This window comes from Stenella coeruleoalba (assembly GCF_951394435.1).
Source record: "Stenella coeruleoalba genome assembly, chromosome: 7".
Classification (NCBI taxonomy): Eukaryota; Metazoa; Chordata; class Mammalia; order Artiodactyla; family Delphinidae; genus Stenella; species Stenella coeruleoalba.
Window position 1 is genome coordinate 115,008,056 of NC_137153.1, and position 110,659 is coordinate 115,118,714.

A 110,659-nucleotide genomic window follows, 5' to 3' on the forward strand; every position below is an offset into this window, starting at 1 on the left:
CCGTGGGGGTGCATGTGAGTTCCCTCCTCCCCGTCCCCAGCTGTGAGACTGCCCTTCCTCGCAGCCACCACCATCTGACTGACTTAACTACAGCCTCCAGATAAGCAAAAAGGAAAAACCCTGGCATTTGCCACCTCCTCGGCATCCTGTGCCTCCTCAGGTCCTCACAACCATGATGGAATATATCGGTGGGATGCCCCCATCTGACCAGACAGAAAACTGAGGCCCAGAGAGGGGAAGGAATTTGCCCAGGGTCACAAAGCAAGGCTGAGCCTGGACAAGGGCCCAGGGCTCTGGATTGCTGGGGTCAGTGTTCTGGGGCTTTCCTCGCAGTCCTGCCCACCCCCTCACTTGGTCTTATTCTCTGCCTCCTGACAAATGCTGTCAGAAGATGCTGAGGCTCTGCTCTTAGAAAGCTATGCCGTGGGGCAGAAATTGTGCCAACGACTGCCTTCTTTCTCAGCACCGCTTGTTTCGTCCCCTGGGGACTGGGGGTCTGGAGAAAACAGTAGTGGGGCAGGGAGGGAAACTGAGGCCCAGAGTCCAGGAACTTGAGATTGAGCCCTGCTCAGTAGCCCCATATGACCCCAGGCAAGTGTCTTGGTCTCAGTCTTTTCATCTGTGGAATACAGTCATAATCCTTGCCCTGTCCACCCTCCTGTGCTGTCAGATCAGAAGAATCAGGGGAAACTGAAGTTTGCTGGCACCAGGAAGGGATCACCAACCTGGGGGAGAAGTGATGGGTGCGTGTGGCCCCTCACTGAGTTGCTCTGGGTCCCAGCGTCACTGCTGATGGGGACATGGGACAGGCTCTCATGGCACACACCCCTCCCCCCCGCCCCAGCCACAGCAACTCCCAGCCTGAGACCCCATGTGAACCAGGCCCAGAGGCAGGGGGTGGACTGCGTGGAGGTCTTCCCTGGCCCAGCCATGAGGTCAAAGGGAGCCAGAGGACACGCAGACGAATGGAGAGACTGAGAGTTGGGGTGGGGAGAGACAGAGAAGTAGAGACGGGCAGAGACAGACAAGAGAAGAACAGAGAGCCTAACCAGCTGGAGAGAGAGAGATACTGGGCCAGTGATGGAGAGATGGCAACTGGAAACTCAGAAGCAGAGGCCTCTGGAGAGAGGCAGAGATGGACAGAAAGAAAAACAGAAACGAGGTAGAGTGATGAAGAAGCAAATACAGAGAGGCTGAGATGGACGGACAGACAGAAGGATGAAGGACAGTGCAAACGGCACCCTGCACTCACTGAACTTTTTGCTGGCCTTCTTGGTCCCCTCCGTCATCTTGGCAAGTCGTGCAAAGCCCCCGGCTGGAAGGCAAGTGGCCACTTGAAGCTCTGGACATCAACGTTGAGATGCCTCCCTCACCTCCCCTTCCCCTTTCTCGCGCCCTCTCACTCGCTTCCTCTGTGTATTTTTAAACCAGTGAAACTCCCACAGCCCCACCCTCCCCATCCTCTCTGCAGGGGGCGGAGGCAGGGGCCTCCCCCAGTCCCGGCCCCTGTGGGCCTCCTCCTTGGCCTCGGCCTCGGGGAGGCAGGGGACAGACCGCAAGCGCGTGAGATCTGGAAGGTCTGGGAAATAAACCACAGACTCTGGGAACAGAGCCCACTGGGCTGGGGGCCTCTGGGGACCTGCCAACAGCTATCAGGGGGTCTGGCCAGCAGGCTGGGAGGGTGCAGGGAGTCAGACCTGAGGGCAGGGGGGTTTATTCTAAGCCTCAGTGCTGGGGGATGCACTGGCAGCGGTGGATAGGAGAGTGTCATGGTTTGGCCTGTGGGCTCTGGGACCACCCAGACCCAAATTCAAGTCTTGGCTGGCCGCTTTGTCACTGTGTGATCCTGGACTAGGGGACTCACCTCCCGGAGCCTCAGTTTCCTCTCTGTGAGTAGGGGGTATTTGCAATGCCCACCTCACAGAGTCCAGTGCTTGGTGCAAAGCCTGGCACAGAATCAGTGCCCACTACTCTCCTTTTCAAGCTAGCAGGGACATGCGATAATTTAGTCCACCACCCCATTGTACAAAGATAGGAAAACCGAGGCACAGACAGGCAGAAGGATTGCCCCAGGTCATACAGCGGGTTGGTGGCACAGACTGGGTTACAACTTGCCCTTTCAGGCCCCTTAGCCCACAGCCTGGTGTTTTTCCACCCTGCAACCCCCATGCGTGCGTGTGTGTGTGTGTGTGTGTGTGTGTGTGTGTGCGCGCGCGCGCGCTTACATGGACAGGGCAGAGATGAGGAAACGAAACCTCTCCTACACAGGTTGTCCCTGACACCTGTGGAGGCTTTCAGCAGCTGCTGGGGGCAGTGCAGCTGAAAGACCAGGAGCTTCAAATCCTGGCTCTGAGTGCTGCTGACAAGTTACTTCTGCCTCTGAAGCCTCAGTCACCTAATCTCTAGAATAGGCACAAGTGCAAGGTATGCAGTCAACTCCCAGAGGCTCCAGCATGATTGAACATTATTATCCTGGCCCCAGGGCTGGCAACTGGGGCTGTGATAGGGGAAGTTCAAGGTCAGATGGGGCCCATCCTGCATCCTCCATAAAAATAATGACTACTAACGACTAACATTTTCTGGTCACTTAGTATGTGCGGCTACAGGGCTCAGTTCTTCTGCCCTAACAGGCAAATGTTGTTCTCTTGTCCTCATTCTACTGACATGGAAACTGAGCCCCGCCCCCCGCCCAAAGTCAAGTTACCTGGAATTGGGATCTGCCTGTCCAGCTGTGGAGCCTGAGGTCCTAACTTCCACACTCATAGCTCCCACCATCTTTTGGCAGCTGGATGATAGACCTTGGCAGGGGAAGGGTCTGCTGAACCTTCTCGATGGGATGAGGGGGAACCTGAGGCCCTGGAGGGAAAAGGGACACAGCCTGTGAGACAGAGGCAGCAAACAGGCCTGGATGGGACAGGTGTTCAAAGTTCAAATGAAAGGATGGGATTTCTGGACCATGGCCTTAGGAGGATAAGGAGGGTACAACTCCAGCTCCCTCTACTGAGCACTGACCATGAGCCAGGCATGGAGCTGGAAGCCCCTGCAGGTCGTCACAGCCCTGTGAGATGATCCTGGTACTGTCCCATTTCACAGATGAGGGAACTGAGGCTAAAGAGGAGCAGAGACTAGACAGACAGACACCCAGGTGTTCTAACTCCCAGGCCAGTGTCCCTTCCCATCTCTGGGTTGTTGTCAGAAAAGGGAGAGGGGCCTGTGGCCTGGTGGTAGCTGGGGGTCTTCCCTGTGGGAGGTGGCGGGTGGGTTCCCCAGCTTCTCTTCCAAGAGGCAGTCACAGTGATTTGGGCTAACTGCTGAGGCTGTGGCATCAGCCAGTGCTGGCTTCCTGGCCAGGCCCACTCCCAACTTGCTCTGTGATCCTCCATAAGAGACTTTACCTCTCTGAGTCTCAGTTTCCTCATCTGTGAAATGGGGTCACAGTAGCCCCCACTTCCTGGAGTTGTTGGGAAGACGAAAGGAGCAAATGATGACCCGGGCCAGTACACTATGGCCTCAGCAAACCCTGGTGGTTGTTGCTGAGGGATGGGGGTGGTTCAGGCCAGGGGCAGACTGGCACAGGCCAGGAGAACCCCAGGGCAGGCATGTGGTGTGAAACCTGGGAGTCCCGGCCACGATGAGTCCCTGTTGCCGTGGTGGAGGGGCCTTGTCAGCGCCAGGCTAGCCCTGCCGTTGGCCCAGGTGCCAGGGCAGTTGCTGCATCCCTGAGAGGATGAATGGGGCTCAGTGTGGCAGCTCCGCTGAGCTCAGAGCCCTCTTTGTGCGGCCTCAAGTGGCCGTTGGGAGTGTGGCTGGGGACCTGCTGGCGGGTGGCTGTCCCCCAGGCCCTCCTCAGCCAGTGCTGGAGGCCAGCCCAGCCCCACTCTGCAGCACTGAACACACAAGTGCTTTCCCACCTCCAGGCCTTTGCTTGGGCCGGACCCGCACTCGGAATGCCACTTGTCCCTCCACTGGCTCTATCTTTTGCCTCCACTGAGTCCCTGAGGTCTGATTGAGCCATAGTGCCCCAGGAACGCTGCTCTGATTTCTGTCCCCTCCCTCCTTGCCCTCCGTCCTCCAAGTCTATGTCACAGTCGTCTGCAATCTGACCAGGTACTATCAGGGATTGGAGGCTTTCAATGTCATAGTCAAAGGTGTTGGACCCAGGCAAACCTGAGTTCAGACCCCACCTCGGGCAAAGTCACATCAACTCTCTGAGCTTCATTTTTCTCATCAGTAAAATTGGACAAATACAACATCCCTCACAGTATCCTGTGGCAATGAAATAACACGTTTATACTGAGAGTTATCATCTGTATTACATTCACTTTTGTCTTTATATGCATGTTCCAAACAGACCTCATGCTCCGTTGAGAGAACTGGCCTCATGCATCCATACTGGCCTCAGGCCTGCTATACTGTAGCACTCAGTAGATACCTTTCCCTAGCTTGACTCAGTTGTCTTATATTGGGGGAGAAAGAGACCTGGCTTTGAATCCCAGCTCCATAGCTCCCTCGCTGCGTGGCCTTTGGCAGGCCACTTCACCACTCTGAACCTGTTTCTTCTTCTGTAACTTTGGCCCCATAATAACAACTTCCTAAGAGGGGTGCTATAAAGTTCTAGGGGTCTGACACATAACAACACGGGGCCGGGCACAGTCAGTACCCAGCCGATGTGGGCAGAATGTCCATGGGATTGCAGGGCTGTGGGCATCACACAGCCACTCTCTGTCCTGTATCCCCCTATCCAGTGACCCCTGTCTCCCCAGACAGACCGGCAGCCAAGAGCACCCCACCCCACAAGCCTTTCTTCTCTCAATATGCCCCGTACCCTGTTCCTACTCGGGGGAGGAAAACAGAGGGTCCAGGCCAGGGTCAAACAGCTGGCCAGTGGCTCCCTTTCCTACTCTGTGCCTCAGTTTCCCTAACTGCTAAATGGCAGCAGGACCAGAGGCTCTCTCAGAGCCTGGTCAGTCAATCGGCAAACATTCCTGAGTATTGGCCACATGCCCTGTTTTGCCAGCTTAGCTGATCATGGAAACAGGAAACATTTCCCTCAAACCAACAAATCAGAAGTCAAAGTCAGTGAGAAATTGTCTCTGGCTAGGACCTAATTTCTTCTCACTTTCACCTGGGCAGCCTGCTGAAGGGCTTCTGACTGCTCCTGCCTGCATTCCTCCCCAAGGAAGGGCTGAGGGCCTGAGGCCCTGAGGGGAAGTGACTGGCGATGTCAGGGTTCAGGCCAGGGATGGTGGGGTGGAGGAGGTGACACCACCGGAACTTTTGCTGAGGCCTCTGCCCACAGGATGTGACTTAGCGAGGGCTCATGAGAAACAAGTAGGGGCCCCAGCCTGAGAGTCTGATGGTGGAAGCCACACAAGCCCACGGCAGACCTACCCCCTCCAATGCTACTATCCCCTCCCACACCTCCCACCGGCATCCAAGGCACCCAGCCAGTGGTGCTGTGACAAGACTGTGCCCTAACTCCACCCTCAGCCCAGATGGGTAGGGTCCTGACACGGGTAATTGCTTGGGGTTGGCACCAGACTGACCCGGTTCAAATATCAGTATGGCAACTGGCCGGCTATTTGACCCTGGCCAGTGACGGCACTTCTGAATTTCAGTCCTTCTGAGTACAATAGAGGTAATAATAGTGTAATATTTCTGAGTGAGAATTGAGATAATTCCCATAAAGTGGGAAGCGTACAGCTTGGACCATTGATTTTCCCTTGATAAATTGTACTTACTACAATTGTTATTTTCTCCCTCCTTGCCCTCCCCACCCCCAATTTAGCCAATGGCCACTCTGCTTCTAATAGTGTGCCCGTGAAGCTGACCCCAGCTCACTCCCCGACATGCCTCAAACCCCTGCTGGTCTACACTGCCTTCAGGAGAGTGCTCTCTGCTCCTCATCTGACCCTCAAGACCTTACCTGGAAGGGTCCCCCATGGCAGAACAGGGTCTCTTGGGACACGAGGATCACCAGACCCATTCCTGACTGCTCCTACAAGGAAGCTTCAAGGCCAAGCCATGTGAGCTAAGAGGTGGAGAGCAACCGGGGAAAGGTACTGGGGTGCAATCAGAGAGCACAGCCCCGAAGGCAGGGAGGCCCAGGGGGTAGGAAACAGTGTGGCCACAACCTACAAGGGAAGATGGAAAGAGCCCCAAATGTCACAATTTTGTTTTTCCTGAAGACAGTGGAGGGAAATACATACAGACTCCGCTTCAGAATGATCTGGCGGGTGCTCCGAGGGGGACAGATGGAGAGGGCAGACTGGGGAGGACAGGACTCAGGATCCATTGGCAGAGGACTGGAGAGGAGGGGCAGATTGAAGAGGTGCAGAGGAGTTGGAAAGACAGCCTTGTTGGGGGCTGGCTTTTGAGTAGGGCTGGAGGAAGAAAGAGGCGGCTCCTGGAGCCAGAAAGGTATCAGAAAGATGCTGGGGAAGGGCCAGGGTAGGGAAAGGGGGCACAGGACCAGAGAAGGAGATGGGTGAATGGTGGGCTTGGTGCCTGGCACATAAGGACAACAGGCCTCAAACAGCACGACTGCTGTCCTCCTGGACAGACTGTAAATAGCCTGAGTCAAGAGCATCCTCTTCAGACTCAGACAAGGTTCGAGTCCCAGCTTTGTCACTGTGTGACCTTGAGCAAATGACCTCACCTCTCTGAGCCTCAATGTGCTCTTCTGTAAAATTGGTTAGTGATCCTGACTATGGGGCTGTTGATTCAGGATTCAGCAGGAACTCCCAGCACTTCCTGAGCACACAAGGGTGCAGAGTAAATGCTAGCTACTTTTGTGACTACTGACCCGGGGCGCGACCAGCTCGAGCTCAGCTCAGGGGGGACGGGGGTCCTGTGGGTTTCATCCCTGCCTCCCGGAGAACAGGGGGTCCAGGGATGGAAGGCCTGGGCTTTGCTCGCTCGCCACCTCCAATGTCGCCGCGCCCCCTGGCGGCTGTCAGTTGCCATATCAACGGCGGGTAGCAGGGGCCCGGGGAGGCGGCGGTGGCGGCCGTTCTCTCCTCCCCAGGCCGGAGGCCGCTCCCTCGGCACCTCCCGCCTTCGCCTGTGAGGGGCTGCACCCCGAGCTGGGGAGGAAGGGGCTCCCCACGGCAGCTAGCATGTGTAGGTAAACTGAGGCACGCGGCGAGTCGTCTCGCAGCCAGGTGTAGAGCGCGGGGCCCCACCTCCGAAGGCGGAGGAGGGGCCGCGGGCGGTGACGCGCCGAGGGCGGCGGGCGGACAGGGAGCGGGCGGCGGCAGCGGGCGGCGGCGGCGGCGGCGGCGGCGGCGGCAGGTGCGGCCGCGAAGGGTGGGAGGGAGGAGCGAGGGGGCGGGAGGAGGGGGAGGGTAGGGCGAGGCTGGGGCACCTCCCCCTTTATAACGCGCCCCCTCCCGGGCTCTCGGGCCGCCTCCTCATCGGCTCTTCCCGTCCGGCCCCCTCGCCCGGCCGCCCCGGGCCCGGGCCCGGCCAGGGAGCCCCCAGGCCGCGGCTCGGGGGCCGCCCCCCCGCCCCGCGCCCAGCGCAGCCTGGCGGAGGCGGTGCCGTCGGAGGAGGAGGAGCAGGGCACTGCGGCTGGCCCCGGATCGGGCGCCAGAGCGGCAGCGGCTTCGGCAGCGGCGGCGGCCCGAGCCGATGCAGCGGGACGGACCACCCCGAGCCCCAGCCCCGGCGCCCCGGCTCCCCGCGCCCCCGATCGGGGCCGCCGCCAGCAGTGGCGGCGGCGGAGGCGGGGGCAGCGGCGGTGGCGGAGGCGCCTCTGCAGCTCCGGCTCCTCCTGGCCTCTCGGGAACTACAAGTCCCAGGGGGCCTGGCGGCGGGCGGCGGGCGGAAGAGGTGGGGTCGGCGCCGCGAGGCCGGAAGTGGACGTGGAGGCGGAAGTGGCGCGGCCGCGGAGGGGCCTGGAGCACGGCGGCGGGACCCGGAGCGGGAGCAGCGACGGCGGCGGCGGCTGGAGGTGGCGGCGGCGCACTGGAGGCGGCCATGGCAAAGCAGTACGACTCGGTGGAATGCCCCTTTTGTGATGAGGTGTCCAAATATGAGAAGCTCGCTAAAATCGGCCAAGGCACCTTCGGGTAAGGCTTGGCCCCCAGAGACCGGGAGCCCTAAGCCTGCACCCCTCCGGGCAGACGTTGGGACGCCCAGGCCCGGGCCCAGTTGGTGGGGAAGCCATTTAGTCACAGACTTGTCCCGTGGTCTCGCTAGGCCGCGCCGCAGCCCGCCCGGGCCTGACAGAGCTGGCTGGCGGGGAGGAGCTTGAGGCCCTTGATGGGGGGCAGGGAGGGGTTGCAGAGAGGAGCATGTGAGTGGAACGGTATCTCTCCGTGAGACTCCCGGGTGAGGAGAAGGGGCAGAGGGAAGGAGGTAGAGGCTCGGAGAGGGACCGAAGACACCGCGTGGTGGGGTAGCCGAGTGCCCTGGGTACCCGGCCCAGCCCCGCCCGGATTCCCTTTCCTGTCCTCCTCTGGTGGGGGAGGGGCGGGCCCTGCGGAAATGGCCTGAAGAGTCCTCTTGGGTCCCCCTCTCGGCCTGCAGGGAGGTGTTTAAGGCAAAGCATCGCAAGACCGGCCAAAAAGTGGCTCTGAAGAAGGTACTGATGGAGAATGAGAAGGAGGGGGTGAGTACGGGTGGGGTGGGCAGGTCGGCCAGCTCCCTTGGGCGTGAGGTTGGGTTTCCACCCTGCTGCTTCTGGGACTCTCACGTATAGGTTCAGTTTACGTGTTTCGAAATTTCCATATTCCAGGGAATTTGACTTCCAAGTTAAATCTTTTAATTCAAATGTTTTAAAGCCGCTTCATAGTTCATTCATAGGTGAATATGGTTGGTGGCAGGAAGGGGAGCCCATGCTTGCACGGAGTGCACCTTGGTTCCTGAAGTTAGGAAGGCTTTGAGCACTTTTTCTTTAGGGTTTAATTTTGTTGAATGTAAAATAATAATAAGTTATATGCAATGACTTTAAAAGGGTGATTGGTATTCACTTGAAAAACAACAGTGCCTTCCACCCCCCACCCCATCTTAGCTCTGGTCCAGCTTTCAAGAGACTTGCTTCTTTATTTTTGTATTTGTTAATCATCTCACAGTTAAACACAGGTATAGAGCTAAAACTTATAAGGTTGAAGAAACTTATAAGGTTGGAGCATTTAGTAACTAGTAATAGAGCATTTGTGTGAGGTATCGCTATTTCAATTCGTTGTCTGAAACCATCTCCTTGAGGGATACATACTATTACACCCATTTTACAAATGTGGCATTTGAGACAGCTAATTTCAGAGCCTACGCTCTTACTCTGTCTCCCAACCTTTGACCCTTCCTGTGGACTCCCTGGCCAGTTCCTTGGTTTGTGGTGCGCTCACCCACTTCTGACCTTCTCCTGTCTTTTTCCCACCCAGTTCCCCATTACAGCCTTGCGGGAAATCAAGATCCTCCAGCTTCTAAAACACGAGAATGTGGTCAACTTGATTGAGATCTGTCGAACCAAAGGTAAGTTGTTCGGATCTCATCCCCATTTTCAGATGGAGGAAATGAGGCTTATTGCTTAAGGTTTTGTTTGCAAAAGTTGGAACTGGACATACTTACATTGCCTCTTCTTAACCCAGACGTACCAAGTGTGACTGCTTTCTGTGGCCCTTTCATCAGAGCAGGTGCCTCCTCGGGGCCTGCCGCAGTACCCAGCCCAGAGAAGGTGCTCAGAAAATATTTTACCTGTGAAGGAATTCGCACCTGGATATCCAGGGGTCCATAGGTTGGAGAGGGTAGGAGCTGCTTGTGGGAAAGTGAGTTGCATATGAGATTTTTGATTTTTTTCTTGTCCCTCTCTGTCCCCCTCATTCTTCCGGTCTCAGCTTCCCCCTATAACCGCTGCAAAGGCAGTATATACCTGGTGTTTGACTTCTGCGAGCATGACCTTGCCGGGCTGCTGAGCAACGTCTTAGTCAAGTTCACACTGTCTGAGATCAAGAGGGTCATGCAGATGTTGCTCAATGGTCTCTACTACATCCACAGGAACAAGGTGGGGGCCAGAGTAGGGGAGGAGAGACCAAGGCTTGGGCTGGCCTTTGCTCTCACTGTGGGGTGGGTGTGGCTAAAGGACCCTCGGGAACCCTCGCCTTTGTGCTTCCTGCAGATCCTGCACAGGGATATGAAGGCGGCTAATGTGCTCATCACCCGCGATGGAGTTCTGAAGCTGGCAGACTTTGGGCTGGCCCGGGCCTTCAGCCTGGCCAAGAACAGCCAGCCCAACCGCTACACCAACCGTGTGGTGACGCTCTGGTACCGGCCCCCGGAGCTGTTGCTCGGTGAGGACTCTCCCGAGCTGGCAGAGGGAAGCAGGGGCTGGGCACTTACCCGGCCTCAGCCCCCCGCTGCCAGGGCTTCTTGAGCCCCCGGCCCGGGGGCATTGCCTCTCAGGAGGCTGTCGGGCTCAAGGGGCCCTCCTGGTGTGCTCTTCTTCTCAGGGGAGCGGGACTACGGCCCCCCCATTGACCTGTGGGGCGCTGGGTGCATCATGGCAGAGATGTGGACCCGCAGCCCTATCATGCAGGGCAACACAGAGCAGCACCAGCTTGCCCTCATCAGCCAGCTCTGTGGCTCCATCACTCCTGAGGTACGGAGTCGGGCTGCAGACAAGTCTCCCTGGCAGGGGAGGGGTGGGTGCTGGAGAGAGGAAAAGCTCCATTCTGGAGAGGTTGCTGGTGGCTGGTTGGGGTCTGCTGTTTAGAGCCACACAGACTGTTCAAGTCTCGGCTGCATCCCTTTAGTTCTGTGGCTTTGGGGAGAGCGTCTGAGCCCCTCACTTGAGAGCTGAGCTGCTCTGCTGTGAGACAATTGTGGTTCTATCAGGCTTGGTGCACATACGCCAGACAACTCGTGTCAAAGAGCCCGGTACTTGGCGTTTGCCAACTATGTTGTTCCTGCTGCTTTCACCTTGGAGGGGTCAAGTTTGCCCTCCAGGGGCGGTCTGGGAGCTTCTGAACGGAGGGCGTTTAGTCCCTTCAAGTGCTTGACCGGTGGACCAGCCTCGCACCCCCTGAACTGACTACATCCTCTTTTCCATGCCTCCCACCCCAGGTGTGGCCAAATGTGGACAAGTACGAGCTGTTTGAGAAACTGGACCTGGTCAAGGGCCAGAAGCGGAAGGTGAAGGACAGGCTGAAGGCCTATGTGCGTGACCCCTACGCACTGGACCTCATCGACAAGTTGCTGGTGCTGGATCCCGCCCAGCGCATCGACAGTGATGACGCCCTGAACCACGACTTCTTCTGGTCCGACCCCATGCCCTCGGACCTCAAGGGCATGCTCTCCACCCACCTGACGTCCATGTTTGAGTACCTAGCTCCACCGCGCCGGAAGGGCAGCCAGATCACCCAGCAGGCCACCAACCAGAGCCGCAATCCCGCCGCCACCAACCAGACGGAGTTTGAACGCGTCTTCTGAGGGCCGGCCGCTGCTGCTTCTCATTAGGGCCGTTGTTTTATTTTTCCTTCTGCTCTGTGACTTGTGTTGTGGAGATTTGGGGGCATTTGAGTTTTTTCTCTAGTGCATATTTTATTTAATCCCCACCCTGGGCATCAGGAACCAGCCGAGCAGACTGGAGCAGAGCTTTGGCTGAGAGTCCGGGAAGGCACTTGGGCTGCCTCACTTCGTTCCCTGGCTTTTGGGGTGATGCCCAGAGGGTCTCCATTTACCTTAGGACAGGAGTGAGATGGGAGGAAAGGCGCACCCCACCGGTGACTTTCTAAGAGATCCCAGCATGCTGGGAGGAGGGGACAGGTCCCTCACCCATCCCCAGCCCTTCTCACGGGATGAGAAGCTGGCGTGGGGGACAGAACCAGCCTTGGGAATGGGCTGCTCTTGGCCTAACCCTCAGAAGCTCTGGGGCTGGCAGAAACTCTTGGTTTCTTCAATAGGACAATTTTATCGTGTTTGTTCAGTTGTTCAGAGACATTCCTGGATGCAGATTGGTCAGTAACAATTAAAGTTGACTCTTTTTCAGTAAATGACTGTGTGCTCTGTGCTATGTTCAGACCCCCAGCTCTTAACCCTGTAGCTGACCTTTGAGATTTGATCTGTCAAGTCTTGGTTCTTTTCTTTGACCCAGTTCATGTCCCGTGACGTACCTTCAGAGGACTTTGTCTTCTCTGTTTTTCTCTTGAGTACCTTCCAGAACATTTGCCATCATGCTCCCCGCCGGGCAGGTACCATGATGCTCCCTTGCTCCTCCTCTCCACTCAGTGTCCGAGGAAGCGGGGAGACATGAGAAATGGGGCTTAGTCTGCTGATGAGGGAACTGGAGGTGGCCTGCTGTGAGCTACATCTGCAGCGGTGACCGGAGTGGGGGGGGGCGTGGGGGTGGAGGCACAGTCCGCTGCGGCTGACACACGTTCAGACTTGACTCACGAGCACGGGAGGCTGCGGAGGCTCCTACTCAGTGGAATGACAATAGTCAAATCTGTAACTTGCAAAACTTCTCAGGCTGCTGAACAGAGGGTGCAAGAGAGGAAATGACCAGAGAAGCTGAAGGATCCCCAGGGGCTTGGGGAGGTGGCAGTAGCCTGGATTAGGGTGGCAGGTGGGCAGGAGGACAGAATAGTTAGTGGAAGATTGGATCGTGAGGGTTCAGAGCTGGGACCCTTGGAGGAGCAGTACATTCTGGGGGATACATTTCCTGCGAGTCTGAAGTTGGGGACAGCCACGCATGAGGCAAATTCTACATTCTGTCGGGTGGGAGTCCTCTTAGAGGGACCTGGGAAGGAACGTTGGCAAAACCTTTTACCACAACTCTCCTTTGCTTGTAGGTATTAACTTAGACCACAGCTTCACAAAAGGCCAGTGAAAGTAAGAAAAAAAATCTTTGACTAGTATTTGTTTCTTGGGGCTGCCAAACATGGTGGCTTAAAATAACAAACTTTTTTTCTCAGATCTGGAGGTGAATTTCTGAAATCTGTAGGTGTCATCGGCAGGGTTGTTTCCTTCTGGAGGCTCTAAAGGAGAATCTATTCTAGCCCCGAGCCTAGGAAGCCTTCAGAGTACTCCACAGAGGGGGACACAATCATGATTTTTAAAAACTCACGGTGGGAAACAGTATGGAGATTCCTCAAAACTAAAAATAGAACTACCATATGATCCAGCAATCCCACTCCTGGGCATATATCCAGACAAAACTATAATTCAAAAAGATATATGCACCCCTATGTTCACAGCAGCACTATTCACAATAGCCAAGACACGGAAACAGTCTAAATGTCCATCAACAGATGAATGGATAAAGATGTACGTATCTACAGTGGAATACTACTCAGCCATAAAAAAACGAAATGCCATCTGCAGCAACATGGGTGCAACTAGAGGTTATCATACTACGTGAAGTAAGTCAGGAAGAGAAAGACAAGTGCATATGTTATCACTTACATGTAGAACCTAAAAGAAGACACAAATGAACCTATCTATGAAACAAAAAGAATCAGGGACGTAGAGAATAGACTGGTGGTTGCCAAGGGGGCAGGGGTGGGAGAGGGTTGCATTGGGAGTTTGGGATTAGCAGATGCAAACTAGTATATACAGAATGGGTAGACAACAAGGTCCTACTGTATAGCACAGGGAACTATATTCAATACCCTGTGATCAACCATAATGGAAAAGAACATGAAAAAGAATATATACATATATATATATATACACACACATATATATATAACTGAGCCACTTTGCTGTACAACAGTAATTAATACAGCATTGTGATTCAACTATACTTCAATAAAAAATAAATTTAAAAAAATACCAATAAAAAATGAAAAAACTCACAGTGACTATGTTGAGAAAAACTAAGGAGGTAAAGATGGAAGCAGGGAGGTTGGTTAGGGCTATTGTAATAATCTGGGCAGAAGATGATGGTGGCCTGGGCCAAGCTGGTCATGAAGCTGGTGGTGAGGAGTGCTTGGATGTATAGGTTACTGTGAGGGCAAATCATTCAGATTGGATGTGAGTTTGAATGAATGAGGAGTTGAGAGTCCTAGGCTTTGGCTGGAAGGAGGACGGAGCTACCATCCTTGAGACAGAGAAGGCTGCAGCTGGTCAGGCTGGATTGTGGTTTTTGGGCAGTTTTTGTTTTTCTTTTGGCCACGCCACATGCATGTGGGATCTTAGTTCCCCGACCAGGGACCAGGGATCGAACCTGTGCCCCCTGCAGTGGAAGGCAGAGTCAACCACTGGACCACCAGGGAAGTCCCTGGAGCACGGTTTTTCAATGGTAAATGGGAGGTTGACAGATGGACATCCAGGTTGAGTTGGCAGGTATATACCTGAACTATATATATAATTCAGAGCCCCCCAGAGTCTAAACACACCTTTGGGAGTTGCCAGCCTGGTGGTTTTTAAAGTCCCAACGCAGGATGAGATCACGTGGGAAGAGCGGAGTAGGGAGACGTGGTCCACTGGGACACTCCAGTGTTCAATGTCGTCAGGGAGTTGAGGACAACAACAGATGAAGTAAGAGACCACTGAGGGAATTCCCTGGCGGTCCAGTGTTTGGGACTCCTCACTTTCACTACCGGGGCCCCGGGTTCAATACCTGGTCAGGGAACTAAGATCCCACAAGCTGCACGGCATGGCCAAAAAAAAAAAAAAAAGAGAGAGAGAGACCGTAGGAAGAGTGAGTTCCAGAAGCTAAGGGACAGAGGGTGTTTTTGAGACATGGTAGTGATCACCTAGACAAGTGCTTTCGATGGGCCAGGAAGATGGGGGTGAAGACTGACCGTCAGGTTTAGCCACACTGACCTCAGTGATGACTTTGGCAAGAGCCGTTGGGTGGATTGCTTTGGATGAAGCCCTGCCGAGAGGAGTAGGCTCACTGGAGAACAGGAGGAAGGGGACCAAAGACAAGAAGTAGCAGTAATCTACGGTAAAGGAGGATTAGGGAAGGAGCTGGTCTTGTATATTCTAAGACGGGAGCCAGCACGTCATGGAATGACCCACTAGAGAGGGCACGTGTTGATTCTTGTCCTGTACACAGAAGAGCCACGTGGCCCAGTGTACAGTGGCCACACCAGGACTAGAACCTGAAAGGCCATGCTCCAACCCTGTTCTCTGCTACCTCCACCCAGTGTGTCCATGATGTTCAGGGCAGCCTTGCTTGTGGAAAAGGTGGAAAAGCATAAACCTCCACCAGCTTCAATAAGTTAGAGCGTGCAGAGTCACTGCGCATCCGACCCCTGACTCACAGGTCTGGGTGGGGCACCTCTAACAAGCTGATGGGCGATGCTGCCTTGCTGGCCAGGATCTGGGCGGCACAGGTAGAGCACGGCCCTGTGATGGGATGCTGGCCGCCACGTGAAAGGACGAAGGATATACACTATGACAGAAAGACGTTCCAAAGACAACAGGTGGATTGGGACTTCCCTGGTGGTCCAGTGGCTAAGACTCCATGCTCCCGACTCAGGGGATCCGGGTTCCATCCCTAGTCAGGGAACTAGATCCCACGCGCAGCAACTAAAGATCCTGCGTACCACAACTAAGACTTGGCACAGCCAAATAAATAAAATAAGTATTAAAACAATAACAACAACACAAAGACAACAGATGGAAAGAGCAGGTTACAAAATATCTCCTGCTTCTGCAGGAGTGTGATGGAAGCAATCACACTGAAACGTTACCCATGGTTATTTGGGGTGGTTCTGTCCTTTATGCTTCTCTGTGTTTTCTTATATTTCCTGAATTAATATTTTTACTCATGCAATTAAACTGTATTTTAAAACAACCAAAACAGGCCCTAAACCCTGGAGCTTCTGGCTCTGAGCTCTCCCCACCCCCCCATCTCCCCATAGAACACCCCAGAGAGGAGGCTGGGACTAGCCGGGTAGGTGTGGGTATGACCCCTTCAGCCTTGCACCCTGGGGTGATGTGGTGTCATCCCCATCTGTGGAGGGAGGTGCGGAGCCAGGAATAAATGCTCCCAGAGGGCAGGGCCTTGTGGAGGCATCACCCGGAGGCAGCCTGGCACCTGGGAGTCTCCCAAGTGCAGGAGTGAGTCAGCTAGCGGTCAAGCATGTGGCTGGAAAGGCTGTGGAAATGGGAACGGCCTTTGCCAGCTCGTCTGGACAGGCCCTCGATGTCACCCTGCAGGCCGAGGACTGGGTCTGTGTCCTGGCATCTTTTTGATCAAATGATTTGGCGACACAGCCCTCACCCTGGCAGGCTTGGACGCCTTAGGTCAAGGGCACCCCGTGTCCTATCCCCCCTCCCCAGGGATCCCAGCTCGGCAGGGCCAGGGAAATGGCCGTAACGGTAAGGAGAGGTAAGGAGAGGGGTGGGCTGTGATAAGAGAGGCCAGATAAAGCCAGCCCCACTGGGCAGGAAGCCCAGCCCCAAGGTCCGGAAGTCTCCCAAGTGCCCCCTCCCTACACACCCCGTTCTGCCTGCTCACCTTTAACCTCCGCCGGTTGTTATTTAACTCACAGGGAGGTCCTGACTAGTCCTGCGCTCAGAAAACAGCCAGGGAGGCCGAGAGATCCCTGGGCTGATCCCGGGATGAGAGCAGAGACCTATCAGGGAAGACCTGCCTCCCAGCACACTCCCCACCCCCCCTCACCCAACATCAGGGTGGGAGAAGGCTACGAGGTCTTAGGAATCCCCCCGACTTCCCCATCCCCTCTCTGGCCCAGCCCAGGGCAGGCTTGGCAGGGGTACCCACACCTATGAGTCACTTCGTGCCCCAGCCGGTCATGGAGCGGGAAGCCCAGGGATGAGAGGTGCCAGGTCCCTGGCTACCTCCTGGCCAGTGGCTGAGAAGCTCTGGTGGGAAGCACCCATGGAGCGGCCGGGCCCATGCGGGGGTCCTCTCTCGGCTAGAGCTGCCTCCTTCCAGGTAGGAGAACGCGGTGACCTTGGACAGGGGGCCTGCCTCTCTAAACTCTTCCTTTGTACAAAGGGTGTAAATAGCCCCCAGGGATCCAAGGCCATTAGTGATGATATTAACCCCACACTTTGCGGGGCCCCAAGGGAAAAATCTTGTCATCATAAGCCTTGTTCTGAAGGCCTGGGGTGGTCAAGGGCCGCCCCCCCCGCCACAGGCCTCATAGCCCCCCTTCCGCCCAGCTGGAGGCGTCACAGAAGCTCCCACCCAGTGTGGGCGTGGGAAGCTCTGGAGGGAGGTCTCTAGGGGAGACCCGGCGGCCGGCGTGGGAGGTGGCAGAGGCCGTCTCAAGGGTCCTCCTGCGTGCCAGGCCCCGTACACCCACTGGTTTTCTTCTGATTTAACTCTCCGGACTGATCTGTGAGGAAGGGCTGTTAGCTCCATTTTGATGATAATAATTAATAATGATAATAATAATAATGGCAACATTGATCGAAGTGCTTACTACCTGCTGGGCCCTGTGCGCATTGTCGTCTGCGTTTCATGGATCTGAGACCATTATTATCTGCATTTCATAGATGTGGAAGGTGCAGTTAAGAGCATTTAAGGACTCGGCCTGTTAAAGATTCCTAACCTCGCTCATGTGTGGAGACCTTGCTCTGTGCTCTGGGCCCAGCCCTCCCTCATTCACCTCCTCCGGCCCTCTGAGGCAGGAAGGACTGTGTCCACCCGCTTTATAGATGAGGAAACAGGGTTTCAGGGGGCGAGGAGACTGGCCGAGGCCGAGGCCCGCCAGCTGGGAAGCTGCAGAGCCAGTCCCTGGTGGAGACCAGCCAGAGCTGGAGATGGGAAACCTGGGCTGGGCTACAAGAGTCTAGGTTCTGTCAGACACTAGACAAGTTGCTTAGCCTCACCAAGCCTCGGTTTCCTCCTCTGTAGAATGGGCACCACGAGGCAGTGCCTCCCTCCCTCTTCGGGATGGCCGTCCGAGGCCCTGCAGCAGCTCAGCCAGCGTTCCCAGGGGCTGCACGCCTGGCAGGCCGCTTCTCCCCAGACCTCGTGTCAGACAGAGCCTTCTGCCCAGCAGCAGAGGAAGGGCAGCCCCAGAAGCCAGGGTTTGGGAGCTATGGCCTCTGCAAGTTCACCCAGGCCCCCTTACTCTAGAGGCCAGAACCCTAGAGAGGTGAGGTGACCTGTCACACGGTGTGACCCCCTCACCAGGGGGGAGAAAACTGAGGGTGGCCCCAGGGGCTGGGGAGGGTTGGCATTTCACAGGACTCCTCATCACCAGCAGGGCCACCCTTTGAACTGAGAGCTGGCTTGAAGCCAGAGCCCAGTTGACCAGATGACCAGGCACGTCCAAGGGCACAGGGCAGGTGGGGGCGGGGTCCAGGGGTGCCCTGGGTGCAGCGTGGGGTGTTACAGACTCCTGTGAATGACTAAGCCACTTCCCCTGTTAGACCTTTGTTGCCTCCCCTGAGAAATGGGTCCTGCCCGGAACAGAACCTTCCTCACAGGGTGAGTGTGATGATCAAACGAAATATATGCGTGTAAATGTCTCTGCACAGCGCTGCTGTCTAGAAAGAACTCACATTAACTGTTATTTAAGAAAATCCATATTATATAAAAAAATTAAAAGCCAGGGATTCCCAGCTTGATCAGAGGGGCTAAGTGTGGAATCAAAAGGAGCTGGAGGGCTTCCCTGGTGGCGCAGTGGTTGCGAGTCCGCCTGCCGATGCAGGGGACACGGGTTCGTGCCCCGGTCCGGGAGGATCCCACATGCCGCCAAGCGGCTGGGCCCGTGAGCCGCGGCCGCTGAGCCTGCGCGTCCGGAGCCTGCGCTCCGCAACGGGAGAGGCCACGGCACTGAGAGGCCCGCGTACCGCAAAAAAAAAAAAAGGAGCTAGAACTGAGCTGAATCCTTGAACCAACTTGCTAGTTGGTGACCTTCACAGGTGATTCCTCTCCTCTTGTCCTCAGTTTCCTCACCTGTAAAATGGCGAGGAAGAGGCTCAGTAAATCTTATACCCCAGGGAGCAGGTGCTGAGGACAATTGTGGTTGCAGAGTGTGATAAAAAATTGAGAAAAAATATTCCACGCTTTTTTTTCCCTCTGAAAATTGGTAAGACACCTGCTCTCAGTTTGAGCAGAGAAGGGCTTGGCCAGCTTGGAGAGCATTCAGACCCCTCGGAGAGGTGGCAGAGCTGAAACCAACCTTTCTGTGATGTGGCCCACCTCAAGACCCCAGGCCACATGTCCGGTGCCCTCCAAAGGGCCTTCTTGGCCATGAGTGGGGACCCCAGGAGCACCCCAGGAGCATCCAGGAGCCACATCTGCTTCCAGATCAATTCAGGCCCCTTGCTGGCCTCAGTGTCCCCAACTGCTGACCGAGACGGTTGGTCAAGGAGAGCTCTGAAGTGCCAGCCACCCAGTGTGGAAGAAATCATTCATTCTTCTTCCCACTTACGCATGTTCCCGGGGGAAGAATTATAAGACACATACAAGTAAAAGGAAGGTAAAAGTCACCTCTTGGGAATTCCCTGGCTTCCCAGTGGTTAGGACCCGGAGCTCTCAGCACTGTGGCCCAGGTTCAATCCCTAGTTGGGGGACTAAGATCCTGTAAGCCATGCAGTGCGACCAAAAAAAAAAAGTCACCTCTAAATAAATTTCTTTTTTTTGCAGTACGCGGGCCTCTCACTGCTGTGGCCTCTCCCGCCGCGGACCACAGGCTCTGGACACGCAGGCCCAGCAGCCACGGCCCACGGGCCCAGCCGCTCCGCGGCACGTGGGATCCTCCCGGACCAGGGCACGAACCCATGTCCCCCGCATCGGCAGGTGGACTCTCAACCACTGCGCCACCAGGGAAGCCCTAAATAAAATTTTTAAACAAGAAAAAAATATATATGTATATATTAAAAAAGCACCTCTAGACTCACCGCTCAGAGCTCATTACAGTTACCATCTGGGGAAGTAACACCCAGGCTGTTTTCTAAATTATAATTATTTTAACAAAAATGGGATCCTACTGTCCATACTGTCTCATCAGCAGGTTTGTTCCCTTAAGAGTCTTCTTAGATCGAGATTTATAACACTCTTAGAAAATGTTTATTTTGAAATACTAATACAATCACGGGGTTCAAAATTCAAAGGGTACAAAAGGGTAAATGGTGAAAAGAATGTGGCAAGAAGGTGCCGTTTGAGCAGAGACCTGGAATGATCATGAATCGGTCACGTGAACTTTGAGGGGAAGAACATTCCAGGCAGAAGGAACCCCAGTGCGAAGGCCCTGAGGCTCTGTCACGCATTCACTCTGTGTGACCTTTGGCTGGCTGCGTAACCCATCTGTGCCTCAGTTTCCCATCTTCACAAGGAGGATAATCACAGTACTCCTAAAGCTGTTGGGAGGATTAAATGCATACTTTTAATGCTAGGTGCTCACAGGTGCGGACTTTCACAAAGGTGGGCATGAGCTTGGCATGGTTGCGAATCAGAGGAGGACAGCAGGGCTGGGGGCGGCAATGGTTAGAGATGGTAAGATCAAAAGTGTGGACCTCATCCTAAGTGCAGTGGGAATCCACTGGAAGATTTAAAGCAGGAGAGACGAGATCTGGGTTTCTTTAAAAATGATGGAGAATGGTTATGGTTGGGGTCGAGAGGAACAGCAGGAAGGAGGCTAGAGGGTAGACCTGCAGTGGCAGCCTGAGATGTCACTGGAGGGATGGGAGTGGCTCCTGGAGAGGCTGGGGTGGGGGGGCCTCAGGGGTGATGGGGAGGGAAACCCAGGGTGAAGTCCAGCTTTAGACCAGAGCCCCTTGGTGGATGGTGGAGCTGTCCTCTGTGCTGGGAAGGTCTGGGGAGCAGCAGGTTTTAAGGCAGAAATGCCTGCAGACGTCAGGAGGTCACCAGATGCTCATGTCGGTATCTCAGCGAAGAGGGACATTTGAAAGTCAGACATCATCATAGAGCCAGGACAGCAGGGACCACCTTGGAGAAAGGCATGAGCCCCTGGCCGCCAAGGTGAGGAGATTGGAAGGGAGAAGGCGGGGCCAGTAAGGCACAGCCAGCAAGGAAGAAGGAGAATGGGGAGGGAGGTGTCGGGGAAGCCCAGAGAACAAAGGGTTTCAGGAAGGAGGGCGTTGTCAGGTCATCAACCGTGTCACCTGCCACTGGAGAGCGATAAACAGAGCATGTGGGGCTCTGAGCACAGTTCCAATTGTTTGTTTCCTCAGGGTCATTTTTAGAAGTAGTAGAATTGCAGGGTCAAAGGGAGGCCCGTTTCTAAGGTTCTCTGCCCTCCTAATAAACTAAATCCATTAAACACCTTTGTAGCCAGAGTCGGGGCAAGGATAAGGAGAGGCTGTGCTGCTGAGGATATGGAATTCTGTTTAAGGCAAGTTTCTTTTCACCCAGTGACAGAAAAGTATTTTCTTGTAGGTCACTGGATATGAATTGATATTCAGAGGTGGGGAAGTCCTTATGTATATCGGAGGGACAGAACCCTGGTGTGGCCATCAGAAATGTACCTCCCTTCTGAATGCTAGGCTTCTGCGTAAACCTGCCTATGAGACTGAACCTCCCTTGGTCTCCATAGAACCCTGGATGGGGGCGGCGAAGGGGCAGCAGGACTCCTCTAGTCCAGGCTCTCCGGAGTGCGGTGTCCTTTGGAGGCTCTTGTCCTCATCAAGATCCCCCTAGAAATTATGACCTGGGACAGAACTCATTTCAGCCCTTGTTCTGCTAAGGAGGAGACTGAGAGTCAGGATCAGAGAGAGGAAGCGAATTGCCCAAGGTCACACAGCGCATTGACAGCAGAGATTGACCAGACAAGTGGTAGAGAGTAGGGGCACGTGTTAGAGGCAGAAAACCTGGGTTTGTATCTTGGCTCTGCCGCATACTGCCTGTGTCACCCTGAGTGAGTTGCTTACCCTCTGTGAGCCTCCATTTCGTTACCTGTAAAGTGGGGATAATCTCTAATTCATACAATTCTTGTGAGGATTTAAAAGAGATTGCAGGCCTTCCCTGGTGGCACAGTGGTTAAGAATCCGCCTGCCAATTCAGGGGACATGGGTTTGAGCCCTGGTCCGGGAAGATCCCACATGCCGCGGAGCAACTAGGCCCGTGTGCCACAACTACCGAAGCCCGCACGCCTAGAGCCCGTGCTCTGCGACAAGAGAAGCCACCGCAATGAGAAGCCCGCGCACCACAACGAAGAGTAGCCCCTGCTCGCGGCAATTAGAGGAAGCCCATGCACAGCAAGGAAGACCCAACTCAGCCAAAAATAAATAAATAAAATAAACAAATTTATTAAAAGAAGAGAGAGATTGCAATGCCAAGTACAGGGATAAGTGCTTAATAATAGCTAAGGGCTTCCCTGGTGGCACAGTGGTTGAGAGTCCGTCTGCCGATGCAGGGGACACGGCTTCGTGCCCCAGTCCGGGAAGATCCCACATGCCGCGGAGCGGCTGGGCCCGTGAGCCATGGCCGCTGAGCCTGCGCGTCCGGGGCCTGTTCTCCGCAACAGGAGAGGCCACAACAGTGAGAGGCCCGCGTACCGCAAAAAAGAACCCACCCAATAAAGCAAAGAGGAAGAGCTTAGGGGAAGGGTGTTTCAGACAGAGGCAAATGGAGGTGGAAGAGGCCAAGGCCAATTTCTGAAGTCCTTTCCAGCTGTCATGATGAGGCAGGAGAGGGGACAGTAACTCAGGCAGATCTGAATTTAGAAAGCCCAGCATGGTGCCTTTGCTGACCTCTTGTGTGGCTCCAAGCTGTCTCTATCCCTCTCTGGGCCTCAGCCTCCTGCCCCTACAGCCTCTAATCAGGGGTTGCAAATATTCGTTCTTCATAAGTTTCATTCTTTACTATTCTCTTGCCCCCTGGACAGGGCACGTCAAGAGCAGAGCCTTGTCATCTGTCCCCAGAACACAGTGTCCCCAGCACCCAGCCCAGGTCTGGCATAGAGACAATTTCTCATCAAATGAATGAGGGAATGGATGGATTCATGTCCTTTCCCCTTGGGAGGGTGTGGGTTGAAGCAGGAGCCCTGGCCCCTCACTTACCCTCCACACATGCCTGCAGACCTGCCTCACGTGGGTGGACACTGACCTGCTTGCCAGTTTCTCTGTGCCCTTGTTTTCTTTTCTTTGCTCTCCAGACAATGGCTTTGTTTCTATTGTTCTTTATGGAGAACGAGAACACCTCAGTGGCTAACAAAAGGCTAACAGTGGCTCTCCAGGTGCCCTATTAAGATGCCTTTGATTTTCTCCTTTATACATTTCTCTATTTTCTTCTACAAACATCTGTGGCTTTTCAGATAAAAAGCAATGATGCAAAAGAGAGGAGTGGACCGCTAAAGAAATACAAATGACTTTTAAACATAAGAAAATGCTCACCCTCCTTCACAATAAAATAAACGCAAATGATAACTACCCTGGGAATCCACTTTTCCACCCATGCAATTGGCAAGATCAAAGTTGGCTAACAGTGTGTGTTGGTGAGGAAGCAGCTGGCTCATGCCCTGCAGGGGCATGGGGGTGGAAACCAGTCCTGTCCCTCTGGAGGACAGCGTGGCAATCTGTATGAAAGTGTCAAATGCAAATCACCTTTGACCTAGCCATTGCACTTCCCGGAATTTATCCATCAGATGTGCTCACACATGGAAGAAATGATGTTACCCACCGTAACATTACTTGTGATGGCAAAATATTGAAAACCTAAATGTCCATCAGTAGGAGACTGGCCAAATACACGACAGTACTTCTTCAACAAGGAGTACTATGCAGCTTTGAAAAAACAAATTAGCCAATGGGGCAGCTCTTATGTGCCAACACAGTCCAGAATAAGGTCCAGGATATAAAGATATGTGGGAAAAGTACAAGGCAGACTCATGTATATAGTCTTCTGCTATCTTTGAGTATAAAAGGGAAATCAAAATATATTCGTATTTGCTTATAAGTGCATAAAATGTCTCTGGAAAGATCACAAGAAACATAACTTTGCTTTGGGGCGGGGAATAAGGATGCTGAGACCTGGAGTGGGAAGGAAGCTTTTCTCTGTGTCCTTTTTGTACCTTTGACTATTTGAATGATATAATGTATCATCCATCCAAAAAAAAAATATTTAGAATTTCAAAACAAAATAAAAAGTAAGGAAACGTGTGAATAAGGAAAAGAAAATATATCTATTCTGTCCCCTCCCCTTTTAAATTTCCTGGCGTCACTGGCTATGAAAATTGTCGTTGGAGGGAATTCCCTGGTGGTCCAGTGGTTAGGACTCAGCACTTTCACTGCCAAGATCCTGCAGGCCACGCGGCACGGCCAAAAAAAATTTTGTCCTTGGAGACCATGGAGGAAGCAGAGGTCTAGGGGACAGGTGCCATGCCCAAGGCCACTGGGTGACTTTGCCAAGGCTCCAGTCACCAGTTATAATTTCCTGCACAACTGGGATGATACCAGATAGGATCCCTGGAATTTTCTGTGCTGTTTCTTGCCTTCTGTGTCTCTACATCTATTTCTGTTTCCAACTTGAGCTGAGGTGTGTAGTTCAACGATTTTTTTTTTTTTTTTTTTTTTTTTTGCGGTACGCGGGCCTCTCACTGTTGTGGCCTCTTCCGTTGCGGAGCACAGGCTCCGGACGCGCAGGCTCAGCGGCCATGGCTCACAGGTCCAGCCACTCCGCGGCATGTGGGATCTTCCCGGACTGGGGCACGAAGCCGTGTCCCCTGCATCGGCAGGCGGACTCTCAACCACTGCGCCACCAGGGAAGCCCCTCCACGATTTTTTAGGACTGTTGAGTTCACCCCACCCTAGAGAAGGGCTGTATCAGGCCAGAGGGGAGAACTGACAGGACTGCTTTGCTCAGAACAAAGGGAAAGAAATCAGTTAAGATTCAGGAAAGTAGGCAATGGGATTTTCCAATAAGAAATTGAATTACATTTAGAAGACAATAAAATGGTTCTAAGGAGGGATGAAAAGGTCAGATTTGCACTCATCCAAATGAGGAGGGAGTCTCCCCCCTGGGATCTCATTTTCCCAGGGATCTTATTCTTGGAAGAATGGCCGAGAGCCCCAATACCCGCTGTTACAAATGAATCAACTGGGGCCACCACTAATAGATCAAGAAAAAAATACTTCCCATATAGAGGACAGAACTGAGGACTCACATCTGTGATACCCAAAGTGCTTTATAATTGACAATAAGGTGCTGAACAGATGTTGGAAATATATATAGGCCAAGGATGAGTGAGAGGCAGTTTACTAAAATAAATGCCTGGAAAGATGTTCAACTTCACTGCAGCCAGGGAAATGCAGAGTACAAATGACAGGGTACTCTACACCCAGTCGTCTGGGGGACATTCTGGAAGAGGGGGGCTCTCCTCACACTACACAGCTGGTGGGCTGCAACGTTTACAAGTGTTGGCGGGAAGGAATGCAAACACCCCTGGACCCAACTGTCCCCCTCCGCGCAATCTCACCTGCAGAAATATAAGCCCCTGGTGTAGATGTTATCCACTGTGGCAGAACACTGCAGGCAAGTGGGGGATGCATTAGGGTACAGCCACTGTTGCAGAGTTAGCAGTGCCCCCTCACCCCCAGTGGGGGAGGGCAGCAGGAAGGAGGTACAGAGGCTGGGAATAAGGACTCCAGGGCCAGAGTTCAAAGCTTGAGTTTGTGACTTGAGCATGTGTCTTTACTCCTTTGTGTCTCAGCTTCCTCACTTGTGAAACAGGATATAATACTAGCACATGTTTCATAGAGTTTTGTTGATTAAATGAGCAACTATGTAGAATGTGTTTAAAACAGTGCCTGGCCCAGAAAGGTGTTACTTAACTATTTGTTAAGTAAATGTCTTAGAGGGATCCCTATGAGCTTATTGTTGAGCAAGAAAGTTAAGATACAAAAAATCTTGTCTGCATCAACAAGGCCCTATAAGGAGTTCCCTGGTGATATTCTGGTTAGGATTCCTTGCTTTCACTGCCGTGGCCTAGGTTCAATCCCTGGTCTAGGAACTGAGATCCTGGAAGCCAGGTGGGGCGCGCCACCTCCCCCCGCCACCAAAAAACCCCCAAAACTAAACCAAAAACAAAAAAGATCAAGGCCTTATAGATGTCTAGGTGTGACCGGGATTTCATGAGCACAGACAACCGTGGGACACACACTTGGCTGTCAATAGAATTACCAAAGGAGAACCGGGGTTGGAGATCGGGGGCGAGGGTTAAGCAAAAGAGAAATCATTTAAAGCCTCTTTATGATTAGTTTTTATTCAGTTTTTAAATTATAATGTATAAAGAAAGTTTCAATGATTAAAAAAAAAGAACACCGAGAGAGAAAAGGACTTGTCTGTCTCCCGTGTGGCCGGGGTGGGGCACCCTGCAGTGATATGAAAAGTGGAAGTCCAGCCAATGACAGAGTCTTCTCAACATATTTGTTTATTTCAAAATCAAACAATCTCTGATAAATATTTATCCCCAATGCCTGCAGGAAAGAGGGAGGGGCTACTGGTACTGAAACCCCATCAGTTGTTAAGGGACTGCCTTTTATCTGAGGAAACTTCTCTGGAGGGTTTTTGCAGCAATTCCCCCACCTCCACCCAAATACACACACCTTTCCAGATTTCAGCTGTAGAAAGGGAATCTTCCATGCTAGTTGGGGCCAAGAAGGTCATAGACAGAAAAAGCTCTGAAAACTCCAGGACAAATGGGAGTCTTCCACCCCCAGGTATGACAGATTATTCACCCCTCCGTGGGTGGCTCTCCCACACATTCCATTTGATCAGATGACGAATCTGATCTTGTCATCCCTCCTTAGAACCATTTTATTGTCATCTAAATGGAATCCAATTTCTTATAAGGCTACAAGGTCCTGCTGGATCTGGCATCCTGTCACCCCAGGGCTCTCTGACTGCGTTCCATCTCCAGGCCTCGTGAGGCCAGGATGTCGCCTCTTCCAGGAAGCCTTCCCAGGCTGCCCAGGAACGGTTAGGAGCCCCAGTAGCGTAGGTGCCTGGTTTTTGCCCTATTGCCCCACAATCGAGCTCTCAGATTCGACAGACCAGAGGCCGCATCCCCGCCGCCCTGGGTCTCTGCGTTGGGTCGGGACGTTTGGGGGCCAGGATTCAGCGACTTCCCTAAGGTGTCCGCCAGTTCTATCATTCTATCCCGGCTCGAAGCTGGTTCTGGCCTGGAGCAGGGCTGCTGACTGGGACTGGCTAATTTGCGGGGCGCGGCCGGGTGCTTGAGAGGATGATGACGAAAGGAGCGCGTATTTCTCTAAGGCAGTGGACTCGCTCGGTACCGTGCCCCTCATAAACATGAATGAAGCTCTCCGCCCCGCCCCGGGGCCTGCCCCTCACAAGGATGGCGTCCCGCAGATTCTTATTGGTGCCGGTGGGCTCGTTGGGCAACGCTGAGTGGCGGAGGGCGGAGGAGAGTCGGGGGCGGGCCCAGGAGGGGGGCGGGGCGTATTCGGTCCGGGCCTAGCGTGCCGCCGGTTGCATCTCTACTATGTCGCGGGCACGCTGCCACCTGCGCGCGGCTTTCTTCCTGGCAGCGGTTTCTTCGCGTGGTGCAACAACCGGGGTCGCAGCGAGGCGAGTATTGAGCGCGTGGCCTGCGCCGCAGGAGCCCGGCATGGAGTATCAGGTATTGGAGGGAGGTCCTGCAATGACACGTGAGCCGGGCCTGAGGCGCTTGGCATCTGGCCTCCGCCAGCTGAGAGAGGGGCCAAGAGCCTGGGACTGGGGGACTCGGGGGGGCGGGGACATCCTGGATTTCGGAGGTGGGGACAGGCACCAGGAAGTTGGACCCGGGGTACCGGATTTGGGAATTCTGAGGCTGAAGTGTACCGCGTTCGAGAGTGGGAAGGGACGCCGTGTGATAGGACCAAGAGATCCAGTGGCTCAGCTGAGGTTCTGGAGTTCCAGTGTCTCCGGACTCAGAACCAGCAGTTGGGTTGGGGGAGGGGAAAGGGATTCAGGAGTTCAGACTTGGGAGATCCAGAGTATAGGTCTGGGTTGGCGTCTCTAGGATTCAGGAGATGAAGATCCAGGTGCCTGGAAGTGGGGAGCAGGCAGGACTCGGAGCAGTGGGGGTGGTGCAAGAATCTGGAAAACAGAAAGCTTCCTCCTGGCTCTGTGCCAGGGGCCAGTTGCCAGAGACCAGAACCTGATGCTGGCCAGGCAGGTGGCACCGGTGTGATGAGAGTGGGCCCTCCAACCAGCCACTGAGGCCCTGAGGGGAAATAAACATCACCCCCACTTCCACCCCCCCCAAGTGGAAGTATAGTATAGTCCTGAGGTTATACCTACTTGCCTTCTTGTCTGAGTGACCCTGATACAACCTTCCTCCCCCTGAGACTCCTATTCCCGATCTGGTTGCTTCAAGCAACTCTTCTCTGGGTCAGAATGTGGAACCCCAATCCTCATGCCCAATCCTGGGCATGGAAGCCTCCAGGAATTCCTAGTTCTAATTCCTTCAGTTCTAAGACCCCACCCTTCTGTAGTTCTGGCCCTGCCCTAAGAAGGGCCCAACATAGTGGTGGACCATGGAGAGAATGAGGGCAAAAGCCTGAGAGTGAAGCCTGGGGAGGCCGAACAGGAAGCAAGGATAGTCCCGTTAGTCATTTTGCCTGCTTTGCCTGACACTCCCTGGGTGGGTCTGAACTGCCCCAGGCTCCCATTTCTGCTAGAACTGGAAAGATGCCACTTCTTTCTCACCGGTGCCTAACCTCTAGGCTGGGGAAACAGGGCTGGCATGGCAGGCCTGGCCCCTGGCCTGGCCCCTGGTATGCTGGCTTCCTCTGTCCCTGTGGATCCCTAATGAGCCTTAACCTGCCACCTGGGGACTCATTGCCAGGATGCCGTGCGCACACTCAACACCCTTCAGACCAATGCCAACTGCTTGGAGCAGGTGAAGCGCCAGCGGGGTGACCCCCAGACACAGCTGGAAGCCATGAGGCTGTACTTGGCACGGAGTGGGCTGCAGGTAAGGTGGGGAGGGCCTCTGACCACCCCCCGTTCCCATCTGTCTGTGAGTCCTGTGGCTGAGGCGGGGACCTTGTCCGTCTGTCCTAGGTGGAGGACTTGGACCAACTGAACATCATTCACATCACTGGGACCAAGGGGAAGGCGAGCCACAGGACCCAGGGGTAGGACGTGCACTTGGTGGGGTGGGGGTGGGGGACCTGCCCAGACAAGACCTTTCCTTTCTAGGGCTCCACCTGTGCCTTCACTGAACGTATCCTCCGAAGCTATGGCCTGAAGACGGGATTCTTTAGGTACTGAGGTACAGAGGGGTGTGGTGTCTCCTAGCTCTCTGGGGGGTCTGGAACCAGCCAGCACCTCAGGGCCAGGGTCACCCCCAGCAGCTCAGCTGCATGTCTCTCTGCCTAGTGTTCATTCATTCAACAAACATTCAATTAGCATTTACCAGTTAGCCCAAGTTTATGGCAATCTTTAATTTTCATAATGGAAAGAAATTGGGGAGGGGGGCAGCAACTTGAATGGATAAACGAAATACACAGCTGGAATTGTCAGATATCTTTTTATTTATTTGGCCACGCTTAGCGGCATGCAGGATTAATTAATTCCCCAGCCAGGGATCGAACCATGCCCCCTGCTTTGGAAGTGCAGAGTCTTAACCACTGGACCACCAAGGAAGTCCCTCAGATATCTTTTTATTAACTTAAATTCCTTATACAGTTTTTAAATCACATAGAAATATTTATCAACTAGGGCATCTTTGCCATAAGGAGCAGAAAACCAGGCTAGTAAGGGCTTAAACAATAAGCGTAGTTTATGCCAGCTCTGTTGAGACCTCCCTGGTGAGCAGCGGAAGGGAGCCCTTCTGCTGTGCCAGCCTCAGCTGCTGCTTTGCCCTCCAGGCAGCACCCCCTCTTGGTTGCATTCAGGCATCTAAACTCACACCAGAGGATGGAGGGCAGGGTGATTAGACATGGGTCTCCCTTCCCTGGAGCTGTACCTGCCTTCTTAAGCCTGTCAGCGGTAGAGCAGTGGGATTCACACGATGGTAGATTGCTCAGGATTTGGTCCTTAAGCTTGGGGCTTTCAAGAGTTTTGCCTCCTTTTATTTCACCCGTTCCGTCAAGTGACCTCTGTAAGCATCTGAAACCTGCTGACTGAGGTCATCTCAGACCAATGTGTTTTCCCTCAGCAGTTCTTCATTCAAATTAAAGAAATGGAGTGGATTCATAATACCAGAGGGCCTTTGAGGATTTAAATATAAGCCAACAATCTCTCTTCCAAAATAATGTTTGGGGTAAAAACCCAGCCTTTGACTTGGGCCCATGTGGCCTCATGGGCCAGTCTGGGAATGCAGCTTGAACACAGCAGATGGGGCCTTGCCCTCAAGGGCAGGAAGACAGACATTATGGGGGCAGATGTTGGCCGAGTTACTGATCGATGTGGGATGGGGGAAGCATGGGGGGCTGTGGGAGCCCAGAGAGCATGCCTGAGCAATCTGGTGGGGTGGGGTCCTTTCTCTTTTTTGGAGGAGCCGTCTTAGTTGAGACCTGTGGAGTAGACATGTGTATAGGCCTGGAGTTAGAAAATTTTGGTGGGGGGGAGCTGGAGGAACTAATAATAGTCCAGAGTGGCTGGGGCACAGGGAACTACCAAGGGATGCGTGAGAGGTGAGGCCAGTGGCATGAGACCCGCCGGGGCCTGGTGGGCTGAGATGTGGAGCTGGGACTCTCTAAAGGGCAGGGGGAAGTGACAGAAGGGTTTTCAGTAGGGCAGTGACATAGTTAGATTTGTTTCTCTGAAAGGCAGGTCTGACTGTGGGGAGGGGGACAGCCTGGGGGTCTTGGGAAGGGAGTCCTGATGACCCTAGGTCTCTCGGTAGCTCTCCCCACCTGGTGCAGGTGCGTGAGCGGATCCGAATCAATGGGCAGCCCATAAGCCCCGAGCTCTTCACCAAGCACTTCTGGCGCCTCTACCACCGGCTGGAGGAGACCAAGGTGCCCATGCCAGAGGGCTGGTGGGTGGGCAGGGTAAGGGGCCCGGAGTGGGTGGGTAGACCCAGAGGGCACTGCACATCCCGGGACACCATCTTCCCCAGGGCAGAGGCTGCAGGGGCCCCGAGCTCTGATGTGATCCTGTCCACAGGATGACAGCAGCTGTGTCTCCATGCCTGGCTACTTCCGCTTCCTCACACTCATGGCCTTCCATGTCTTCCTCCAAGAGAAGGTGTGTGTGCCCACCACTCCCCAGAACCCTGTGTTCGAGGCCTTGGGAAGGGGAATCTCAGCAGACTAGGGGCTCCTGTGTGGTATTCGGGAGCCCCTGTACCCCCTGCCATGCCCTCTGATCCTCTTCAGGTGGACCTGGCAGTGATGGAAGTGGGCATCGGCGGGGCTTACGACTGCACCAACATTGTCAAGTGAGGGGGAGCGGCTTGAGGAGAGGGATGGTGGCCGGGAGCCCGGTGGCCGGGGTCCAGGGCATCACGGCTCCTTCATTTCCCCCAGGAAGCCTGTGGTGTGTGGGGTCTCCTCTCTTGGCATCGACCACACTGGCCTTCTGGGGGACACGATGGAGAAGATCGCATGGCAGAAAGGGGGCATTTTTAAGGTGACCAGGCAGCCCTGGGGAGGGAGGTACATGGATGGCCTGGGCCCCAAGATTCAGGGAAGTGGGGGCGGGTGTGGCACGGTTATTTGTATCCTCCTGACTCAGGACGAGGTCTTGGGCGTCAGTGGGGTCTGGGTTCTCGTCCCAGCTCTGCATGGGACTGGAACAAGTTGAGCCCCATCTCTGGCCTTAGTTTCCCCATCGAGGGGTCCCCGAAGGTTTGATGGGGGGGAAGGCTGAGTGGGCCATCCAGAACCAGGGATGTGGGGGCCAGTGATGGGAGACGGAGGACCCTGGGCTCACTCTCCGTGTCCTCCACAGTGTGGCGTCCCCGCCTTCACTGTGCTCCAGCCTGACGGGCCCCTGGCAGTGCTGAGGGACCGCGCTCAGCAGATCTCAGTGAGTCTGATTGGGACAGCTGGGTGGGGGGTTGGCTGACTGGGGAGGTACTTTACCCTTTGGGGCCTCAGTTTGCTCATCTGTGCTCGTCCAGCTGGAGGACATCTCGGTTCTAGGAACAGGACTTGGTGGGTTGTGGTTGATGGGGAAAGATGGAAGGGCTGATGGCATCAGGGAGGGCCTGCTGGCCGAGGAGGCAGCAGCAGCTCCCCTGACCAGCTGCTGCCCATCTCCTCTGTAGTGTCCCCTCTACCTGTGCCCACCACTAGAAGCCCTGGAGGAAGGGGGGCCGCTGCTGACCCTGGGCCTGGAGGGGGAGCACCAGCAGGCCAACGCCGCCTTGGCCTTGCAGCTGGCTCGCTGCTGGCTGCAGCAGAAGGGCTACCGGGGTAAGTGGGCAGGTGAGTGGGTGGGCAGGGGACACGTGGAACCTGCCTCTGAGGGCCCTTAGGTGAGGCCTGAGCACACTGAGTCCCACACAGCCCTCCCTCTCCCTTCCCAGATACTGGAGAGCTGAAGGCGTCCAGGCCAAGCCTCCTGGGGCAGCTGCCCCTGGCACCTGTGTTCCAGCCCACGTCCCACATGCAGCATGGTGAGTTGGACCTTCCTGCCCAGCCAGGCTGCTTCAGATGTTTCTTTTGGTCTCCTGTTTGAGGGGTGGGGACAATTCAAGATGGTGCCTTAAGAGAAAGGACTGAAGTCAGTGAGCTTCCCACACCTTGAGTTCATGAACTCTCTCTGAGCCCATTTCCCCACCTGCCAAATGAGACGATGATAGGGCGCACTGTGAGGTGACATCACTAAGGGGCTGAGTCCAGAGCCTGGCAGATACGGGATAAAGTGCCCAGCCACTGGTAGCTGCCGAACTACCATCCTTGTCACCATCGTCACAAGACCATGAGGTTCTTGAGGATGGCAATATTGCCAAGCTTCTTGCTTGCCCCCGAGGCCTTCAGCACACAGTAGGTCCTCGTGGCTGTTAAGCCCCTTCAGCAGTTGGTTCCAGAGTGCCCACTGTGTGCCAGGCCCCGTGTCAGGGCCATGACACAGTCCTGGAGCTAGGTGGATTACATCCCAGCCCCAAGTGTCACTTGCTCTGTGACCTAATCTCTTTGAGCTAAGGGTTCTCTGCCTGAAACTTGGGACTGATATACGAGAGCAGCCCCCTCTCAGGGCCGCCTGGATGATTCCACCAGATGAGGCAGCCAAAGAGCTGATCCCAGTGGCTAGTGCCCAGTAAGAGGCTCCTGGGCTGTCAGAGCGGCCAGCAGCGGGGGCGGGTAGTGTGTGCGAGTTGAGTACTGGAGTGGGAGGATGTAGAAGGGCAGCCTCGCGGCTGCCGCTGGAGGACTACCTTGCTCCCCTCCCCCAGGGCTTCGGGACACGGAGTGGCCGGGCCGGACGCAGTTGCTGCGGCGGGGCCCCCTCACTTGGTACCTGGACGGCGCGCACACCACCAGCAGCATGCAGGCCTGCGTGCGCTGGTTCCGCCAGGCTCTGCAAAGCCGCGAGAGGCCGGGCGGGTGAGCTGCGGACAGAGGCGGGGCTGGGGCGGGACCTCGGGTAAGGATGGGGAGGGACCGGGGACGGGGGCGGGACTTGGCCAGTGGAGAGGGGAGGAACTTTGAGGAAGGATGGAGCGGGGCCCCGGGCAGGACTGGGCCAGTGGGGAGGGGCGGGGCCTCGGGGAAGGATGGGGCGGGTCGCAGGGACGGGGTCGGACTGGGACAGTAGGGAGGCGGGAAGTTTTTGGAGGAAGGATGGGGCGGGGCCCGCGGAGAAGGGGTGGGAGGCGCCGCTCTGACCCTCCTCTCCCCCCGCTCCTCACCACTCACACAGCGGGTCTGAGGTGCGTGTCTTGCTCTTCAACTCCACTGGGGACCGGGATTCCGCGGCCCTGCTGAAGCTGCTGCAGGTGAGGGGCTGCCTGGGGGATGGACAGCAGGCAACCCAGCCCTGGTTCCGCCTTTGACCCCCAGCAGCGGTGCCTTCATCCCTGAGCCTCTGTTTCCTCAACTGTAGAATGGGAGTGATTTTTCCTCTCCCCCCTGAATTGTACTGAGGATTAAATGTGAAAGCACTGGGCACAGGGAAGTCAAGTCACAGGTCATTGTACTCATTCTCCTCCATGGTCACACTCCAGCCCAGGATTAGTGAGGACCAGGTGAGTCGTGTAAGGCGCAGGCTCTGGATTCACCTGTCAGGCCCTTTGAGCCGCTAGCATGTGACCCTGGATAAGAGATGGCATTTCTGAGCCTCAATTTGCCTCTCCATAGAACAGGGCTGCTACTAGGATACCTGCTTCTGAAGTTTCGTTTAAGGAGTCACTGGGCTATAGAGCATATAGGGAGGGGCCCTCCTCTGCCCAGGGAAACTGAGCCTGCCCTAGACTGTCAGGGCCGAAATGGTTCCTAGTGATCGTTTCCCATGTCACAGACCAGGATGCTGAGGCTGTTCTTCATATCCTTTGTGCTCAGTAGCTGGGTCACCCTAAGCAAATGCAGCCCCCGGCTCCAGCCTCTGTCTCCCCATCTGTGTGGGGCCATGCGGCCCAGGCCACAGGCCAGGCAGGGTATATTGAGGTAGATGGGGGACACGGAAGTGTTGTGGCTCGGTGTATGCAACATCACTCCAGTTCAGCTGGTGGGGGGGCATCTCCAGAGATGGGGACGTGTATGTGGACTCCAGGGGTGCTGTGTAGAAGTTGGGATAGGGGGCATCCTCTCAGGGCTCTGACACTGAGCTTCTCCCCTTGGCCTTCTAGCCCTGCCAGTTTGACTATACCGTTTTCTGCCCTAACCTGACAGAGGTGTCATCCACGGACAACGCAGGTGAGAGGTGACAGGCCTGGTCCCTCCGGTGGGCGGGGGGCGGAGGGCCCTGAGGTGGATTGCTCTGTTGGTGACGGTGAGCGCTTTTGAACTGAAGGTCTTGGGTAGGAACTAGGTTTGTTTTATCGTATAAATAAATAACCTTTGGTACATTGTGAATTTTGCATGTGACGGCAATACTGAAAAGAGAATTGTTGGTGAAACTCTTTTTCAAAATGCAGGTTACAACCCAGTGATGGTTCTTGAAGTCAGTTTAGTGGGTCTCAACCAGCTTTTTAAATTTTAAATAAAATAGAGAAGAGAGTGTCAGTGTGTCTCGCACAAAGTTAAGGGTAGGTATTATTTGATGAAGATTCTGTTCCAAACATATATGTACACATATGTGAGTACTGGGTTGCCACTGTAAAATGTATTTTTTTTTACTGTGGATCATGTTAAAAGTTTTTTTTGAAATAATCTAAAAACTACAGATCCCGAGGCCCCACATCAGACTGTGTGGGGACAGTGCGGGAGTCTGCATTTGTAGAAGTACTTATGCCAACCTGGTGATGGCCCCTGTCTGTTTTACAGATGAAGGCAGTAAGGCTAGGGCAGAAAGATGTGCTTGGTAGGCAGAAGCCCCAGCTTAGAAGCTAAACTGCCTGGCCCTGTTTCTCACCGGCTCTGTGACGATGGGCAATCACTGAACTTCCTGAGCCCCGGTTTCCTCATAGCACCCACTGTAAGGACAGATGATGCTTGTATAAAGCCTGGCATTGCGCAGGCGCTCACAGCGTGCTTCCCCCTCCCCGACCCTCGGCTGCCTCGCTGACGCGCCCGTCCCTGTGCCCCGCAGACCAACAGAACTTCACAGTGACCCTGGACCAGGTGCTGCTCCGCTGCCTTGCGCACCAGCAACACTGGAGCCGCCTGCACGAGGACCAGGCCAGCCCGGAGCCTGGTGGGCCTGCACCCCTGCTGCTGGCACCCCGCCCAGCCCGCACCCGCAGCGCCAGCTCCCTCGTCTTCAGCTGCATTTCCCACGCCTTGCAGTGGATCAGTCAAGGCCGGGACCCTGTCTTTCAGCCACCCAGTCCCCCACGGGTCCTCTTTGCCCACCCTGTGGCAGGCAGCGGGGCCGTCGTCCTCCAGGAGGCTGCTGCCGTCCACGTGCTGGTCACAGGCAGCCTGCACCTGGTGGGCGGCGTGCTGAAGCTGCTGGAGCCCTCCCTGTCCCAGTAGCCAAGGCAGTGGGGCTGGAGGTGGGCTTCCCCCACACCTGCCCTGCATTTCGCCATGAACTAAATTACGTGCTTTTTGTGCCTTCCTGGTTCTGTCTAGACTGGCCCCAGGGACTTGGGCTCTGGGCAGTGAAATAGAGGGCTGGGGGCAGGAAGCTGAGATCTGTCTCTGAGCCTCAGGTGCCCCTGGCCCTCCTTCCTAGTTCTCTGGCTGTTGTAGTAGACCTGACCCTCCGGCCCACCTCCCCTCCCACCCTGTCTGCTTCCTGCCTCAGGCGCAGCTGATCGGGTAAACTGCCTGACGTAGCCTGGGGTCCTGCCAGATACTGGCTGCTGGTTGATAGATTTCCTCCTCCCAGTGGCCTTCTGGGAGGGGAGAGGGTCCTTGCCTGGGGCCCCGTCGGGGCAGAGGGTGGCTGGAGTGATTTAAAGCCTTTCACTTTTTTTTTTTTTAAAAAAAAGCATTGCCTGAAAATTTGATTGACTCTTGACCTCTAGCTCCCCCAGCAGACAATAGGGGGCTGGGGGCTACAGCTGGTACAGGAACTGGGTTGTGTAGGAGCCTGGGCTTTGTGGCTTGGGACAAGTCCCCCCCTCCCTCTGAGCCTCAGGTGGCCTGTCTGTGAAATGAGAAGAATGGATTGATGTCCGTTGACCACGTGCCATGCACCACTTTGCAGACCTCCTCGCAGAAAGACCTTGTGATCGCAAATTCTCATACCCGTTTTACAGATAAGGGAACTGTGCCTGGCTTAAAGAAGCCATGGGACCTGCCTACAGTCACACAGCCAATAAGTGGCAGGTCCAGGATTTGAACCCAGAACTGTCTCCCCCCGCAACCCCAGTTTAGGTGCCACTATCCTTCTCTCAGCCCAGCCCAGCACTGGTTTCATGGTCTGATTTATTGGTGGTGAGTATATAGGGGTGGGCCCAGGACAGGCAGCCTGGCTGCCCGGTGGGGGGGTCTCTGTGTGACAGTTGCAGGGAGGAGCTAGGCTCCCCCACTCACTCCCAGGCTAGGCGCCGCTAGGCTTCTGTTTCCCCCGCCAAAGTTGGGCCAGTCCAGATGTAGAGGCCGATGGGAGCAGGTCCGGGTGGCTCTGGGCTGGGTGTTTCCATGCAGGAGGCACCGTCAGCCTGGGTGGGCTGGGCTGAGTCCGTTTTGGAGTTCTCAGCTCCTGCCCAGCCCACGTCACCGAGTACTGGGTCCAGGTTAAAATTACAGGGACTTGGGTTGCTACAGCAATGTGGACATATAGCGCAGCGGACTCTCTCTCCGTGGTGCTGGGCAGCCGTACCCCAGGCCCACTGGGTTTGAAGGTTCGTGGTGGGGTGGGGGGACGCCAAGGTGTTCCAAGCTGGTGCCCCCACTGGCAGCAGGCCTTGGAGAGGGAGGCAGGAGGGGTGGGCACAGAGGGCCTTGTCCATCCTTGCTCGAGTGGAGGGGTTGGGGTCCCAGGATAAGTTCGTGGCCACTGGTTCCCAGCTGGTGGCTGCTCAGTCTCTCCTGTTGGGCGAGGGCTGGCTGGGCGGCCCCCAGGACTCCGGGCTGGGCACTACGCCATGCTGCTGGTGGAGCAGGGGGTGCTCTGGGTGCTCCCGATGCTGTGGTTGGTGCTACTGCTCTCCGAGGAGGCCGGGGCAGCCACCGCCACCACGGGCTCCCGCTTGCCGGGGTGACCTGGGGGCAGGGGCGGAGGTCAGGGCCCCGGCCAGGGCTCCCCACTCCCGCAGAGGCTTCGCCGGGCTCCCCCAGGTGGTGGTGGAGGGGTCCTGAGCACTCATCGTGGGGGCCTGGGATACTCACGCGTGTGCAAGTAGATGTACCAGAGCGCGGCGGTGAGCAGGGCCCCGATGAGGAAGGCGCCAAAGGTGATGCCCAGCACGGCGGGCAGGACGAGGCCTTTGTCTGCGCAACCAAGGGCAGGACAGCTGTGGTCAGCACTGCCGCCCCCTCCCTGCCCCCCTACCCTGTTGTACTGGCCAGGAGCACAGGCTTCGCTGCCAGTCTCAGCTCAGCTACTGACCCTGACTTCTCTGAACCCCAGTTTCCTCACCTAGCAAATGGGTTCATCACACCCATGCCTGACACTAAGCCGTGGTTGCTATGACAATCCGCCCAGAGGGCCCAGCCAGGCCTTTGGGCCAAGCCTCTGCCTCCCAAGGCTGGTAAAGACGCATTTTTAGGGAGGAGGCATGGTATAATCTGAGCAAAGTGTGAGTGGGGCCGGAGAGTCCGAGTCCCGCTGTGTGCCCTTAAGTCAGTGCCTGCCCCTCTCTGAGCCCTATACCATGGTAGGGATAAGCCGGAGCACCTCTGAGGGCTCTTCAGCTCTGCTCTTGGGTTTTCCCAACCTTCACTCTTTCCACACTCCCGATTCCTGTGTGACTGTGGGCCAGGCAGCCTCCCCTTAGGCCTCTGAGTTCCCATCCCTGCAATGGGGTCATTAGCCTGCCCTGTTGGTTGCAGGCTGGGTGTAGGGGCTCCATCCAGGCCCAGGTGGGATGGCCAAGAGGCAGATGCCTCTCCCACCTCTGCCTTCAGTGTCAGGGACTCTTCTGCCCAGGCTGGAGGGAGCTGGGCTGAGGGCTGAGGCGTACCCTCCACAGTAGGGGCCTTAAGGAAGGTGAGGTCAGTGTTGCCCCAAGTCTCATCCTAGGAGGCCCCATCCCCCGCCCCCCGGCAAGGCCAGCCAGCAACCTTGGGGATCAAGAAGAACCAAAGGCCTGGAACCCGGGCCCACGGGGTGGTCACGAACAAAGGCTCTGCATCTGGAAGATGCAGCTGTGGACCCTACTCTCTGGGGTCCTCCCTGCTGTGTGCCTAGACCCATCCCTCTGGGCCGTCCATCGTGCCCCACTCTGACCTCAGCCCCTGGAACCCTGGAGAGACTTAGAACTCACCATGCAGGCCAGGGCTGACGATGTTCAGGCGTGTGGAGACAGTCCTCTGGACGTCCTTGGGGAGGAAGAGGACACAGTGTGTGACACAGCCTTCGACAGCAGCTTCCAGGCTTACTCCCTGCCTCTGTGGCCCTGGCCTGTCACAGCCCACCCTGGGGCCTTGACTCTGAGCCCTGTCTCCACCACCTTCTGGCTGCTGCTGGAATGGTTCTTGTGAGTTGCTGAGAGGGCCCCAGCTCCCATGAGGATGATGGGGGCACTGTGTCCATCACCCTTGTGAATGCCTGGGTGAGAGGAGCCAGGTCAGCCCGGAGGCCCAGGCTCACTGTGGCTGGGGGAGAGGCCCACTCAGGAGCAGCCTCAGGGGCTTCTCCAGCTTCATACAACCAGAGAGGCTTTTAATCCTGGAGACGCTTCTGAGTGCAAGGGCCTGGGGATGACTGTGTGAGTGTGCCCGGGGCTGAGTGTCTGAGAACAGTATCCACCGGAGGGTGAAACGTGACCAGTAAGTGCAGAAGATCAGAACTTTGTGTCCTTTGTACTAACCCTCTTCCCCGAGGTCTCCTGTTTGTTGAGATTACACTGGTGATCATACTACATGGATAGATGGGTGGGTGGATGGATGCCTGGGTGGAGAGATTGATGTATGACTGGGTGGGAGCGTAGAGAGATTGATGTATGGCTGGCTGGCTGGGGGACTGGGCTGATGGAAGGACTGTGGATGAATGACTGGGTGGGATGGTGAGAAGTAGCAACTGATAAATGGATGGGATGGGATAGTGGGAAGATGGATAGGTGACTGGGTGGGATGGATGGATGGATGGATGGCTAGCTAGCTAATGGTTGCAGGTGCATACCCTACCAATGTCCAAGACACAGCCATCAGAAGGCTGTAGGGTGGCAGAAAGAGTGCCCTTGGTACCCAGAGGCCACGCGCCTGCCTGTGGCTGTATCTTTCGCCCACTGGTCCCACATCCTCATGGTCTATCACATCCCTTCCTGAAAACTCCAGACCCGGAAGCCACCCTTGAAGCTGGGCTTAGCCCCGCCCCTACTCACCAGGGACCAAGTGCTGAGACGCAGGGCTACAGTGCAGCTGAGGATGCCAGTCGTGGGCATGGGCACCATGTAGCCACGGAGGAGGAAGCTGAAGCGCATGTCGCCACCAGGGCTCGGGGACAGCAGGCTCACACAGCTGCTCTTGGCCGCCTGGCTCTGGATGAGTTCCACGATCTCCATGTCAGGCCCCAAGTTCAGTTGGCAGCTGTCCAGCTGGATCGTGAGCTCAGGGATCGATGGGGACACGCTCACCTGCATGGGTAGGAAGGGGGACGAGGCACGGTCAGTTACTCTTAACGCTCTGCCCTGCCTGTTCTCATGAACTAAGCTAGACTCATTCTAGAGTTCCCGCTCCAGAACCTTGACGGTGGAAGGACAGTCGTGGGCCTGCCTGGAGCAAATGAGGAAGAAGAGGGGACATTCCAACCAGTGTCTGAGCTCTGCCTGTGCTCTCTCCCCTCCACCAAGCACCATGGGGGCTCCCTCCTCCCTCTGGGAAGTCAAGTTCCATTGGGTGGAAAGAAAGGCTCTGAGAAATCCCAGGCGTTGGCAACGCCTAAGAGGTCAAGTCCAGTACCTGCACAAAGCCCTGCTGCCCCAGCTCGATGGTGCTGGAGGCCTGGAGGAAGTGCGGGCTGAGGTAGAGGCCCAGCTGGAAGGAGAGGCTGTCCATGTTGACGCACTGCACCTTTTTCTGTGGGAGATGGGAGGGGGGCTCGGTCAGTCGGGGAGGCACCCAGCCAGGGAGGTAAGGGGTGGGAGCAGGAGTCATGGTCCAGAGTTGTTGCCTGACCTTCATCACCACCTTAAACCACCCCCCACCCCAAACTGAGATTTATCAAGAACTTGCTCTGCACGAGACCCGTGTGAAGTGCTTTTCATGCGTCCTCTCAGTGATGGCTCATCCCGTATGGGGATCCTTTCCTATGCCACTATTAACAGGACCTTTGGGCCCAGAAAGCTTATGTGATTTGCCCAAGGCCGCACAGCCGATATGTTCATGAACCCTCTGACTTGAGAGGCTGAGAACATAACCCTAAACAGTACTGCTCCCGTTGCACGGAAGGGGAGACTGAGGCACGCTGGAGACACATTGGCTTGCCAGGATCAGGGCCTGAGTTTCCTGAGGCCTGCTCCCTCCCAGGCCAGGAATGGACCCCGGGACCAGATGGGTTAGCACGGTGATCATCCCTCACCTGCTGTGGTGACGAGCTTGACAGGAGGTTGACGATCACCTGCAGGAACAGAGCCAAGGAGCTGGTCAGAGCCGGAAAGGAGCCCAGAGGGTATCCCGCCCAATGCGCCCATTTTTGTGGATGGGGAGACTGAGCCAACCAATGGCTAAACTTGTCTTCCTACTGAGCATCACACCCGCTCTCCCAAACGCCCCTCAGCCTGGAAGATCCAGGGGGCACCAATTAAGCCGGCCCTGATACCTTTCCCACCACAGCTCTTACCTCGTTACTGATCACATTTTCTGTCACTATCATGCCACAGCTGGAGTAGCCGCTGCGCAAGACAAGCTGGTCATCTCTGTCCTCAGCCTGGCAGCTGGAGTCCCAGAAGGTCAGGCTCGTGATGGTGCACCTCAGAGTCTGGGCCAGGGTTGGGGGGTGGGGGGAACGGTCAGGAGGCACGGGGCTCCCGGGGGCCTGTCAATCACACCCCAGCACCGAGGACTGACCACCCCCCAGGGGTCCCAAATCACAGCCATGCCTCTGCTCCCTTCCCCATTTTTGTTAGTTTTCATCATCCCACACCATTTAAGACTACTTTTCCTGAACTTGACAAACATTTTGTACGTAGCAATAAGATCTGTGACATCATGAGTGTTTCCTTCTCTACAGACATATATACTCAGAGAAATTGTGTGGCTTTGTTGGTTTCTTTTTTCCTTTTTTTTTGGCTGTGATGCCCGGCATGTGGGATCTTAGTTCCCCCTGCAGCAGAATCTTAATCACTGGACCGCCAGGGAAGTCCCTTTTTTTCCCCTCATTTTTAACAAATGGCATCATACCGTCCTTCATGCTTTAGTTTGGTTTTCTCACTGAACAATAAATCACAGACATCTTTCCGCATTTATACTATAGATCTACAACATTCTTTTTAACTGGAGTGTAATGTTTCAAAGATCGATGGATTACAGTGTACGCATCCAGACCTCTTGGGACAGGACAGCAGTAATGCCAGCCATCGCTGGTCCCTCCACCTCCCAGACATCTGTCTGGCCACGCAGAGGCAAGGGAGGAGGGGGAGATGGGCCGCAGACAGGTGGAGCTTCACCTAGGCCCCAATACCCCACACCCCAAAAGACTTCCACATGGATGTAGAGTTAAACGTCATTCTAGAAATCCCTGAGAACATGCATGACTTGTCAAGGCTCTGGCAGAGAGAGTTCCTGCCTCGGAAAAACTAGAAAAAAAATCACAAAGGAAAAGATGACCAGCTAGGATGGCCCAACGTTTTCAAATGTCCAAAAAATTAAAAAACCCTCTGGCCAAAATTTAAAGAACTCTAACAAACCGGGAGAGATTGTTTCAATAAGAATGATGGCCAAAGGGCCACAAATGTCTTTCTTCATGTAAAAAGCTAATAAAAATCATCAAGAAAAATACCAAGTTACAACGCACACAGAGACTTTGGTTATTATCAGTCACACAAAGCCAAGCCCAAACTCACTACTAATCAAAGAAGTAGAATTCAAACAAGAACAGAGGGCTTCCCTGGTGGCGCAGTGGTTGAGAGTCCGCCTGCCGATGCAGGGGACACAGGTTCGTGCCCTGGTCTGGGAGGATCCCACATCCCACATGCCACGGAGCGGCTGGGCCCGTGGGCCATGGCTGCTGAGCCTGCGCGTCCAGAGTCTGTGCTCCGCAACAGGGGAGGCCACAACAGTGAGAGGCCCGCGTACCGCAAAAAAAAAAAAGAATAGAACACAGTGTTCCCACTCTCACATCAGCAAAAAGTTTTTTAGACAAAAAATAATAATTTTGGGAGAGAGAGAGTCAAAGTGTTCTCATTAATCAGCAATGAAAATTGGAATCATCTATTGGAAAGCCGGTTGGCAACATGTATCAAAACTTCCAGAATGTTCACTCATTTTGACCCAGAAATCTCACTAATGTGGAAACCTATCCTAAGAAAATAATCCTATTTAAAGAAAAATTTCATATGCACAATGACACTTTCTGCATATTTATAATATTACAGAATTGGAAACAACCCAAATGTCTAACGAGGAAGGAGGAGTTAATTATGGCGTGTCAATATCATGGGATTGGATGTGCTTTTAAAGTGATGTTATTGGGGCTTCCCTGGTGGCCCAGAGGTTAATAGACCATGCTCCCAAATCCAGGGGCCCGGGTTCAGTCCCCGGTCAGGGAACTAGATCCCGCATGCAAGCCTCAACTAAAGATCCCACATGCCACAACTAAGAGCCCGCCTGCCGCAACTGAGACCCGGCGCAGCCAAATAAATAAATCAATGTTAAAAAAATAGTCAAAAAGTGATATGATTAAGTACATATGTCAAAGTTTTAAAAATACATTAAATGAATATAGCAGGAAACAGACAATTGCATCCAATATGATTACACTGTATAAGAAATACACAGAGAAAACATTCCAGAAAGAAATCCACCAAATTGTTGGTAGCCATTGTCTTTGGATAGGGTGATTGAGATTTTCTTCTAATTTTTTCCACATTTAAAAAAGCCTGTGTTATTTTTATAATAAACATCTTTGTTCTTCAGTTAGGCAGAGATCATACTGTATAGATATTCTTTTTTTTTTTTTTTTTGTGGTATGCGGGCCTCTCACTGTTCTGGCCTCTCCCGTTGTGGAGCACAGGCTCTGGACGCGCAGGCTCAGCAGCCATGGCTCACGGGCCGAGCCGCTCCGCGGCATGTGGGATCTTCCCGGACTGGGTTACGAACCCATGTCCCCTGCATCGGTAGGCGGACTTTCAACCACTGCGCCACCAGGGAAGCCCCAATACTGTATAGATATTCTAAGTGGCCACTCAGCTCAGCCTCCATTTAGGATTAATAATGACGCCTACCTAGTATCTATTAATTGAGCACTTACTGTTCCACACCTGGCTGGGTCGTCAGACCTCATGTAAGTCTCACCACACGGTAGGGACCATTATCAACCCCATTTTACAAGTGGAAAAACTGACGCTTGCCGAGGGATATGATCTGTCCCCCTGCCTGGATTAGGACCCCAAGATTCTTGGGCTAGAGGAAGGACCAGTTGCCCATGTCAGCTGGGCCGGAGGCCAGGAGTTCCCTTACCGAGATGAGGTCTTTGTTGAGTACCAGCGTCATGACGTCGTCGGAGCACTTGGGCTGGATCAGGGACAGGAGCAGCTCCTGGTTGCAGCCCTCCTTGGGAGGGGTGGTCTGGACCGGTGTGGGTGAGGGCTGCAGCCCACTGCCTGCAGGGCAGCAGAGGCAGCCGGCAGACAGTCACTGCGGGCTCGCTGTGCTCTTAAGCACTAAGCACTTCTATAGCTAGGTACTCTCAGTGTCCCCGAGATGCAGGTGAGGAAAATGGGGCTCTGACCAGCTGACGCAACTTGCCCAGCACACACAGCAGCTGGGCGTGGCTACAGATCCAAGGGGAGGGCAAGGGAAGGGAGGGGGGCGAGGAAGGGATCCGGGTGCTCACCACAGCTGGGTGCCCTCAGAGAGACGACACTGGCCAGAGGGAGCTCCACAAAGGACGCTACTACACTGGCGTTGAGCCTCCGGGCCTCCCCCAGCAGGCCTTGGGTTGTGTTTGGGAGGTGGAAGCCAGGGATGTTCTTCTCCGGAAAGATCTTGAAGGAGTATTCACCAGTGGTCTAATGACAGGGAGAGAGGCAGAGCAGGGAGCTACAGACACAGTCAGGGGGCACACGGCCTGGCGGGGGCACCTGGAGGCCAGTGAGGGTCTGCCAGGCCTCGATCCTGCTCTCTCGTTCGCTCCTGCTGTTTCCCCTGCCTGGGCCACCTCCCCTCATCTACTGGTTCCTGTTCGTCTTTCAACTCAGCTTGGAGTTCACCTCTCCAGGAAACTTTCCTGACCCTGTGGGCTGGGTTAGGGGCCTCCCTAAGGGATCATGGAAGACTTCCTGGAGGAGGTAACATCTAGGTGAAGGTCTGAGGGAAGAATAGATAGTGCACAGAAGGAGAGGTTGGGGGCAGAAGGATCATCACGTATAAAGCCTCAGGGCTGGGGCGATGGTGCAGGGAGTTTGGTTTCTTTCTTTGGGGAGCCTTGGGGAGACCTGAACGGGGTCTCACCCAGATCTGCATGTTGTGGTTGGCGTCGATGAGCCAGGACACGTAGGGTGGACCCTGAAGGATGAGCACGGCGGCGTCGGGATCCCTCGAAGCACAGCTCAGCTCCACCTTCACGGTCACTGTCCGGGGCCTGTGGGGAGACAGACCCCCGCATCAGAGCGGGCGGTAGTGCAGGGTGCAGGGGGCGGGGTGTGGAGGGTTGGTGCTTGACCTGGACTTGCGGGGCAGGGGCAAGACCTGGGGTCGGGTGGGCAGCGACTGCGGTCTTAACCTGGTGGGTCGTGGGTCCGTGGGGTGGACGAGGAAATGCGCGGGGCCCCGAGATAGGTGGGGGTGACTCTGACCAGGCCAGGGGCGGGGCTGAGGCTTGGACAGAGGCGGGGCTTTATAAGGGGTGGGGCTGGGGGGGTGGGGCGGGCACCCTTACCAGGCCTCTGGGCCCGGCAGGACCCTCAGGATGTGCGCCTCCTTGTGGCCAGCCACACCTTCCAAGCGGCAGCCCCGGACGGAGGCCTGGGCGTTAGGGCTCCATTCGAGTGTGTGGCCCATGTCCTTGTGGGGTTCCAGACTGCAGGAAGACGGTGACCTCGGGGCTGCGGAGACAAGCGCAGTTATGTCTCCTCCTCGAGCAGCCTGGCATCTAATACAGACGCCCACCCTCAGCCACAGAAATGGTGGGGGAGGCAGGATGGAGGAGCAAAGAGTGAGGGGCATGGGGGGACCGGGGTTCAAATCACCCCTCCACCACTTACAGCAGAGGGACCCAGGGGAAGTCCCTGGCCTCTGTTTGCTCATCTGTCAACACAGGGTTAATTTAAGGTATGAACTCATGGCATAATGCTAGGGAGGCAGCCCTGCAACCACCAGCACATCATCCCCCTTTTATCTTTCTTATAGAATTTACCATGACCTGAAATTATAGGATTTGTTTGTGTACATGTTTATTATCATCTCCCCACCACAGGGCCGGCTCCAGGAGGGCAGGGTCTGGGTCTGTCCGCACAGAGTCCCCAGATGCCTAGCATAGGGCTTGCTGCCTAGTAGGTGCACCACAAATAATAAGAAAGAGCTGTTTTTATAGTTCAAGAAACTCACAAAGAGCAGCAATTTCACATGGTTCAACCTAACATTTGGTGAAGGGGTAACCGCTGTCCTGAGAGCGCGCTGACTTGCTACGTGTGACCTGGGGCAAATCACATCCCCTCTCAGTGCCTCGGTGTCCACATCCGAGGAGTGAGCCAGAGGAATCCACATTCCTCCAGAGCCGAGTCCTGAACCCAGAGAGGCTGTCGGGGAAGCTGACCTTGGTCCAGACGGAGGAGGATGCTCTGGGGATTGTTCAGCTCAGCAGCAGAGGTGATGGGGCCCTTCGTATCCGCCCAGTTGAGGAGCTCACCCTTGGTAGCGAAGGGTGGCAGCTGTGTGGTGTTGACCTTGGCGGGCTCTTGGAAGATGACCAGGTTGGGGTTCTGGGGAGATACGTGAAGGCTCAGGGTGCTGTTCCCGGGCCTGAGTCCCCTCTGTCCCATGCAGGAGGTCAGGAGCTAATCTGAGGAGGCAGCGGTTTGGCCGAGCAGAGGAGGCCAGGCCTGAGGGTGCTGAGGCTGGTGGACCTGAAGTTAGCTCACAGTCCCCTGACGAGGGCTCCCCCAGAGCCGGATCTGCCCATCTCCTTTCTACACCTGGGGAGCTGGATGGACACAACCACGTGCCTCCACCTGTCCAAACATCACCCTCGCACCCCGCCATAGGCATCCTCATTCAGCCCACACTTAATGACATCTGTGGTCACTGTCTGTTCCGCCCACACTCTAAGGTCTGTGAGGGACAATGCCTGCCTCGCCCACCCCTGCAGGGGACTTGACACGTAGTAGGCACTGAGGAATATTTGTCTAACTTCGTGCTGGGCCTTGGGCCCAGCACTGGGATTCTGACATGGCAGCTTCTCCCTGATGCCTGGCACACGGCAGGTGCTCCCTGCACGTGGGAAGGGAGAAGGCAAGAGAGAAGAAGTGGATGAATGAATGAAGGACAAACAGGGGTGGTCCCTGCTCTGGGGGATCCTACCATCCAGAAACTAGTCACGCCTCAAGTCATTTGAAACACAGAAGACAGAGCATATTATTTAATAAGAAACAAAGGAGCAGGACACGTCCCCTGGATGGGCAGGGATGAGAATCCAGGTGGCTCCAGCACCTCACTGCCTCCACTGCCCACGCCTCAGGAGAGACTCTGCTGGGCTGGGGAAGGAAATAGGAAAGACTTCCTGGTGTAGGTACTCTGGTGAAGTCAAAGGGTTCAGAGGAAGCTGTTGGGGCCACAGACTCAAGAGAGGTCCTTTTCCATCTGTCTCCAAAGCCAGAGGCACTGCGCTGAAGCAGCAGCAGCATAAGGGCTTCAGGCTAGATACTAAGGGGGACTGCCTGACAGTGGCAAGAGGCAAGACACCATAGAACGGTCCACCTGGAATGGAGCAGGACTGTAAGAGGGAGGCAAAGCGATGAGCACCTGGGTGAGGAACCCAGCGGCCGCCCGCATGGAAGGGCTGGGGCAGTGGATCAGAGCTGGAGAGTCTGGGGGTGGGGGGACTTGTACCCATCTGACCCTCAGGGTCAGCTCTGTAAAATGGGGATGTAATGGGATTAAAGGGCAAGGCGTTTCTCAGTCGTCTGGCACAGGGGCCTGCGCCCCCGTGAGGCTCTCTGTCCCTCCAGCAGCGTCCCGGCTCCGGCTGCGGGGGCCCGGCTCCGGAAATTGCGGGCCGAGGCCGCGCGCGGCTCCGGAGGCGCCCCCGGCCCGGCCCCCCGGCCGTGTATTCTTAGCGTGGGTGGGGGGAGGGAGGGGGAAGGAAGGCTTGGCGGAGGTCGGAGCCGGCGGCTGCTGCGACCTTCCGGCCCGGCGGGCGGGCGCTTTTCACGGGCCCTGCGTCACCCGGAACCCCGCCGCCGGGCCTAGATCCTGGGGTTGGGCCGCCAGGGCGTCCGGGAATGGGAAGGGGAGAGGGGAGAGTCGAGAGGAAGGAGGAGCCGTGGCAGGATCTCGCTTTCCCGCACTGGGAGCCGAGGGATGTGCCGCGTGGGGTCGGTCGGCTCTGCCCTCCTGGTTGGCTTTCGTTAGGCTTGCAACTTCCCTCCCAGGGCCGTCCGGGCTGGCCAGCCCCGTCTGCCTCTGTGCTGCCCCTGCCGCCAGTCCCGCACCCCCTCAACTTCTCTCCGTGTCTGGGCCCGTCTCCCAGGCAGCCCTGGATCTGGGCCTCTCTTCAGGTCCCCAGCTCCTCTCTCCCGCTGCTGGGACTCTGTGGTCTCTCTGAGAGTCTGTCTATTCCTCTCACAACAGGCCCGCCCTCTTTCCGTTGTCATTTTTCTTCCTGTGTCTCTCTCGCATTTGTTATCTTTGCTCTCCCCCGGGCTCTGGCTCCCTCCCCTCTGCTTTCTCTGGCTGTAAACAACAGCTGCTCGCATCTGGGGATCACCTCCCAGGGCCTTCCATGTGGAGCGGGCAGTGCCGTGGTCCGCCCCACCTCCTCCAGCCCTGAACTTCCTTTCTGTGGGTCCCGGACAGTGGACCTCCTCTCTCTGGTGGATGTGTCTGACACTTACTATCTGAATTTTTTTTTAAATAATTTTTCTCCAACTTAGGCCATGCTAATTATAGCAAATCTTGCAAATTCAACAAAGTTTAAAGAACAAAACATATCTCTCCGAATCCCAGTCCCCAGCCATAAGTACTGTCTTGTTTTGTTTTTCACCAGGGAATTCCCCATAACTACCCATAACGCATTGTTAGGTTTCTTTTGTTTGGTTTTGGTTTTGGGGCCACTCCGTGCAGCATGCAGAATCTTAGTTCCCTGACCAGGGATCAAACCCGTGCCCCCTGCATTGGAAGCGTGGAGTCTTAACCACTGGACGGCCAGGGAAGTCCATCATTGTTAGGTTTCTTCCTGGCCTTTTTCGACTGCACTTAAATATTTTCAAATTTATGTCTTGTAACTTTCTCAAAGACAGTGACAAGGTTATTTTATGGGACTATCCTCAGTTCTCCCACTGCACAAATGGGAAAACTGAGGCTATGAGAGGGGATTGGAGTTGGCCAGGGTTGCACATCAACCTGATTCCCACCTCCAGGTTTGGGCTCTTTATCCCAGGTTCTGTTGCCCTTTGCGTTCTCCCTGTCAGGGCCCCATGGGATTCACCAGGCAGGGCCCTGGTGAATAATGTCAGAATGAAAACGAGAAGTAGGGGACCCTGGCCCACAGACGTGGACAGCAGGCCCGTGCCTGAGGCTGGGGCTGGAGGTAACACACTCACGTAGGCCAGGTGGAGTGGGATTCCCGGAGCCTGCAACTTCAGGAAGATGGTCTTGTTAGTGCTGAGGACCAGAAGCACCTCTCGGGGCAGGGTGCCGTTGTGCTTGGATGTCTGCAGAGTCAGCTCCAGCACTGACACCTCCTGGAACGGGGGCAGGGGAGAGACACATACAGAGACCAGTCAGATTGCACAGGCTGTGCCACCAGATCAGTAGTGACGACTCATTTACTGTAAGCTTCCACTCCATTCTCCCTGCCCAGCTTGTCCACTCCTGTCTCCCAGAGCCCAGCACAGTGCCTGGCCCTCAGGAGGTACCCAGAAAAAATATTTGCTGAACGAATGAAGGAGATGAGTCCCAGCAAATCCAAGGAGATGTTTCTTTAAGGGTAGCGGGGAGGGATAGATTGGGAGTTTGGGATTGACATGTACACACGGCTATATTTAAAATAAAATGCCTTGGGCTTCCCTGGTGGCGCAGTGGTTGAGAGTCCGCCTGCCGATGCAGGGGACACGGGTTCGTGCCCCAGTCCAGGAAGATCCCACATGCCACGGAGCGGCTAGGCCCGTGAGCCGTGGCCGCTGAGCCTGTGCGTCCAGAGCCTGTGCTCCGCAACAGGAGAGGCCACAACAGTGAGAGGCCCGCGTACCGCAAAAAATAAATAAATAAATAAAAAGTAAAATAAAATAAAATGCCTTTCCATGAAAATAAATAAGTAAATGCAACGAACCTGAACTTTATCCAGTAGTCAGTTGAGGTTTATTATTTCCACAAAGCACCTGCTGTGTACCAGGCCTGCAAACGCCTGTGTGACTTAGAGAGTACCCTGCGCCCTTTCTCTGTCCCTATGCAACAGCGTTGAGGCATCAAACCCGCCCCAGTTTGCAGTATTCCTGTTTGCTTTACTATTTTAAAGTACTAAATACTCATATTTTGTTGAGTAATACCATTATTTTGATATTTTATAAGAAATGTAAGTTGAAATCATTTATGTCTTGAGAGGCACCGACTGCATTAAAAATTTTAATTGATCATGGTGTATGCATTTAGAATGCTTTCATAACAACGACAACAACAATAATTAATGCCTCACACTTATATAGTGCTTACTAAGTGCTTGGACTATTCTAAGTGCTTTACACACTGACTCACACTTAATCCCCACGACAACCCGAAGAGGTAGGTACCATAGTTATTCTCACTCACAGAGGAGGAAGTGGGGCACAAAGAGGTGAAGTCATTTGCCCATCATCACACAGCAAGTAAGTATGGAGCTAAGATCTGGACCTGGGCAGGCCTCTACTCTCAACTGCTATCCTGTCCCATCACGTTTTTCTATACCTCCTTATTCTCAAGAAGAAAAAGAACACAGCAATCCACAAGGCAAAGCTTCTATCGAAAGAAGAACCCCTGCTCTGCTCAAAGACTCTCTGAACCAACGGAGTATGAACAGGTGACTCCTGAAACTGAGACAGGTATAGGCCTCAGAAGCCCCGTCCTCACGAGGACAAAGACAGATGGAAACACTTGACTGAAACACAAACTCCAGAGGCTCTCAAAAGCTGGCAGTCTCTCCAAAAGACAAAAAGCTGACCCTCCCCAAATCTCCTCAAACTTATCAAAAAGGAGACAGATATTTCAAGATGAAGACATCAGTGGAAAGTTTTTAGATTTAACTTCTAATTATCTCTGGGCCATTTCCCCAACTGATGTCACAGAGCCAGAGAGTGTTTCAGCTGCTGGAAAAATCTGCCAGAAATATTTCCGTTACCTAAAAATGACACCATAATCACTCTTTGTAAGTTTGCTCTTTGAAACAACAACAGAAAAGCAAATAATGTTTCATTTTCAATGTTTCATAAATAATTTTTTTCATTTTAGTGAGCTATTTATGTTGCCTATTTTTTGAATAATCACTTTTATACTAATTTATAGTAGAATGATGTATCTCAAACTTATGTTTGTATAAGTTCACATTTTTGATTAATTTATGTTTTCTAATGGGTCTATAACTTTTGGATTTTGAAATATCTTGTTTCATCAATTTTTAAAAATATTATGCATTCTAAACACTTGAAGAATTAAATACTGGATTTAATATCATATTCTGGTAAAATATGAAACACCAATCTAAAGGTCAGAACTGACATTTTGTTCCAGGATTTTGATCAGTACTTGAAATTAACCGGAGTGAAGGAAGACCCACCTCCGCAGTGTCAGGAAAGGCCTGGGCACAGCTGACCTGCCTGAACCATCAAGAAGGCACCCACCCCAGCTTCCTTACCTTAGTTGCCTGTGTATCATTAGCTTGAACAATCGAATATGATTGCACAACTCTGTGTATTTGATAAAAACCACTCAACTGTACACTTTAAACAGGCAAATGTTTTCACGATAAAGCTTTTAAAGAAACAACAATCAAATATCAGTAATTTCACGTGGTTCCACCTAATCTGTGCCCGGTCCTGTGCTGTGAAAGTTGCGCATGCTCTCATGAAGCAGGGTCAGGTACTCTCCCATTTCACAGATGCAGCCATCGGGGACAGGGAGGTCACATGCCAAGGTGAGTGATGAAGTCAGGCGCCCCGTGCACCTCAGCCTGGTGCCAGAGTGGGTGCCTGGAGCCCTGGATAGCTCACCTGGACCGTGTCCTTCCTCTCAATCCTGCCGCTCCCCAGACTGCCCCACAGTTCATCACTGTCCAGCCCCATCTGTCTGTCCTCCCGCAGAGGAGTAGACCTTGAGGCCCATACATGGTGAATAGATGGGCCCCATGGTTTGGAGGTGCCACGGCTGCTGCAGATGAGGGGATCCCTCCTCTGCCCTTGGGTGGGTACCCACAGGCCGAGAGTGTTGCAGGTGACAGAGCGACTGGGAGCGCAGCCCCTGAGCTGGGAGGAAAGAGCCCTGTGAACATCCGTTCCTGCTGCCTCTCTGAAACTGTCCCAGTTTCTCTGTGCCTCAGTTTCCCCATCTGTGAAATGGGAGTAAGACAGGGTTGGGAACCAAAACCAGGTGGGGCTCGGGACAAAGGAAGTTAAAAAAGAGAAGTAGAGGTCAGGGTCGGGTCATGCTGAGGGTGAGGGGGTTAGGAGGCTGGAGCTCGGTGACGTTTGTCATGACATCTGGCTGTGCTCCCGGGGCTCACATACCAATCCCCCAATTCAGTTTTCACCAAGTCCCTCCCTGTAGAGTTGGGGGCTGGGAAGGGGGTGGGGGCTGAGGCCCAAAGAGGGGCAGGCAGGGGCCAGGGCCACACAGCACGCGAGTCATGTGGAAACTCGGCTGGCTGCGCTCCCCAGGGTCTCTGAGCCCTTGGGCCGAGCCGAAGGCCAGCTGGTTACCAGAAAAACCCAGTCAGGGTTTCCACAGCAAACATTTCCATCTCATGGCCCTGACTCATCAGCGTGGTAACTCACACGCTGACTTCCCTCTTCCCTCTTCCCTCCCAGCCTGGAGCCCAAAGGCAAAGAAAGGGGCCTGCCTTGCCCCCCACCCCAAGCTCCCAGTCTTCCCAATGTCATCCTGGGAATTCTGGGAGCCCAGCCGAGGCGGGCAGGCCAGCCAAGCCCTCTCCCCCAGCTCTGCAACCTGGGCCGGCCTGGGCCCGCCCCGGCCCCCTCCCTGAGCCAGTGGGCGGGAGACCATGTTTCTATTTTTGTGCCCGTGTCCCACAGATGCCATTGTTGGCCCAGCAGTCAGTGGCGGGAAGGGGAGATTTCGGTGAGGAGGTCCTGAGTGCTAGTAGCCACTTATAGAAAGTCGCTTCCAGCAATTCTTCTAGGAGTGGAGCCTCGGGGCTGCCTGCAGCCTGCCCCCCCACTCCGAGGGCCAGACTGGAGCCGGCCAGATTGGAGCCAGCCATCCTCTGTCCACCCCAGCAGACTCAGACGGCACATGCAGGCAGGGTAACGGGTGAAGGGGGTCAAAGCCAGACTGACCTGAATTCAAACCCGGGCTCAGTCATTCGCTTGTGACCCTGGGCAGTTACTTCCTCTCTCTGGGCCTCGGCTTCCTGATCTGGAAAATGGGCTGAACAATATACCCACTTCATAGACTTGTGAGGATTCAGCGAGAGTCTGCCTGCAAAGCGGGCTGTCCAGTGCCCATGGTAGTATTGCTAGATCGGCTCTCACTACCGCCAGTTCTCTCCCTGCCCGCTCGTCCAGAGGAGTGCCATGGTTTGGGGGCTGAGGAGGCTGGCGTTAGAGCTGGGCAGCAGTTAGCTGGAATTGGGACCTACTTCAGCCACGCCACCCTGCAGCTTCCCCTCTCTGGGCCTCAGTCTCCCCATCTGTGCAGGGAGGAGCTGGGCTCAGTGACGTTCCATCTGGCCTCCTGGGGCTCCTCCTGGCATCTGGGGCTCATGGTCTCCAGCCAGGTGGCTACAGGGTGGGCTTCCAGAACACCCAGGAGAGGCATGCTCCTCTCCCCAGCTGAGGGCCCCTGGTCAGCCCGTGTTCTCCCCACATCCCCAGTTCATTTGTCTGAGAGACCAGCACTGGGCCCAGCCTGGGGCTTCTATGCTGTCAAAGGGGGGACAGGAAAGAAGGCACAAGCCTGTCATCAAGGAGCTTGGCAGAGAACAAGAGTAACACCCGCAAACTGTCAGTGACACCACTAACCTCTTGGGGATGGACAATAGGCAAATGCTTATGCACACGTATATTTCCCCTTCCTTCCGTTATTCACCCACCGACCCATCCGTCCATCCATCCATCCATCCATCCGTCCATCCAGTACCTGGACTGACCCTGAGCTGAACACTGGGGATACAGCACTGAGAGAGCAGATGCAATCCCTGTCCAGTCTGTCTGACCCCCAGCCCATGCCCCTCCACCAAGCTTGCCCCTAATATCTGCAAGGCCTGGCACAAGAACATATATGACAGCCCCTGGCCCCAGCCCACCTTGCTTCTCTTCACATGGACACGTGTGGAAAACCAGCCTGGATGCCCAAGCTCTGCCATGCTCACTCCTCCCAGCCCCCTGTGCCCCCCACTGCTGAGTCCATCACACAGTACCAGGGCTGCTGACGCCCACCTCTGCCTCCCCCAGGAGTGGCTCCAGGGCAGGGGCCAGGTCTGCTTTCTCTCTGCACCATCAGTGTCCACCCTTAGTCACCTCACCCAGCCTTCAGGTCTGAGGGAGCTGACCCCAGCCGTGCAGTGCCCCTTCTAGAGGAAAGGACAAGAAAGAGCCCCATCCTACCCTGGGAGGAGGTCCAGTGCATTTGGGCAGGGAATTCTGGAGTCCTGGGTTCCCAGGGTAGGGACGCAGGTCCCTTCGGCAGATTCCCCACCCAGGGCAGGGGAGATGCAACTGGACAAGGGCCAGAGAGGGGCTGCAAATTGTGGGTGCCAGGCAAGGACCCCTTGCCCAGGTCTGCGGGCGGCACTGCCTTCCACAGCCCTTCACAGCCTCCCAGGATGGTCTGGGGGAACCCGTGGGCCCCCTGCCCTCCCTCTGTCCGAGCAGCCTTGTCTGCCCGTCTCCCCAGGAAAGAGTCGGTGCCAGAGCCCCGTGAGTCGTGTGCTCGGGGGTGGGCAAGGCAGTGTCAGTTCCCCGAGTTTGCCCAGAAGTGGGGTGAATCAGCGGCCGCTTCAGCTCTGGCTGTCTGGGGTTTGTTAGGAGGACAGCAGATCAGTGTAGCCGGCCTGACGGGAACTGCTGAGACACCAGGCCGGTTTCCTGTCTCCGCAGGTCAGGATATGACCCTGGGCCCCCTCCCGGAATCCAGGCTCCAGCTTGCCCTTCGGGGACCCAGCAAGGTAGAGCCCCTGCCCAGCGGCCCCCTCGTCTGTCTGCAAACCCTCCCAACACACACACACACCCCCCCCTCCGAACCTCTCTTCCCCGAGGCTCTTGGCTGCCACAACTCATCTGCCGCCCACCCACAGGAAAGCTAAGGCTTCAGAGGCCGCGCGGGGATGCAGGGGAAAGCTGGTTCTCTGTGCCAGGGTTTGAAGGCAGCAGCCATAGGTTGGGAGGGATTGGGCCCGTTGCTGAGACGGTCGCCACCCACGCCACTGCTGCCCGCTCGTGTTTCTTGCCTCTAGGCCTTTGCTCACACAGTGCCTTCTGCCTGGAATGCCCTTGACTCCCCTCTCGGTCTGGCTAGACACTGGGAGTCGTTCCCCGAATGCCTCCTTCCCTCCACGCTCAGTGATCATCCTCCCGGGGGCAGCAGGCCCCTGCATCCCCTTCCCCAGCTGCCGAGTCCATCACTTGGTGCCAGGGATGCCAGTGCCCACCTCTGCCTCCCCTGTGAGTGGCTCAAGGGCAAGGGCCAGATCTGCTTTCTCTCTGTACCATCAATGCCCAACATAGGCTGGGCACAGAGCAGGCACCTGGCGAGGACTGGTTGAGGGGGACTGTTGAGCTGTAGACCCCCTTCTTGGGGGCCGCCTGGGGAGGAAGATGTCTCCCAGGGAAGCCACGGGTCTTTCGTTGTCACGGTAGTAGATCTGGTGGGATCATGGGCTCGACCCTTGGGGCAAGAAGCCAGGAGCACCCAGCTCCGTCAGGCTAGACCTCAGCTTCCCCCTTTGCAGATGGACTCACAGTCCCTGTTTCAGCCGCCTCGTAGCAACAACCTATGAGGATCAAATCAGTTGACTGACGTGAAGATGTGCTGCACGCTGTAGCGTGCTCAGCTGAATGAGGGCATTGACAGGGGAGACGCGGGGCCCACAGAGGAGACGTTATGATAACAACAGGCAGAGCTGCTGAACATCGAGAGTGGCTCTGGGCAGGCCCGAGCTCAGGATTTTGCCTGTGCTACCCCACTGGATTCTCACAGCCCCCTGTGAGCTAGGTACGATGATCACCTCCATGTTTCCCAGGGAAAACCAAGGCTTGGAGAGGTGGCCCAAGATCGAGCCCCTGTAAGTGGTGGGGGGTAAGGTTCAATTCAAAGACTGTCTGGCTCCAGAGCCCATGCTCTTAACGCTGGCCTCAAGGTCACATGGCAGTGCATTCATTCATTCATACATTCAACAAAGAGTCATTGGTATACTCCAGGCCCTGGGCCAGCTTCTGCTACTCCATGATTCTTCGGTGAGTCCCTTAGCCCAAGAAGTGTGTGTCTACTGGAGCGTGGGGAGGAGTCCCTCCTGCATGCCAGGCACGATACGAGGTGCTCCAGGACTGGAACCCCCATCTCCCGAACCCTGGCTCTCTCCATCACCCCCTCAAACAAACAGGTCCAGCCGTCCTGGAGCCTGCAGCCTGACTCCTTGAGTTAAAAGCCGGACACTCCATGGACTGAGTTCTCTGGAAGAGGCAGAGTGTGACAGGGAGATTCTGTTGTCATGAGCTCTAAGATGACATATTACAGCAGCACCCTGTCATGCCCCTAAAAACCCTCCAATGACTGTCACTGCCCACAGGATAAAGACCGAACCCCTTCCTATGGCAACAGGGCCTTGTCCATCTCCCCAGCCCTGCCCCGAGGTGAACTGTAAGCTCCGATGCAGTGAATCACATGCCGGCCTCAGCTGAGTCCCACTTTCCTGCCTATACGTTCACTCTATCCTCTGCTCTTCCCCACGGCCTCCTTCATTCCGTGGACTCTGGCCGTTGTTACTGTTCCTGCTTCCTCCATGAAGCCCGGCCTAATCCCATAGCAGCTGGCCTACCCCTGCCCTGCGCCCCCCGAGAAAGCACCAGTCATCTGGGTGCTGGCTGTCTGTCTACATATCTGTCTCCAATAGACCTGGGTGCTTGGCCAGGAGCCTTCTCTGACACTGGCTCACTGTTGAGTGATTGGGGCTGGGGGGGTCCCAGTGCCACCCAGGCGAGGCACAGAGACCTGAACATCTGAACACACGTAATGAACTTACAGAGGGCAATCTCATTTTCCATATCATGAGCAAACTTGAAAAAAATTACAATGGCTATGGAAACCACACAACGTGTGTTTGGCGCTATCTTCGACTTGGGGATTATCGAGACCCACAGTCCTCGTGGCAGGCAGGGTGGTGGGGAGCAGGCCCCCCCGATATTGGTGGTCTTGGCACTGTCTTATCACTGCACAAATGCAGGGCAACCTAACAGTTTTGGGGGCCACAAGTTCACCCCGAGCTGACACCACTAAATCGCTATCAGGACCTGAGGCCGCGTTGGCCAGGTGTGGCTGCCAACCCCGGGCAGGCCAGGCGCCGGCTGAACACTGAGATCCACTGGAGACCCAGGTGACGGCCTAGCTTGGAGTCTTGGGGATCTAGTGAACTCTGGCCTCGGGCATGTCGCTTCACCTCTCTCAGCCTGCCACAGGTCTCTCCTCCGAAAAGTGGGGAAACAGACCCTGACAGATGGGCCCTCAGGAGGTTTAATTCACGAAAGGTGCTTAACTCTGTTCCGGGTACTTAGCAGGCCTAGCACAGTACCTAGCACATAGTAAGTGCTCAATAAACGTGTTATTATTATCAAGAGGGACTTAGACAAACTCATGGTGGACCTTCTTGGTGGGGGGAGAATGGTCTCTGAGGTGACATCACCGGCTTCCAGTCTCTGGGGGGCTGCCTGGCCGGGTCACAAGATCTTCAATGAGTGACATTCCAGGGAGGTAGATTTGCGCTCAACTGAGGGAAGCACTGTCTCAAGGTCAAAGCTGCCTAGAGCAGAGCCATGTCACTGAGAAACAGTGAGCTCCCCATCACTGGAGGTACTTCCCCACTCCACTGCCGCCCAAACACAGCCCTTTCCACCAGGGTCTTGTGCGGGCATCCAGAAGATTGCCCCAGAAATGCCACCCCTTACAGGCCCTGTGAGATGAGATGCCGATGTCACACTCCTGACAGGGGCCCTGGTGAGGACTCAGCCCACCGTCCCAGGGACAGCCACAAGGAAAAGTTCCCCTCATCTCATCGGCCCTGGGCCATCTGCTGGGTCCCCACCTGACCCTGGCATCAGGCACTCACCTTTAGGAACTCCAAGAAGAGGATGTGGACTTCCAGGGTAGCATTGGGGCTCTGAGCCACGCAGCCCTCAGAAACCTGGCTGGTGATGTATGTCACCTGTGGGTCCACAGGCTGTAGGTCGCAATAGACTGTTTCTGCAAGACCTGTTGGGAAAGCACAGCCAGAGAGTGGGCCAGTTAAGAGCAACGTGGTGACAAGTGCTCCCACTTTCCAAATGCCTACTGGGTGCTTGGCACTGGTGAAGGGCTTTATTGCATCTTCAGAGCTACCCTGCAAGGTGGATATCATTATACCCATTCCACAGATGAAGAAACTGAACCTCAGAAACGCAAAGTCTCTTGCCTGCGGTCACAGTGCTAGCAGGTGTAGGGTTGACAGATAAAATGCAAGACACCCAGTTAAATCTGAATAAATAAAAAAATGAATATTTTTTAAAGAATAAGTATACCCCACACATTGCGTGGGATATACTTACACTAAAAAATTTTTCATGGTTTATCCGAAATTAAAACTTAAACTGGGCATCCTAAATTTTCATTTGCTACATCTGGAAACCCTAACTGTGTGGCAGGACCCACCTGTGCACACATCCAAGCCTCTGGGCTGGTCCACTCCAAAGGATCAGGAGACAAAAATTCCCCTCTTATGCCTCAAGGAGACCGGGAGGAACGGGCCAAGGAGGGTTGAGAGTCTCCTGGCCCCGACGGACAGAGTGAGCCCAGGTTCAGAGGGCAGCTGCCGGAGTAGGCTGCAGAGCCCGCTGCCCGGAAGCGCAGGTCCTGAGGGAAGGGAATGGAATTTCACCCTGACCCAGCAGAGGAGGAAGAGGAAATGAGGCCCCTACACCTCGTCCTGAGGAATGTGCCAGGGAAGGGGGGGCTCTGGAGGAGGGAAGGAGGACAGAGAAGGGGAGACTGTTTGGAAGTTTGTGTCTCCATCTTGTCGCGCTCACTTCCTGTTTTCTTGGAGATCAAAGATGGGTGCGGAGGGCCTGGCCGCACGTCCAGCCGACGCCAGCTCAGAGGAGGGGGGAGGGAGGCTTCTTCTGAATCCCGGGCTATTGGGCTGTCTTTGGCCTAACCCGGCCTCCTTCCACCACCTGGTTGGCTCAGGACCCCCAGGGGTCAGAGAAGGACGGCAGACGGCCACCCACCGGCAACACCTTGGGAAGGATAAGTCCGGGACAAGGACGTTTGGCTTATAAATCCTCACCCTGGCCCTGTCCTATGTGCCAGGGACTCCAGAGTGCCTGCATTTTCATTAAAAGCAAGGTTCCTGGAGCCAGGCCGACCTGGGTTTGAATCTCAGGCCCAGCGCTGATGCTGCTTTGGCGAACGATTTCACTTTGGGCTTTGGTTTCCTCGTCAGTAAGTGGACAGTAAGAATAGAACCCACACAACGCACAGAGGTGAGATAGGGTGTGTGGCAGTTCTTTTTATCACAAGTCTTTGATTGACTTCAGCCACGGGAGAAGAACTGACTGTCCTAGGTGGGTGGTGATGTGGTGGAACAGGGTGGCCTGCAGGTGGGGGCCTCTGTGAGGGAGGTCACTGATGTCTCAGGCTCAAGTAGACTCAAGGGCTGGCACAACCTGCTGCTGACCCCCCGCGTGGGACCCACCAAGCCCCTCGCGCTCTCCCTGTCCCTGATAGTGAAGACAGACTTCCTGGCTGCTTCTTAGTCCTCCTGTACAGATGGGGAGACCGAGGCCCGGAGACAGGAGATGGCCGGCTCGGACCTACCTCTCCCCACAGAGACCCAGGGTCTGGCTTGCAGATTAGTGTAGCGCTTTCCTCCTTCCTTTCGCACTTACCCTGCCCCCTCCCCAGACTTCCAGGAACCCCAGTTCCTCCGGATTGCTGGGGCCGCCTGGGGCCACCTCCTCCATGCCGTCAGCGTGTCAGCCAGCGGGAGAGGCCACAGGCCTAGCCATTATGTAATGATCAGATAACAGGCCAGGCTGGGAGATCAGATAAGAGGTCCATTTATTTTGGGGCCTTTTCGAGTCCTGGCCGCCCCCACTCCGCAGACGAGAATGGGGAGACAGGAGGGAGTGTGACGCCCAGGGCCTGTCTCCCGGAGCCAGAGGCGGGCCCAGACAGAGCTGAAAACAATCCCCTGGCACCACGGGAAACTCTGGGGCTCCCGGGACCTGGGCTGGAGGAGGCGCCGCTGGGGCCCTGGGTGACCGGGTGAGCGAGAGACTTACCAACTGGGGGGCCACCTCTCCACCTCTGTTGCCTCCCTAGCCTCCCCCACCCACAAGCACAGAGCCACCTTGGGGGCTTTCCAAATGGCCACCCCCAGCGCCTTGGGCGGCCGAGAGGATGATGGTCAAGCAAAGCCAGCTCTGGAGCTGGATGGTCTGAGTGAAATCCCATCTCTGCCTCTTAAAAAAGCTGGTCACCTTGGGGCTTCCCTGGTGGCACAGTGGTGAAGAATCCGCCTGCCAATGCAGGGGACACGGGTTCGAGCCCTGGTCCCGGAAGATCCCACATGCCGCGGAGCAGCTAAGCCCGTGCGCCACAACTGCTGAGCCTGCGCTCTAGAGCCCGTGAGCCACAACTACTGAAGCCCACGTGCCTAGAGCCCATGCTCTGCAACAAAGAGAAGCCACGCAATGAGAAGCCCGCACACCGAAACGAAGAGTAGCCCCCGCTCGCCGCAACTAGGAAAAAGCCCGCGCGCGGCAACGAAGACCCAACGCAGCCAAAAATAAATAAGTAATTTAAAAAAAAAAAAAAAGTTGGTCACCATGAGCAAAAGCCTAACTTCTCTGAGCCTCAGTTTCCCCATTTGCAAAACAGCTTCCATCACGCTTACTGGGCGCCAGGTACTGTTTTGTGGCTTTCTGTGGGTTCATTCATTTAATGCTCATAGCAGCCCTACGAGGCAGGTGCAGTTATTATAACCGTTTGACACAAGGGGAAACTGAAGATTAGGGAGGTGCAAGAATTTGCCTGAGGGCGCGCAGCGGTTAAGCGGCAGGGCCCGTATGGGAGCCCAGACAATCCAGCTTCAGCGCCCAGCACCCACTTTGCAGGCTATATATCAGCTGCATGAGGTAACCCGTGTACAGAGCCTGGTACCCAGTAAGTGTTCTGGACACGGAAGCTGTGATTATTTCATGAAACCAGGGCCCATCCTCTTTGACAAGGATCTTTTCTGCATTCCCTCTTCTTCAGTTACCCAGCCACCCTTTGCTCCTTTCAGGGGCCAATCGTGGCCTCAGAGATTTCCCTGTGTCCAGTCCAACCGCTGCCCCTAGGCCTGGCCACCAGTGAGGCCTCAACACTCCTTTCCCTAGTCTGTCTCCGGCTGCCCCATGTCTGCGGGCTAAGGCCATACTCCACAACCTGGAGTGGAGTTAAAAAGTGCAGGGATCTGAGAGACGCTGAAGGTTCAGATCCTGATTCTGCTACTTGCCAGCTTCCTTTCCATGCCTCAGTGCTATTATCTGTAGAATGGGGATGGTGATCATCAAAATACCTTCCTCAACGAATTGGTGAGAATATTGGGAAATTGACACGTGCACAGGGCCAAGGAGGATCCTGATGTGTGAGGAACTGGCAGCCGCCGTCACGGTTATTTACGTCCAGCAGTGGGGAGAAGTGAACTTTTCCTTCAAACACACCTTGTTCCTTGCCCTTGCCATGCCCTTTCCCAAACTAATAGTCTTCCTTTATTTGACGACTTCTCTTCAATTCCTATTCATCCTTTAAAACCCTGTTGTGAAAAGCTTCTCACCAGAACCCATCCAGGAACTTCCCTGGTGGTCCAGCGGTTAAGACTTCGCCTTCCAATGCAGGTGGTGTGGGTTTGATCCCTGGTCGGGGAGCTAAGATCCCACATGCCTCGTGGCCAAAAAACCAAAACGTAAAACGGAAGCAATATTGTAACAAATTCAATAAAGACTTTAAAAATGGTCCACATCAAAAAAATCTTAAATAAAAAAAGAACCCATCCAGTTGTGCTCTAGGTGGGAGGGCCACTGCAGGTGTAGGAAAGAAACCTAACGCGTGGGGTGAGAGGAGTCGGCAACAGAGAGAGCCTCATCGTCTTCCCTAAGGCACTATCGTGTGTGGTTAGGTCCAGGGTCCGAGCCCCAGCTGCTCATTTCTGAGCTGTGTTACTCAGGCAAATTCCTGCACCTGCCAGTGCCCCAGTCGCCTCAGCTTTAAAATGGGGGTAACAGGAGTGTCAGCTTCATCGGGCTGTTGGGAAGGTTAAGTCTGACGGTGCACAAAACAAGCCTAGAGGAGTGTCTGGCATTCACCCCCACCCCGTCACAGGTATTGAAGTCAGCTCAGCCTTGGACGAGGGTCCTCTTCAGCCTCCAGGGCTGAGGCCCCAAAGCTGGAGCTAGAAGCGGGAGGTTGCTCCACAGCCAGGGCAATCAATGCTCCAAGCCTTCCACACCCACCCAGGCCACCAAAGATGCAGAGAAAAGAAGCCTGGACCTGTCACTTGTCCCGAGACTTGATTTCTTCGTCTGTAACCTGGGTATAAAGACAAAGGGCTGCCTGATGCACTGGGGACACAGAAGAGGAGGTCCCTCCCTCTTGCCCAGATCCCTCGTCAGGTCCTCAAGCAAATAAATAGACCAGGCCTGTCCTCAGAGGGCCCATCACTGACCCATCTGTGCGCATGAGAGAGACATCAATTCTTTCTCTCCCTCTGGGTCTTAGTGTCACCATCTGTCTGGCTGAAGTGAGAACCTTAATGGTCGTGCCCCCACTGTCCCCAGGGACCCACTGTCTCCTGGTTCACACGGCTCCTGCTTCAACCTCCCTTTCCTCCGGGCAAATGGGAAGCTGCCCCAGTGCAGGCTCTAAGAGAAGGATATTTGTGGGCTGTGTCCTGCATCCCTAGCAGGACATGTCCTGCCCCCCTTTCCAGGGAGTCCCAGACCCTCACACATGTGGCCAGCAGTACGGGGGACTTCAAGTCTCACCTCTACCCCATCCTCCAGCGAACGCTCATCCACACTTAGGAGACACTCTTTGATCCCAACCACCCAACATGGGCCACGAACCCCTGCACCTCCACTTCTGGGACTCTATCCAAGTGAAATACTCCAAAATACAGGAAAAGATGCATGTACCAAAAACGTGCATGGAAGTGGTATTTATAACTGGCCCCGAAGGGGAAGCCACCTAAGTATTCAACAATAAAGAATTCATTAGGCAAACGATGAGATGGCACGTTTGAGGGAGAGACTATTCTAGAACCACAATGGGATGGTTATGGAGTCCACATGACAACACAGAAAACTTCTGGGACCTAAGAAGGGTACACAAGATTTCCAAATTTGATCCACCTGCATTAAAATTACCTTAAAAAGCTAGACAAAAACTAGTAAGCAATCCACCAGCATGCTAACTGTACCCATACTAATAAAGGAGCCGGGAGGTCATTTTTCCCCCTCTTATCTGTTTCCTTTGAGGAGTGGACTAAAGCGAATATATGGTTAAATTGCTTTTTAAAAATCTCTACATATTTGTTCTTTAAAAATCAACTATACTTCAATTAAAAAAAAATTCCAACAAGACAAAAATGTGTGTCTTAGAAAATGAAAATCCTCTAGAGGAACCCAGTGCTAAAGAGCAGTGACGTGGGGATTTTCTTTGTGCATATGGTATATTATTACTATTTTATTCTTACAGAAATGGAGTCATTGATGTGTGCACACCTGACCATGTGTCCTAGACATATGTCACAGCAATGTGGATCCGAGCTAGCTTTTTCTTGGTAACGGCTGTGTAGGGTTCCACTGCATGGTCATCCACTTCACAGGGCCCAGGCTGGCAGACACTGGGTGGTCTCCAGTTGTGCGGTTTTTGTTACAGGTACCTACGGACCACCCATCTTTACAGAGTTGGGCGAGTAACTCCACGGGGTTGACTTCTGAAGATGAGTCTGTTACACAAGTTATGGTTTTGAAAGAGTCTGCCAAGCTGTGTTCCCAGAAGGCTGGACTTGTCTGGGACATGTTTTCATGCCATTTTGACCCCCTCCAGCTTTAACGAGGATGCCTGGGTCACTAGCACTCCCACCTCCTCCCCTGGCGTGGAGGTCTGGCTCCCACACCCTGACCCTGGTCCCCATCTGCCCTCTATGGGCCTCAGTTTCCCAGACTGAAGATGAGCTGGGCTGGATGCTTTGGGATGCCCTTGAGCCCCATGATCACTGGGTACTAGTACCTGCTCTCAGAAGCAGGTTGATACATTTTCAGGCATTTTTCCAGTTGGCTCTTAAACACAGCCATTATAAAAAATTAAATTTTATAAGCTTACAATTACATCAATTATATATACTTAAAAGTTAATAAATATCAAAACTCATTACTCCCTAATTATTTTATTCCCTTTTGTATTATCTGTGCTCTTGAGGTTATCTACGTCTGTAATATCTGTGTGGTGGAAATAGTAGATAAAGGTTTATTACTGTGCATCCGCCCCAACGCTGAGTCTGCCGAGTTGATAGCTTGAAATCAGCCCTGTGGGAACATTTACACCGTGGATATTGACAAGTTACCCCACCCCACCCCCCACTCCGCTGTTCTTTATTCGCCAGCACACCAGTGCCTTTGATCCTATAAAACCAGGCCCTAAAGAGCTTCCAGGATCTTTCTCTGATGACCTAGAGGAAGAGAGTGTTATCAAGCTAGAATGTGGGGGGAGGTGGGAGAAAGGCAGGGTGGCCTGGGGGCCTATCGTGGAGCTCAGGTAGGGCTTCTGTCTGAGCTGTGTGAACTTAGCAGGTCACAGCCTCCACTTCTCCTCCTGTAAAATGGGGCAATAAAGGCCGCAGTCTTGCAGGGTGACTAGGAGCTGTATCAAGAGGGGTCGCCGTATCACCCGAGGTCAGGAGCAAGTGCTCAGGGGAGGCCCAGGCCTGGGGCGAATCCCTGCTGGGTCACTTAATATCTGAGACTCATTCCTGTCTATCAGTGAGGCAGTGGTAAGAGCTTTAGAGATCAAGGGTTAGGGACTTTCAAATGCTGCGGGTTACGGTAGGGTGGGGAGGGGGTGGCCACCGCTGCTGCTGTTCCCATGCTCACCCCCCACCCCCGATCCTTTAAGGAGGTCCTGGATGTGCCAGAGGTGAAGGGGTGTCCACAGGGCTGTCCCGGGGCTTTAGGCGGGTGAGGGGCAGGGCACAGCGAGGCCCACAGTGAGTGGGATGAGGGGCTGGGAGTCACTGCCCCCCATCTGCTCATTTCAGAAGACAGCAGAGGCCAAGACCACCTGGAGAAGCCCCCAGGCTGAGGAGCCTCCGCAGAACACCTCGTCCGGGCCTGTGCCCGCATCTTGTACTCTTTTTGAGGAGTAGAGAACTGGGTAGAAGCAGAGAGAGCACCGCGTCCGAAGGGTTCTGGGAGCCATTCACAGATCCCGGGGAAGGTGAGGGTAGAGGAGTTTAAAACTAATCCTTAAACAACAACAACACAGAAACAACCAGCCTGCCTCTCTCTACAAGCATTGCCTCACCACGACTTTCCCAACAGCCCCGAGGGGAGTTCTCCTACCATCCCCACTCAGCTCAGAGGCTGAGATCACACTGCGAGGAAATAATGACATGAGATTTGAACCCAGAGCCCACGATCTGACTGTGAGGCCGCACACCCCCTCCCATCCCACACGTTCCTCAGATGGGAAACTTAAGGCCCAGAGAAGGCAGGAGAGTCTCCAGGGGCTGCACAGCACTCTGGGACCTGGGCTTCTTGGGGAGAAACTGGAAGTAGCTGGGAGGGCAGAAGCCAGGGTAGCCAGAGTTAAGGTAAATAACTCATCCCTGTTTGCCTGAGATTTTTAGAGCTGAAAGATCTTCGCCCTGCCAAACCGGGATGGTTGGTCACCCCGTGGCATCTGTCTTGGGCCGTCCAAACGTCCCAGGACAGCTCCACTGGACGTGAGCTCGGGACACACGGAGGAGGCCGGGAACACTTGGGGCCTGGTCTGTGCCCTGGCGGCCGAGTATCCCCACCCCGGGTCCCTGGACACCTACTTGTGGGTCCGAGGCTGCAGAGAGCCAGCAGCAGGGCGACGGCCTGGGGGAACATGCCGCGGTCCATGCTGTCCACCTGGGGATCTGTGTGCTGGGCCTTAGCCGGTGTCCAGGGGCAGGGCTGCAGGCGGGCGCCGGGGCCGGCGTGGGCTGTCGTGGGGACCCAAGGGGAGCAGGCAGCTGGAGCGACGGCGTCCCTGCTCCAGCCTTCTGAGGTGGCGGCCAAGGGGTCAGGAGAAGTGGGCACGGGGGCGCGGGGCCAGGCCGGGGGGCGCGGGGCCAGGCCGGGGGTCGCTGGCCAAGGGCTGAGCGGGGAGGGGCTGCGGGGCTCCTGTGGACGGCGGCAGCAGTCACGGCCTGTGGATGCAGATGGAGGCTGGGGTCTGAGCGTCAGCAGTGTGGAGCTCCGGCTCATCAGCCTGGCTCGGGGAGGCAGGAAATGCGCTTCCTTAGACAAGGGGCCGGGCCAGGCGGCCTGCCAGGCGGGGAGAGGAAGTACCACGGGCTTTGTCGCTGGGTGGGGGGCCCTGGGGCGTGGGGGAGGCAGTGGGGTGGGAGGACCCAGGCTCCAGGCTCCTCTCCCCACACACCCAACCTCCCATCCCACCCTGTCCAGGGCTGGCTGGTGGGGTGCGTCTGGCAGCCCCCAGGGGGCAGATGAAAAGAATCACCCCAACAGCCCACCAAGGGGAAATTTCAGGGGCCAGGCCTGGCCAAGGCGCTTCATGTGGAGCTCTGCTCCATGTACTCACTGTTCCCATTTTGCAGATGAGAAGACAGAGGCCTGCAGAGATGAGATTATTGGCCCAAGAAGATGGTGGAGCTGGAATTTGAACAGGTCTCATCGAGCACCAAAGGTGGCTTACATAAGTGTGGCACCCAGCTGGCGTTCCTTTGTTTTGTAAACAGGGAACCTGAGGCCCAGGATAAGGGAGGAACACTCCAAAATTGGCACAGCCTGGCAGCTGGGGCTGAGGTCTCAGGGCCCAGAGAGGACAGGGGATGGGCAGAGGGCCACTTTCTGTCTGTCCCCTCCGTGGCTGGAAAATACTTCAGGGACAAATGACAGCCCTAAATGAAAGCGTGTGTGTGTGTCGGGGGGGGACACACTTCAATGGCTTTTTTTTTGGCTGTGTTGGGTCTTTATTGCGGTGAGGGGGCTTCTCATTGCGGTGGCTTCTCTTGTTGTGGAGCACGGGCTCTAGGCACGTGGGCTTCCGTAGTTGTGGCACACGGGCTCAGTAGTTGTGGCTTGCGGGCTCTAGAGCTCAGGCTCAGTAGTTGTGGCGCACGGGCTTAGTTGCTCCGCGGCATGTGGGATCTTCCCAGACCAGGGCTTGAACCCATGTCCCCTGCATTGGCAGGAGGATTCTTAAACACCGCGCCACCAAGGAAGTCCCTTTAATGGCGCTTCTGACGTTCAAGACCCTGCCGTGCTTGCTCTGAGCTGTGAGATCTCAGTCATCCTGTTCGTAAAGTGGGCACGATGATGCCTTCCTCACCAGGCTGTTGTGAGGTTTCCATGGGTCGGGGCACTGCTGCGCAGAGCCCTGGGCCTGGCACTCAGGAAGCGCTCACCCATCAATGCTCCCTGAGCCTGGGAGACAATCCCAGAACTGTCCCTTGTTTGTTTTGCAAACAGTAAGAGCCAACTACATGCCTACCATGGTGCTGGTCACATGTGGCACTTTAGGGTCAGGCCCAAGGAAGCTCAGAGGAGGAAGCTGGAGCTGCCTGGAGGAGGTGGCATTTAGGCCTGGCCTGTGGAGGTCTGGGCAAGTTGGGAGTGGGGAGAGAAGGAAGGATGAGGAGGGCATGTCGGGCTGGGGACCAGCCTGAGCAAAGGCATAGAGGCAAGAAGTAGCGTGACCACCATGGGACAAGCAGGGGTGTGGTGGTGATGGGAAGCCTGGAGGGGCAGACTCTGGCCCTGCTCTGGGAGGGGGACCTTGAATGCCAGGGCTTTCTCCTGAAGGCCATGGGGAATCATGAAGGGTTCTGGAGCAGAAGGTGCTGGCAGAGCAGGCTTTGAGAAGACAAATCTTGGTGTGTGCTGGCGGGACCCGCAGCGGGGATGGAGCCAGGGCTTTTTCTCTTTATACTGTCTTGGTCACAGATGGAGAAATTGAAGCCCAGGGAAGGAGGAGAAGGTGGGAGCCCTGGCTGCCTCTGAAGGGAGCAGAGGGCAGAGCGGGAGTGTGTTTGTGTCTGCAGGAGCTGACCCCTGGGTGGGAAGGGCGGGTGTGGCTCCTTGGGTGGGGAACGGGGCTGGTGGGGAGGGAAGGTTCTCTTGCCCAGCCCTGCGGCTGGCTGCATGGCCAATTCCTGGCCAGGCATGAGTGTGGGCTCACAGGAGACCCATCTCGGCCCAGCAGGCCAGGAAGGCCGTGACAGGGAGCACGGGGCCACCCCAAAGCGGCAGCCCGAGAGTAGCAGCTCCTCTGCCTTTTCCTGCAGCCACGGAGATGGGGAGGTGGGTGTCACGAGGCAAAGGGTGGCTTCTGTAGGGGAAGGTTGGGCGAGGTTTCCCAGGCGCCCCTACCAGCGTCTGTGCCCCAGGGACAGTTAGTTAATCCAGTTCCCTGGGGCTGAACTCTCCCTCCGCCCCGCCCTAGGCGTTCACCTTATCAGCTCTGAATCCTCACAGCCACCCCTAAGTCACACCATTGACAGAGGAGGAGCCCAAGGCCTCCTGAGGTTTGGGAGACCCCCAGCTGGAGACCCCAGGACCGCCTGGCTCCAAGCTCAGCTCCTTCCCTGCTGATCCCATCTGAGTTGAATCTGGAGAGGACAGATGTCACTGGGTGAGGGGGACTGTGGTCCAGAATGGGCGTTGGGGTATCTGAGGCCGTAACATGGACCCCATAGGAGGCCCTTCTCAAACCTCCCTCCCTCCCACCCTCATGCTGCACAATCCAACCCCTCCCACATTGTAAACAAGACCCACCGGGTTTCTCTTGAAAGCAGGAGAGGCTGCAGGTGGACACAGAAGAACATGCACCAGACTTCCAGGGAAAGAGAAATCTATAGGCGGCACAGGAGGGCCTGGAGCCCTGACCCCAGAGACCCGGTGGAGGAAGGAAGAGATTGGGACCCCCTGGGGTGGAGAGGCGGTCACCCCGAAGCTCCCACAGCACCGTGGGCCTCCCCCACCCCCGCTTGTGTGAGTCGTGCTCTGTAGGTCTCTCCACTCGACTAGAAGCCCCTCGAGGGCAGGGGCTTTTGATGCCTCTGCACCGTTGTGTCCCCAGCACAGAGCCAGGACTCTTTGGCCCTTGAAATCATGAAGTGCTCTGGAAGGTAAGGCAGGGGCTGGGGCCATGGAGGCATAGGGAAACTGAGGCACAGAGAGATAAGCCTCGCTCCTGCTTCCCAGTGGAAGAGGCCAGGCCGGGACTGGGCTGCCTGTCCCCAGGAAGCTGCACGGTCACACTGTCTTACAGGCAGGGACAGACCTTGAGTTAGCGGTCTCCTGTTTGCCCCCCGGATGCACGCTCCATCCCAATGGACACATCTACCTCCTCTCAGCCCTGCACAGTTCAGAGAGGGGAAGGAGGTGGAGGATTTGTCCCTCTGATACCTTCCCTGCAGGGTCACTGCAAATTGGTGGCCTCCCTGCACTGAAGGCCACGGCCCTGACCTGGCCCTCTCCACAAAGCCCTTCAGGCCAAGGATGGTCATGGCCCACGGCCGCCGCCAGCCCCGGGCTTCTGCACTGTCCCTTGTGGTTTCCCTCCACACTGCCCACACCTGTGTCAACAGACCCTTCATCAAACTCTTCTCAAATTACCCCACTGGAGCGTGCCATCTGTTTCCTGCTGGGGCTCCGACTGATACAGACATTTTCAGGTGCCGCCTGCCTGTCCATACGCCAGAGAGACGCGGCCAATAGCCAGACGTCTGTGCCTGGGCCCCACCGTGGGCAGGCACACGAGTTCCGCTCCTTCCTCCCCCTGGCTGGCCGGGAAGGCCGGGGCTGCAGGAAGGGATGGAGCACGCGAACCCTGGCCACTGGCCACTGGAGGAATTTTAGGCGGCCCCCAGGGATTCCCCCAACCAGGCGGCAGTCCGTCTCCAGCACCGGCCTGGAGCCAGTGGCTGTCGAAAAGAACAGGGCCAGACCCACATGGGCCAGGGACAAAGTGGGTACAGGGGAAAGAGGGCACTGGTCTGGGAGCCACAGGGTATCCAGGCTCTGCCCTTGTGGCTTCAGGCAAGACTTTAACATATTCCGGGTCTCAGTTTCTCCCTGTGCGCAGCGGGAGGCCAGCCTGCTGGGCTGGGGGAGCTCAAAGCCCAGGCGGACAGTCAGAATCACTGCACCACTCACACACTTGCCCTGTGCCAAGTGCCACCTCACGGCCACTTTAACGGGCTGAGACCGTCATGTCCCCATCTTACAATGGAGGAAACTGAGGCTCAGGTGTGCAGGACAACAGGGCTGAGGAGAAGCAGAGGATAATTCAAATCTGGGCCTGTCTTTCCTCCCTTGGCTTCCAGAACATTCCGTCCTGGTTTTCCTCCCACCTCCCTGGTCACCTTATCCGTCTCTTCACTGGTCCCTCCCCATCCTCCCATGCTTGGACCCTGGGTCTCTTCCCTTCTCTGTTTACCCTCACTCCCAAGTCAGGTTTTCTCAAATCTTTGTGACCATGACGTCATGTCCCAGCACAAACCCTGGGATTCAGGCTCAAATAATTAAAACAAACATTTTGTGAACCTACGTATAGGTATATATACCCTTATGAGGTACATCCACCCTGTTCCATTTTCTTTCAAATACTGATCACTAGCGCCCTATTGATTTCACTGCCCACCCATGGGTCTTGGCCATAGAATAGAACGCCCTAGGTGCTCGCTACTCAAAGTGTCGTCTTCTTTTTTTCTTTCTTTTTTTGGCCACGCCATGTGGCGTGTGGGATCTTAGTTCCCTGACCAGGGATCGAACCCGCGCCCCCTGCAGTGGAAGTGCAGAGTCTTAACCACTGGACAGCCAGGAGTCTTAGTATCTCCTGGGAGCTTCTCTCAGGCCCTGCCCCAGACCTGCTGAATCAGAGCCTGTCTTTCATCAGTATCCTTAGGGCATTCACGTGCACATTAAAGTTTGAGAAGGACTGTTCTGGGTGCCCTTATCCAGACAGATAGCTTTATTTATTTATTTATTTTAAATGTATTTATTTATTTTTGGCTGAGAGGAGGTAGATGTGTCCATTGGGACGGAGCGTGCATCGGGAGGGCAAACAGGAGACCGCTAACTCAAGGTCTGTCCTTATTTATTTATTTTTATTTTTGGTCTTGCTGCACGCAGGTTTTCTCTAGTTGTGGCGAGCGGGGGCTACTCTTCATCGTGGTGCGCGGGCTTCTTATCGCGGTGGCTTCTCTTGTTGCGGTGGCTTCTCTTGTTGCAGAGCACAGGTTCTAGGTGTGCAGGCTTCAGTAGCTGTGGCACGCAGGCTCAGTAGTTGTGGCTCGCAGGCTCTAGAGTGCAGGCTCAGTAGTTGTGGCGCATGGGTTTGTTGCTCCGCGGCATGTGGGATCTTCCTGGACCAGGGCTTGAACCCGTGTCCCCTGCATTGGCAGGTGGATTCTTAACCACTGAGCCACCAGGGAAGCCCAGACAAATAGCTTTAAATACCATACATATACTGGTGGCTCCCAGCTTTGTGTCTCTAGCCAGAACTCTTCCCCAGGCTCCAGGCTCTTAATAAGCAACTCACACTTCACACATCCAAAACTGGGCTCTATTAGTCCTCTGCCAACTGTTCCTGCCTCAGTCTCCCCATCTCAGACCATGACAGCTCCCTCCTCTCGTTGCTTAAGACTTAAGGGTGACCTTGACTCTGTTATGCCCTTCATCCAACCTATAAGTAAATCCTGTTGTCTCCTCCCCCCAAATTCCCATTGTTTGTGGGGTTCCCACCACCCTACAGCTGCCGCTCTGGTCACCACCAGCACCTCTGGGAATATAGCAGTCACCGCCTCAGTGGGCTTTCTTGCTTCCACCTTTGCTCCCAGCCCATTCTGTACACCGTAAAGGGAATCCGTTAAAACCAAGTCAGGTTCCATCCCTCCTCTGCTCAGTGCCCTCTGCAGGCAACCATGTCACTCAGTGTAAAAGGCAGAGCCCCTTAAATGGCCCTCGAGGTTCCCCACCCCGTCCCCTCTTCGACCTCTTCTCTTCCCCAACTCGCTCAATCCACTGCAGCTGGCGTCCTTGCTGTTCCTTGAACGTACCAAGCACGTGCCCACCTCAGGGCCTTTGCACTTGCTGTTCCCTCTCCCTGAAACACTGTCCCCCTAGATAACCACGGGTCTTGCTCCTCTTCCTTTAAGTTGCAGATCAAATGTCACACGGGCAGTGCAGGTTTCCCATCGCATTGTAAATAGCCCTCTCCCCACACCAGCAATTGGACCTTGGGCGCATGTCCCCATCTGACATACTATATATTGTTTATTCTGTCTGTCTCCCTCTTTACAACAGAAGTTCCATGAGGGCAAGGGCCTTGCTTTGTTTGCTGCTGAATCCCCATCGCTTAGCATAGTGCCTGGCCCATGACGGCGTTCAGTAAGTGCTCATGCAATGAATGAATGGACTTAACCACTGGCCTACACAGCCTGGGATCTCACAGGTTGTGATTCTGAGTGTCCAGGGTGTGGGTGTTGGGGGCATTCTGAGCCCAGGGACAGGGTCTCTGAAGAGGGCAAATGACTCCTCAAGGATACAGGGAGGTGACCAGGGTCAGTGGTCCTGACTCTATTCTAGAAGAGGGAAATCCCTCAAAGTCTCCCTCTCTTTCCCCGAGGAAAGGTCCTGGTCCCTGCCGCCTCCTGGGTGATGTTGACGTTCTTGATAAAACCCAACGATGCCCAAGGTCTAGAGAACCCGTGAAGACCACCTAAGAGGCAGAAGGATTCCACTGGGCCAGGATTCTAGAACCTCTGAGTTGTAGGGACTCTGAGTTTATAGGAAGAGAAACTGAGGCCCAAGAAGGGGAGAGACTGTCCAGCACCCCATGAACCACAGTGGGAAGCAGAGGCAGGAGAGCCTGCACCAGAACCCCAGGATGGGGGCAGAAGCAGGAGAGGCAGGCGAGGGTCTAGTCCTGTGCCCCTGCCTCGCTGTGTGACCTGGGCAAGCCACACAACCTCTCTGGGTCTGCTTGCCAGAGAGGAAGCCCTGTGCTCGCCTGCTGCGCATGTCCAGTAGGGCTCTGCACCCCCCCTCCAAAGCCCCCCCACTGTGGAGCCGCCAGGCCTTCCTGTTTACTCGAGGCCCCTCTCGCGTCTGGGAGGCGACAGCCTTGGCCTCCTCTGCTCCCTGCTTCCGCTTCCTTCCTCTCCCACTTCAGTGCCTCCGGCCAGGCCCTCAGGAGCCCCGAGGCCAAGACTTAGGGGCTCAGTACACGGGAGGCATCTGAGGACACCACCCTATCTGGGAGCCCACCCTGTCTGAGACCCTGAAGTTACAGAGGCACCGTACCAGTCCCCTGGATGGTTAGAATGTTCCAACATCTTGGGACAAGCCTGGAGTGTCCCCAGAGACCTCAAGAGTGTGACAGCTTCTGCTGTCTCAGATCCAATGCCATGCCGCCCTCTCAGCCCACCACTAGGGGCTGAGCACACGCTGACCCTACAGATGCCCCCTCCTCCCACGCCCTCCCTGGGCTCCCGCCTCCACAGAGCAGCTTCTCTCTGAGCTCCTCAAAGTATGGGTCTCGGACCAGCAGCTGGGGCCTCCCTCCCAAACCAGACTTGCTGAATCAGAATCAGCTTTTTGTTTTTTGTTTGTTTTTTTTTTTGTGGTACGCGGGCCTCTCACTGTTGTGGCCTCTCCCGTTGCGGAGCACAGGCTCCGTAGGTGCAGGCTCAGCGGCCATGGCTCACGGGCCCAGCCGCTCCACGGCATGTGGGATCCTCCCGGACCGGGGCACGAACCCGTGTCCCCTGCATCGGCAGGCGGACTCTCAACCACTGCGCCACCAGGGAAGCCCCAGAATCAGCTTTTTAATAAGACCCCAGGGAGATGCGTGTGCAGGTTAAAGCTGGAAGCGCTGCAGATCTGACCATCCTGCCCGGTTTAAAAACCCTTCCTGAGCCTCGCCTATTAGGTATTCCTGCCCCAAAGTCTTCACTCGCATCTAGGAAGACTACAACTAACTTCCAGTTTACAATAAATTCAGGGGACGGGGCAGCTAGTTAAACACACCACGAAGAAGCAACAGACAAATCTGGAAGGAAGAATTTTCTGCAAGACAGCTGATCCCGTCACAGGCCAATGTCAAAGAGCAGGAAGGACGTTCTAGGTTGAAGAGGTTTAATGGACATCACAACCAAATGCAGCATGTGGTCCTGGATAGCGTCCCACTTTGACCAAAGATACATTTTGGGGACAACTGGGGAAAATTGCATGTGGTCTGATTATTACCTATGACAATGTTACTGTAACTTAGTGTTCCTGGACCTCTGAGTTGTGGTTATATAGGAAAGTGTCCTTATTTATCGGAGAGTCACGCTGAAGTCAGACTTCAGTGGTGAAATGTTCTCATATCTGTGATTTACTTTAAAATAGCTTGGCGAAAGTAAAACAATGAAGTATGGAAAAATGTTACCAATTACTAAATCTCGGTGATGGGTATATGGGTGTTCATTATATTATTTCCTCCAATTTTCACTTTGAAATTTTTCATTAAAAAACAAAGCTCTTCAAAAACAAAACAAAACAAAAAAAAACCCCCACAAAGCTCTTTCTGAGCTTCCCATTGCTCTTAGGGGAAAGACTTGATGCTTGAGTCAGCATTCAAGGCCCTGAGAGCCTGGCTGCCCACCACCCACCACCCTGCCTCTAGCCTGCACTCCTGTCCCTCTAAGGCCTCAGCCCTCCCCACAGCTGGTCCTCTCCACCTTTGAGGCTCCGCAGAGCTCTTCCCTCCGCCCTTCCATGCCCTCTGTCTCATGGTGAAGCAAACTCCTCTGTACCCTCAAGGCCCCACTCCAGAGTTCCAGTTCAAGGCAACTCCCGCTACCAGGGGCTCCTCTGAGCTCTGTGCACTGAGCTGCCCAGAGCTGGTCTGGGTTCAGGAGGTGGGATGGAATTTTGTGAATACGGCTGCCCTCCTTCTGGGAGCCACAGCACAACAGGCTGGGGGCTCGCGACCCCATCTTTTGCCAGCATAGCCGTTGCTCCGGAAACGTGAACTAAGGAAACCCTCAAAGGGAGGCTCGCAGTGGCAAGGATGGGGTGGTGGTAGTTACTGGAGCTGTTAAACATTTTGTGTTTTTTTTCAAGGGTTTTTTTTTTCTTTAGTGAATAAAGTGATTCCATGGTGAAGAGTTTGGGTCAGCTTAGGTTTCCATAAACTGAAGACACACCTGAATTAATGAAGCTGTAATTTTAAAAAATGAAGATATTGAAGACAATTTTGTCAGGTGGATTTCTCTTAGCTTTTTATCATCTTGGGGGCATGTTTTTCCACTCATCCTTGCGCTGATCATGACAACCTCGACAGAGGACGTGTGTGTGCGTGAGTGTGTATGTACATGCGTGTGTCCGTGTTTTAGCCCAGTTTGACAGATGCGACTTGGAGACCCTGACGTGGGCGGTCACAGAGTGAGCTGGGGCTTCCCGGTGCGCCCCAGGTGGCACGGGGCACAGAAAGACCAGCTGCAGAGACCTTCGGCCGCACCCCACCCAGGGCCGCATGACGCCTGCCTTCTAGAACCTATCTCCCCTGTGCTATCATTTATTGATTTCGTGTTCTTCTTTCAATAGACTCATCTTTTAAAACTTAAATACGTTTATTTTCAAGGAAAGTTTAAATAACTACTGTAAATGGAAAACCAGCCGCACGTGCTGTAGGTAGAAGGGGACACACAGGGGCACCCTCAGCCCCGCACAGGATTTCATTCCAGCTGGGGATGCCCTGTTGAAGGCTCCCTTGGCTTTAAAGGGAGCCAGCTGGGCTTGGGACAGGTGTTAGGGACACGTGAGCACCAATGGAGACTTTCTCCGTGATGAGGTCAAAGAGTGAAAGAGAACAGAAGAGGGAAGATGCTTCTCCCCAGAGGATTCCGGGGCGGCCCCAAAGCACCCCAGCCCTGCACCTCCCGGAGGCTGCTCTGGCCTCCGGTCCCACAGGCCACGGTAACTGACCACCCACACCCCTTGCTCAGTGTGTTCTCATCCTGACCTTGGGGGAGGGCTGGGGGGAGGGGGCACTGATCCTGATTCAGATTTGGAAATGGGCTCAGGAAGGGCAGGTTGTGACCTGTCCAGGACCACATGGTGGGATATCCTTCAGGTCTCACCTCATCAGGGAGGCACCCCTGACCGTGACCCCCCCCATTCAATCCCGATGCCCTTTCCGGACCCTCAAATCTTCTTGCACCAAAGAGGCCAATTCGCTGGGCACTCGGCCGGCTGATGTGAGCTGCCTCCACTGCCCAGGAAGCCCTCCCACAGCCCGTGACCACACTGCCTGCTCCAGCCCCGTCCCCAGCAGGGGTTCAGGACAGAAAACACGCTCGGAGAGCTAAGGGGCTCAGGACCAAGGCCACACGGCAAGGATGCAGAGGAACCCGGGCCAGGGCCCAGCTCTGCCTGACCACGAGCCCCCGAGAGCCAGGACCACTCCTCAGTCACCCAGCGTCCCCAGGCCTGCCACAGCCCAGGCCCAGCACGCCATGTGTGAAGAAGGGCCCTGCGTCTTCCAACGGAGCTAGGAGAGGGGCGCCGGCTGAGGTGGGCTGAGGGGCCCAGAGAGGAACGGGAAGGGGAGGGGCTGAGGTCTCAAGGCTGGGGCGGCCACGCCATGTGAATCATCCCTGATGGAATCAAAGAAAAAGGAGTAAAACTGAATGTCCTTGGAAATTCCTTTAGTGCTCGGCTGTCCATGAAAACAGGATAAAGTGGCTTCCTCTGCCTGTGCTCCAGCCGGGCAGGGTGGAAGCGCTGAGCTCAGGCTGGGAAGGCCTTGAGTCAGGACGAGGGTGGGGCCGGGCTCTGAGCTGGAGAAGGGGCTCCAGCTTTGCTACTTGAGGGCGTCCAGGTGGGTGCAGACCTGGGAGAAGACACTGTCCACGGAGCCTTCAGCATTGACCTGTGGGGAGATGGGCCATGAGGGCAGGATGCCGGGGAAGGCTGGGTGGGCCCCACCGAGGCAGGGGGCTGACCTCTCCCGGAAGCCAGGCCAGGCTCCCCGAGCCCAGCCACAGTGGGCAGCAGCCCCTCATCCAACCAGTGGGGAAACCAAGGCCCAGACAGGAGGGCTGGCCCAAGGTCACAGCAATTTGAGGCCAAGCCAGGCAAAGACCCAGGTTGCCTAGGGCGCCCTCGGGCCCGCACCTTGCGGATGATGCCACGTTTCTCGTAGAAGGCGATCACAGGCTCCGTGGCCTTGTAGTAGGTCTCCAGGCGCTTCTTGATGGTCTCTTCATTGTCGTCCACACGTCCGCTGGTCTCTCCACGCTTCAGGAGCCGCTTGGTCATGGTCTCAGGGCCTGCGTCCACATACAGCAGCAGCGTGGGATGTCCGATCTGCAGACGGGGCACTATTTACAGGGGCCTCATTCCTGCCCCCTGGGGCCATCTCCTCCCCATTTTCCCACTTCTGAGGCCCCACTGAGACCCACTCAGACCTTCAAGCCCTTCCCGCAAGGCAGCCTGAGGGACCTTCCTAAAACCAATCTGCCCTGCCCCTCCCCTGCTCAAATGTCTTCCATGGCTCCCCAGTGCCCTCAGGAGAAAGTCCTAACTCCTTACCTGACCTACCCTTCCCCCCACCTCCTCATCTCGTGCTTCTCAGTCCTTTGCTCTCCTGGCTTCAGCCACACGGACTGTCTGTGGTCTGGGCTCTCATCCACCTCCTCCCTTGCCAGGCCTTTGCTCATGCCGGGAACCTTGGCCAGGAACCCTTTCCCTCAATACCAAGTGCTCGCCTTTGGATTTGAGCTAAGATCTCATTCCTCTAGGACAGTCTTTGCAGATGCCCCCCCCCCCCCCACCATCCCAGCTCTCTGCGACACGCGCTTCCAGTCCCCCTTTACTTCTGCCTCCAGCTTGTCTCAGGAGGACCTCTGGTTATTTACTTAAGGTCCCTCCCCCAGCCAGGCCTGGAGCCCCCGAGGGCAGGTAGGTGGTCTTATACCTGCAAGGCTGGATATGAACTTGACAAAGGAATAAGGAGGGCTGAGTGAAGGGGCGAGGGCCTGCTGAGCTCTGGGGGTTCTGAACAATGTCCCTGTCATTGCAATAAGCGTTTCATCTGCGGGGAAGATTTGGAAGGGCCAGGAGGCCGACCTGTCTTCCTTTGGTGAGGCCCAGGCGCCCCCTGCTGTCCAGAGCCGAGAAGACCAGGTGCCCAGCCCTGTCGCCCAGTAGCACCCACAACGGCCCCAGGAGGGATGGGTTAACTTTCATTAACCACATTTTCTAGATGTGACCCTGAGGGCCTGAGGCGACATCATGCATCTGGTACATCAGGACGTGCCTCAGGGCTGCCTGGCATCTGACCTCAGGGTCCATGGCCTCCTAGTCTGAAGGAAACCCAGCCAATCCCCATTGCATAGATAGGGAAACTGAGACCCAGACCAGGACAGACACTTTCTTGAGGTCTTGCAGTCATTTCGATGTCAAGGAATATAATATCCTCCCTCTGGATGAGGCTCAAAGCTATGGAAGCCCAAAGATGGCCCAGCCTCACAGAGACAGGCAATGGGGATGGAGGTCTGTCCTGCCCCAGCCCCCTAAGATGCCCGGTCCTCCCCGCAGGCATTCCCGCTGCCGAGAAGCCCTCCCTGAGCCCGCACCCGCCCTTAGAGGTCAGCAGACCTCTCCCTCCTCCTGGGCACTTGCAGTTTCATGTTTCCCCCATATGGCCTGTGACATCAGAGGTATTGGTGTGTGCATCTGTGTGTGCACATGTGTGTGCATCTCTGTGCGTCCCTGTATCTGGATGTACTGCATCTGTGCGCACACACTGCATGAGTGTGCGTGTGTGTCCATTAGATGCTTGTGTACACGTGTGCATATGCCTCTGGCCTTGTGCATGTGTAAGTGTCTGTACCTGTGTGCACATGTACGTGTGCTTGTATGCCTGTGGGCACATATGCCTGCACATGTGTGTGTGTGAGTGAGGTGCTCCCCCACTGTGGAAAGTCTTCCTGGGGGACACCCGTGCTAGGCAGCCCAGAGCCCTCATCCTCAAGGCTCACTCTTTCCAGCCAGACTCCCCATGGCACCTGGAAGGAGACTAGACGCCCCTCTGTGGCATTCAAGGCCTCAGCCTGGTCTGAACGTCCCCACCCACATCACTGCCGGTTGCCCTGCCCCACAGATTCTGTTCTCCCCACACCAGCGTGACCCTTCCAGCCCTATCCATGCTGTTCCCTGCCCCTCTGATCGTGTGTTTATGGGGTGCCAAGCCCCACTTTTGAAGGATGCATTCTCTCTAATCCCCACGCTGCCCCTCAAGGCAGCTGCGAACTGTCTGTCCCCATTTTGCAGGTGGGGACACCGAGGTTCAGAGAGGCAGCCTGACTGGCCCAAGGCCTCAAGCAGCTGAGCTGGAACCTGCGGCCATGTTCGTGAATTCCCCAGCCTGGTGCCCTCTCTCCTTCCATTCATTTTCTTCTAGACTTCTAGAAAGACTTCCAGAAAGTCTCCCTGGTCTCCCTCCTTGCCCACCCTCCCACCCGCCCACAATCAGTCTCTCTCCCTCTGCTCAGAACTGCCCATCACAGCAGCCTTCGCCGGCTCATCCCATGTCACAGCTCCAAGAGGTTGCACTTACCCTCCGCTCAAACTCTTCCCCCTGCTTCACCTCCCGGGGGTAGCCGTCGATCAGGAAGCCTTTGGAAGTATCTACCTTGGCCAGCATGGCGTCTCGCAGCATGTCCAACACTGTGTCCTGGAGGCGTGGCAAAAGAAGGCGGGGTCATGACCCCCTATTCTCCACCCCCTCCTCGGGCCTCTGCACGCGTTGCCCCACAGCCAGAAATGCCCTCTGCCCTAACACAGATTTCCCAAACAAGCCTCCCTCTCCAGGAAGCCTTCTGTGAACTGTGACAACTTGATTGATTGATTGAATCATTCATTCATTCGTTCATTCATTCATTCATTTCTTCATCCACTCAATAATATGACTGAGCCCCTCCTCCCAGCCTCCTGTCTGGGCCCTGAGGACACAGCTGTGAACAAAGCAGACCTTCCCTGCCCTCCGCAAACTCACAGTGTGCTGAGGGGACAGACAATTACACCGTTGATTTATAGTTTCCAAGCATGACATGGGTTATACGGACAAAGAAGGGAGGCTACTGGAGTATAAAGTTGGCGGGAGGGGGTGGTCTTAGCCTAAGTCTGAGGAGTCAGCAAGGTATGAAAGATGAGGAGGAAAGAACATTCCAGGCAGGAAAGAGTGTGATCAGTGTGAGGGGACAGAAAGGCCAGGGTGGTGGGAGTCCGGAGGGGTTGGTGGTGGGAGGGATTGGTGGTGGGAGGGGTTGGTGGTGGGAGGCGTTGGCAGGGCAGGTCCTGGAGGCTCCCGGGAGCTTCCGGAAGGAACTTTCTGCCAAGGGCAGTGGGGACCCTCAGGAGGGTTCAGAAACAGGGAAGGTCATGGTCTGCCTTGCTAGTGTGTCATGGGCTTTGCTGGCTGGTGTCCACTCAGGGCCACCATCACCCCCCAACCCTCACCCTGCCGGGGCCCACTCACCAGTGGCACCAGCTGCCCCTTCTCCATGATTTCCGACAGCATCTTTCCCCTGGCTGAGCCTGAGCTGACCTCAGCCCGCAGGAGGTCCCCGGTGGAGAGGTGGGTGTAGCCGTACTTCTGGACAATCTTCTCACACTGGGTGCCCTTCCCCGAACCAGGCCCGCCTGCAAGCGCCCGCCCATTCAGAAGCCCCGAGAAATGGGACAGGGTCTGCCCGGGTCACCCAGTGAAGCGGGGGCAGAGCCCAGGGTGCAGCCCCAGGCCCAGGCTCCCACCAGGGCCTGCAAAGCCCCTCCCTGCCTGCTGCCTTGGACTCACCCACCACAAAGATGATCCTGGTTTTCTTCAGTTTCTCTGTGGGAGAGAAGAGGGAAGCAGAGCTCAGTGAGTCACTGGACAGAGAACCAGAGGTACCTCTGGGATCCCAGGCCTGTGCTGGGCCCCAGGCAGTTGCACACACACAGCTCATGGTCCTGTCGGAGAGGCAGATGAGTCAGCCCAGAGTGAGGGATAACGGGGCGAGGAAAACTCAGAGACCAGGACAGGTCAGGGAGAAGAGGGTGTTCCAGGCCTGAAGGCTACGGGCTCAGCACACGCTGTGACGGTGACCCTCAGGGGCTCGGACGCCAACCTTCGCGTTGGCCGAGATGCCTGGTCACCTTGGGCGTTAGCGTCTTCCACGCTGTGGGCGTCTGGTGCCGAGCAGCAGGCCCACATGGTCCTGCTCTGCTGTGTCCCCTGCCCTTCCCCTCCCGGGCCCTGGGCCAGCCTGCCGCCTGCCTTCCCTGGGCGGTACCAGTGTGGAGTTGGCAACCACAACACACGTTGCCCTGGAGACGGTTGCCGGGGTGGGGGGGGAGGGGGCTCTGGTGGGCACGTGGAACCCTTGCCCGGAGAGGGAGGGAGCTTACGTTTCAACCTCTATCTCAGAACTCAGCAAGAGTAGCCCCACCAGAGAGGGGGGAACCTAGGCCTAGAGGCAGGGGCCTGCTCCAGGGATGCCAGAGCTAGGGCTGTGGCCGGGGCTTCTTCCCAGGCTGCCAGGCCTTCCCCGCTTCTCAGGGAAGTAGGAGCTCGTTGTGTGCACTTAGGAAAGAAGTCCCTGCCCCAGTGGGGAGGTGAGCTCGGCAGTTCCCCGGGGTCCTCCCAGCCATGAGGCTGGAGGTCTAGAGGAGCTGCCGAAGAACGACTTCTGTGGGTTCCCATCGTCTGCTGCCGTGTGATGGGCACAAGCCTGGGCGTGGCGGGGAGGCCACAGCCCAGTGGCAGCGGATGTTCAGAGGCCCGGGGGTGGAAGGATGACCGCCGGCCTCAGGCCGCAGCAGCAGCCAGGACAGCTGGGTTCCTTTAAGAGCCGCCGAGGCCGAGGCCCAGCGCCAGGGAGGGATGGGTGGTGCTGCCAGGAGGCGGGCCAGCGGGGCTCTTGGCCCACGTCTGCCTCCAGGTCCCAGCCTATAGGAGCCACGAGGGCCCAAGACATCCTCAAGACCCACCCCTGCTGGTCTGGGAGAGGGGCAGGAATGTGTCAGTGTTTGCCTTGGCATTTGCACTCTTGGGGCCTCTCCACAGGGCAGGCTTTCCCTCACCAGTGCCGCCCCCTCTCCAGAAAGAGCCAGAGATTCAGCTCTATAAATACCAGTGTAGGAGGTGAGCTGGGGGGCCCTCAGGAGCCTCAAGGAGGCCTCTTCCCTTCTAAAAGTAATCCTGGAGCTGGTATATCCTGTGAGAGGCCTGAAGAAGATGCTGGAGGCCCCCAGATAGGCCCCTTCTAGCAACCCCAGAGCCACGTCCAAACCCTCCCCGAATGTCTCCCGAAAGCACACCCCCTAAACAGATGGGCACACTGAGGCCCAGGCTGTGAGCAGGAAAAGAGGGGAGCTTCCGTACCTTCCATCCTGCCGAGGTCTGGGGAGCCGAGTCAGCACTCTGCAAGACAAGGGCACAGGTGGGGAGGGGGAGGGGGATTTTCCTGCCTCTGCTCCCACCCAGCCACATGGTGTGCCAGGCCCTGACATCCTCTGAGGGTGGAGGGGCTGGTGGGGGCAGGGAAGGCCCAGGAGGCTGGGAGGACTTCACAAAGTCCTCTTTCCTCTGGATGTCTCCACTGTCCTGTCCCTGCCTCCTCCCTCTGGGGCCAGACAGCGGGGGCAGCACCGAGGGGCATAAACAGCCACACCAACAACTGCTGAGCTGCTCCCCTTGCGATTCCCGGAAAACAGGCCCTGGGTCCTGCATCTGCCCGACAACTTGACAACGCGCCCCAGGGCCGGGAGGAAGGCCCGGAGGCAGGCAGGTGGGAGGGGAGCTGCACGTGTCCTCATCTGGGATGAGGTTTGGACTAGGATGCTCAAAGGGACACAGAGGCCCAGGGTGGGAGAGAAATTTGCGGGGCTGCTCACGTGACCACAGCCTGTACAGTCCTCAGCTGAGGGGGTCCCCAGGCTCTCACCCTTGCACAGGCCCAACTTCCACCCTTGATGTGGCCCCTGCCCACACCTTCCCTCAGTGTGTAAATCAAGCCCAATGCCTCCTGGGACCCCCCCCCCACCCCCCGCTCTGCATCCACAGCCCCAGGGGTCTCCCTCCACCTTCCCTTCCCATCAGTGCCTTCAGAGTGACTGCAACACATCTTTGGCCCCCACTTCTTTACTCCCCACCCACCAGCCCTCCCCAAGGCCGCCAGCAAACATCAGAGATACTCTTGCCTTGGCCTTTGACCCTCAACCCTTGGCCAGCATTCCTCTTGCCAGGGACATCCCCACCCGGGGCCCCTACTCCACCCTCTCACTTTTGGCGTCAGGTTCCCAGGACCCCCATCCCTGCTTAGCCAGCCCAGGCCTCCTCTCCCAGCCCCAAACATCTACAGCCCCTGGACAGGCCCAGAGACCCTACAGACCCCGAGCCTCTAAACAGTCCCTCCCATGTCCCCAGCATTGCGCCCTATCACCCAGCCAGAGGCTGCAGTCAGAGGGGACGCCCTTCTCCCCACTCACGTCCACCCCACACACGCGAGCCCCAGCCATCCCCTCCTGAACGTCCCTCCAGTCCGTGTCCTCACCACCACTGCCGTGTTCCAAGCAGGGGACCTGGCCACTGCTCCAGCCTCCCGTGGGCCTCCTTACCTCCGTGCCCCACCAGGCAAACTGCAGGGTTTTCTCTGACAAGCATCAAACCACGTCTTTACCTGCTTAAAACCTTTCCATGTATGGCCCCCTCAGTCCCCAAAATAAACCCTAACGTAGCTGACCGGGCCCAGCGAGCTGGCCTCCAGCACCTTCTGCAGCCTTATCAGCCACTGCTTGAACTGCTCCGATCTCCCTCACCCACCACGACCGTGTCCCACTCCAGGGCCCGGCTAATGTTGCACCCAACACCTGGATGCCCTTCCCCAAGGTGCTACTGTTTAGGACTCAGTTCAGGTGTCACCTCCTTCAGGAAGCCTTCCTGGACTCTGCTCTCCACTCCCATACTGGCAGGTGACCGTCGCCCAGCATCACACACACCACACTGTACTGGGCCTCTCTGCTGTATACCGCAGGGCTGTGTCCACCACACTGGGCCTGGCCCCGGCTGAGCATAGCCCCGGGAGCCTCACTCCATCCTCACAGTCACCTTGGGAGGGAAGGAGAGACTTGCTCCAGGGCCTGGCTGGGGTCACACTTGAGGCTACGTTTTCTGCTGCCCCGGGCCTGGCACCCACTAGGTCCTTTAGCAGCTTTGCTGACCGTCCCGCTGCTCATGGGCTATGAGTTATAACCTCTTTCCTGCTGAGTGTGCTTAAGGAAGAGTAACAGCTGCCAGTGCCCCTCTGCAGCTGGTGGGGGAGGGAGAGGCCCCCAGGCCAGGGACAGCCTGCCGCGAAGACACCCTGAGGGGTGTTCCTGACCCCACCCTGCCCTGCCCCCTCCTGGTAACCTAAGCCCCTCTGTCCTGCTGGCACCTGCCACTTCTTGGTCCAAAATAACTTGGGTTGTGAGGAGTCCTCACAGAAGCCAGGGGTCCAGGACAGAGTTGGGTTACGGGCTCCGCACCCAGGCCTTATAAGGTCCCCAAATCAGGGCCATGGCAACTCCTAATATGACTGGGTGGTCTGCTGAGGGGCCTGGGGAGCTGAGGCCCAATGGGACAGCGACTTCATCTCAATCACAAGGCAAGGCCAGGGCAAGACCCAGGTCTCCCAGCTTCTGACCAAGAGCAGCATTTCCAGTGGTTGGCAACTGGTTAGGGTTCAAATCCCAACTCTATCACTCAGCTGTGTGACCTTGGGCAGCTGCTGTACCCTCTCTGGGCTTATACCCCCAGGTCCAGTCCTGCTGCTGCTGGAGAGTCCTAGGCAGGTAACTGAGCAACACGCAGGAAAGGCCCCATGGGCTGTCCCAGGGCTCCCACAGGGCCCCTGCTTTTCAGGAGGCGGGGGCAGGGGGCCAAACATCCAGGGGGCTTCTCGTCCCCCCAGCACTCAAAATGACATGACAGGATAGCTCCTCCCATCACCTAGGCTGCCCCTGCCCAGGTCCTCGGGGCAGGCAGTCCAGCCACAGCTCCCCCTCCCCAGTCCCCAGGTGGGACGTGCCAAGGGCAGGGACCTGGAGCCCCAAGAGTGCCGGCAGGACAAAGGGGTGACTGTCGCGGAGGCTGGGAGGGAGAGCAACACACACACACACACACACACACACACACACATCCACAATGGCACACACAGTGTGGCACTAATACCCAGAGCAGAGCCTGGGGAACAGGCAAGCAGATGCCTACAGATCGCAACCATGGATACAAACACAGCCACGCAAACCCGGAGGACGCCCTGCCACACACAAACACGCACCCCCACTCCCCGCAGGGGCACCCCCCCCACACGTGCACAGGCACGCACACGGGCACACACTGACCTGAGGGAGGGGTGCGGGTGGGCACCGGGGACAGTGTGTGCCCTGCCCGTCCTCGCCGGCCGCCCGCTCGCAAAGGCGACTATTTATAAGGTTGTCAGCGGCGCACGGCATGCCGGGAGCCAGCGCTCCTTGATGGCAGGGAGGGAGGGACAGAGGGAGGGAGAGCGGACCGGGAAGGGAGCGGGCACCGGACCAGAGCGGAGCCCTGATGGGAAGCCAGGCCAGCGCCCTCGCCGTGCACCTGCGGGTGGCTGTGCCTGCACACGCGTAGGGTACTTTACAGCTTCCCCAGGGTTTTTCATTCCTTCGTCACCCCCACTGTTCCCGCATCACTCCAGGGGGACGGGACCAGGCTTCCTGTATGACAGCTGGGGAAACATACCCAGAGAGGAGAGGCTCTCTGCACAAAATCCCAAAGCAAATTGGTGGCAGAGAGAGGCCAGGACCAGGGATGGAGGGCACCGAGGCATGGATTCTGGGGGCTTTGCTGGCTGGACAACGTCCCCCAGCCCCTCCTCGGATCCTGCCCAGAGGTCCCCGGGCCAAGACCCACCTGGAACTCCTCCTCTGTTGGAAGGGACCCAAGAGCTCCTCTGGGACAGTAACCTCCCGGGACTCCAAAGACCACCCACATACCCATCTCCGAGGCGGTGGCCGTGTAGATTATAAAAAAAAACCCAGCCCTGCTCCCATGCGGCTGCCAGGCAGCTCCCAGTGAGGCTGTGTGAGGATGTGGGTCATTCAGAATGCTGAGGGCACCCAGATGGGGGACTGACAATCCTGATAAAAAAGAACAGCTCCCATTAATGAGACTCAGTGGGCACCAGGTGCCGGGCAGAGCACTGGACTCAGACCATGTCTGTCAATCCTTAAACACAGAGAAGGAAAGTGAGGGTCACAGCTGTAAAAGAACTTGCCTGGGGTTCCCAGGTAGAGAGTGATATATTTACCCAGCATTTTGCATGAGACCGGGACACAGCAATAGGTGCCCAGTGATGTAGCAGAACAGAGATGAGAGCCTAGGACCATCTTCAGAACTCAGGCACTTGACCACTAGATCACATCACGACCTTGAAGGCAGCAGCCCCAGATGGAGTGGGTTGAATTTGGAATTTGTCTTGCAGGCACAAAAGAGCCATGGAAGGTGTTTAAGCAAGAGGATGAGACTATCAGAAGGGTGAGACCCCCTTAGATGGGTGGTTTCTTAGCAACAACAGCAACCTGGACTCCAGGAGGCCTGGGCCTGATCCCAGCACGGCCACCTGTGACGTCAGACAAGGTTCTTATTCGTTGGGATTTTAGTTTCGCCATTTGTGGGAGGGGTGAGTAGTGGGTCAGAGGGTCTGCCTTAGAAATTGTTTGAAAGGCCCTCTCGAAAGCTGTAGGTGGTTGTGTGAACTGGCAAATTGATGATGGGGAAAGCAAATTGATGATGTCAATCAAACTTTCAAATGTGTCTTTCTATTCTTAGGAATCCCACAAGTGGGTGCAAAACGTGTACAGGATGTTCTCTAGTGCCAGTGGAGACTGACTGATGGGAGGGACAGTGGCATAGACAGTCAGGCTGGGGAGATGGCAACTGCCCTAGAGTCAGCTGGAGAAAGGAAGCTGGAGGTCTGTGTAGCTGGTGGGGCAAGAGAAAGCGGCAAAAGGCCCAATAGCCCTGATCTTATCCCACCTTCATGAAAACAATTCTAAACATGCGGATGTGTATGTGCGCATGTGTGTAAAATCTATCCCTAAATTTTTTTTTTTTTGTATTTTAACATCTCTGAAATCAGGCTTCCCTGGTGGTGCAGTGGTTAAGAATCCGCCTGCCAATGCAGGGGACAAGAGTTCGAGCCCTGGTCTGGGAAGATCCCACATGCCGCAGAGCAACTAAGCCCATGGCCACAACTACTGAGCCCGTGTGCCACAACTACTGAAGCCCGTGCGCCTAGAGCCCGTGCTCCGCAACAAGAGAAGCCATGACAATGAGAAGCCTGCGCACCACAGTGAAGACCCAACACGGCCAAAAATAAAAACAAACAAATAAATAAATTTATAAAACAAAACAAAAATCTCTGAAATCGTTTTGTCTTATAATCAAATCAACGGTATCTTAAAGTTGATGAACTACAGCAGAACTGAGAGAGCAGTTGTGTGCACAGGATCGCCTGGGTGGGGGTAGGACTTTCACTTCTTACTTAAAGGCTTCTCCATGCTTTTTTTTTTTTTTTTTAAATACAACAAGCATCTATAGATGTACCTTGAGGACATGATGCTAAGGGAAATGAGCCAGTCAGAAAAAGACAAATATTGTATGATTCTCCTTACACAAAGTATCTGAAGCAGTCAAATTCATAGAAGCAGAAAGTAGAATGATAGTCACCACGTGCTGAGGGGAAAGGGAGAATTTCAGAGAGGCAAGATGAAAAATTTCTGGGGGTCTGTTTCACAACAGTGTAGAAAAACTTAATACTACTGAACTGTACACTTAAAAATGGGTAAGTGGTAAATCTTATGTGCTTTTTTTCCACAATAAAAAAAACCTTAAAAATCTTACAAACTGAACGAAAAATATTTTAAGTACCTGTTTTAATTATTTCATTTACGCATGACCTATGGATTTTCCACCAAGATTGGGATATTAAAGTTTCAGGATTTTTTTCCCGGCTACAATCTTAAGAAAGAAAAAAAGGGAGAGGGGAAGGGAGGGCGGGAGGAAGGAAGGAGAGAAGTAGGGAAGGAGAAAAGCAAGGAAGGGAGAAAGGGAAAGAAAAAAAAGTACACGGAAGAAAAATCTGGAAGATTGAAGCCTAAACTGTCAACAGGGAATAGGACTGGGTGATACCATCGTTTTCCATCTTACAGTGTTTGTATAGTTCAAGTTATTTTAAAATATAAAAAAATACCTAAAACATAACCATACAAAATGAAACCAAGTCTTAAAAAACATTTTAAAATATTCTAGCTAATAAAGAATTCCAATGAGCCAGCATCGGGGGATATATCTGGGGCGGCCACTCTCTGAGGTGCACAGCTGGATCCATGTGTCCAGCACACGGGGCGCAGGTGTGGGGCTGCCCTGGGCGGGCCTGGCTGGACCGCAAAGCATCCGCAGGAAACAGCTGGAGTGGCTGCCTCGGGCAGCACATGTGGGGTTTGCAGCTGGTGGGAGATGCCCCCTCGCCCAAGGAGGAGTGGGGGGTAGGGGCCTCACAGGGGTAACTGGGTAAAAGAGTTCATGGGAGGGCCCTGAACCCCAAACTAGGAGGTGGATTTGGTCCTGACCACAGTGGGAAGCCAGTGAAGTTTTCAGAGCAAAGCTGGCCGTGATGAGGTGTCTTCAGGAAGTTAACTTTGGCCATGAGTGGAGCGGTCTCGGCTGGGTCCCATCTGAGGCCGTGAGAGCATGTGGAGTTGAGGACTAGACCCTGGACCTCCTGCCCTCATCATCCTCCATCAAAGTCCTACCTGCTGACGCTGAACCGAGCTTTCCTAGGGTCCACCCCCAGCAACCGGCCCCTCTTGACTCCCTCCTGCTGACCTCCCCTTCATGCCCACCAGTGGGGAGACAGGAGAGCCACAGCATTCTGGGAGAAATTCCCCCTAGAAACCTCTGCCTGGACCCAGATTCCCAGAAGCCTTTGCGTGGGGCTGGAAGTGTGTCGTATCCCCATATCCCCTTCCCATGCAGGGCCCTAGGCTCCCCACATAATGACTTTGTCAGGAGTCTCATCCCTCGGATACTGTCTGGTTGCCCCAGGCCTAGACCCTGCCACCTCCCAGCCTCCTGCCTATCGTGCTGCTGTCGGAGCAAGGATGGCCTCTCCTAGCAGGAAAGATCGAGGCTTTGCCCCGCCTCGGACTGGCATTCACGGCCTTCTGCCATCTGGCCCCAGGTGGTCTCATCTTCCACTGTTCCCTCCTGCGGCCCCGCTGCCTACTGAGCGAGGCCATGGGTTCTCCCACTAGGCTTCCATTCAGGCCCTTCTTCCCACCTGACATCCGCTCCCTCATCAGTTGCACCTAACACAGCGCATGGCACGTGGCCACCTATTGAGCCAATGTATACATGAACTGAGACAAATGCAGGGGCCATTCCCGCTGGCCAGCTCCGTGGCCCCCATCCCGCTGGCCCAGTGCCCAGGAGAGCTCTTTTCCATCTCCAGCAGGCCACCTGCCCTTGTCTCACAGTCACCCTTTGTTAGGTCTCCGCTCCCAAGGGCATCTTATCTTCCTAAACAGGTTGTAATCTCCCCGAGTCACGGACCCGCTTGCTCTTGCCAACCTGGAGTGAACAAGCCCTTTAGCTGAGAGGACAGAGGCAGCAGTGAGGGATCCACAGTTCACACGCCGCCTGGCCCAGGGCTGCAGCCCTGCCTGGCTCCCTCCTGCCAGGGCCTGAAGGGTACTTCAGCTCCCTGCCCTCAGCAACACCCCCCTGCAGCCAACCTCTGACCCCATCACCTGCCTCTCCCCTTCAACCCTCTGCTCTGGGCTCCTCCATCCCGTCCCCCGCAGATGCTTCTGTGACAGAAATGTCCTCTCCCGGCCCCCTTCTCTTCCTGCCGGAAGCTCTTCCCCAAAACCTCTGCAGGAATCTTCCTCTGGAAGAACGTCACCTCCTCCAAAGCTATGCTCGCGGCGCCCTGTGTTGCTCTGTGTGGCCCTTACTGCCCTGAACCTGTCGTGGGGCCCCTCTCCTCCCTCTATCCTGAGCTCCTTGAGAGCAGTGTCTTGTCTCAACCAAGAGGGAACTGGGGCTCTGAGAGGGGCAGTGACTTGCTCAAGGTCACACAGGCAAGGGGAGGCCAGACTGGAAGAGCCAGGTGGGCTTGGCTCCGGAAGCCCATGTACCTCCAGCCCCCAGGGCTGCCAGGTCTCCACCCAAGCTGTGAAATGCATGACTCACTGGCCAGCTGACAAAGCTGGACATCCTGCTTGTGTGTGGGCGTCCAGCCCGGACAGTGTGGGCACCGTCCCGACGGGGCCCGAAGTGCAGGGCCAGAGAAAGCGGAGCTCGAATCCAGAACACAGGAAACGCAGCCGGAGCTTAGGTGTGTTTATTCCTGTACAAATCATTACAAAACCAAGTCTAGGGTAGTCACCGGCCCCCACCCCTTGCCCCAGTGTGCAATGGCTCACTGCGGGCCTCCGTCTCCTCCACCTGACTCGACCCATTGCACAGCCTCCTCCAGTCTTCTCTTCAAGACTCCAGAAGAGCAGGGATTAAACCCACCCCACTGAAGTCCAGCAATAAAGTGCCTGATGGAGAGACAGGGGACAGAACACAGGCAACAGCTCCCAGCCCCCTAGGGCCTTCCCAGGCCCAGCCGGGGGAGACCCTTGGACTACTCCAGCAGCTGCAGACAAAGGGGCTGCAGGAAACCTCAGTTGGGCTGGGATCCCCCCTCTCTCAGCCCCAAGGGCTCCTCCAACAGGTGGAAAACCTCACTGCTGGATGGCAGAAAAGGGGGCCTGGCTCTTTAAGAGCCACGCTAATGGCAGCTGGGTGGAAGGGCTAGGAAAACAGCTGAAGGCTTGTCCCTTCTTTTCAGAGTTCCCCAAAGCCTGGGAGAGTTTGCGCAAAAACATCCTCAAGTTTCCAGGAGGAGGTGGGGAAGGGAACCCCAGACCTTCAGAGAGCTGAGCCCCCCGGCAAGGGGTGGTGGCTGGTGGGGTCCAATCTTGACGGAGGACAGACCCAAGGTGGTCGTTGGAGGAGGTGGGAGGGTTCTCAGACTCTAGAACCTGACACAGGCAGAAGGATGCCCAGAGAGGGGGCAAGGGGTCTGTCCAAGGCCACTCACGGCAGAGCCAAGACCCGGACACCTGCCTCCCACGCCTGGAACCCCCCGAATCCCACAGATGCCCCTGCCTGGGCTCCAGACAGCTTCCACCGCCACACAACCTCTTTCTGGCTCTGGGGAGTGAGGGGACGACACGGGTTCCCAGCTCCTTGGGACAGAACCCCACTGCCCCAACCAATAGGAAGTCATTTAGAGTCCATCCTGAGACTCTGAACCAAGGCCTCATGGGAAACGACACGACATTAGCCTCGGATGACTCAGAAATACCCTGATTGACTATGCTCAGACCCTGACTGGACAAGAAATACCCTCGACACCCGATTAACCACATAGAACCCCAAATCCCTGATTGGCCAAGAGATACCCCCAGGCCCTGAACGGCTGGAGATTATATCCTCTTCAAGGCCGGAATGGCCAGAAGACACTCTGACCAGCCTTGATTAGCCAGACGATGGCCCTTGGTCGAGCGGCTGGGCGGAGACCCACTTCTCCTGTGTCCCTTGTGAGAGTCCCACAGGCAGGGTGGCCTAGGTCCAGGAGGGGTGGGAGAAGGTGATTCCGTACAGCTGGGCCCAGGACGAGAAGACCCTCTTTTCCGTGATGAAGCGGTGGTGGTTGCCCTTGCGGCTGTGCTCATTCTGGATGTAGGTGACACACTCGTCCGGCCCCTTGGGCTCATAGTAGTGGTAGGGCATGCGCTGCAGGCGGGGCCGCTGGCTGGGGCAGAGCAGATGGGGCCATAAGGGCAAGGTGGGCACCAGCAGGACCCTGCCCTTTCCAGCCCCTGACCTGCTATAGGGCCTCAGTGGGGGAAATCCCTGCCCCTCCTTGGGCCTCAGTTTCCCCACCTATGAAATGGGTGTAGGATGGACTAGGTGTGTGACTCTCAAACTTTCTTTTTCCTTTTTTTTTTTTTTTTTAAAATGCAGTGGAAACTTTTCCTTTTCCCAAGAGGGTGGCAATATGGGGTAGTGGTAAGGACTGTGGGCTCTGGAGCCTGGCCCCCACCCCTTACCGTTCGTGGGAACTGAGGGCACTCACAAAACGTCCTGCTCAGTTTTTCTATCTATGAAATGGGAGGAATAGTGCACTTATCCCTTAGGGTCACTATAAGGAGTAAATGAGATAATAAAAAGCCATGCTTGGTACACGGTCAGCACTTGGTAAAAAACAGCTGTCCCCTGCTGGGCTTTTCATATCGTAATAACGAAAACAGTTATTATTAATATACAAATTCTGGACTCTGGCTAAGCTTGGGATTGAGGCTCCTGGGGTGGCTCTAAAGAGCCTAGATCTCGGCAGAGCAGTTTGAATACTATAAAAGAGAGGCCCTTGAAGGCACCCCACCCAAGGTTTCTGGGACCCCAGCTCCACCCTGCAACCAATGGCTGGGCATCGCCCTGGGGGTGCTCACCTGCAGTAGTCGGGGGGGACCATGCCATAGACGTGCACATGGTCACACAACTCCACCGCAATCACCATGGTGAACCAGCCTGTGCTCAACCACGAGTGGGACTTTTCCCTGGGGGCAGAGAGGGGTCACGATGAGGGGGCATGCAGGCAGGGAGGAAGGGTCAACCCACACAGGGTTTTCCAGAGCTCCCCCCACCCACTCATGGGGCCTTCCCCCCACTTCAGTCACCCCCTGTCCAGCCCTGCTGTGGCAGCACGGGCAAGCTGGCAGAGGGCAAGCTGTCTGGACAGAGATGAGGGGTGTGGGGTCTGCTCCTTTGAGGGGAGGAATAGGAACACAGCATGCTGGGAATTAACTCCTGGGGAGGCTGGTCACACCTGGGCAGGCTGGGAGTAACCATGATCACAGAGCATGGTAGGTAGAAGCAGTTATGTACATGCTAGGAGAAAACTCCTAAGGGGAGACTAAACAGAGAAGGTGATGCCGGAAGTGACCACAAGTTCAGAGCAAGGCATGGAAAAAGTAACCAAGAACCTCAGGCTGTGTGCCCACTACAGCAGTCACTAGCCACGTGCGGGCACACGTGAACACTTGACATGTGGTTAAGACGTGCAGTCAGTGTAAAATACACACTTGATTCCTTAGATAGTATGAAAAAAAGAATGTAGAATATGTCACTGATCGTTTTTGATACTGATTACATGTTGAACTGAAAATATTTTGGATATATTTGATTGAGCGTGGTTCTTTGAAAAGTTTAAAAGAAAATAAACCTCTCATAAGACGGACAAAGAAGGGAGAAAAGACACAAATTACTAATATCAAGAATAAAAAAAGAGGATATCATCATAGACCCTGAAGATATTAAAAGAATAATAAGAAAACCGCAAAAAAAGACATACATGAATTTGACAATTTAGATGAAATGGGCCAATTCCTTGAAAATCACAAACTACCAAAACTCACTCAAGGTGAAATAGATAACCTGAATATCCTACAACTCTTAAAGAAATTGAATTCATAGTTTAAAATCTTCTGAAAAAGAACTCTCCAGGCAAAACAGTTTCACTGGTGACTTCTACCAAACATTTAAAGAAGAAATAAAACCAATTCTATACAATCTCTTCCAGAAAATAGAAGAGAAAATATTTCCCAATTCACTTTCTGAGGCCAACATTACCATGATACCAAAACCAGGCAAAGACAGTACAAAATAAACTACAGACCAGTATCTCTCATGAACATAGATACAAAAATCTCAACAAAATACTGCAAATCATGTCTAGCAATATATAAAAAGAATAAGACACCCACAACCAAGTGGAGTTTATTCCAGAAATGCAAAGCTGATTCAACATACAAAAATCAATCAATATAATCCATCAGATTAATAATCTTAAGAAAAACCATGTGAGACAATTCTCCAGCCTGTGGAAGGAAAACCACATTCACAGAAAGACAGACAAAATGAAAAGGCAGAGGACTTTGTACCAGATGAAGGAACAAGATAAAATCCCAGAAAAACAACTAAATGAAGTGGAGACAGGCAACCTTCCAGCAAAAGAATTCAGAATAATGGTAGTGAAGATGATCCACTACCTCGGAAAAGAATGGAGGCAAAGATCGAGAAGATGCAAGAAACGTTTAACAAAGACCTAGAAGAATTAAAGAACGAACACCTAGAAGAATTAAAGAACAAACAAACAGAGATGAACAATACAATAACTGAAATGAAAAATACACTAGAAGGAATCAATAGCAGAATAACTGAGGCGGAAGAACGGATAAGTGACCTGGAAGACAGAATGGTGGAATTCACTGCCACGGAACAGAATAAAGAAAAAAGAATGAAAAGAAATGAAGACAGCCTAAGAGACCTCTGGGACAACATTAAATGCAACAACGTTCACATTATAGGGGTCCCAGAAGGAGAAGAGAGAGAGAAAGGACCCAAGAAAATATTTGAAGAGATTATAGTTGAAAACTTCCTTAACATGGGAAAGGAAATAGCCACCCAAGTCCAGGAAGCGCAGGGAGTCCCAAGCAGGATAAACCCAAGGAGAAACACGCTGAGACACATAGTAATCAAACTGACAAAAATTAAAGACAAAGAAAAATTATTTAAAGCAACAAGGGAAAAACGACAACATACGAGGGAACTCCCATAAGGTTAACAGCTGATTTCTCATCAGAAACTCTACAAGCCAGAAGGAGGTGGCACGATATATTTAAAGTGATGAAAGGGAAGAACCTACAACCAAGATTACTCTACCCGGCAAGGATCTCATTCAGATTCGATGGAGAAATCAAAAGCTTTACAGACAAGCAAAAGCTAAGAGAATTCAGCACCACCAAACCAGAGCTGTACAACAAATGCTAAAGGAACTTCTCTAAGTGGGAAACACAAGAGAAGAAAAGGACCTACAAAAACAAACCCATAACAATTAAGAAAATGGTAATAGGAACATACATATCGATAATTACCTTAGACGTGAATGGATTAAATGCTCCAACCAAAAGACACAGGCTCGCTGAATGGATACAAAAACAAGACCCATACATATACTGTCTACAAGAGACCCACTTCAGACCTAGGGAGACATACAGACTGAAAGTGAGGGGATGGAAAAAGATATTCCATGCAAATGGAAAACAAAAGAAAGCTGGAGTGGCAATACTAATATCAGATAAAATAGACTTTAAAATAAAGAATGTTACAAGAGACAAGGAAGGACACTACATAATGATCAAGGGCTCAATCCAAGAAGAAGATATAATAATTATAAATATATATGCACCCAACATAGGAGCACCTCAATACATAAGGCAACTGCTAACAGCTATAAAAGAGGAAATCGACAGTAACACAATAATAGTGGGGGACTTTAACACCTCACTTACACCAATGGACAGATCATCCAAAATGAAAATAAATAAGGAAACAGAAGCTCTAAATGACACAATAGACCAGATAGATTTAATTGATATTTATAGGACATTCCATCCAAAAACAACAGATTACACTTTCTTCTCAAGTGCACATGGAAGATTCTCCAGGATAAATCACATCTTGGGTCACAAATCAAGCCTCAGTAAATTTAAGAAAATTGAAATCATATCAAGCATCTTTTCTAACCACAACGCTATGAGATTAGAAACCAATTACAGGGGAAAAAACGTAAAAAACACAAATACATGGAGGCTAAACAATATGTTATTAAATAACCAAGAGATCGCTGAAGAAATCAAAGAGGAAATCAAAAAATACCTAGAGACAAATTACAATGAAAACATGACGATCGAAAACCTATGGGATGCAGCAAAAGCAGTTCTAAGAGGGAAGTTTATAATGATACAAGCCTACCTCAAGAAACAAGAAAAACCTCAAATAAACAATCTAAACTTACACCTAAAGGAACTAGAGAAAGAAGAACAAACAAAACCCAAAGTTAGTAGAAGGAAAGAAATAATAAAGATCAGAGCAGAAATAAATGAAATAGAAACAAGGAAAACAGTAGCAAAGATCAATAAAACTAAAAGCTGGTTCTCTGAGAGGATAAACAAAATTGATAAACCTTTAGCCAGACTCATCAAGAAAAAGAGGCAGAGGATTCAAATCAATAAAATTAGAAATGAAAAAGGAGAAGTTACAACAGACAACGCAGAAATACAAGGCATCCTAAAAGACTACTACAAGCAACTCTGTGCTAATGAAATGGACAACCTGGAAGAAATGGACAAATTCTTAGAAATGCACAACCTGCCAAGACTGAACCGGGAAGAAATAGAAAATACGAACAGACCAATCACAAGTAATGAAATTGAAACTGTGATTAAAAATCTTCCATCAAACAAAAGTCCAGGACCAGATGGCTTTACAGGTGAATTCTATCAAACATTTACAGAAGAGCTAACACCCATCCTTCTCAAAGTCTTCCAAAATACTGCAGAGGAAGGAACACTCCCAAACTCATTCTATGAGGCCACCATCACCCTGATACCAAAACCAGACAAAGATGCTACAAAAAAAGGAAATTACAGACCAATATCACTGACGAATATATGTGCAAAAATCCTCAACAAAATACTAGCAAACAGAATCCAACGACACATTAAAAGGATCATACACCACGATCAAGTGGGATTTATCCCAGGGATGCAAGGATTCTTCAATATATGCAAATCAATCAATGTGATACATCATATTAACAAACTGAAGAATACAAACCATATGATCATCTCAATAGATGCAGAAAAAGCTTTTGACAAAATTCAACGCCCATTTATGATAAAAACTCTCCAGAAGGTGGGCATAGAGGGAACCTACCTCAACGTAATAAAGGCCATAGACGACAAACCCACAGCAAACATCATCCTCAATGGTGAAAAACTGAAAGCATTTCCTCTAAGATCAGGAACGAGACAAGGATGTCCACTCTCACCACTATTATTCAACATAGTTTTGGAAGTCCTAGCCACGGCAATCAGAGAAGAAAAAGAAAAGAAGTAAAACTGTCACTGTTTGCAGATGACATGATACTATACATAGAGAATCCTAAAAATGCCACCAGAAAACTACTAGAGCTAATCAATGAATTTGGTAAAGTTGCAGGATACAAAATTAATGCACAGAAATCTCTTGCATTCCTATACATTAACAACAAAAGATCAGAAAGAGAAATTAAGGAAACAATCCCATTCACCATTGCAACAAAAAGAATAAATACTAGGAATAAACCTACCTAAGGAGGTAAAAGACCTGTACTCAGAAAACTATAAGACTCTGATGAAAGAAATCAGAGATAATACAAACAGATGGAGAGATATACCATGTTCTTGGATTGGAAGCATCAATATTGTGAAAATGACTATACTACCCAAAGCAATCTACAGATTCAATGCAATCCCTATCAAATTACCAGTGGCATTTTTTACTGAACTAGAACAAAAAAATCTTAAAATTTGTATGGAGACACAAAAGACCCCGAATAGCCAAAGCAGTCTTGAGGGAAAAAAACGGAGCTAGAGGAATCAGACTCCCTGACTTCAGACTATACTACAAAGCTACAGTAATCCAGACAATATGGCACTGGCACAAAACGAGAAATATAGATCAGTGGAACAGGATAGAAAGCTCAGAGATAAACTCACGCACATATGGTCACCTTATCTTTGATAAAGGAGGCAAGGATATACAATGGAGAAAAGACAGCCTCTTCAATAAGTGGTGCTGGGAAAACTGGACAGCTACATGTAAAAGAATGAAATTAGAACACTACCTAACACCATACACAAAAATAAACTCAAAATGGATTAGAGACTTAAATGTAAGACCGGACACTATAAAACTCTTAGAAGAAAACATAGGAAGAACACTTTTTGTCATAAATCACAGCAAGATCTTTTTTGATCCACCTCCTAGAGTAATGGAAATAAAAACAAAAATAAACAAATGGGACCTAATGAAACATAAAGGCTTTTGCAAAGCAAAGGAAACTACAATCAAGATGAAAAGACAACCCTCAGAATGGGAGAAAATATTTGCAAACGAATCAACAGACAAAGGATTATCTCCAAAGTATATAAACAGCTCATGCAGCTCAATATTAAAAAACAAACAACCCCATCAAAAAATGGGCAGAAGACCTAAATAGACATTTCTCCAAAGAAGACATACAGATGGCCAAGAAGCACATGAAAAGCTGTTCAACATCACTAATCATTAGAGAAATGCAAATCAAAACTACAATGAGGTATCACCTCAACACCAGTTAGAATGGGCTTCATCAGAAAATCTACAAACAACAAATGCTGAAGAGGGTGTGGAGAAAAGGGAACCCTCTTGCACTGTTGGTGGGAATGTAAATTGATACAGCCACTATGGGGAACTGTATGGAGGTTCCTTAAAAAACTAAAAATAGAATTACCATATGACCCAGCAACCCCACTACTGGGCATATACCCAGAGAAAACCATAATTCAAAAAGACACATGCACCCCAATGTTCATAGCAACACTATTTACAATAGCCAGGTCATGGAAGCAACCTAAATGCTCATCAACAGACAAATGGATAAAGAAGATGTGGTATATATATACAATGGAATATTACTCAGCCATATAAAGGAACAAAATTGGGTCATTTGTAGAGATGTGCATGGATCTAGAGACTGTCACAGAGCGAAGTAAGTCAGACAGAGAAAAACAAATATTGTATATTAATGCATACATGTAGGACCTAGAAAAATGGTACAGATGAACTGGTTTGAAGGGCAGAAATAGAGACACAAATGTAGAGAACAAACATAGGGACACCAAAGGGGGAAAGCGGCAGGGGTGGTGGGATGAACTGGGAGATTGGGATTGACATATATACACTAATATGTATAAAATATATAACTAATAAGAACCTGCTGTATAAAAAATAAAATTCAAAAAGAAAAACCATGCAATATCAATTGATGCAGAAAAACATTTGATAAATTCAATATCCAGGAATGATTAAAAAAAACTCTTAGCAAACCAGTGAGAGAAGGGAACTTCCTCAACCTAATAACTTCCTCAACTCATAGCTTCAAAAACCTAGAGCCAACATCATATTCAATGATGAAAGACTGAACACTTTTGCCCTAAGCCTGAAACCAAGGCAAGGATGTCTACTCTCACCACTTCCAATACAATTCAGTGTTATACTGAAAGTACTAGACAGTGCAATAAGGTAAGAAAAAGAAATGAGGCATGTAGATTGGAAAGGAAAAAATAACTGTCCTTATTTGCATGTCCTTACATCATGATCATTTGCACAGAAAATCCCAAAGAATCTACAAAAGTCTCCCAGAACCAATAAGTAAGTTTAGTAGGATTACAGGATATAAGGTCAACACACAAAAATCTATCATATTTCTATATACTAGCAATGAATAATGGGAAACCAAAAAAAAAATTTTTTTTAATGCTATTTACAATATCTCCAAAAATTTAAAAATATTTAGATATAAATCAAACAAAATACTTACAGCATCTATATGTTGGACATATTGAATTAAGTAAAAATATATTGAATTTAATTTCACCTGTTTCTTTTTACTTTTTAAATGTGGCTACTATAAAAATTTTAATTACGTGTGTGGCCTGCATGATGTTTCTATTGGATAGCACTGGCTTAGCTTTTCTAGGGAGATTAGTCAGAGAAGGGCATACTGAGGGTGATGTAGCCTTAGAATAGAGCATGCTGAGAACAACAGTGTGCTTAAAGTAACATGTGCTGGGTATGGTCAACACTTTCCATGAGGCATGCTATGGGGCAGCTCTCCTAGAAAGATGCTAGGAGTGACTGTGCAACCTTAGAGTGGAGCATGCTGGGAGCCCTAGTCTCTCAGAGCCATTCACGCATCCCGGGGGAGACGAGGCCATGCAGAGCGTGTTGGAAATGACTCATGCTAAGAGCTGGACATGAAGCCAACTCCCCTAGGAAACCTGACCACAAGGTGGCAAGAAGTGACCACACCCTCACAGCAGTGCATGCTGGGAGCAAAAGGCCCTCTGGGCAGAGCGTGTTGAGAGGGAGCACAGGACTGGCCAGAGGGAGCGGGCAGGAGGTTGGTACCTGTCCTTGCCTGTCTCACTCCGGAAGAGGTCATCAAACTGGCGCATGCGGCCAAGAGAGACGGCGTAAGCCTCCATATTGGGGAACGCCAGGCCTGCCCGCTGGATGACGCGCACGAGGCTGCCCTGGGGCTTCTGCATCTTGTTTGGGGGACCCCAGAAGATGAACACGGTTTCAGGGGTCCGGTTGACGAACTCCTGGGGCCTCCGCAGCACACGGAATACGCTGGAATGGGCCACTACGCGGAAGGTGGTCTTGTTGCCCACGTCGGCTGAGTAGCCCGTGGTGGGTGCATCATTCATGCGTATTGTGCACTCGGCCCGCTCGATCTCAGGGCCCAGCTTGGTGCCCAGCAGGTGGCTGGAGCTGGTGACAATCACACACTGGTGGCACCGGGAGGGCAGAGTCTGGGGGGGTAAGGAAAGCCAACACTGTTATGACCACTCAGTGCCAGGCGCTGTGCTCCGTACATCCAGGTCTCCAGGAAGCAGGAATTATGATGTTCATTTTAAAGACAGGGAGACTGAGGCCCATTCATGCAACATTCAACACATCTTTATAGCAAGCTGGCTAATGGCCAAGTACAAGGGACAGAACAATGAACAAAAGAGACCCCACTCCTGGCTTCAAGAAGCTCACGGTTGGGGAGACACGGTGTACAAGTAAACGATAAAATAATGCCAGGTGGTAAGTTAAACACGCTGGGAAGGAAATAAAATAGAGGCAGGGGATCAAGAGTGGCAGGAGTGAGAGCTGCCCTAGAAAAGTCACCTGGGGAGGCCTCTCTGAGCTGACACCTGAAGGATGAAAAGGAAACAGGCAGGGGAAAGTATTCAAGCAGGAGAAACAGCAAGACCAGAGGCTCTGATGTGGGATGACCATGGTGTGTTGAGAAGCAAAAAAGGCTGCTCAGTGGGGGCAGAGTTAATGAACAAAAGAACAGAACAGCCATGCAGGGATGTCCCCAAAGTCATACAGCAGAGGAGTGCAGGGCTAGGATTTGAACCCAGGTCTATATGGCCACAGAGCCCCAGGACCAACACACTGTATGCAAAGACCCCGAGAGATTTATGAGGGTTTTAGTGAGGGAGGAGAGAGAGGTAGGCAGGGCCTGGGGAGACCTCCTCCTAGAAGATGGAGTCCATGCTTGAGGCCAATAATTTTCTCCCTGACCCCAGGGAAAACATTAGGGCTCAGAGGACCACAGGGTGAACTCCAGAAACACAACCTGAGTTTCATGGTTACCCAAGGCCAACAGAAGCCCCAGAATGACTGTTGGCCTCTTGACACAGCTGTAGCTCATCAGGCATTGGGGCAATACCCTGGCTCCTCCCCTCCCTTGCTGTGTGGCCTTGGGCAAGTGACTTCACCTCTCTGAGCCTCACAAGGGAGATAACGCTAACCTCACCGGGCTGGTATGAGGATTACTGCTGATCACAGTGTTCAGTGCACAGCAGGCAACTGACAATGGGCAGCCATTACTGTTACTGTTGTTGTGTTGTCAAGTACCCTAGTGTCCTACTCCAAAAGCCTATGTAGACTCCCACACAGAGACAGAGATCACTGAAAACCAGAGAGACTTTTCCAAAGGGATTCTGACTCAGGAGACGATAGGATATTAGCACTAAGGGTGGGACCTTGGAGAAAACTGAGGCCCAGAGAGAGACAGGGTACTTGTCTGAGGTCACACAGCCAACAAGGGGCTGAAGGCACTGGACTCTTGGGATTCACCCTTTAGGAAGGATGGTGGAAGCAGAGAGAAGAGGTGGAGGAGAAGAAGGAGGTGGGAGCAGCGATGGTGGGCAATGGGGAGGATAAGTCTCCAGGCAGCTCCCAGGGAGCTTCCCAAAGCAGCTGCCCTACCTTGTTGCCGAGAATGGGGATGTAGCCATCGGTGATGCTCCACTTCTTGAGGTTGACGGGCCGGCGGGTACGGCCCCGCAGGGAGCCATAATGAAAGACTTCGTTGGCACTGTTGGAGGTGTAGAGGATGAGGATGGTGATGAGGGCAAAAAGGATCACGAACACCGCTGAGCGCTGCTCCTGGAGAAGGGAGAGGCCAGTGAGGGCCCAGCTGCCCGGCAGGCTCCTTGCCACCTACCACGCCTGCTGATTCCTGCTCTTTATTCCAGACCAGTTCAGGCACTACCTCCCCCAGGAAGGCCTCCTCCAGCCCCCTGAGCACCGCCTATCACTGCACCAATCACGCTGCATTCAAAGAGCCATCCCCCTCAATTAAACCATGAGTTCTGAGGGCTGGGACTGAGTCAGCTTTGATCCCCCCTGTATCTCAGCTCCCAGGGCTGGGCCCAGAGCACAGAAGGTTCTCAGGGTTTGCTGGATGAGATTGGAAGTGTGGGTCAGAAGGATCCTTCCAGTTGCAGCTGGAAGGATGCTTGGAGACAGGTGGGACATTCCAACGAGAGGGTCTAGGTCTTCCCCCAAACAGTAACTCTTTATAAATGTTTACCATTCATTTAAACCTGAAGGGAAAGGATCTGGTCAGGAATCAGGATGCATGGGTAGTCAGTACACCAACATATGGCAAAGGGCAGGAAAGTGATATCCGAAGTGTCCACTGGTATTTATTTGCCTGGGGTCTGCAAGGCTAGGTGGGACCCGGGAGTCCTGGCTTCTTGTGCTGAGCCCCCTGGGCTGGTTATTAATGTACTGCTTCTCAGCTCCAGGTTTACTCTTTTTGCCTGCTCTGTGAAAACGGATCTGGGCCCTTTACAGGTTTTTCCTTGCCAGCGAACTGCATAATAAACTTTGTCAGTAGAGGGCGCTGGAGAGACATGTCAGGAGGAAGGGAGTTTGCTTCCTGGTTCTGGGGGCTTTGGGCCTGGTGCTGGTGCACTTGCTTCTACAGTGCGCATGGCTTCTCCCAGTGGCCAGCAGCTTCCTCCAGCATCCAGCCTCAGGCAGTTTTGAAGCAGAGTGCCTCTGATTCCTGCTGCGACCACAGCTCCTCCAGAGTTGCGCTCATGTGGCACACCTGACACCAGTAACACCCAAAAAACGTAAGCTTCCCCTCCCCGGAGCAGTTTTATCTGATGCTTGAAGTGTCTCTTGGGAGTTATCTCTTGTGAACAGCCCTCCCTGTAGCCTAGCAGGTGGATTTATGACAACTTCCACAGCACAGCCCCACAGTGAGTTCTCTGCCATCCAGTGGGCCAGAGCTGTACCCTCTCCAGCCCAGCAAGGCCTGGGTCTCAACCCTGGGTGTGGTAGCAGCTCCTTTTCTTTGGGCCGTGCCACACGGCTTTCAGGATCTTAGTTCCCCAACCAGAGATCGAACCTGGGTCCCAGAAGTGGAAGCACCAAGTCCTAACGACTGGAAATTCCCAGTAGCTGCTCTTATACCTGCTATCCCTGTATTCTGTAGAGTTCTAATCCCCTGTTACTCCAATGCCCAATTAAAATGAGTAATTCTTTATATTAAACTTTCTCTATTCAAATTACTGAGTGGTTTCTCTTTCTGGATTGGACCCAGACACACTCAGATCACCCCACCCCCAACCCCCAGGCTCTGCCAAAGCTGTAGTGCAGCTAGGAAAGGGGTGTGCAGGGCCAGGCACATAGTAGGTGCTCAGGAAAGCATAAATGAATGGATCATGGGAACCCTGAAACCCTCAGAGTGATGCTCACAATATCATGTCATTTTTGACTCTGACCACTGCCCCCTCTCCCAACCTCCCGTTCACCTTCACTCCCCACCCCCACCCCCTGCACAGCACTCCACAGTCACCTTCTCGGCCAGCCGTTTACCACAGATGGACCAGTCAAGTCTAGGAGGACAGAGGTGGACCTGGGCCCAGAGAGAGGCAGGAGCTTGCCCAGGCCACACAGATCAGTGGCCACAGCAGGGCTCACACCAGGGTCTCCCAGGCATCAGCAGCTTCTCGGCAGGGAAGAGAGACTTGTAGCGCCTGGGTCTGAGGCAGGTCCAAAGGAGCCCATTTCACGGAGGGAAATAAGAAGCTGAGATGGGGACAAGAAATGAAGGGAGACTTACTTTGTTGCTACTCATCTCTCTCCGGCGTCTGCTGAGGGGCAGGGGCCAGCGTCCTGCAGGTGGCCCAGGGGGCAGGGGTGTGGGGTCACACCTGCAAGCCACAGAAAGAGTTATGGCCTGGGTGCCTTCCCCCAAGTCCAGCTGGTCCTAGGCTACACCCTCCCCACCCCTGCCAGCCCTCCTACCCACCCATGACTTCAAGGCTCAGGGCTGTACCCACTTTGCAGGTGGAGACACTGAGGCCCAGAAAGGGCAGGAACTGGCCTGATGTCATACAGCCAGGTGGTGGCAGAGCCCTGCCTCTGTCTCTGCCCGTGCACTCTCCCACTCTGCTCGAAGGCAGCTGGCAGGCCTAAAACTGGCTCTCTTGCTAGGGGGGCCTGCCCCCCACCCAGCAGGAGCCCCATTCACACGCCTACTCTAAACCCTGTCTTATGTTCCTGAGGCCTGGGAATAACATTCCTTGTAGGTCCCCAAACTCCTCTAAACTCATACCCTTCCAGGTCTTGCATAAACTGGCCCCTCTGACTAGGACACCCTCCACAATGTTGTTCACGCCCACTCATCCTCCCAGCCTGAGGTGGGCCAGGAATGTGCCCTGCGTGCCACCTCCCCGCTGAGAGCTCTCTGAGGTCGCAGCTGGCACAGGGCCTCACATTCTCTGCTGTGTCTCCAGAGCCCTGGAGATGGGTGCAGGAGGACTGCTGAATGACTTCACTCTTATCTTTTTTTTCCCCTTTGACTTTGTTCATTAATAAGATCTTGGGGGTTAAGGGCTCAGACTCATCTGTCCAATGGTTATAATCACAGCCCCACCCTGGGGCGCAGTGGGGTCCGGGACCATACAAGCTCAGCTCTGCTCCTCACTCCCCAACGCCCCCCGCCCATCCACGCACGACGCAGCTTCTCTGCAGATCTCAATTTCCCCACCTGTCAAAAGTGAGTAAGTACTTGTGTCCAGCCACCTCCAGCCGATTCGAGGCCAGAAGGCACTAAGGGAAGGAGAGTGCGCAGAGAGAGAAACTGGGGCCCAGGAGCTTCCCAGCTCCGTCCTTCCCTCCAGGGGCCTCCCATCTCCCGCCACTATCTCCGCCCCCTGACCTAGCAGCTGTTTACTCCTACACCGCCACCAGGAATAGCCAGAGAACCCCAGGCTAAAGGAGGTGCCCCCACGCCGCTCCTGATTGGTTGGGTCTTAACTCCGCCCACCACCCAACTCCGCCCACCACCCAACCCCGCCCCCTCTCCTCGGGAGCCCCCTCCTCCCAAACCCAGCTTCAGATTTCTCCGCAGCCAGCCTTCGCCGCCAGCCTTCAAAGCTATGCAGGGAGGCCCCTAGGACACTCATCCGGACTCTCACAGGGTCCAGTCCCTGCGGCACAGATCAGGAAACTGCGGCTCATCAGAAGGGAAGAGCGGCTTGTTCTTAGATTCATAGCCCATTAAGGCAAAAGTCATCCAGATCCCTGGGCAGTCCCCATCTACCCTGATGCCTCTAGCATTCCAGCTGCCTCTCTGAGCTGAGCCTCCCCTCTCACTACCCTTTCCTTTGGATGCCCCAAGCTCCAGACACACTAGAGCACTCCAGTTCCCAGGCCCACCCCCCACTTTCCCACCTTTGCCTGAGCAGTGCCCTCAGCCAGGACCACTGTCCCCCTGGTCAGGCCCGTCACAATCCTGCTCTGAGAAGACCATGGTCAGTACAGCAACTCATGTTCAAGTGCGAATCCCGGTTCCACCACTTACTGGCTGAGGGGCCTCGGGCAAGCCATGTGACCTCTCTGAGCCTCAGTTTCCTCATCTGTGAAATGGAATAATAAGAGTAGGTAACTCACAGTGTTGTTAGGAGGATTCAAGCAGATGTGGCAACGGAAGCACAGGATTTGAAAGTGCTTGATCAGTGCCAGCAGCTGTTAGTTTTGTGGTTATTCATTGTTCAAGGCCTGCCTCTCCAAGAACTTGCCAGAGAAACACTCCCCTGCCCTCTGATGCATGGCCCAGCAACTTCCCTCTAATATCAATAAATGTGGAGCCCTTGCTAAGCATCACCCACTCACTGAATCTTCCTGGCAATTCTGCACAGCAGGGGCTCTTATCCCCATTTCACAGACGAGGAGACTGAGGTTCAGAGAGGCAAAGTGCCTTGCAGAGCTGTCCAGAGCCTGCTGGGGTGCCTTATTTCCATGCTTGTTTCCAGGGAGCAGCCCAGGGCTGAGCCTGACTGGATCTCTCTCAAGGATCCCCCAGGGCTGGAAATGACCAGAGGCCACTGAGTGCGTTCCCAGCACCTGGCCCAGCACCGGAGAGCAGGACTGTTGGGAGCGACTTGCTCAGGCTAGGGAGGCAGCAGCCCAGAGCTCTGAGCCAGGATCGTGGACTCAGCCCCAAGGTGGGCCTAGCCGGAGGGCTGAAACCGTGAGCTCAGGCTATGGGGCCACACCCTGCCCTCTGTTTGGGGGCTTTGCTTCTCCCAGCTCGGGGAGTCCTCCTGCAGGCTCGGGACGCCCCCACGAGCCGCGTGGGAGGAGAGCTCCCGGGAGAAGGGGGAGGGGGGCTCCTAATTCCAAATAGGGGGCGCCGAAACCATGGGTGCACCTAGGAGGGGGACGACTCACCCTCTGCGCCCCGCTTGCGCTGAACCCCCCAACTCCAGCACTCCGGGGGGTACGGAGCTCTAGCCTCAGCTGGGAAGAGAAGGGAGGCAGGACGGCGGCAGGGTCCCCGAGCTCTAATGGGGTAGTCAGCGGCAGGAGGCCCCGCTAACACCGCGACAGCCCTTGGGCGCGGGGACCGGGATCTCCAGGCGCGGTTGCCAAGAGTGAGTGGGTCTAGGGGAGCCCCAGGGGCCCCCATATCAATCTCCATCCCCAGCGGCTCCTGGCGGCCCCACCACCACCAGGGGCGCAGGCAGCGCCGCCCTCCCGCTGCCCGCCCCCGCGCGGCGCCAGCTCACCTCCCCCGGGGAGCGCCCGGCTCCCCGCGACCCCCGAGCCCCCTCACATGGCGCCGGGAGCCACGAGCCAGGGTCCGCGCCACTCTGGCCGCCCAGGCCCCGCTGCAGCCCAGGCCCGCCGGGTCCTAGCGCCGCCGCTCGCCGCTCTCCGGTTCAGGCCTGGGAGGCGGGCGGAGCCTTCGGGGGCCGCGGGTGGCCCCGCCCCTGGGCGGTGCAGGCGGGGATGGGTGAGGGGCGGACGAGCCCCGGCCCGGGGCACCCGAGCGCCTCGCTTACTCCTCTGGGCAGCCTGTAGTGACAACGACAATAACAACAGTTTTCCGGAGAACATTTAGTGTGGGTCAGGCCCACTTCTACCTCGCTTTATTGTTACCACGACGGGGATGGGGAAACTGAGTCCCAGAGCACACTGCGCTTGGAATCAGCTGAGTTTCTCCCTGGGCATCCCTACCTCGGGCCTCCAGAGCCCTGCACCCAGTAGTCACCCTGAGTGAACTCAGGGATCCACTCTTGGATTCAAGTTCGACCCTGCCGTCTGCTAGCCGTGCGGCCTTGGCACTTACTTACACTTCCCCTGCTTCCCGGAAATAGGGAGAACAACCTCACAGGGTGTTGTTAGGATTAAAAATGTTACATTACTTCTTATAATAATTGTGGTATTCATTACATCATTTTATGCGATAGTGAAAAATAACTTAAGTAGCCTGGACACCTGGTTAAATGAACAAAGACACAGCCCCGCTAAAATGAATGACGCAGGTCAATAGGCACCGACAGGAAGGGATGTCCAGGATATTACAGGATACGTAATACGTGAAGAAAGCGAGGTTTTAAAATGTACCTCTATAATCACTTTGGAAAACAAAGTTGGAAAATTTTGCATTCTGCTCCTAGGTATATACCCTGGAGAAATTCTTGCAAATGTATGTAACAAAGTTCATAGCAGCAATGCTTGAAATAATACAACACTGGAAACAACTCATATAGCTATCAAGGAGAATGGAAGTTTTTAATTACATTATGATACGTTCACATGGTGAAATATTATATAGCGGGGGTGGGGGGGAATGACATGGATGAATCTTACAGACATGAGGAGTGAAAAAGCCAGGTCCTGGAAGACAAATGAAACTACACAATATACTGTTTAAGCATACAGCAGGCAGTAGGCCGCCTGTCATAGGACAGGAGATAGTTTTGCCTATCAGACTGATTAAAGTTTTAAAAGCAAAAGTCAAGAGTACAGCAGTCTCTGTGGGGAGGGATGAGGGAGAGGAGAAGAAAGGCAGGGGTGTGCAAGTTATAATAATGAAGGTCTGGTCTTTAAGTGGGACATGTGTTCAAGAGGTTCATTATATGTGTTTTATTTTTACAAGTATAATGCATGCCTTCATTCGGGTGTAACAGTATTTTTTTTTTTTTTTTTTTTTTGCGGTACGTGGGCCTCTCACTGTTGTGGCTTCTCCCGTTGCGGATGCGCAGGCTCAACGGCCATGACTCACGGGCCCAGCCGCTCCGCGGCATGTGGAATCCTCCCAGACCAGGGCACGAACCCGTGTCCCCTGCTTCGGCAGGCAGACTCCCAACCGCTGCGCCACCAGGGAAGCCCTAACACAGTATTTTAAAAGGTGAAAAAAAGAAGAAAGATAAGTCAAATGAAAATAGATACTTTTGCCTACCATAGTGATTAAAGTGTCAACAGTGGTTATTTTTCTAATGATAAGATTACGGGCTGCTGTCTTCTTTTGGCTTAACTGTATTTTCCAAAATTTTTGAGATAATGGTCAATGTTTTTATATTTAAAAATTTATTTTTAATATAAAAAATGAACTGCATGTATAACATGATTCCTTTTTTTTATACAACTATCTATGCATATATGTTTGTAAATGCACACAAAAGGCTTCTGGAAGAATCCACTCAGGACTACTGGCAGTAGTTTCCCCTGGAGAGTGGATGTGGGGAGAGTGGGGTAGGTGCTATTTTCACTTTCTGCTTCATAAAATTCCAGGTGGTTTGCATTGGACTAATTTGGGAAGTTAATACCACTTTGTTTTTAATTTAAACAAAAGTCAGGGGGCCCCCGAGGTCCAGCCTCCGGGCCATGGAGGCACTGCCCAGCAGGCAGTGCGGGGGGAGTGCAAACAGCCAGGGGTGCATGTAAGGCTTCCTGCCCCGCTGGTGTCCAGCTCCATCCGCTTCCTGAGCCTCAGCCCCATCCTCACCCCAGCCCTCCTCGGCGCCTGACCCACCCTGCTGGCCACGGGACAGAAAACCACGGAGCAGCAGGCCAGGCAGTCAGGCAGGACACCTGATGAACGGAACTGCTGGGAGCTCAGAGAACAGGAGCCCCTTGCCTGAGGTCACAGGCAGGTTAGAGGCGAGGGGTGGAGGCACCCAATCCGCCCCTCGCCCTTCTCCCAGCTCCAGGCCAATGACCTAGACTCCGGAAATAAAAGGGTGCCGCAGCCCAGCTCCTGGACCAAATCCGGACCTGGAGCTCCCCCGTCAGGCCTGCCGTGTCTCTGGGGCCAGGCTTGCTCCAGGAGGCTCTGCTCTAGGGCTAGCTTCCCTTTCCTGGGCCCCAAGAACAAGGGGGACTTCCCTGGCGGTCCAGTCGTTAAGACTCTGCACTTCCACCGCAGGGGGCACAGGTTTGATCCCTGGTCGGGGAACTAAGATCCTCCATGTCTCGCGGCACGGCCAAAATAATAATAATAACAACAGCAAAAACAAGGATATGAAAACCCACACAGCTCCATGTGTGTCGGGTGCTTTCTCCTGTGCTAATAAGCACTTTGCAAACATACCTCGCTGAATCCTTAAAATAACCTATGGGCACTGCTGTTACTCCCACTTTCCAGAGGGAGAAAGTGAGGCACAGAGAGTACAGAGGTGCCCGAGCTGGGATTCCA

At 54.3% G+C, this 110,659-nt stretch overlaps 6 protein-coding genes across 18 annotated transcripts in view; 2 read left to right on the top strand and 4 right to left on the bottom strand.

Annotated features, from left to right (window-relative positions):
• SH2D3C (SH2 domain containing 3C) overlaps positions 1-1,502 on the bottom strand; it is a 31,755-nt gene extending 30,253 nt beyond the window's left edge. The window contains exon 1 of the mRNA XM_079926620.1: positions 1,253-1,502. Coding sequence (XP_079782746.1) covers positions 1,253-1,289 — 37 coding nt within the window. The 5' untranslated portion in view covers positions 1,290-1,502. The remainder of the gene's footprint in view (positions 1-1,252) is intronic.
• Positions 1,503-7,331: 5,829 nt separating this feature from the next.
• Positions 7,332-11,982, top strand: CDK9 (cyclin dependent kinase 9). Its single transcript, XM_079926941.1, has 7 exons — positions 7,332-8,072; positions 8,533-8,614; positions 9,387-9,477; positions 9,840-10,006; positions 10,121-10,292; positions 10,452-10,600; positions 11,065-11,982. The coding sequence occupies exons 1-7, from the start codon at positions 7,633-7,635 to the stop codon at positions 11,428-11,430; spliced, it is 1,467 nt and encodes a 488-aa protein (XP_079783067.1). The 5' UTR covers positions 7,332-7,632; the 3' UTR covers positions 11,431-11,982.
• Positions 11,983-27,317: 15,335 nt separating this feature from the next.
• On the top strand, positions 27,318-36,420 carry FPGS (folylpolyglutamate synthase). Its single transcript, XM_079926746.1, has 15 exons — positions 27,318-27,479; positions 28,692-28,820; positions 28,910-28,963; positions 29,048-29,112; positions 30,699-30,813; positions 30,962-31,042; positions 31,174-31,235; positions 31,324-31,426; positions 31,748-31,825; positions 32,067-32,214; positions 32,328-32,417; positions 33,198-33,348; positions 33,665-33,740; positions 34,590-34,656; positions 35,492-36,420. Exons 1-15 carry the CDS (start codon positions 27,342-27,344, stop codon positions 35,875-35,877), a joined length of 1,743 nt encoding a protein of 580 aa, XP_079782872.1. The 5' UTR covers positions 27,318-27,341; the 3' UTR covers positions 35,878-36,420.
• A 340-nt stretch (positions 36,421-36,760) lies between these two features.
• Positions 36,761-66,755, bottom strand: ENG (endoglin). 3 transcript variants are annotated; one of them, XM_079927699.1, is made up of 15 exons: positions 66,365-66,755; positions 58,355-58,497; positions 49,434-49,574; positions 46,430-46,595; positions 45,554-45,719; positions 45,127-45,256; positions 44,510-44,684; positions 44,134-44,276; positions 41,297-41,434; positions 41,036-41,074; positions 40,417-40,533; positions 39,840-40,091; positions 38,781-38,835; positions 37,684-37,785; positions 36,761-37,557 (listed from the first exon to the last, which is right to left on the bottom strand). In XM_079927699.1, the coding sequence occupies exons 1-15, from the start codon at positions 66,429-66,431 to the stop codon at positions 37,433-37,435; spliced, it is 1,959 nt and encodes a 652-aa protein (XP_079783825.1). In that variant the 5' UTR covers positions 66,432-66,755; the 3' UTR covers positions 36,761-37,432. The 3 variants fall into 3 exon arrangements, with proteins under 3 accessions (XP_079783825.1, XP_079783824.1, XP_079783826.1); XM_079927698.1 differs by lacking the exons at positions 49,434-49,574; positions 58,355-58,497; positions 66,365-66,755 and adding an exon at positions 48,324-48,598; XM_079927700.1 differs by lacking the exons at positions 49,434-49,574; positions 58,355-58,497; positions 66,365-66,755 and adding an exon at positions 48,180-48,300.
• Positions 66,756-76,263: 9,508 nt separating this feature from the next.
• AK1 (adenylate kinase 1) lies at positions 76,264-86,146 on the bottom strand (the record flags this gene model as incomplete). Of its 5 annotated transcripts, XM_079927502.1 has the most annotated exons (8): positions 76,266-77,460; positions 77,706-77,897; positions 80,152-80,268; positions 81,073-81,236; positions 81,391-81,426; positions 82,960-82,998; positions 84,499-84,684; positions 85,962-86,013. In XM_079927502.1, the coding sequence occupies 6 exons, from the start codon at positions 82,964-82,966 to the stop codon at positions 77,392-77,394; spliced, it is 585 nt and encodes a 194-aa protein (XP_079783628.1). In that variant the 3' UTR covers positions 76,266-77,391. The 5 variants fall into 5 exon arrangements, with proteins under 5 accessions (XP_079783631.1, XP_079783630.1, XP_079783629.1 ...); XM_079927504.1 differs by lacking the exons at positions 84,499-84,684; positions 85,962-86,013 and adding an exon at positions 84,685-84,720 and having other exon boundaries at positions 76,265-77,460; XM_079927503.1 differs by lacking the exons at positions 84,499-84,684; positions 85,962-86,013 and adding an exon at positions 84,320-84,430 and having other exon boundaries at positions 76,265-77,460.
• A 4,852-nt stretch (positions 86,147-90,998) lies between these two features.
• On the bottom strand, positions 90,999-107,953 carry ST6GALNAC6 (ST6 N-acetylgalactosaminide alpha-2,6-sialyltransferase 6). Of its 7 annotated transcripts, none has more exons than XM_079927854.1 (7): positions 107,745-107,953; positions 106,538-106,592; positions 104,792-104,882; positions 102,640-102,819; positions 100,777-101,183; positions 93,171-93,278; positions 90,999-92,469 (listed from the first exon to the last, which is right to left on the bottom strand). In XM_079927854.1, the coding sequence occupies exons 2-7, from the start codon at positions 106,561-106,563 to the stop codon at positions 92,145-92,147; spliced, it is 1,137 nt and encodes a 378-aa protein (XP_079783980.1). In that variant the 5' UTR covers positions 106,564-106,592; positions 107,745-107,953; the 3' UTR covers positions 90,999-92,144. The 7 variants fall into 7 exon arrangements, with proteins under 7 accessions (XP_079783980.1, XP_079783978.1, XP_079783982.1 ...); XM_079927852.1 differs by lacking the exon at positions 107,745-107,953 and adding an exon at positions 107,407-107,684; XM_079927856.1 differs by lacking the exon at positions 107,745-107,953 and adding an exon at positions 107,407-107,498 and having other exon boundaries at positions 106,408-106,592.
• Positions 107,954-110,659: the final 2,706 nt, after the last annotated feature.

What these genes read in the sequence shown, in the direction of transcription:
- CDK9 (XM_079926941.1), top strand. Translation starts at nt 7,633, where the DNA reads ATGCAGCGGGACGGACCACCCCGAGCCCCAGCCCCGGCGCCCCGGCTC. An exon ending in TGGAGAATGAGAAGGAGGGG is followed by an intron (nt 8,615 to 9,386) that starts GTGAGTACGGGT and finishes TTTCCCACCCAG; the next exon opens with TTCCCCATTACAGCCTTGCG. An exon ending in GTGGCTCCATCACTCCTGAG is followed by an intron (nt 10,601 to 11,064) that starts GTACGGAGTCGG and finishes CTCCCACCCCAG; the next exon opens with GTGTGGCCAAATGTGGACAA.
- FPGS (XM_079926746.1), top strand. Translation starts at nt 27,342, where the DNA reads ATGTCGCGGGCACGCTGCCACCTGCGCGCGGCTTTCTTCCTGGCAGCG. An exon ending in AGCCGCGAGAGGCCGGGCGG is followed by an intron (nt 33,349 to 33,664) that starts GTGAGCTGCGGA and finishes CCACTCACACAG; the next exon opens with CGGGTCTGAGGTGCGTGTCT. An exon ending in GTCATCCACGGACAACGCAG is followed by an intron (nt 34,657 to 35,491) that starts GTGAGAGGTGAC and finishes TGTGCCCCGCAG; the next exon opens with ACCAACAGAACTTCACAGTG.
- ENG (XM_079927699.1), bottom strand. Translation starts at nt 66,431, where the DNA reads ATGGACCGCGGCATGTTCCCCCAGGCCGTCGCCCTGCTGCTGGCTCTC. An exon ending in TCTGAGGGCACCCAGCTGTG is followed by an intron (nt 44,277 to 44,509) that starts GTGAGCACCCGG and finishes GCTGCCCTGCAG; the next exon opens with GCAGTGGGCTGCAGCCCTCA. An exon ending in GTACATCTACTTGCACACGC is followed by an intron (nt 37,558 to 37,683) that starts GTGAGTATCCCA and finishes CCCTGCCCCCAG; the next exon opens with GTCACCCCGGCAAGCGGGAG.
- ST6GALNAC6 (XM_079927852.1), bottom strand. Translation starts at nt 107,656, where the DNA reads ATGGAGATTGATATGGGGGCCCCTGGGGCTCCCCTAGACCCACTCACT. An exon ending in TGCCCGAGGCCCCTCAGCCA is followed by an intron (nt 104,883 to 106,537) that starts GTAAGTGGTGGA and finishes TGTGGCTTGCAG; the next exon opens with GTGTGACCCCACACCCCTGC. An exon ending in AGTGAGACAGGCAAGGACAG is followed by an intron (nt 93,279 to 100,776) that starts GTACCAACCTCC and finishes CTCTGCCCCCAG; the next exon opens with GGAAAAGTCCCACTCGTGGT.